The 137245-nt window shown below is 43.7% G+C and overlaps 7 protein-coding genes, 1 long non-coding RNA gene and 1 pseudogene across 13 annotated transcripts; 2 read left to right on the top strand and 7 right to left on the bottom strand.

Moving 5' to 3' along the window:
• Window positions 1-3980: 3980 nt before the first annotated feature.
• On the bottom strand, window positions 3981-12042 carry CCNB1IP1 (cyclin B1 interacting protein 1; the record flags this gene model as incomplete). The annotated part of the gene is made up of 3 exons (XM_081133887.1): window positions 3981-4183; window positions 6113-6446; window positions 11746-12042. 3 exons carry the CDS (start codon window positions 12040-12042, stop codon window positions 3981-3983), a joined length of 834 nt encoding a protein of 277 aa, XP_080990013.1.
• Window positions 12043-15269: 3227 nt separating this feature from the next.
• Window positions 15270-20085, bottom strand: LOC308557225. Its single transcript, XR_013998808.1, has 3 exons — window positions 20010-20085; window positions 18904-19027; window positions 15270-17512 (listed from the first exon to the last, which is right to left on the bottom strand). It is a non-coding gene; the product is annotated as an uncharacterized lncRNA (long non-coding RNA).
• A 15179-nt stretch (window positions 20086-35264) lies between these two features.
• Window positions 35265-45895, top strand: PARP2 (poly(ADP-ribose) polymerase 2). Its single transcript, XM_081133184.1, has 16 exons — window positions 35265-35464; window positions 36992-37138; window positions 37425-37495; window positions 38062-38112; window positions 40035-40131; window positions 40578-40653; window positions 41259-41361; window positions 42216-42378; window positions 42627-42765; window positions 43543-43606; window positions 43688-43822; window positions 44096-44223; window positions 44380-44479; window positions 45024-45122; window positions 45341-45465; window positions 45584-45895. Exons 1-16 carry the CDS (start codon window positions 35422-35424, stop codon window positions 45741-45743), a joined length of 1701 nt encoding a protein of 566 aa, XP_080989310.1. The 5' UTR covers window positions 35265-35421; the 3' UTR covers window positions 45744-45895.
• LOC308564397 (small ribosomal subunit protein uS10 pseudogene) lies at window positions 36359-36951 on the bottom strand (annotated as a pseudogene). Its single transcript has 2 exons — window positions 36948-36951; window positions 36359-36699 (listed from the first exon to the last, which is right to left on the bottom strand). The product of its transcript is annotated as a small ribosomal subunit protein uS10 pseudogene (transcript).
• A 7229-nt stretch (window positions 45896-53124) lies between the features above and the next one.
• On the bottom strand, window positions 53125-89639 carry TEP1 (telomerase associated protein 1). Its single transcript, XM_081151933.1, has 55 exons — window positions 89551-89639; window positions 85452-86041; window positions 83690-83875; window positions 83250-83384; window positions 82343-82504; window positions 81676-81837; window positions 81306-81383; window positions 80087-80211; window positions 79718-79875; window positions 76417-76526; window positions 75609-75699; window positions 75215-75380; window positions 73034-73202; window positions 72381-72539; window positions 72123-72200; window positions 71228-71358; window positions 70846-70905; window positions 69811-69969; window positions 68984-69160; window positions 68638-68758; window positions 67967-68091; window positions 67578-67691; window positions 67368-67485; window positions 67021-67215; window positions 66718-66893; window positions 66461-66617; window positions 66169-66348; window positions 65627-65719; window positions 65208-65340; window positions 64901-65051; window positions 64536-64669; window positions 64255-64343; window positions 63871-63985; window positions 62998-63238; window positions 62677-62800; window positions 61688-61812; window positions 61464-61563; window positions 61088-61243; window positions 60731-60943; window positions 60327-60480; window positions 60020-60232; window positions 59272-59432; window positions 58908-59021; window positions 57888-57995; window positions 57396-57528; window positions 57228-57304; window positions 56992-57124; window positions 56715-56851; window positions 56429-56553; window positions 55200-55343; window positions 54957-55053; window positions 54120-54225; window positions 53808-54001; window positions 53585-53689; window positions 53125-53361 (listed from the first exon to the last, which is right to left on the bottom strand). Exons 2-55 carry the CDS (start codon window positions 86016-86018, stop codon window positions 53239-53241), a joined length of 7857 nt encoding a protein of 2618 aa, XP_081008059.1. The 5' UTR covers window positions 86019-86041; window positions 89551-89639; the 3' UTR covers window positions 53125-53238.
• A 6642-nt stretch (window positions 89640-96281) lies between these two features.
• KLHL33 (kelch like family member 33) lies at window positions 96282-104295 on the bottom strand. Of its 2 annotated transcripts, XM_081131923.1 has the most exons (5): window positions 103965-104295; window positions 102872-103639; window positions 99221-100145; window positions 98931-99098; window positions 96282-98816 (listed from the first exon to the last, which is right to left on the bottom strand). In XM_081131923.1, exons 2-5 carry the CDS (start codon window positions 103617-103619, stop codon window positions 98264-98266), a joined length of 2394 nt encoding a protein of 797 aa, XP_080988049.1. In that variant the 5' UTR covers window positions 103620-103639; window positions 103965-104295; the 3' UTR covers window positions 96282-98263. The 2 variants fall into 2 exon arrangements, with proteins under 2 accessions (XP_080988049.1, XP_080988048.1); XM_081131922.1 differs by lacking the exon at window positions 98931-99098 and having other exon boundaries at window positions 96291-98816; window positions 103965-104073.
• Window positions 104296-115613: 11318 nt separating this feature from the next.
• Window positions 115614-122624, bottom strand: OSGEP (O-sialoglycoprotein endopeptidase). The gene is made up of 11 exons (XM_081128915.1): window positions 122020-122624; window positions 119864-119983; window positions 119506-119681; window positions 117626-117721; window positions 117442-117491; window positions 117220-117298; window positions 116616-116681; window positions 116442-116532; window positions 116139-116214; window positions 115946-116044; window positions 115614-115801 (listed from the first exon to the last, which is right to left on the bottom strand). Exons 1-11 carry the CDS (start codon window positions 122132-122134, stop codon window positions 115762-115764), a joined length of 1008 nt encoding a protein of 335 aa, XP_080985041.1. The 5' UTR covers window positions 122135-122624; the 3' UTR covers window positions 115614-115761.
• APEX1 (apurinic/apyrimidinic endodeoxyribonuclease 1) lies at window positions 122558-125318 on the top strand. Its single transcript, XM_081128924.1, has 5 exons — window positions 122558-122757; window positions 123043-123162; window positions 123361-123557; window positions 124180-124372; window positions 124542-125318. The coding sequence occupies exons 2-5, from the start codon at window positions 123105-123107 to the stop codon at window positions 125057-125059; spliced, it is 966 nt and encodes a 321-aa protein (XP_080985050.1). The 5' UTR covers window positions 122558-122757; window positions 123043-123104; the 3' UTR covers window positions 125060-125318.
• Window positions 125319-125330: 12 nt separating this feature from the next.
• Window positions 125331-129000, bottom strand: PIP4P1 (phosphatidylinositol-4,5-bisphosphate 4-phosphatase 1). 4 transcript variants are annotated; one of them, XM_081128933.1, is made up of 7 exons: window positions 128697-129000; window positions 128163-128353; window positions 127709-127815; window positions 127180-127285; window positions 126919-126971; window positions 126730-126820; window positions 125331-126254 (listed from the first exon to the last, which is right to left on the bottom strand). In XM_081128933.1, exons 1-7 carry the CDS (start codon window positions 128836-128838, stop codon window positions 126111-126113), a joined length of 834 nt encoding a protein of 277 aa, XP_080985059.1. In that variant the 5' UTR covers window positions 128839-129000; the 3' UTR covers window positions 125331-126110. The 4 variants fall into 4 exon arrangements, with proteins under 4 accessions (XP_080985059.1, XP_080985058.1, XP_080985060.1 ...); XM_081128932.1 differs by having other exon boundaries at window positions 128676-128968; XM_081128934.1 differs by lacking the exon at window positions 127180-127285 and having other exon boundaries at window positions 125407-126254; window positions 128676-128917.
• Between the last annotated feature and the right edge of the window lie 8245 nt (window positions 129001-137245).

Here is a 137245-nt window from a genome sequence, read left to right as displayed (position 1 = left end):
AGAGACATCGATTGGTTGCCTCCCGCACACACCCTGGCTGGGGCTGGAGGTGAAACCTGCAACCGAGCGAGGTATGTGCCCTTGTCTGGGAAGCTAACTCAGGACCCTTCTGTGCACAGGCCCACGTTCTACCCACTGAGCCAAACCAGCCAGGGCATAGTGGTTATTGACAAACTTTATATATCCAGGATACATAAGAAACAATGAATGAGTCTAGAGAGGGAAACAGGGCAACTGAGAGTTGTTAGTGGGCAAAGAAAATTTTCACTGTGTACACTTTTGAACTTATTATCATGCACATGTATTAGCTACTCAAAAATAAGCATAATTTTAAAATTAAAAAATTACTTCCACATAGACTATCTCTGAAGGAGACACAAGACACTGGCAAACAGGAACTGCTTCCAGAAAGGGGAAGTGAGTGGCTGGGAGACAGGTGCCTTTTCTGTACCTTTTGAATTTTTACCATGTGAATATATTAAACTTTTCAATGATAAGTAACATTTTAAAAAGTAACATGTAATAGTCCTAACAAAGTTTCTCTTTACTTTTTAGTTTTAATTATAGCTTACTTGTACTCCAGGCTGATTCCTGAATTTAGAGGAAGAAACAGAAGTTCAAAGCAGAAATCACAAACATACATAAAATTATTTCCTCAAACTATTTTCCAACAAAATTTAAAAGTGTGTAGGGAAGAAAAATACTTCATACTGTAATCTATAAAATCTGTGTGATTACCATGAAATAGGGAGGGATGTTTTAAAATTTTTATTGATTGATTTGAGAGAGAGAGAGAGAGGGAGGGAGAGAGAAACATCAATTTGTTGTTCTACTTATTTATACATTCATTGGTTGATTCTGGTATGTGCCCTTACCAGGGATTGAACCTACAACTTTGGCATCTTGGGAAGATGTTCTAACCGAGGCACTCAGCCAGGGCTTGAAACTTTTAAGTCTGGATTTTTAATCCTTTCTCAGGCATGTCAACTGATGATCTTTGGCACCAATTCAACACCAACAGGAATCCCCAGTTTGGAGTGTAATGAAGAAGGAAACTTTATTCAGTGCGAAACAGCTCAATTGTGCTACTGCATGGTTGCAAAAATAGCATAGCTGTGAGAGAGGCCAGGCCACTCTGCAGCTAGACAGTTCTGCTTTTTTCTGGTCTGCTCTGCCTGTGCTGGTCTGTTCCGTTCTGGGGAGACAGCTTCTGTTCAGCTCCAGCAGGGAGAAAAATTACTAGAGCTAAAGTCTTCAATCTTCAGTGGAAAGAGAAAGTGCCCTTCAGAGGTAGAGGGGGGCTGAATTATACAGACAGAAGACTCACCCCAGGTCCCTGATTGGTTTGTCCTCATGCAAATGAGGACTCCAAATCCTTGCAGTGTGATTGGTCCAAAAGGCACTGTCCTGACTGGTCAGAATGGAGCCACTCTGATTGGTAGGTGAAGAAGATGATGGGGATATAGCTGCACAGCTCCAATAGGATGGGGAAAGCCTCAGTCCTATTGATTTAACTAGAATTCTAGGGACTCCTTTATAAAGGCTGGCTCAGATGGCGGAAGCACTGCAGCACAGGGCAGAGGTAGGTATTTCAGTACAGGCTTCTCCCAGAAGTGCAGTTTGCAAGGAGCCCCTAAATGGCTGCTAAGTTCTGTTTTTTAGAGTTTGAACCCAGTTAGCCAGCGGGAGCCCTTCTTAGTAGATATCTTCTTTTTCAGGGTCCACAGACACAATTTTAACTTTGGGGTAGAGGGTTGGGGGGGTGAGTGAAAAGGTGAAAAGGGAATATAGTGAATAATACTGTAATAACTTTTCACAGTGACAGTTACTAGACTTAGTGTGGTGAGCACATCATAAGATATATAAATGTGAAACCACTATTTATATATCTGAAACTAATATTATATTGTATGCCAACTAAACTTTAATAATAAAATAAAATATTTTTGAAGAGATTTTATAGTCTATACTCCTAAAGAAAGCATTGCTTGTTGCTATTCAATTATGTAAAGCAAGAGTATTCACTTGCCTTCCTACAACTAAATATAAAAAAGCCTCAAATTATTTCAGTATGATTTTATTACCTAAAAAACAATGGGGCCCTGGCTGGTGTCCTCAGTGGTTAGAGCCATCAGCTCCTGTACTGGAGAGCCATGGGTTCCATTCCCAGTCAGCACACACACCCAGGTTGCAGGTTCAGTCTCCAGTAGGGGTAAATGGGGGTGGCAACCAATCAATGTGTCTCTTTCACATCCAAGTCTCTCTCTCTCCCTTCCACCCTTCCATGTGCTCTAAAAAAACTCAATGAAAGAAATATCCTCCAGTGAGGATTAACAACAACAAAACACAATGGGAACAATGGGATTTGACATTTAGGATAATTCCACTGTAATTCCTCCCAAACCAATAAGAATAAATCATAAAACTTGAGTTACAAAAGGCTTACTGGATAATTAAATTCAATCCCCATTTTACAGATATGGAAACAAAAGCCCAGAAAGTTTAAACTCAAACTTTATGACCAAAACAGCCATAATTAGAACCCAGGCACTCCATCTGCCCAACCAGTGTGATTTCAAGTCTTGCCTCTAATAGGATATAAAGTTACTGAAAGTGTCCTTCAACTTTCTTTTGTTGCTCTATACTTTAAATAAGTTATCTGTCGAAAATGCTCACAATAATGCCCAGCTGGTGTGGCTCAGTGATTGAGCATCACCTTATGATCCAGGAGATCGAGGTTCAATTCCCGGTCAGGGCACATGCCTGGGTTGTGGGCTCGATCCCCAGCAGGGAGCATGCAGGCGGCAGCCCATCAATGACTCTCACATTAATGTTTTTCTCTCTCTCCCCCTCCCTCTGAAATTAATAAAAAAATATTTTTTTTAAATGCTATTTAATAAATGAAAACAGGGAATAAATCTTTAAAAGTATTTCAGCCCTGGCCAGTGTGGCTCAGTTGGTTGGAGCTTTGGCCCATGTGCCAAAAGATGGTGGGTTTGATTCCTAGTCAGGGCATGTACCCAGGTTGTGGATTCGATCCCCAGTCAGGCTGTGTGCTAGAGTCAACCAATAGATATGTGTATGCCCCAACCCCCTCAAATCTATTTTTTAAAACTTTTAAAAATCAATTTTACAATCTAAAATCCTCCTTCTAAAGTCAATTTAAAAAAAATTTTTAAGTATTTTAATTAATGTAACCTCTTGAGATCAATAACATTGTTAAGTTTTCTACAATAGAAGTGCATTCCTAAATAAGTAAACCCAAGAAAACAGCTGGCAAAACAGTAAAGAAAGTAATTTTATTTTTAAATAAATGGCAAAAAAAAAACTTTACAAAATAACTTTATCAATGTAAATTATTTTTAAATAAAAATAAAGACTGATCATATGTACATCAAATTGTACTCTCATTCACTGACATGGCACATACACTCCAAACAAGTTACTACAAGAGCAAATATATAAATATATAGAAGTAAATGTACATACCCAAATAACAAACTACAGACACACCTTACCATTTCCTCTAACCAAAATCTTCTCATAAATATACTGGCAAATATAGCAAAATATCAATATAAAGAAACACACACACACATACACACACATACATATATATGCATAAATACCAAAACCCAAAGTTGCATGTAGACATATAACTTAGGTGCTTTTATACATATGTATAAAACAGCCCAGGCAGAAACAAATTATGATCTACAAAACACAATAATATTGTAACCTTCCCACTACTGGTAAAACTCAACAGTTCCCAATGAAATTGAATTTAATAAAATGTCAATGCTTTAAATAACAAAATCAGAAAAAGAAACCAGACTCACTGAGTTTCTTATAAATTGAAAATGTGAAGATAACATCAAAGACTTAATAGTACAGGGAGGTTGGTGACTCCTATCTAGAATAAAGATTATTTGCTAAATGAAATCACTGAAAGTAAACAGAGAAACATTCTGTAAAGTGCATTAAATTCTTTTTACTTTAAAGGCCCTGCTAGAAACTTGCTGCTGCTCTAATTCACGATTTGGGGATGCAAAAGTAAAAAAGTTGTTGCTGGGTTCAGGTGCTGCGGGAGAACCCACAAAAAATGGTCTGAATTGAAAATCTCCGTCTCCACCACCCTGATTTTGAACTGGTGTACTGTCCAAAGGAAACTTGGATTTGTTCCCTAGGGGGGAAAAAAGGGAAAAACTTAAGCATCTACTTACTTATAGATCTTTAGGACCAAAAAGACAAAAGTCATTCAATAAATATTTTAACAGAATTCAGTTCATACAAGACAAATAAAATATAAATCTAATGATGGGTAAAGAAAAGGACCATGATGGCCCCCAACCCCTCCTTCTGACCACAGTATATACTGTACCTTCTTCTGTGAGACAGTTTCTAATTATAGCCATGACCTCGTCACCAAAAGTAATTTGACACAATGAAATATGTTTTTAGCCCTGGCCAGTGTGGTTCAGATAGTTGGAGCATCGCCCATGCATCAAAAGGTCACAGATTCAATTACCAGTTAAGGCATATACCTAGGTTTTGGGTTTGATCCCCAGTTGGAATATGTACAAGAGGCAACAAATCAATGTATCTCTCTCACATTGATGTTTCTCTCTCTCTCCCTCTTCCTTCCTCTCTAAAATCAATAATAATAAAAATATACTTTTAGTAGAGCTAGAATTTACAATAAAATTTTATTCATTTGTTATATAATTGAATTCAAATTATATATATATATACACACACATACACACACACACACACACGTGTGTGTATAGATATAGAATCTTTTGTCCCAGGTTCTTTAAGAATAATTTTTTTTAAAAGATTGCCATAACACTGAAAATATATGACGACGATGAAAAACTAGCACATGCTCATGACCTTAGGTCAATTAGAATAGCCTTAAGAAAAATCAGACAATAGATATTATTAAATAAGCACTTAACAACTTCCACTGGACCTTCCCATGGGCTTCTACAAATTTTAAAGGAAACACGTAGCTAAAGGATAATGCTCCCTATATCTGCTTCAAGACAAAAATGGTAGTAAGAGGTAAAAGTAAAAAGGTAAGTGTGCACAAAAAGAGGAACAGGAAAGAACTGGTGAATATAAAAGAAATCAAAATAAATGTGGATAGGAAAAAATAAGAACATTTGCAATGCCCATATGCAGTAACACTTGATTCACTGCATCTGCTGAGGCACCTAACAAGCAGAAAAGGGCTAGTATCATTCTAGATTGTGCACTTCCAGAAGGCATGATTCCTATCTGCATAATATTTATATCCTCATTGCCTAGGATTATGCCTAGCAACCTGGCACATGAAATATGTTTGATAAATATTTGATGAATGAATAACTAAACAGAAGAACAAACCCAACAACCCACAATAACTTAAGAACTCAGCTCTCTGAAGAGAGCTTTGTAACCTTGACCAACTTACTTAAACTTTCTGTGACTCAGTTTTTTCATCAGTAAAATAGAGATAATAATACCTACCTTATAAAGTTTTTACAATAACATGAATACATATAGAATTATAACAATGCCTAGCACTTGGTGAGGAAACAATAAATGGCCAGTGAGGCTCAGTGGTTGAGCCACTGACCCATGAACCTGGAGGTCACGGTTTGATTCCCAGTCAGGACACATGCCTGGGTTTCGGGCTCGATCCCCAGTACAGGGCATGCAGGAGGCAGCGATTGATGATTCTCTCTCATCATTGATGTTTCTAGCTCTCTCTCCCTCTCCCTTTGTCTCTCTGAAATCAATAAAAAATATATAAATAAATAAATAAATAAGGCAGCTAATATTATTATTACTGCAACTAAATAGCTTTTCATTTAAAATAGCCATTTGCAAAATTTTATTTTGAAGATATTTACTCTCTGTTAAAATTGAAGCTGTAACTTAAACATAAGCAAATACAACAGATAAAAGCAATGATGCACAGAATGAGACACGGATGAAGAATTTAGAGCCTACCACCACTCTCAGCCTTTGGAGTCTCCACTGACTACTTGGAACCATGCAGAATACCATGTGAAAAATCACTGATTTAAAGAACAGATATTAGATATTACATGTCCTTCCTTACCTAATGGGAAGCCAAAAATACCAGAATTTGAAATCATGGAAGGCTCAAGGGTACCTTCTTGGCTAGCAATCGTGATGTTTCTTAGCCTAAGGCTATCATAGAGGCCTTGGAGCTTTTGATACTGACGATTTCGCTCCATAAGTTTCTCAGAGATGTCACTGAACTTTTTCTTGTATTCTTCTAGCACTTTCTTCATGGAGGTGACCTCCCCTTTCATAGAGGTCAATTCTACATCCTTGCTCTGTATTTGCTGAGTATATATCTTCTCCATCTGTTTCAGATGGCCCTCAGCCTTGCTGAATTTGTATTCTTGATAGAGACGCTCCTGATGTACCTGTCCCAAGAGAGGGAAAAAAATGATTTTTAAGGTAATAAATACAAAAGTTATATATTGTAAAATTTTACACAAATGCTAAAAGAAAAGAAAGACACTTATCCTGGGGTAATTTTAACATCTAGAACCAGGTTAAGAAGCAATCAGGATGTACAAGAGAATGATTATTATAGAAAATAATGTTATGTCACTAAATGCATAGGAAAGAACCTGAGGAATACTCTAAAACCACTACCATTACACCAACAAAAGGAATGAGCATTTGTCTAACCTTAACAAGTGACACGTAGTCCAAAAGTTTTTAAGAAATATAATCCTACGCTTCAAGTAAACCATAGTGTGAAAAACAGATTATCAAAAAAGCCCCCAATTATCCTTGCCTCTTGGTACCTGTATTCCATTCTTGAGCATGGACAGGGAGGCCTGTGACTAAAACACAGAAAAAAATGACAAGATGTCACTTTGTGAGTACATTACATAAGAATATAAGATCTGTTTTACTGGCACACCCTCTCTCTTGCTAGCTTTGTGGAAGTATGCAGCCATGCTGGGAAGGTCAACAAGGGAAGTAACTGAGAACAGATCCTGGGACAGCAAAATCCTGAAGTCACAATGAATCTACACATAGACTTTACAACCTTCACAAAATTAACTTAAAATGAATCACAGACCTGAATGTAAAACAAGATAGCATAGGAGAAAATCTAAATGCCCTTAGGTTTGGTGATGACTTTTTATATACCACACCAAAGGCACAATCTATGAAAGAACTGATAAACTGGACCTCATTAAAATTAAATTTTTCTGCTCTGTGAAAGACAATGTCAAGAGAATAAAAGACAAGCCACAGACGAATAGAAAATATTTGCAAAGGACGTATCTGGTAAAAGACTGTTACCCAAAAATACAAAGAATTCTTAAAACTCAACAATAAGAACACAACCCACATAAGAGGCACAGATGGCAAATAAGAAAATGAAAAGATACTACACATCATATGTCATCAGGGAAAAGCAAATTAACACATTGTTTGTGGGTAGTTTTTATCGCGTGCTCTACTACCAGTCAACGTAAAACGTATAAATACGTTTCCCGCATACAATGTGTTAAAACAATCACTACACACCTATTAGAATGGCTAAAATCCAGAACACTGACACCACCAATTGCTGATAAGGATGTGGAGCCAAAGGAACTCTCATTCATTGCTGGTAAGGATGCAAAATGTTACAGCCACTTTGGAAGACAGTGTGGCTGTCTTATACAATTCAGCAATCATGTTCCTTGGTATTTACCCAAAGGAGTAGATGATATATGCCCTGTACACAAATGTTTACAGGAGCTTTATTCATAATTACCAAAACTTGGAAGCAACCAATATGTCCTTAAGTAGATGAAGAGATAAATAAACTGTGGTGTAATGGAAAATTATTCAACACTAAAAAAAAATGAACTATCATGCTATGAAAACAACTTGGAGGAAACTTAAATGCGTATTACTAAGTAAAAGAAGCCAATCTGAAAAGGCTACCAACTGTATGATTCCAATTATATGACAGTTTAGAAAAGGTAAAATTATAGAGACAGTAAAGAGATCAGTGGTTGAGGGTAAGAAGGGATGAACAGGTGGTACACGGAGGATTTTTAGGGTGCTGAAACTACTGCATATGATACTATCATAGTAAGATACACATCAGTAAACATTTGTCCAAACTCATAGAATGCATAACACAAAGAGAGCCCTAATGTAAACTATAAACTTTGGATAATAGTAATATGTCAATGTGGGCCAGGAAATCTCTGAACCTTCTCAATTTTGCTATGAACCTAAAACTGCTTAAAAAAATAAAGTCCATTAAAAAAAAAAAAAAAAAAAAAGCCCTTGCCAGGTGGCTCAGTTGACTGGAGCATAGTCCCATACACCAAAAGGCTACAGGGTCGATTCCTGGTCAGGGCACATACATAGGTTGCAGGTTCGATAGCCTGTTGGGGTGCATACAGAGGCAACTGATCAATGTTTCTCCCAATCTCTCTCTCTCTCTCTCTCCCTCCTTCCCTCCCCCCTTCTCTCTCTCAAATCAATAAAAAACATATCTTTGGATGAAAATTAAAAAAAACAAGACTGAGCCTCAGCCAGTTTGCCTCAGTGGTTAGAGCATGGGCTTGCTGACCAAGGGTTGCAGGTTTGATCCCAGTCAAGGGCATGTATATTGGTTGCAGGTTCAATCTTGGGCCTTGGTTGGGGAGTATGCAGGAGGCAACCAATTGATGTGTCTCTCCCACATCAACGTTTCTCCTTCTCCCTCTCTCTCCCCCCTCCCTCCCACTCTCTCTGAAAATCAATGGAAAAAAATATCCTCAGGTGAGGATTAAAAACAAAAAAAACTGAGGCCCTCAGTCTAATAGTCCACTAGGAAATGACTGGTTGCCAACAACCACATGAGCTTGGAAACAGATCCTACCTGAGTCAAGGTTCAGAGACTGCAACCCCTGTCAACACCTTGATTGCAGTCTTGTGAGACACTGAGCAGAGTCCAAGACTGAACTCTTGATCCACAGAAACTGAGATATAAATGTGTGTTGTTTTAAGCCACTAAATTTTTTTAAGCCACTGTTTGTTACACAGCCAAAGACAACTTACTAAGACAACTTACTACACACAAAAACCAATTTTGGCTTATCTTTGGATTCACCATCATTTAAATATTAACAGAAAGTGAAATATGAGTACTCTCGTTTTTTTAACCATTTTTAATTTGCCTATTCTATGCAGTTGTATGTAATTCCACCAAGTCTGGGTTACCTGTCCCTACTATATGGTCTCACAGCACTTTGTACTTCCCTTATCATTGCAGACATTAAAAATGTATTGTAAATGTCTGCTGTTTTTTTTTCTTTTAATGTTTAACACCATTAAACTGTAACATCCTTGAAGATCATATGTCTTGTTCATTAATGTATACCCAGCACCTAAGAAGGTGCATGAAATATAAATGTTTCCTGGTAAGCAAAAAATATGTTGAATGACTAAATAGGAAAAAAATTAATAAATGAAGTAAAGAAAAATTCATTTCTGGCTACCTTACTAACCCATTCACTGTTTTCCTCCATATCTGAAATGATGAAAATAATATCACATGTACATGGTCAACCAATGCTACCCCCCAAATAGGAATCTACTTTAATATACACTTTCTATTCATTTAGTCAATGAGTACTTACTGAGACTTAAGACCAATAACTATGATGGTCACTGAGGAACCAGAGATATACAGGAATCCAAACCTGACCTAAAGAACTCTCCCAACCAGAGAAGATGAACAGTATGTAGGTAATTGTAATACAGTACTAATAATACAATAAAGGTAAGCAAAGATGATACAGAAGTAGCCCTGGCCTGTGTAGCATAGTTGGTTGCATCATCTGAGCATCAAAAATTCTCAAGTTCGATGTCTCTCACATAGGTGTCTCTCTCTTTCTCTCTCTCTTTCTCCTCCCACAACTTCCTCTCTCTCTGAAATCAGTAAACATATCCTCAGGTGAAGATAAAAAAAAAGATGATATAGGAATATGTAAGGGGGACATCTTACCCAGAAAAATATAGTGAAAATATTTACTTGACATATGACAAATAAAATCTTTAAGAAGTATTATTATAAATACACATGTGCCCTGACCGGTGTGGCTCAGTTGGTTGGGCATCCTCCTGAGCACTGAAAGGTTCCTGGTTTTAGGTCAAGGCACATTTCCGGGGTTGCGGGCTTGATCCCCAGTAGGAGGCATGAAGGAGGTAGCCCATCTATATTTCCCTCTCACATTGATGTTCCCCACCCCCTTCCTCTCTCTCTCTAAAAATCAATTTTTTAAAAATCTTTTTAAAAATGTACATGTAAGATATAAGTATATAAATCATGGATATGATAGAAGTTCTCCACATGAAGGTTTCTCTAAGAAGGCACCAAAGACAGAAATATAAAGGGAGTTACAGATGTGAATCTGATGACAAAAATGCTGATACAGCATTTTTTAATAACCTAGAAAAAAGTATGATACAATGAAATTATTAAAATTATGATTACACAGAACACACAAAAATTTTCAACTTTGGTATGTCAAAAAAATCAGTGAAGACCAATAAAAGGTAAGTGAAAAACCAGAAAATTTCTTGCAACATATAATTCTCTCAAAACAAAAAGGAATACAACTACAGCACTTGAAATTAGTAAACTGAAATAAGCAAACTGAAAGGCAATTTACAAAAGAAAAATACATGAAAAAAATACAAGAAAATGTATCCACCTAAAAGTCATACAAGAAATGCATATTTAAAGAACCATAAGATTCTATTTTACCCACATCTAATTGGTAAGTAGAAAGTGTGGAGAATCAAGCACCATCATATACTTCTTAAGGGAATACAAATTGATATGACCTAACTTGAGGGCAATTTAAAAAGACTGCAATTTAAAAAACGCTGAAATGTATTTACCTACCTTCAGGAATGTAATCTTAGCAAATAATTAAGGACATAAATTTGATGTTAATGATGCTCATTACAGCATTTTTTAACTTGGAAATAAATTTTGATACAATGCAAACATTAAGATTATGATTACAGAATGCTTATTTTTAAAAATATTTAATAAAATGTTCATAATAGGCATAATATATCATTGACTTTAATTGGCCACAAAACCAGTATGTGTGGTATTATCCTATTTTTGTAAAGATAAAAATATATATTTATATATAAAATACATATTTATGCACAAAAAAGTAGTAATACACAAAATATCAGCAATAATTATCTCTGAGTGATGGAATTAGGTTTTTTAAATTTTTTCTTTCTTTTGGATTTTCAACAATAAACATTACTTTTGAAGAAAAAAACCAATTTATTAAAAAGAAAGCTTTTGTCCTAGCCAGTCTGGCTCAGTGGTTGAAGCGTCAGCCTGTGGACTGAAGGATCCTGGGTTCAATTGTGACCAAGGGCACATACCTCAGTTGCAGGCTCACCCCACTTGGGGCACATGCGAGAGGCAACCAACCGATGTGTCTCTATCACATCGATGTTTCTCTCTCTCTCTCTGTATCTCCCTTCCATTCTCTCTGAAAAGCAATGGAAAAAAATATCCTCAGGTGAGGGCTAAATGATAATAATAAATAATAATAAATGAAAAGAGAAAGTTTTCCATACATTCATAAAAAATAAATACAAACACAAGTGAAGGAAAAACATTAGAAACTTCTACATATGCGTCAAATCATACTCTCTAAAGAAACTAGCCTAAGCACTAACCTGGTATGTCCAAAAGGCCAGTGCTCGGGAGCTAATGTCCAACACAATCTCTGGTCGAAGTCCTGCCAGTACCATGGCTTTATATTCCTCTGATGGACTGAGTTCTGTGCGGACAATATCTAGCTTTCCAGAAAGGGTACTGTTGCAGGCAGGGCAGACAGCTGGTGAACGACTAAACTCACCACTGCCATGCTGATCACAGAAAATGTGAGAGCAGGCAGTGACCCATGCATAACCAGAGAGTTTGATACGACACTTTCGATAATTACAAAGCAGCATGTCTTCACACAAAGACATAATATATAGTGAGGTCCCAGATTCCAAAATGAATCCTAATAAAAAGTAAATGAAAAAGTCAAATATGTAAAATTACAGTGAAAATGAAAAAAACAAATAAAGAAAACATGTTTTAATTTTATAATAATGTATTTGTTTTTGCACTCATTATAATTAATATATTATATTGATTTTAACCATTCAACCATATTAATTGTGTTCCTTTGTGCAAACCACTACACAGGTCTTGAAAAAGAATTTTAATGAAAGAGTTAAAGACACAGGTGGTTCCAAATCTTAGTAAAATCAAAAATAATACATACATGGGAGAAAAGTTTACAAAGTACAAACAAAAAATTAAATTAGTGCTTTTTGACATTCCTTAACACATAAACAAAAATCCAAATTTATTACCCATTTATAGTTTGCTAAAATATTTTAGTATTACTTCTCACACTTGGTAGATATAAAAGTCCAGGAACTGATTTCTGCCATTCTTTAGTGCAAAGTATTTTAAGGTTTTTCATATATGCTGATTTCTCAGATTCTTTACCTACAGAGTAGTAGTAACCTGAGAGCATTAAATGCAAACTAATCTAATTCATCCAAATAATTGACTATTATGTAGCACGAAAATCTGCATAAAAGCAGATTTTTTAAAAATCATGAGATCAACAATTCACCTGTTACCAGAAATACTATTCAATGCTATGCTTCTTTTTAAAGCATTTATAAAACTGTTTTATAAATTAGATTAACTCACTTATTAATATAGCGTCCACTCTCATTGGAATTTTACTAACCCAAACCAGGCAGCAATCTTCTGGATATACTAAAATAAGTTACATATAATAATAATAATAATAATAATAATAATAATAATAGTGATACACCAAGAAAAAGTGTTCACATGTCTCAACTGACAAATTTTGTCAGAAATGTTGCGTTATTCGTAGGGGTCGACCAGGACGCTCTGACCCTTTTACCCCAAATGCCCCCCAGTCTCCACAGATACATGGCGCCTGCAGCAGGAGTTACGAGGCGTATTTTACCTCCAGCAGCCTGATGGGCAAAGGGGAAGCAGAGGGGCTGGGAATAGTTTTGAAGTCAAGACCCTTCTCAGGAACAGCGAGAGGTGCAGCTAATTCCACATTTCCCACGAGAGGGGGAAAAGAGCCAATTTAGTGAGCTGCACAAGTTATCAAGGGCCAAATTTCTGAGGCTTAGATTCACAGAAACAGTACTGAAATTCTCGCCCTGCTTTCCGCGCTGGACACAGAAAATAATTCTAATTACATACCTAACCTGAGGCGCCAAAAAATAAAAAAGGAAAAAGGGGGGGGAAAACGCGGGAAAACGCGGTTTTCTCCACGACAGGGAAGGATTCGTTGCGCGCGTCGCCACTACGTCAGAGAGCGCATGCGCAGGGCCGCCCCGGCGCCTGCCGGGAGCTGAGCGCGGGAGTTCCTGCCGGATGTGACGTCCGGACTTGGGCCGCGCACCCACCGGGCGCACATGTCCCAGGCGCTGTGAGGACAGGAATCCGACTGAGCCTGGTGTAGGTTTCGCACTCGGGAGCCCCCGCAGTTACTGTCATTGAGTGCTCTTGACTGCCCTCGACGCGCACAAGGAAGAGTACCATCCTAGCTTCAATGGGGATGACACCTGACGTCAGTCTCCTGAGGGTAAGAGCCGAGGGGGCCAGGCGAGCTCACGGGGCTGCCTGACGACACGCAGCTGTTTGTCCTGGGAAATGCGGGGAGTGCCGACTGGGCAGCACAGGCCTTCTTAATTTCAGAAAACGTTCCCCCAAATTGTGATAACTAAAATCGGACAGCTATCACCTCCGTAATGAGGTGAGGTAGATTCTGCCATTTTATTTTTTTGTCCATCTTGAAATAAACATATTTCCAGCTTGTCACATCTTCTATATAGATTTAAAGAAAATAGAATTTTCCTTGATTGAGAGTCTGCATTATGAACATTCATTACCGAGCTTGAAATGAAGCAAGAGGATCAGGCGCCAGTTTTAAAAAATATCTTTATTGATTTCAGAGAGAGGGAGAGGGGAGATAGAAGCATCAACGATGAGTCACTGATCGGCCTCCTGCACTCCCGGGCTGGGGATATAGCCTGCAACCCAGGCATCTGCCTTGACTGGGAATCGAACCTTGACCTTCTGGATCCTAGGTTGACTCTCAACCGCTGAGCCACGCCCACCAGGCAGACACCAGTTTTTTGGTGTCCTACCTGTGTGCTTTCCTGGACCAGCTTATGATTGTTTAACTGTACCCAATTGACCCTAATACTTTCATATGTTACTTTCTCTTCTGTTCTGTATTAACTGTATGATTTTTATTTTCCTTGATAGAGTGTATTAGAATTCATTTTAGAAATTAAGCTGAGGAGGGCTTGAGGAGTCCTCCAGATATAAGCCTTAATGCTGTCCTTTGTAGCCACCTTTCCAAATGACATGACTCCAGTATCAATTTGTAACAGACACAATCCAATGAATCAGCAACATACTGGATACCAAGCCCTGCAAACCCTTTACTGGTTGTGAATCTGTAATACTAAACTTTTCTTTTTTAAACAAAAACCTATCCTAATTAAACAACTTTCTACTAAGTTTGTGCGTGTTTTGCAACTTGTCCACAGTAATTAGAAAATGTCCTCTTGGCCTTTGTGTACATTAACTAAAATGTCTATCTTCTGAGAATTTAGAGAGGTAACTTAATTCTTGTGGTACAAATTGGATGCAACAAAAAAGTGGAGGTTCATGTGTAAAACATGTTTTCCTTAACATCTATTTTTGGCTATCTGAGCCTTTTGTGCATTTTCTGGATTTGACTATAACTTTGTGATCCTAGCCAAGGTACCTTTGTTCTGCAATATCCCTTTCTCCTTGGTTAAGATCATCCCACTGATTCCCAAAACCTAGTGTCCCCCACACCATTTTGTTTCCAATTTCTAACCCATTTAGCTAAAAGCCTGTAGGAGTTACTATATTATCTTCCTGGCGGGGGGGCGGGCTACAAAGTCTTAATATCACAGTAGCCTGTAACACCAGGAACTAACCTGCTTCTTGGTGGCATGTGTCCTGTTCTCTTAAAGCATACATAAACCCTTCCCTGGCCTGCTTCTAGGGTGCTCCTGGATGAGTCCACTTAAATCAATCAAGGCTGAGATACAGAGATCCATTCACCAAAGTTTTTAAAATATTAGTTTTTATTATTAAATACCAAGCATATCAAAATGTATGAATGACCATCACTTGGCTTCAATAAACCCAAACTTTCCTCACATTTGATATATTTTAATGAACACAATACAGATACAATTGAAGGCTCACCTCAACCCCATTTTCCTCCTACCTCTCCAGAGGTAAAAGAAGCCAAATTCAGGTGTTTATCATTCTCATACATGTTTTTAGTATATGTGTACACATCAGTCTTTGTCTTCATGTTCTAAAACGACTAAATCTTATAGCACATATAACTTGGCCATTTTAACTCATCATTGTTTTTGAGATGTTGTCAAGTTAATGCATGTACTTTGTATTAATTTATTTTAACAGCCAAATACTATAAATATACCACAATTTATTTACCCATTTTCTAGTGGACATTGGTTCCCAGTTTTTACAATTAAAAACAATACTGAAATGAATTTTCAGTACACGTCTCCTTGAGTACACATGCCAAGAATTCTTGTAGAATGTAATACCCAGAGACTGGGTTAGTATATAAGCATCTTCAAGTAAACTAGCTGTTGCCAAACTACTCTCCAAAGTATAACTTAAATTTCACTGCCACCAGCAAAGATGAGATCCCATTGCTCCAGACTCATCAATATGTGGAAGTGTCAGGTTTTTGTTTTAATTTTTGCCCATCTGATGGCAGTGAAATGAAATCTCAATGTTTTAATTTGTAACTCTTTGATTACTAGTAAGATTAAACTACTCAAGAGTCCTCATCTGTGACTTGCCCATTTATATTCTTTGATCATTTCCTTGATTTATATGGAATCCTTTGTCAGTTACATGGCATGAAAACATAAGTTTTAATTTTACTGTACACAAACTTACCAATTTTTCCTTTTGTGCTTCTCTATTCCAATGTCCTATTCTTTGCTTTTCTATCAATTTGAAGTTCTCCTTTTGATCTTTATTCTGTTTTTCCTAACATAGGAGTCTGAATAAACTGACAGCACAATTTGTGCTTATATAAAACTTATACCATTTAATTATGTTACTTTCACCATTCAGAAAAGATATTTTTACCATGAAGTTTGATTTTGTAGAGATATTCTAAGTACCTATCAGCTATATTATGAGATAAAAATTTTTCCTCTCATTATCTTTGAATATTAGACTGTTAGCATCATCTACTCTAAAACTAATTTGATACTTTTAATAGAAAAATCTTAATCTAAAGGACAGGTTTCATATTCTAACAGAAGTTATTATAGTTGCATACCATTTTTGTGATTCTGGTATAAGCATGAGTATTAAATTCTGTTCTAAAACACAGTGAAGTATGTGAGACTTCGAACATTTGGATGTGTATTTTATACACTTTGCATGGATATAAGTACAGTATACATGGCAAAAAATTCCCTGTACTATAATTTAACCAAAACAACTGAGAATATTTCAACATTAAATATAAAGCAGAAATAATGACTTTTTTTAACCTTTTTAATTTTATTTTCCCCCCCTTATTGCCTTCCTTCCACCTCCCCAAACCCCCTCCCACTAGAAATAATGACTTTTTAACCACACTTGGCTAGTATGTGCAATTTAAACCAATGATAAATATCCAATAAGGCTATAAAATGTTCATAATAAAACAAATCCTATTAAGTATCAGTAAGCTTTTATATATCTATTCCTCACATACATAGGTTGTTTCACAGCCATTCTTTATTGCCTCTTAAAGGATCAAACATCATAATCAGATATTAATAGTTTTAGGCCCTGGCCGGGTTAGACCATTGTCCCGATATGCCAAGGTTATGGGTTCAATACCTGGTCAGGGCACATACAACCAATGAATGCATAAATAAGTGGAACAACAAATCAATATTTCTCTCTCTCCCTTCCTCCCTCTCTAAAAATCAATATTTTTAAAAAAGGAAGAGTCTTAATTAGACTTACTGGTAACCAGATCTTACATCAGAGTCAAAATTTAAGTCCCAGTTATTCCACTTAAATGTCTTGCTGAAATCCCATTAAAATGGTTGCCATTTTCCAAGGATTAATGATTTACTTCAAATATTTTTTGAGTATTTATTCTAGGCCAGGTGTTAAGGAAGTTGTCCTGCTTTCATGGAGTTTACAATCTAGCAAAGAACCTAAGGATGATAAAAGAAATATTTTACTCTTTCCTTTGTTTGCTGCCTCATATTTTGCAAGTTGATTCTATAAACCATTTCTGGTGAGAAACGCCAGCTTCCATCTTTAATTTGAAGAATCATCTACATCTTCATACTGCAAAGAAAAAAAGGTATTTTTAATTAATATTGCTCTGAATATGTGAAAATAGAGTAAACCACTTAAAATTTAAACATCACTTCAGAATAGTGTTTCAGTGCTCTTTCTTACATAGCCCTAGATCAGTGCTATTCAAATACTATTGCAATCAAAGGTTTGTCTAAAAACTATATTCTCATGTTTTAAAATTAGTTTTGTTTAATTACAGGTAAATTCTTAATATAGCATTACCATCTGCTTTGTAATTGTTTGACTCCGCAAAAATCAGAAGGCACTAACGGACAGCCAACCCATCCCCATGGTGCTCTGAGTGAAGACAAGTCAGCTTAGATATATGATGGACTAAAATCCCACTACCTAAGGCTCCAAGCAGTGAGAGGAACAGCCATCAAAGTTTATCTCCAACCATTTTAACAAACATTTTAATAAATGGTTTAAAAAGTATATATTAAAGCCTGGCCATTGTGGCTCAATGGTTGAGCACTGACCCATGAACTAAGATGTCCCAGTTTGATTCAAGTCAGGGCACATGCCCCAGTTGTAGGCTTGATTCCCAGTAAGGGACATGCAGGAGGCAGCTGATTGATGATGTTCCTCATTGATGTTTTTATCTCTCTATCCCTCTCTCTTCTTCTCTCTCTAAAAATCAATTTAAAAAAATTTTTTTAAGTATTTACTAAAGACAGCAAGTGACATAGGAATCACTACACCTAAATTTTTAAAGAGTCAGTCAAGAACTAAACCATTAAATATCAACTGGTCCAGCTAGATAGACAAAATAAGGAATTAGATGATAAATAAATTAGTGGCAAAAACAATTAACTAAAGAAAATGTTATTGGGTCCTGGCTGGGTGGCTCAGTTGGCTGGAGTGTCATCCTACACACCAAAAGGCCTAGGGGTCAATTCCTGGTCAAAGTGCATACTGGAGGCAACTGATCAATGTCACTCTCTCCCCCTTCCTCTCTCTCTAAAAATCAGTAAAAACATATCCTCTGGTAAGGATTTTAAAAAAAGAAAATGTTATTTGACCAATTGTATAGGGATACACACTAAAGTCCTTATCATATTTTGCCTAATTCTAATTAAATTAGGCTTTAGGGTAAAAGATGAGGGGTAGGCTAATTGGAAGATGCACATAAGCAATAAACAAAGATCCTCCGACAACCTATTATGCAGATATAACTGGTTAAGTGATAGAGGAAGGGTTTGAACCCAGTCTGACTCCAGAACCCATATATAACTACTATACTATGCTACCTCTCAACATCTTTAATTGACTTTAAAAATTAAATTTTTAGCACCTTAGCAGAACTAGCCATGCCACAAAGCAGAATTTTCAAAGATTCATGTTATGTCAAAGCTTCTCAATTTCAATATAAGCCTTACCATAAAAGAAAAATGTTGTCATCATCTATTGTATATCTAAGACTCATAACACCCAAGAGTCTCAAGGCTGGGAAAGAAGTTTCTACAAACTCAGATGTAGTTTTGGTCTCCTGAAGTTTCATTTCTGCAAAAGACATAGAGACAGAGGCTAAAAAAGTATTGCAAGTGCTGATGTTACTTTGAATTATTTCTATTTCCTGTATTTCACCCTCATATGTACCCCAATTCTCTGCAGAAACATGCAGGCACAGGTAAAAATTACAAACTTGTCCCATATAGGTTGCTTAAAAATAACTCTTTCAATTATATATGAATATAATAAAGTAGGAAAATACAAGTTAACAAGATCACCCATAGAACCCAATTCTAGAGACAATAACCGATAGTATTTGAGTATATCCTTTCAGATGATTTCTCAAGTAATAAGTATATACAAACATGTAGGCAGAAAAAGGATTATATGTTTTGCTCTGTAACTTGTTTTTAACTTAATGTATTATAAATACTCTTCCATTTCAAGAAAGGTAAACCTGTACCATAACTTCTAAGTGACTATATAGTTTTGTATTCTATAATCTTGACAAAATTGATTTAACCAACTCAAGGATTCTCTTAATCTTATAGACTAGTAAAATAGTGATTAGTTAAAAACTGCCAAGCAGTTGACAGAATTATACCAGTTGTCAGTGCTTTTTCTGTACTGTTTGAATTTTTAGATTAAAGCACAACAAAGTGTTGTATCAAATTCGCAAAGATTTAGGAATTACTTGGGATCATGGGATAGATCCCAGTAAGTATTCCAAGAAGCAGAATTCAATTCCAGGTGTTTGCCCTACCTTTAGTCTGCTCAGAGCATGTGTTTAATCAGGATGATCAGCTGAAACACGGACTTAACATGCATTTCATCATGGCAAACTGTAAATGACTGGTGAAGGGCAAACCAACACTGGCTCCTCGGCCCTAAACCAGGAAAGCCTGTTAAAGTTAGAACTAAGGCTTTTTCAACTACTAAATTTCAGCCACTAAGAACACTGGTCCCCAAAACTTGCTCGGTGACTGGAAATCCAAATGAGATAAAAAAATGAAGGTTTTTCTTTCACACTTACCTCTGGTAGCAGATGAATCCAGCTTCTATCTAGGAACAAAGTTGAACTATAGGATCAACTACCTAGCATCATCTCTGAAAAATTAAAAATTAAAGGTTATGATTACAAGACTTGAATGTACACCAGCCTACTCCACACCAAGTCATACCCATTCAGCCTCAAGGAAAATTGTTTATTCATACACACACACACACACACACACACACACCCCTTTATTGATTTCGATTTCAGAGAGAGGGGCAGAGAGAGAGAGAAACATCAATGATGAGAGAGTCGTCATTTATTGGCTGCCTCCTGCACCCCCCTGGCTGGGGATGAAGCCCTCAACCCGGGCGTGTGCCCTGACCGTGAAGTGAACCTCTATCTCCTGGATCCTAGGCCGATTCTTTATTTGAATCTCCATTCAGTAATATAAATTGACCCATCTATTTGCAGAATGTCATCAAATGCTCAAACTCAGTACCAGATTAGGGCAGAACTTCTAAATAAGCTCAGTTTTTCGTATAAATTTAAAAGTTTGGGTAAAGCTATACAATAAGTCTAACCATCCTCTGACAGGTTATACGGTCAACAGTCTCAGAACAGGTTTGCAAAAGGAAAAAGCCATGTGCTGGCTGCCATGGGAACAAATGCAGGGAGATGAGGCATAAATGGCAGGGTTACTGCCAGCCTTTCAACTTTATAGGTATGTGTAACTGCAGAACACATGTAACTAGTCATTAAATTCACAAAAATCCTTTAAAAATTAAAAGGAAAGAACAAGGCTAAGATTCAGGTAAATGAAAAGATAATCCAAAATAGTCCATTTTTTCAAAGCATATTTCAGTTTCATTTGAGTAATACCAATTATATTTAACTTTTACTATGGGTAAACTCTTTATCATAATTAAAGAAAACCTTCCCTTGACATGGCAAAATTGAATTTGCATAACTTGGAGCCTAAGTTGACCACAAGATGGCAATATAAGAAATTTCAATTTCCTCTTCCAGAGCTTGAGTGTAATCTGAATTTTCAGGTGAAACAGACTGGACACAAAGTTCATCGCTGCAGACAACCTTCAGACTGACTATACCCTATTCTTCACCTAATTACTAACTAGAAATTTTTTTCTCGTACATTTCATGGTCATTTAAAACATATTAAAAATATTACAATTATATTTTTATCATGTTCCTTTTCCTGCAGCAATGATTGAATTTAAAACTTCGTAACCTCAAATACAATCTAGTTGGAAAGATAAGACTCATGAAAATTAATGTCCATGTTAAGTACCAAATAAGGGTAGAGAGAGTAAGTAATGTTAGGAAAAAATCATTGGGCAAGGAAAACTTCATGAAGAAAAAGGTAGGTCTTGAATGAGCCTTAAAATTGCACTTAAAATAATACTGTATTGAATAATGGAAAGTTGCTGAGAAGATAGATCTTAGAAGTCCTCATCACAAGGAAAAAAATGTATTGTGATGATCATTTCACAATATATACAAATATTGAATCATGTTGCATACCTGAAATTAATGTTGTATCACTTATATCTCAATTTTTAAAAATTGCACCGTCCAATAGGTTATACCACACATAGCCATGTAAATTAAAATTAAGTTAAAAACAAAATTCCCCAGCCAGTCACTTTTTAGTTGCTTAATATCCACATTTGGCTAATGGCTACATATTGAACATTACAAATAGAGAACATTTCCATCACAGAAAGTTCTATTGCCAGCAATGCCTTGAAGGGTAGATATGACTAAAATAAGCTGATGAAACTATTGAAATCATTTTACTCAAACTTTACAGCAACCCATATTTACAAGAAAATTTGAGGCTCAGAAAAGTTAAATTTTCTAGTGTCACCTAGCTATTAAGAGCTAGGATTTAAATCCAGTACTGTCAAAACTCCCTTTTTTCACTTCAACATGCCACTACCTACATGAAATAAGCAGAGCTACAGAAGATGGTTTGCTTTAGGACGTAATGAGAATAACTTACTATAGGTTGGAAAGAAACTGAAATGTTTCAAATACCTCAGAGACATAATCAAAGTGTTATTTTACCCTTTGTTATTTTACTTGAGTGCTTTAATTATGTAAAATGCCTTCAGAGCAGCAGCATTTGAGATTAACTAAGGAAATGTAGATAGGAAGCAAAACATGAAGTCAGAGGTTTCTGCAGTTTTAATGTCTACCTCAAAACTCCATGATCCAAATACATCTTTGTATTTGGAAGAATAATTACAGATTTAAAAGTGCAACTTCTCTGTCTCATCTCACAAACAAAACACAGATTGCAAAGGGCCTGGTCTTTGTTCTTACCACATAGCACAAAGCCTAGCACGTAAATCCCAATGTTAAATGTGCAATGCCTTCCCCAAAATATGATGAGAATTCTAGTCATGCTTCAGCAAATGCCATTCTACCACGTGAATGGCCACTTCATATTTACTGAGTATTTACTTAGTATAAAGTAAATACTTTGTAAATCTTCCATAAACAATCAGTGACCACTCCTTTGTTCCCTGTGAAGAATGCTTCAAAGTACTGGTGCTCATAGCCAAAGGGTTCATTTTATATATGTGAACAGGTACTTCAAGAAGGCCTGATACAAACTAAAAGTTGTTAATACTAAATCAACTGATGCTTGTTTTATTGTACTACCACTCAGTTTTACTTGGTGCCTACTGTGTGTCTAGCAATTAGGGATGCTACAGGAACTCAAAGAACCTCCTATATTTTCTTGATAGAAAAGACACTTATGTGTGACAGAGAACACTTTAAGGCATCGTATCTTGGTCAGAGCTGAAGTACTTGCCTTTATGGTCCAATCAGCGCATAACCATTCCTACTGAGAATGTCCAAATCCAAGCCCACTTGATTTTTAGGGGGTCTGCAGCAGACGTAATAGAGGCTTTCAAATGCCACTTCTGGGCTGGCACACAGGGTGCTGAAGACCCAGGTCTTTCTTCTTCAGTGGATTCCATCTTTAACCTGGAGCAAAGGAAAATAAACTGGTTGCTTTGCACAGTTCTCTTTTCGAGTTAACTCTATAGGGCGCTACTCTCAGAACAGACTCCCAAGTTTTGTCCCCCACCCACCGTCAGCTACTTTAGCCAGGAACAGTGATTGTTATAACCTCTCAGTGCAGGAGGAATCCACTCAGAGCATATATGAAATAAAAGTGGTGAGATCAGAAACATGACTAACCATGCAGTTTAGCCCAAGAGACCACCATTTCACTCAGTCCCATTGCTGGTGGAGCAAATGAAAATACAGAGCCTGAGGGCTTTGGGTCAAAACAGCAGGAAGGAATAACTTGAAATCAGGTTGCAAGAGGAAGTAAAGCCTTCTACTCTGCTAACTTGATATTTTACCTATTTCATACTTTGCCTATCTTAGAATATATAAAGCACTTCATATATTACATCATGTTGCAAGTACTGTGTCATCTCCATTTTACAAATAATGCAAGCAAGGTTAGAGAGACTAAATGGCAGGCAACTTAGCTTAGTGGTTAAGATAATGGATGTAAGTTGGGCAGAAATGGATATGAATCTTGGGTCCCCTACATATTTGCTGTGACCTTGGGGAAGGTATGCAACTTCCCTAAGCCTCAGATTCCCTTCTGTAAAATGAAGACAAATACCACCTACCTCCTAGAACTGTTGTGAAGATTAAATGAGGTAAAATATATAAGACTTGAATGTTTGCCCTGGCCAGTGTGACTCAGTAGTTAGAGCCTTGGCCCAAAAACCAAAGGGTCTTGGGTTTGATTCCCAGTCAAGGGCACGTACCTGGATTGCAGGTTTGATCCCAGGCCCAGTTGGGGCACATTTGGAAGGCAACCAACTGGTGTGTTTCTCTCACATGGATGTTTCTCACTCTCCCCCTCCCCCCTCTCTAAAAATCAATGGAAAATATATCCTCAGGTGGGGATTAACAACAACAAAAACTTTAATATGTTGTTCCTATTAAGTGTCTAAGCTCAACCACCTAATGAGTAGAAATGCAGATATTCTACTTAAAAATTTCACTTTCCATAACAATCTTGAAACCAGGAAAGTCACTCATAAGGTCCCTTCCAAATCCAAGATTTGACATCTTTTAAGAGAATTTAGTTCCCTGTTCCCCTCATTCCCTAACACTTAATAGTGAAAACTCCAATGTGGTCTATATAAAGTTACTCAAAAATGAAAGCATACTTCCATTGGAAAGAAATTAATTTTTCTCCCAATCAGCAGAGCTTCCTCACTAGAAAACTAGATGTTTCACAAGACATGATCTTAGCTTTCTAAGACTTTAAAAACAGCTTTGGAGAGCCCTGGCTAGTGCTGTTCAGTGGTTAGAGCATCGGCCCTCGAACGTGTGGGAGGCAACCAATGGGTGTCTCTCTCACATCTATGTTCCTCTTTCTCTCCCATCCCTTCCTTCCACTCTTTTTAAAAAAATCAATGGAAAAATATCCTTGGGTAAGGATTAACAAAACAAAAAAAGCTTTGGAGAAATTCCCAGAGGCTTCCTTTTTTATTTTGCATGTTTACATCCCCCAAAAATTAGTTTTTCCTAACTTAATGCTAAGATATGAGTTTACTCACTCAACACCATTTCAGGAAAATATCCTGCACACATTTTGCTAAGTAAACACTGCAAGCATGCTCCTTCTCGCCTTGTGAATAAAGACCACATGGTTTCTCTGATTAATGTTGCCATTCCTTCTTGACATTAAATCCCTTAAACTGAAAATGTACTCACATAAAAGCCACCAACATGGTGTTGCTTTTAATAGAAAATTCTTTATTGCTCAAGATATTTATGGTGTTGGTTGGTTTCTAGTCATCACTATGTTCACAAAATAAATTTAAGTAACAGGAAACATGCACATTGAGAGTCCTTATAAACAAGGACATACCAAAACCCGAATGAAATGTCTTATGTGACAACTAACTTATGTACAAGGTTATTCATTTTGGAGGAAATGAGACTGTAAACCACTTAAATGTCCAACAATAAAGATTAAATAAATTATGGTTATGCACATACATTGGATTACTACATAACCATTACAAAGAATGTGGTCACTCTTTATTCATTTGGAAATCTTAGGTGGAAAAAGTAAGGTACATGGTAGAGTATGTATATTGAAGAGGGGAGAAGTACAAATATTTGCTTACGTCTGCACAAAATATCTCAGGAAGGATACCCAAGAAACTGCTAACACTGTTATTGGGGAGGGGAATCAACTGGCTTAGCAGACTTCATTGTTAGTCCTTTTTGAATTTTGAACCACGTGAATGTATTATCTATTCAAAAAACATTAATACAGCTCGAGAATGATAAAAATTATGGGAGGTCTACAGTTGGCTATTACTACATTCCATATACTAGTTCATGTCTTTCTCCATCTTCTACCTGTCAGGATAACAGACATACACTTTATTCCAGCTAATGTATATTAAAGAGAAAAATGGGAATCAGGGTGAAATTATACTCAAGGTCACTAGGCAAAACTTTTTATGGGAAAAAAGGTATACTAAATAAATTTGTTGCTTTTAAAAGTTACCTAGCATTTATTATACACCAGCTAGTGCCTGGCCTTCATGTTTTGATCCTCAAAAGCTAAGGCTCAGGCCCTAGCCGGGTAGCTCATTTGGTTAGAGTCATCTGGATATGCCAGGGTTGTGGGTTCGATTGATCCCTGGCCGTCGGGGCACATACAAGAACCAACCAATGAGTGCATAAATAACTGGAACAGCAACTGAGTGTTTCTCTCTCTCTCCTTTCCTCTCTAAAATCAATTTTAAAAATTTAAAATAAAAAAATAAATAATAAAAGCTGAGCCTCAGAATAGTTCACTGACTCACCAAGGGTCAGTGGAATGGTAAACCGTGGCACTGGAATTTGATTTAGGCTTGCCCTAAGCTAAGGCCCCTGATCTTTTTTTAGTAAATCTTAAGCGTTAAAGGGCACCCTCACCACAGTGAGGACATTAAAATTGGGAGCTACTCTTAGAGCTCACTAAAACCATCTAACTTCAGAGTTTGCTGCTTTGTCTCACTAAGAAAACTGGAAGGCTCTGAACAAAGACCAGAGCAAAGACATCCACGGCAGCTCCCATGAACCCACTAAGGACCTGGGCCCTGCAGACACAGAATTATTAAAATGTACTGGTCTGAACCCCTCCCAAGATCAATCACCCTCTCATAATTCGAAACAGCACTAGGCGAATAACAATACCCTATTATGTAAAACGAATCCAGGCATTTTCCAGGAACACATGCACTGTGTGCACACAGCCGGGTTTATTGTTCCTAAGTCACCAGTCTCTCAGGAAGGAAGGGAGACCCAGCACTGCTGAAGCCCACGTGCAAACAAGCCAGGCAGAGCATTTCACTGCCTTCCTCCAGTCTCCACCAGCCAAACTTAATCACCTTATGACTCACACACACTCCAATGCTGGCTTGAAATAAAGGCCTGCCACCAGGAAACGGGGCCCAAATGGAAGAGAAATTCAAAACAATTCGGGGACAAAATTAAGTGCACACTTACCAGTCCACCACCAACTGGAGAGAGAGAAAGTGGAGAGACAGGAAGCGGCTTTAAGAAGGGGCCTCAGAGTCTGATTGGCCGATGAGTTAAAGGCAGATTCCTCCTCCTTCACCTTAAAAGGTACTGAAATAACACACTCCCTCCTTCACCAGCTTATTTCTTAATGAACCAGTGATGCTACCTGCACTATTTTAGGTTGAACTTTTTAAACCAAGTTTCCTTTTGAGTTAACGTACCTAGTACAAGCAAGCGTGGGCTAATTCAGGCTATTTATAAACATTCTTGTTAGATGGGCCTACCGCAAACAATTTTCATTCCTTTAGGACAATTTCCCATCCTTTGTGACCTCGACATGGTTAATTTATGCAAGGTAATTTATGCAAGGTTTCATTATAAACAGTCTAAGTCTCTTCAAGTTAGAATGTACCTTCAGGGTAACATTCAAGTTAACAGGCTTAGTGGATAAAACCTGTGAGGTTAAAGGCTTAGGCTTTGAAGTAAAACTTAACTGTATAAACAAACCTTGTTAAACTAACCCTTTTCTTTCTAGTTACTTTTTCACCATTTACTACCTCTAGCTCAAGCCCCTTTGACTTCTCAGTTCTTTACAAATTTATTGTTGTCTAAATGGTATAAAAGCTTCCTGCTCTTGACACTTCTTTGGGTCTTTGTTCTCTTGTGAAGTCTCCCATGTCCATGTAAAAATTCATAAAATTTGCATGCTTTTCTCCTGTTAATCTGTCTTTGCCAGTTTAATTTTTAAGCCCAGCCAGGGAGCCTGAAGGGGTCAAGGAAAACATTTTTCTCCCTTATAGTAGCAAATGAAAATCTCTATTTCAAGGTGCTACACAAGAATATTCTGGGATGTGTTTCATGTAAATTGTGATCATTTCCAGGATACTTTCTAGCTGCGTAATCTAGAATGAATTTCTTAAACTCTCTGAGACTCAATCTTTTCCTTTGTATCATGGTGACAGTAATACCTTTTGAGGATTTGTAAGAACTTTAATGTCATAAATTGTAGCCCAAAATTTGGCTTTTTGAAGCTTGAGCTCTGAAGTTGCTTGTAGAGCATAACTTCAACTTTTGGGCTTCAGAACTGCCTGCAGAGCCAGCAGCCCTCCCACCCTGTGCTGATTATACTGTTAATAAATTATACCCCTTGTATCATTGTTAAATAATACTCCCTGTACTATAATTGTGTGATCAAAGACAGCCTTTTCAAAGACAGGCCTGGGCTGAAACTAGGACTTGATAAATGCTTAATTATGTATTACCCACTGTTCTCACCTTACAACCCCGCCAGCTTCATCACTGAGTCAGCCAGCCATTGAAAGTACAGTTGCTCCCACCAATCAGAAAACAAATTATGTAAGTATGTGGTCTTGTTTCCCCTAGCAGTCCATTTCTTTGATCAACAGCACCTTCCAACTTGCCTTTATAAGCCCTGCCCTATCCCCTCCATTTTGGAACATATGCTTGGTTCATACTGAGGACCATGTGTCCCAGTTTGCAAATCATTACCTGAATAAACTCTCTTTAAATTATTTAAAAGGGTATCTCGATTTTTTTTGCATTATTTCCTTAACATATATACAAATATATGCAAGTGTCTAGCACAATGAGTACTCCATAGTACATGCGCAATTCATATTCTCCTTCCTTCCTTGCTCAGTACCCATTCTTGTGATTAGAGGAGATGAAAAAGTGAGTAAATGCTTGCTTGAGTTTACTTATACTATTCCATTTGCCTATACATCATAAAATTGTTTTGGGGTACAAGTAAAGCAATGGAAATCAGTTTTGCTCCTAAATTTCATGTAATTACAGACCTACGTTCACCCATACTTTTCTGCTTTAGCACTAGCAAGGTTACTTTGCAGGTTTTCTTCTCCAATGAGAAGTGCCAGGGATCATTTTGGAATCCCAGAAGGATGATTGTAGGGCTCTCTGAAGTCACAGTGGGAAATTACTTTAGGAAAGAGCTTTAAAATACCAAGATAACATACATAGGCAGAGATTCACAGACTCTATGTGTTTCAAGGGTTGAAAAGGAAAAGCTGCCTAATATCTCAAGTGGATTCTTGGAGAGGGGAATAAAGAAAAATTGGGTTGCAAATGTTGAAATTAGCTGACTCTACAATCCTATAGGGGGTACTAAAAATGTGGAGCCTTGAGTGACTCTCAGTGAGACATGTTTGGCCATCCCTAGCACTAAATAATTGGGATCATCTGCCCTCAGAGAACCTTGCTGACCTACATACAATGATCTACTTGAAAAATATGATCATTCCAGCACTATATGTTCATGCAGCCACACCACGTGAGAGTGAGTGAAACAGATTCTGTGTTTTGGGATGTATTTGGGAGTCAGACTGCCCCTCCCCCAACCGTAGGCCCAAATATTCTTAACAATTCAAGAGAAGAGAGAGGTGTGTTCTTGGTAAGGAGTTGGGAACCAACAATCTCCCCTCACTCCACACGCACCCTGAATTTGTGCAAGAATTCATTTTGATTATATATCTATAGTTACCAAATGATATAAAGATTATAGAGTATCACAGATTTAGCCCATTATCCCCAATTCTTGATGGTGTCATTATAGACAAAAACAAAAAGAAAGCAAAACTCCCCCCTCAAAACACCCTTTCAGAAACATCCATTCCCATCCCTCTCTCTAATCACCTCCTGTGACAGCTACTCTGTTCATCTCTGCTGGTCCTGCACTTACATTTCTCTTCATCTCCATTCCACTTCCGCTCTTCCTTAGGGCTCATCTTGTTGCGTATAGTCCCTGACCTTGAGATTCCTGGGATCATTTTAGGCCCCTTTGCTTTAATCACAATCCTTCACAAGGCTTTTTGGCTAACTCCCTGCTTCTCCGGACCTATAATTCCTTCCCCTTTCCACCTTATCCTATCAGTTCCTGCGCTGATCTTTTTTCTCTTCTTTATTCCCCATTCATCAGGCACTGGGGATCTCCTGAAACTCGGCTACTATTTTGCTTTCCAAAAGTTGAACAAATTTATGATGCCACAGCAATATGAGTACATGGCAATGGTATCTTGTTTTAATGTGCTTCATAAATTATAAATACTCGAAAAGTTTAAATATTAACTACAGTCACAAATTTAAAGTATCAGATTTTTTCTAAGGTTTAAGCTCCTTAAAAAACATACCAATATAATGATTACAAGGCCAAGCACTAAACTCACATTTACACTCTACAAATGTAAGAGGGGGATCGCTATGCAATGATTACAAGGCCAAGCACTAAACTCACATTTACACTCTACAAATGTAAAAGGGGGATCGCTATGCAATAAACCTGACGAGCTCAGGGGGCCACAGGACAGGCCGGGCTAGCTCAGTGACCAAAAGGAACCACACGGGAGGATGGGAGCAGGTAATGTCAGGTAGTCACATCCCGGCCTACAGCTTCCTTAGCAAAGGTCAACCTTTACCTTAAGTGAGCTCTGTCCATGATTCTTATGCATCTAGGACAACAAACCTTTGAAATGTCACAGTAATTTTCTTTTCCTACCCCTCAAAGTCACAGCTGAGGGCATCAGACACAAGGTCACCAGAGCGTGGCACCGCAGAGCCCCTCACTGTGACCTTGCTCCCGGCAAGATCCACGCGCTGCAGATGTTCATTATCAACTGTCCTGTACCCACCAGCATAAAAGAAGCATGTGTCTCTCCATTGTGCTCTTCATCCGGCCCTTGCGATTTTCCTGGTATGCTCTCTCCCGCGCCCTTCACCTACCCCTAGTGCCTTTCATGTACCTTCTTTATGTCTTCCCCTTTGATTCTAATGTACAAGATAAACTGCAAAACCGCCATTCTCCAGAGCATCTGAGATCTTGCTCCCTGACGTATGTCGTCAGTTGACCTCCAGTAGACTTGTAAAAATTCTCTACAGGTTTGGGTGTTTCTTACATCAACAAAATACTATTGTTTAAATTTTTATCTCTTCTTTTTCCCTTTCTCTTCTTCCTCCTCTCGTCCTTATTTTCCTTCTGCTCCTGCTATTTTTCCTCATTTTATTTTATGTATTATAGGGCATCATAAATTTTACTAGAAAATATTTTTATATCTTTTTGGGACCCACATAAAGAAAATAACTCATCTATTTATAGATTGCTTCAGATCCTTGAAGTTGCATGATCTTATGTATGAACTAAATGATTCTTTATCAGGATATGGGTACTAGTCGCTTAGTCAGATGTGATACAAAGCCAAACAACTGGTCATTAGGAGACATCTCTGTTTTAAAGACCTATTTGTTTAATCTTGGCTTCATAAATTCCCACTTATCATAGATTTTACTTTTTGAAATATATATGAACACTTTCCCAGTAATTATGTACCTGTATTCTAGCTTGATTAATCCATTTTTCTGTCATTTTAATATGCTGATCTAGAATAAAGATAACATAGAAATTTAAATAAATCTTAGGAATACCACATTATAATCAGTGATACCACCTAAAATGTTCACTTATTAGGATATGAAGTCTTGATTTGCACAGTTAATTCTTCTCTTTAGTTATACTTATTTTGACTAATTTATCATTTCCTCTTAGTATTTTTCAATTTACTATGACAATTATAAACATACAGGAAAACAGAGAAAAGAATATAAATGGATACCTATAGGCCTATTATCTAGATTTAACAATTATCTATATTTTGCCATATTTGATTATTTTGGCTGAAGTATTTCAAAGCAAATTCCAGATATAATGATATTTTACCCCTAAATACTACAGCATGCATTTTTAAGAGTATTTTTTTTAAAAAAAAAAAGAGTACATTTTTAAATCCTAACTACAATACCATTATCACATATAATAAATAATTCCCTACTGTCATCTGATACTCAGTCCATATTTACATATCCCCAGTTGCTTCCAAAAGGTCTTTTATTTCTGGCTTGTTTAAACCAGCATCCAAATACCAAACACTGCATTTGGTTGTTATGCTTCAAAAGTCTCTTTTAATCTAAAACAGTGCCAACCTTACAATTTTTATCTTATAACAACTTATTGAAGAGAGTAGGCCAGTTGTCCTGTGGAATATGAATTTTCACTTTTATATCAGGTAAGACTGAACATTTTTTCCACATACTTGCTTATCATAATGTAAACCATTTATTCATATCTTTTGTCCACTTATCTACAGAGGTTTTGATTTTTCTTATGACTTTGAGACAGCTCTTTATTTGTTAAGCACATTTAATTCAACTTTTAAACACTCCACAGCTTTCCTTTGGGCTGTTTCAAATTCTTTCATTTTCTTTTTTAAGAATAGTCAAATATGTTATTTTCCTCTGTTTTCTTGCTTTGGTTAAATAAAACCTATGAAAATTATCAATCACTATACATTTGTTAAATAGTATAGATTATATGTTTATACTAGAAATTGATATGTTTTAATACTATTTTAGTTATACTTATTTTGTATCTAATGATAAAAAAGTCATATCTGCAAAATATATTTTCAGTAATTTTCACTCTGACCACCATAAAAAGTAATAAAGAGAAGAAAAAAACTAAAAAAATAAAATTTTAAATATGTGTGTGGGATGGTAATTACTGTTGTGAAACTTAAAAATACCTTAGCCTAGCAGATAAGAATAAAATTTGGAGTTACCCAGATTTCACTCTGCCCCTTAGGAACTCTGTTATGGCCTGAATTGTATCCTGCCCCCCCAAATGCATATGTTGATGTTTTAACCCTCAGTACCTCAGAATGTGACTATATTTGGAGGTAGTGCCTTTAAATAAGTAATTATGGTACAATAGCTCATATAAGTGGGTCCTAATCCAATGTCATTAGTGTTCTTATAGAGGAGATTAGGACACAGATACACACAAAGGGAAGAACCGATACAGGAAGAAGGCAGCCATCTACCACCCAAGGAGAGAGGCCTTGGAAAAAACCAACTCTGTTGACACCATGATCTTGGATCTCTAGCCTTTAAGTAAAGGTAAGTGTGATGCTATATTTCTGCTGTTTGAGCCACCCAGTAGGTGGTACTTAGTTATGACAGCCCTAGCAAACTAATACAACTGTGTCACCTTGAATAAGTTACTTAAATTTTTCTAAAGCCCAATTTCCACAGGTGTAAAATGGGGATAATAATAATACTTACCCTGTAGGGGAGTTGTGAGAATGAACATAATAAGCATTAAATAATTTTTTATGAAGATTAAATGAGTTTATGCATGTAAAATAAAGCCATTAGTTCAGTGTCTAGTACACAAAGAAAGCTCTACTAAGTATTAGATTTTTTAAAAATTTATTTATTGATTTGAGAGAGAGAAAAATATCAATTTGTTGTTCCACTTATTTATATATTCATTGGTTGCTTCTTTTATGTGCCCTAACCCGAGATCAAACCTGTAACCTTGGCGTAGCCAGGGCCTAAGTATTAGCTATTTTTAAGAAATTTTCCATTTTATATTTTCCTATCTCTAATTAATGCCTTTTAGACCAGTCTAGCTTATTTGTGCCGTATTTAAGTCAGATGCAACAGACTTCGATTTACCACTGAAACAGATTAACCAATCACATCCAATCCAACAAACATTTGTCGAGCACCTACATTTGGTCAGATTTATTCCCAAGTATTTGATATCCTTTGATGCCTATTATGAATGGCATCTTCTCTAAAAATTTTATTTCTACTTATTTGAAGCTCTTTTATAAAGATGTAATTTTTCCTTATATGTTATTTTCTATCAGGCTTGCTAAGCTTTCACATTAAGTTAAAAAATTTATCCTGTAGTTTCTTCTGGATTTTTTCATGTTCTTAAATCTCATGAAAATAATGAGAATTTTATTTTCTTTTTTCTAAACTTTATGTTTTGATGAAGAAAAATTCTTTATTTTAATATAATCAAATACATCAATATATTCTCTTATAGTCACTGATTTTTGTCTCTTAAGAAACCTGTTCCCTACCTCAAGGTCTAAAGATATTTATGTGTATTTTCTGCCTAAGGGGTTTCAAGCTTTATTTTTGCATGTTAGTCCTTAATCCACCTGTAGTTCATACACACATACATATTAGGACAAAGCAAGATGCCTAGCCTTGCCCTGGAAACATGGCTTGCTGCCACTGGCTGCTTCTCCAGCCCTCCCCACATCCCACCTGCGGCTCTTACTGCTTCAGCCACTCATGTCTCCCTTCGTTTACTGATTCTTCTGATGCAGCCAATTCCTGTCATTTCTTTAGTGATGAGTTCCCCAATTTCCTCTCGCATTAGAACTTCCCCTTAGTACATACTATATGCTTCTCCTAATAGCAGCTTCACTTCTGTTTGTGTGATTACTTGATTAATATCTATCCCCAACTCCACTATAAGCTGAATGAAGACGTGAACTGTCTCTATTTTGGCTACACTATTTATCCCCAGTACCCAGCAAGGTGTCCAGTAAATGTTTTTTGAAGCAATGAACATACACATCTACATCTATGTATATAATGAAAATCACTAATATCAGCGTTATCTGGTGTTCTTGTTAAAAATATACTGTTTTTTTGTGTGTTGTTTTTTAATCTTTATTGTTGAAAGTATTACAAATGTCCCCTCCCCCCATCGATCCCCTCCCCCCTGGGCCCCTCCCGCCAGGCCTTCACCACACTATTGTCTGTGTCCATGGGTTATGCATATAAGTTTTTAAGTTATTCTCTCCCCACCCACCCCTGCCTTCCCTCTGAGATCCCTCAGTCTGTTCCATGCTTCTATGTCTCTGGATCTATTTTGTTCATCGGTTTATTTTGTTCATTAGATTCCACATATGCGTGAGATCATGTGGCACTTGTCTTTCTCTAACTGGCTTATTTTCCATAGCATAATACTCTCCTGTTCCCACCGTGCTGTCGCAAAGGGCTAGGGCTCGCTCGTTTTTCCAGCTGCACAGTGTTCCCTGGTGTAAATGTCCGAGAGGATGACTGATATGATTTCAGTGTTCTTGAACTTGTATAGACTTGTTCTGTGTCCTGACTTAAAAATATACTGTTTTTGATTCAGAGGGTCTAGAATGGGGAATCAGAGATCTGCCTTTCACGGGCGCTGCCCCAACCGTCCACGGGGCGGTGGCCCCCGAACCTTTAAGAACTCGCGCTGACCTCACCAAGCACCATTCTAAAGCCCGGATGACCAGGTTTCTCTGTCTTCAAGGGCTCCCGAGTTGATAGGCATTCATCCTTCTTGCACCCCTGCATCCCTTCTCTTGCGTTTTTCTGGCTCTTCTTAGCGAAAAAGGCAGCAATTTTTCCCAGCTTCCTTCGCCGCAAAAAGAGGACGGGGGGAGAGTAGTCTGAATTGGGTTATGAGGCCCCGCGGGGTGCCTCACCTCAGCCATTGAACTCACTCGGCCGGCCGTGAGTCTGTTCCAAGCTCCGCTTGAGGAGGCATCCGCCAGGCCCGCCGGGGCGGGGCCGCGGCATCTCCTGCCCAGTCTGCCCTCGCGCGGAGGCCCGCTCTCTGGGAACTCACCTCCCCGCGCATCAGGGAGGGCCCTGTTAGGGCCGCTCTTGGCCCTAGTCTCAGACCTTCCCAAGGGACATGGGGTAGAGTGACGACGCGCACTCAGCATGTAGCCCCACCGATGAGCTTCCCTCCGCCCTGGGGGAGAAACGGCATGGTGGCCAATATATAAGGATCCCGTACCTAAAGGCCTTTCACGCTTAGGGTGACTTCCCACAACACATAGCGACATGCAAATATAGTTAGGCGCGCTTCCCCGGTCCTTCGCGGGCTTCTTTTGGCCCGGACGCGTGCGCGCGCTGCGTGTTCCCGCCTTTTGGCTCGGGGCGGGCGAATCCAGGGAGAGAGTGATGATGTCAACATTCGGGCTCCATGGCGGCTCGGCGGCGGGGGACGAGCAGGAGCCAGGCGCGAGGTTCGGAGAGCATTGTTGGGGGGCGGAAGGCTGGGGGGCGGGGAGTCGTACGGAGAAGGGCGCCTTCTACTCTAGCCCCGCCCCTTCCGTGACCCGCGCTTGGCTGCCAAACTAGTTTTGCTAACAGACTTCCAAGATTTCGGTTTTCAGAGCTTGTTGGATGACAGAATTGTGGACCTATGGCAGCCAACATAGTGCCAGCGCTATTGTATATATCTAATGTCATCCAGTTAAAACATTAACTGTAAGGTGCACCATTCATTATTGTATGTACCACCAAGAAAGGAAGAACGCTTCCAGTTAAAACATGATTCATTGTTTATGTGTCATCCACTGTAAAATGCATCCGGGTTCAGAGGTCGTAAAATGCAAGTCTCAGAGTTGATGAGCTCTCTACTCTGTGTTACATGTTCTTAAATGCACAGGCCCGTTCTGCAGATTCACTGTTGTCATCCTGTGGATTTTACAGTTGGGGCAACTGAGGTACAGAGATGAAATAACTGCTGCTAACGATTTGACTTTGGGCGGTGGGCACACAGTGCAATATACAGATCTTGTAACATAGAAACCCACACCTGAAACCTATATGTGTCTATTACCCGTGTCACCCCAATAAATTTAATTAGAAAACAGAGAAAAGAAATAACTTCTGCTAGGTTCCACAGCTGAAAGAGACAGAGCTGGGCTGCAAGACCTACAGACTCCAGAGCACGGTGCTAACCATTATCTCATACTACCATAGGTGGTTTAATGATAGGTGTTTGGGGGGTTTGGGGACACAAGTAAACAGGACAGATAAGCAGGCTATGAGCTCACAAGAGCCCCATGGCTCCCTTTTACTTTATTATTATTATTTTTAAAATTACTGATAGTCAATTTATTTAAAAGGTTGATTTAAGCATCTGCTATGGTGACTTCAACCTCGACTGACGGAAGTAATCTGTTTAACAATCTCAGAAGGGCTGTGCAAGTCAGTGAGTTCCTTGTGGGTCCTCATCTGAAACCGATCCCAAGTCTTAGAACCCTCCCAAGGGAGTTTTTCTTGTGATTCTCAGAGTCTTAATAGGCATCTGAACTGGTCCTTTCACTTTGAGATTCTTTTCCTTTTCACTTCTGATCAAGTCAACACACACCTCCAAAGACACTGGGGCTGGTTAGGGTAATTCTAATGTGGTGAATCGCCACCTCTGGTGCCACGGGTGTCTTTCTGGAATCTTTAAAAGCCAGGGCTGTGGCTTAGATCCAACAGCGGTGAGTCAGGAACAGGAGCAGGTGGGATGGAGCTCTGCTGCAGCTGTAACTGTGTCTTTCGCAAAGAGCCTTTTACTTTATTTTATTTTTTTATTTGCCTACAATAGCAATTTAGGAAGCAATTACTCAGACTGTTATCAACAGTTATTTCTTTGTAAACTTACAAAACCATCCTAAGCCATTTCTTTAAAAAGAGGCTGTTTTTTAAAGTAGGATTACGTTCACTGTATACTCATTCTTTGTTTTGCTTCTTTGTCTGCCCATTCTTGCCCGTAGCTTCTAAAGCATCAAATGAAACCAACACTACAGTTACAGAAGACCCTCCTCCTGCCAAGAAAACTCGAAGATGCCAGAGGCAGGAGGTGAAAACCGAGCCTGTGGCCGAAGGAAAAGCTGATAAGGACAGAACAGAAGACAAACAAGGTCAGCCTAGTGTGGTAGGCCAGGGAGGACATGGGCCAGGAAGAAGGTCTCGGAGGGGTAAGGGCGGAGGATATCTTGTTCTTTCAACTCATTCTTCAAGACATAATAACTTTCTGTCTTTTCGGCGTACCATTTTCTTGGAACCTTCAGTTTCATGATTTGAGACAGATTAAGGCCTGGGCGCATCAGGATTGCTTGGGAAGGGCAAAGTTAATTATGACACGTTTCTTTCTAACCTGTTTGATTCCCATACAAGTAGACGTGGTACATGTCTGTCTTTCCTCAGAGTCTGTGAAGACCTTGTTGTTAAAGGGCAAAGCTCCTGTGGATCCAGAGTGCACCCTAAAGGTGGGGAAGGTGAGAGACTCCTCGACCCATTGATTTCTCAGAGAGCAGTGTTCTGTTGTCATTGGGATTCTCATCTGGAACATTGCTAGTATTTATTTCACGAATCCTCACCAAAATATTACTAGTAATTAATGTTCTGCAAGGCTAAGAGATGGGAATGGTGGGGTTAGGGATTAATAGGGTGTTTTTAACATGGTTAGCTTCTGGGATTGTCATCAGCTTTCCACACCTCATTCTCTTTTTTCAGTTAGAAAATTATATCATTATCAAGGAAGAAATGAGAAACTATGCCCTGGTATGGCATGAGTTACTGAGAATAGGAAAAGGCTTTGAAGAATACGAAAGAGCAGGTTTTCTTTAACTGAGTTAGAATCATTTGTATTTCTGTGGTTACAAAAAGGCAACATGTTTTTATTATAGGAGTGACAGCTTATATGTGAAAGAACATACTTTTGCATTTCTTTCCCTAGAAGATGGATGTTGGTAGTGCTGGAGAATGACATGTTGAGGCATAAGAACATTTAGAGCCACACTTAGGATCTCATACAAATGTCAGTTTTTTCTTTTCTCTCTAGGCCCATATCTACTGTGAAGGGGATGATGTGTATGATGTCATGCTAAATCAGGTAAGGGGAGAAGCCATTTTATTTATGGGAATTTCTTCTTGATAATTATTGATTATCAAGTGTGTCCCAATGCCCAGATCTTTAATTCTGGAGTCCCTTATATTAGCCACATTCTCCCTAGCAGAGTTTACCTAATAGTGGAGTCCTCAATAAGGAGCAGATCTTTTTGCAGATTTCTTGTCTTTTATTTAACCTATGAACTCTCTTTTCATGTCATTTTGCACATTTTTTGACAGATTGTTAGTAGTCTTTTTCTTACTGGCTTTAAGAAACTTTTTATAATATGGAGAATACTCTTGGATCTATAACATCAATTTTCAACCTTTTTTGTCTCATGGCACGCATAAACTAATTACTAAAATTCTGTGGTACATCAAAAAATATATTTTTTTGCCAATCTGAATAAAAAATAGGTATAATTTTGATTCATTCACACTGGATGGCTATTGTTGTGTTGGCTGTTGTCATTTTTTTACTTGGCAATCTAAGGGAAAACAGGTCAGTGCTCCTGACTAAATAGTCAGGTATTGCATGTTTTAAAAATTCTTGTCGCACACCAGTTGAAAATCGCTGGTCTATAATATAAATTGCTTATATGTTTTCCAAATTTGTCATTTGCCTTTTGATTTTCTTTATGATATACTTTTTGCCATTATTAAAATTTAAATTTTTATGTTACAGTTATGAATTTTTTCTTATTAATTAATCTTTTCCTCTTTATTTTTGTTGTTTTGAATAGATAATATACTTGCCTGGTTAAAACATATATCCTAATTATATATCTTCATATTTGAACTTATTGATCCATCATATATAATTTTAACACCTACCTAGTAGTATTCCTTTGTTACTGCTTCTTTCACATAAAATATCATGAGCAGATAGAAAAGATCTTAAGGCCCCTTTTTGTTCTAATATTCTATGACCTTATAATGTGAACAGGTAGGAAGGGGCAGAATACTTAACAAAGAAAGGAGCCTGGATAACCAGGACTCAACCTTATAGCACAAGCTGCTATTCCTTGTCATGGACTACTCCCTCTCTTAACTCTGAGTAAGTTACTTACCCTATACCTCTTTTAAGATACTAGTCACATTCTCTCTGAATGTCTCCAAGTCATGTCAGGTTAGTTATGGGACCAATGTGGCAGTGGTTTCTGCCTGTTCTCTGTCCCTTCCTAACATTGTCCTGCTCTCAGCTCATTGTCAAAATGCTGCAGCTGACAAAATAAAGCTTTAATTAGAACTATTAAACAGTAAATTGTCTAAACAAACAAGCATAATAGTTACAGACTTTTGAGACATCAAAATTGTTTTCATTTGAAAAATAATTGTTGGGAATGGATTGGGAGCTGGAATATGGCCTAGGAAGTATCTATTGAGGGAGCTGAAACAAGAAAAACAGAAGGAGCCCATCAATATGGGATATTTGAGGTTGGGTAGAAAGTTTTAGGAAGCTTCCAGGTGCCAGTGTGTGTTTTTTAAATACGTTTTTATTGATTTTAGAGAGAGTGGAAGGGAGAAGGGAGAGAGAGATAGAAACATCGATGAGAGAGAGACATCAGCATCGATTGGCTGCCTTCTGCACGACCCCCGCTGGGATAGAGCCCACAACCCGCACATGCCCTGCCTGACCAGGAATCGAACCTGTGACCTCTTGGTGCACTGGTCAATGCTCAGCCATGGAGCCACACACGCCAAGCCAGCCTCCAGTTTTAATTTCTAGGAATCCAAAGTTTAATATAGAAACCCTTATCCTTCTTTAAATCCTTACTTTACAGGAATCCGATTGCCTTGCCCCATGCTTTCCTTTTTCTTATGGCAATTACTGGCACCTCTGACCAAGGAAGAGTCATTGGTTTATGCGGCTTCTATTTGCAAACCTCTGTTCTTTTATGTTCATATTTGTCTCACTCATCATAGACCAATCTCCAGTTCAACAACAATAAGTACTATCTGATCCAGCTGTTAGAAGATGATGCCCAGAGGAACTTCAGTGTTTGGATGAGGTGGGGCCGAGGTAATGACTTATTATGGATTTTCTGAGTCATCATTCAGAAAGCCAGAAGCAACTTAGTGAGTGGCCAAGGATCCTCTAGTTTTAAATTGGTGGAACAGAGGCTCTGTAACCTGGGAGGGGCTTAGGAGTCAAATTGTGCTTTCTGTAATTGGGCAGTGGCAGGCATTTTCATTAGAAAGTTCCCATTGGAAAAACTATGAGCAGCCTGTTGAGAATCAGAACTCTCCGGGACTGGTCTGCTGGTGCTGCTCATTCATGGACTGTGACAGTCAGCAGGCAATTAATACTAATAAGATAGATTCCCTAAGCCCTTTCACTTTTTTTTCTCTCCCCTTCTTGTGCATTTGTTAGATGCTAAGCAGAGACCTTAGAGAGCTGGCTTGTTATTATTAGATAACTCTTTTTGGATTAGGGGACCAATCTTATGTGTGGCATTTACTTTGCAGTTGGAAAAATGGGGCAGCACAACTTGGTGGCTTGTTCAGGGGACCTCAACAAGGCCAAGGAAATCTTTCATCAGAAGTGAGTGCTAAGAAATGAGTATAAAAAAATACCCTTCTTCTTCTTGGATGTATCTTCTTTAAGAATTTTATAAATGTGATTTGGCCTAAATGTTAGTGTCTTCCCACTATGACATGCTGTGACTAGAACACCAGACTACATCCTTAGTTAGTGATTACATCACCCAGAATCTTGAAATTGACTCAAAACAGATGATCAAATATATTTAGCACATGACCAACAATTTAGGAAATTCGGGAAAAGTGGGATGAGAATATAGAACTAGAGTTTAAAAATACTTTTACTATGGATGGATGAAGAACTTTCTGGAGTCCCTAGAAACGTTTCTTTCGGAAAAAGAAATTGGATAGGGATCTTTTGTCTTACATTTCCAATGACTTTAGTGGTGTTCCGGGGCCTTTGGGAAGCCCAAGTCATTTATCTCCAGAGCTTTACTGTTTATTAAGGGGCCTAATTTAGAATCCAGATTTTTGGAAAGTTGATGTGTAAAAGAGCTCTGTTGTGGGACATAAAGTTTGGCGATGTTCTAAAGAAACAATTGTAAGCCCCTCCCTACTGGTAGACCCTTATTTGTAAGATTTTTCTCACCACCTTGCACTCTATAGATTCCTTGACAAAACAAAAAACAATTGGGAGGATCGTGAGAAGTTTAAGAAGGTGCCTGGAAAATATGATATGCTTCAAATGGACTATACCACCAATACTCAGGTAAACCCTGACTGTACGGTTAGGGGGAAGACTTGTCCCTTAACCAGGGTGAAGTCTGACAGAATGACTTAGATCAGGTCCTAGACCAGAACAGGCCAGAGTACCTGGAGTCTTGCCGTTTCCTACCTAAGAAAAGATTACAGGTCCCTCAGGAGTAACCCTCATTCATCTTTGTAATCTTCAAGGGGCTGTAGAAGAAGATGAATGTGGTTTTTTCCGAGTCTCTGTTATTTACTAAGGTTCTTATAAAATCTTAGGTCCTGTTTCCAGAAGCTTAATGTTAGGAATCAAGAAAGGAGTAACAAATAGTCAAACAGATAAAACTACATTTAAAGTTGTCTTCACTTCTGGTTATACAGGGTGGAGAAAAAGTAGGTTTACCGTTGGTCATATGAAAAATAATACAGTAATTAATAAACAATAATATAAGAATAAACTGTTTCGCGTACTCACAACTGTAAACCTACTTTTGCCCCCCATATTACTAGAAATGAAAACAACTCTAGATGTAGTTTTATCTGTTTGAGTATTTGTTGCTCCTCTCTTGATCTATAACATTAAACTTGTACAAACAATTTAAACAAACTGACAGATTTAAGACATAATAGCTGTCTTTACATGCTTAATAATATTTTATCAGGAGGGCCTTTTAGGCTTATTCTGAGTGTTTATGGGAGGCAGAGTAGGACTAGCAGGTGGAAATCATATTGAGTACTCTAACTAGGGTAATGATGGCATGGGCCTGTGTTCAGGCGGAGGCTGATGTTCACCTGCCAGGGATATTGTAGAGCCAGTCCTTGCAGGAAGCTTAAAATAGATCCTTTTAGATTTTATTATTTATTTTTTGATTATAGAATGAAGAGGAAACAAAAAAAGAGGAGTCTCTTAAGTCCCCCTTGAAACCAGAGTCACAGCTAGATCTTCGTGTACAGGAGCTGATAAAGTTGATCTGTAATGTCCAGGCCATGGAAGAGATGATGATAGAAATGAAATATGATATTAAGAAAGCCCCACTTGGTAGGACTTCAGATTCTATCCTACATTCTGTCTTCATATTTCCTAGTTCTTTAAATGAGATCTTTCATCACCATCATGATCGAAAGCTTGCTGATATTAATAAAGAAAAAGATTTGGGATGAGGGGTTGTATGAAGGGAGGGACTATTTTGATAGTTGACAGGTGAGAGTCTGTGTTGGGCAGGATATAAATACATTTTACAGGATGGGATTTGGGTTGTGGAGTCTGATCTCTTGCTGGGTCTGCAGGGAAGCTGACAGTGGCACAAATCAAGGCAGGTTACCAGTCTCTTAAAAAGATTGAGGACTGTATTCGGGCTGGCCAACAGGGACGAGCTCTCGTGGAAGCATGCAATGAATTCTACACCAGGATCCCACATGACTTTGGGTAAGGCCTGTGCTGTTACTTGACTTTGGTCTTCTACCCAACTATATCCCCTACATCACTCCAACAATTATAATCTTCTCAATCTTTCATTTCTAAGGAAATAATCATCTTGAATAGATACAGAGCCAAAATGATTTATAGATAGCCTAATTAATTGCTTTACAAGTGTGAAATGCAGTCTCCTGGACTGATTACAACCACATTCTCTAACCAGTTGGAAGTGACTAACACAAGAGAGAATGGGTTTAGCTCTCTAACCAACAGGTAAAACACCTTCAGGCATATCACGCCCTATTTCCTGTTCTTTAAGGCTGCTATTACCACACACCATTTCTGTGAACTTAAATATTAGGTATGTAAATTCACTTATCTTTGTTGATTCTGTGCTCTTATGCTTATTTTATTCCTTTTGTTGCTTTATAGAGCTCCATGAACTAGAAATAACCCTGAGTGGTCTACTTCCCCTTGGAGACAGGATTATACCCAAACTATTCCTTATTGATGGCAGTATATCTTATTTTTTAAAAAGCAACCCATAAGAAAGAATTTCAACTCTAGTCTCAAATGTCAAAATCTATATAGTTTGTTTTATCCTACTCAGAGTACATATGTCATATCTATATTCGGAAGTTAAAATCTTTTTATGGATCTCTCTGTCTCTGTCTCTCTCTCTCTCTCAGAAAACCCCAGTTTTCTAAAGGACCTATCTTTAGTCTGTTATTTTTAATCATGCACCACAGATTAGAGACTTATTATGGGTTATATCTCTATCCTTAGGCTCCGTACTCCTCCATTAATCCGGACAGAGAAAGAACTGTCAGACAAAATACAGCTACTAGAGGTGAGAGATGTGTGGATTGGGAAGTATTAAATCTCTTGTCCTAGGTTCTTCCCATATTGATTCTATATCTCATCTTGTCAGGCTTTGGGAGACATTGAAATTGCCATTAAGCTGGTAAAGACCGAGCTGCAAAGCCCAGAACATCCATTGGACCAACACTATAGAAAACTACATTGTGCCTTGCACCCATTAGACCATAAAAGTTATGAGTTCAAAGTAAGAAAAATGATCATTTATTCTCATACCTTTAAGACCTACCCTTCCCTACCCCACTGTTCTCTGGCTACTTCTGCTTAAGAGCAAACTTTCATATAGGGCAGAACTTCTATTTACTAGAAATTTGGGAAGATAGAGCTCTTTCTGACTGCCTTGTGAGACCATTTGGGAGCAGAAAGGTCTGTTAATTTATACCACAGGCCCTGAATTTCTTCAGCTTAGCCTGGTCTCTCATAGAGACCACATTGGCCATTTCTTTCATTCTTTTTACAGGTAATTTCCCAATACTTGCAGTCTACCCATGCTCCCACACACAGTGACTATACCATGACCTTGCTGGATGTTTTTGAAGTAGAGAAAGAGGGCGAGAAGGAAGCCTTCAGAGAGGACCTTCATAACAGGTCTCAGTTTAACTTTGGGTTTGGGAAAACATTCCCTTGCCTGAAGTACAGTTATGGAACTTGTAAAGGATGGCAGAGACAGCTGTTGGCTTTATGCTAATAGCCTATGTTTGCAGGAGAGCAACAGAAACTCCAATAATAATGGCTTTTCCTTAGGATGCTGCTATGGCATGGTTCCAGGCTGAGTAACTGGGTAGGAATCCTGCGCCATGGGCTTCAAATTGCCCCACCTGAGGCTCCCATCACAGGTTACATGGTGAGTAGAAACTGAACCCTGGAAGGAGGCACAAGGGAAAAGGTACAATAATTTTCTCAGCCCTTTTTTTCCTAGATTATGATTCGTGGTGGTGTTTCCAAGCATTGAATCAGCTTACTGTTTTTTTTTAGAGAGAGGAAGTGGGGGAGAGAAACATCGATGTGAGAGAAACATCAATCTGTTACCTCCTGCACACGCCCCAAACGGGGATCAAACCCACAACCTGGGCATGTGTCCCGACCAGAACTGAACCTGCCACCTTTTGGTGTACGGGACAACGCTCTAACCATCTGAGCCACACTGGTCAGGGCCCAGCTCACTTTACTATGTTCTTTATTTAAATTCCTAAATATATCCATCCTTTCCCCCAAAAAAGCAGGGATTCACCAATGCTTATAGCTTCTCTGGAACATAACTGTGAAGGGAAATGGAAAAAGGTCTCTGTTGTGTTAAAGATTATAGAAACACAGGATCAGTGGTATGAGCCTCCCTTCTAACACAATAGGTTAAGCAGCTGACCTTGGTGTTTATTTACATATTTCAGTTTGGAAAAGGAATCTACTTTGCTGACATGTCTTCCAAGAGTGCCAATTACTGCTTTGCCTCTCGCCTGAAAGATACTGGACTACTGCTCCTATCAGAGGTAAGGCAGGAACACATCTATGATCTCTAGTTTATTATTCCTATTTTTCCAAAGAAAAGTTTGACCTCTAGAGAACTTGAGAGGAGAGCAAAGTACAATTTCCACTGCATTAGACTCCTCTGCTGTAGGGGAAGACGCACTGATGGGATTTTCTGTTGGCTTTAGAGCCATCCAATTTTCAGTAGGATATGGGCGTTCAAAGATCTTTTGCTTTGCAGGTAGCTCTAGGTCAGTGTAATGAGCTACTGGAGGCCAACCCAGAAGCAGAAGGATTACTTCAAGGCAAACACAGCACCAAAGGGCTGGGCAAGATGGCTCCTGATCCTGCGAGCTTCGTCACTCTGTAAGTACTCAGAGCTTGGAGGACCAGAAAACTCCTTTTGGCTCGATAGGACTCTACTTTCTCTATTCCAGCTTCTGAACCAGAGGCAGATATTGACATACTTTCTTCCATTTCACAGGAATGGGAGTACAGTGCCCTTAGGACCAGCACATGATACAGGAATTCTGAATCCAGAGGGTTATACCCTCAACTACAATGAATTTATTGTCTATAACTCCAACCAGGTCCGGATGCGATACCTTCTAAAGGTTCGATTTAATTTCTTGCAGCTGTGGTAATGTTGATATTAAATAAACCAGAGAAGATATCTTCAAGCAAGAAAATAGGCAATGTTGTACTTTTGAACTTTCTCATATTTTTATATAATAAAAATAGTACAAATCTACCACTGGCTTCTTTGGGCTTTACTTCTATAAACATATTTCTTCTGATGTTAGTGTGTCTTCATTTCCAGGTCAGAAAGTATAATTGTTCTTTGTATCCCACAGCTAGCTAGCTGTAGGTTACTCGGGATCCTGGGTGTGTTTTTTGTTTCCTTGGTTTTTTAAATTTTTTATTAAAGTATAGTTGACATACATACAACCTTATATGAGTTTCAGGTGTACAACATGGTTAGTCAACATTTATATACCTTACGAAGTGACCACCATAATACATCTAGTAACCATCTGTCACTGTATCAAGTTACTATGATACTATTGACTATATTCCCTATGTTGTACATTATATCCCTGTGGGATCCTCTTCTTTCACAGCAGAATAACTTCTGTGCATTGAGGAATACTAATTGAGGCTACTGCTTTTTGCCATTTAATTCAATTTTTCTGCAAACTGGAATTTGTTGGTTATTATTACAGGAAGGGTAGAGGCAGCAAAGCTGAATTGTTCCCTTTTTTTCAACCCAAATCTTCTCACTTGCCTTTTTCCCTGTTTACATACTCCAGACCAGGTCTCCCACTACTTAGCATCTTAGGACTTAGCAGATGTCCAAAAATTTGGAAAGTGCTTGGAGGACTGTCACTAAGCCTAAATAAATCTCGGGGGAGAAAGAAGTAGAAAGTCTGAGTCAGATCCCAAGACTTTCTGATTATTTGTAAACAGAACACATACACACAACACATTTCCTTAGATAACAGTGAAGTTTATTTAAATGAAAACAATAGCCTGGCCTTAGCTGGTTTGGCTCAGTGGTTAGAACTTTGGCCTGTGGACTGAAGGGTCCCAGGTTCGATTCCAGTCAATTGCAAGTACCTTGATTCCAGGCTTAATCCCTGGCTTATGTGCAGGAGGCAACCAATCAATGTGTCTCTTTCACATCGATGTTTCTCTCTCCCTTCTTTCTTTCTCTCCCTCTCTCCCCCTTCCACTCTCTGAAAAGCAATGGAAAAAATTTCCTTGGGTGAGGATTAAAAAGAAAGAAAATAATAGCCTGTAACTTTTTAGAAACCAGACTACCAATAACTATCAAATTTTAAAATGTACACACCCTGTGAAAATTACAGATGATATCACTAGAGCATTGTTAAATACAAAAAGGTCCATAGATAAGGAACTAGTTAAATATATTCACTCACTGAAAGACTGCTGCTGTTAAAACTGAGTACACACTTTTCCAGAAAATAGAAGAGAAGGGAATACTTCCCACCTCATTCTATATGGCAATATGAAGCCAAAACCAACTAAGCATATCACAAGAAAAGCAAACCACAGACCAATATCCCTTAATATAGATAGGAAAACAATGCTACCAAACTTAAACCAGCAACCTATATAAAGGATTTTACACTGTGATCAAGTGAGATTATGGGAATGCAAGGTTGGTTCAACGTGAAAATCAACTAATGGAAGACATAAATCACATGACCATCTTATTAGATGCAAAAAGCATTTGGTAAAATCCAACACCTTTTCATGATAAGCATTCAACAAACTAAGAATGGAAGGGAACTTACTTCTTCAACTTAGTAAAGGACATTTATGAAAAACTCACAGAAAGACTGAAAGCTTTCCCCCTAAGATCAGGAACGAGACCAAAATGTCTGCACTCACCACTTCCATTCAATGTTTTGTGTTTTTTTGTTTGTTATTACTCACCCGAGATATTTTTTCCATTGCTTTTTAGAGAGTGGAAGGGAAGGAAGTAGGGGGAGATAGAGAAAGTGAAACATCAGTATGAGAGAGACACATTGATTGGTACATGCCCCTGGTGGGCAACTCAGGTATGTGCCCTTGACCAGGAATCGAACTGGGACCCTTCAGTCTGCAGGTTGACATTCTAACCACTGAGCCAAACCGGCCAGAGCTTCTAGTCAATGTTGTATGGGGTTCTAGCCATAGTAATTAGATAAGAAAAAGAATAAAAAGGCACCCAGATTGAGAAAAAGAGGTAAAACTATATATTTGAAGATTATATGATCTAATATATATATATATAGCCCTAAAGAATACATACACACAGAAAGAAATTAGAGGTAATAATTTCAACAAGGTTGTAGGATACAAAGTCAATATACAAAACTAAATTTTATTTCTATACACAACAAATAATCTGAAAACGGAATTAAGAAAATAATTTCATTTATAATAGCATCAAAATATAAAAATAATTAGGAATAGATTTAACCAAAGAAGTGCAAAACTTGTACACTGAAAACTATAGTACATTAGCTGTTTTTGTTTTTTTAAAGATGTTTTTATTGATTTAAGAGAGAGAGAAGCATCAACATGCGAGAGAAACATCCATCAGCTACCTCCCAACAGGGATAGAACCTGCAATCTGGGTATCTGTTCTGACAGGGAACCAAACCAGCGACATCTTGATGCTCAGGAGGGCGCTCAACCAGCTGAGCCACACCATCCAGGGCTATAGTACATTGTTGAAAGAAATTTAAGACCTAAATAAATGGGAAGGCACTCTGCTCATGGATTAGAAGACTTAATATTATTAAGATGACAGTACTCCCCAAAGCAATCTTCAGATTCAATGAAATTCCTATCAACATTCCACCAGTCTTTTTTGCACAAATGGACAAGAAAAAGCTAAAATTCATATGGAATTGCAAAGGGACCTCAAATAGCCAAAACAATTTTGAAAAAGAACAAAGTTGGAGGACTCACACTTCATGATTTCAAAATTTACTACCAATGCTATAGTGATCAAGACAGTGTGGTACTGGCATAAGGATGACATATAGAATAAAATTGAGAGTCAGAAATAAACCCATGCATCTATGGTTAACTGATTTTCAAAAAGAATGCTAGGACTATTAAATGGGGAAAAGAATATTCTTTTCAATAAATGGTGCTTGGATATCCACATGCAAAGTAATCAGTTTGGAATACTACCTCACATGCTGTGCAAAAATTAACTCAAAATGGATCAAAGACCTAACTATAAGAGGGAAATCTATAAAATTCTTAGAAAACACAGGGAAATCTTTGTGACCTTGGATTATGCAATAGTCTATGAGATATACCAATAGAACAAGCAACCAAAGGAAATAATATATAAATTAGTCTTCGTCATAATTTACAACTTTTATACACTAAAGGACACTATCAAGAAAGTGAAAAGACAACCTAAGAGTGGGAGAAAATACTTGCAAATCATAATCTGATGAGGATCTAGTATGCAGAATATAGAAAGGATCCTTACAATTCAACAATAAAGACAAACAATCCAAATGAAAACCAAGTAAAGGACTTGAATAGACATTTCCCCAAAGAAGAAATACAAATTCCAATAAGCACATGAAAAGATGCTCAATATCGTTGGATAGTAGGAAAATGGAAATCAAATCCACAATGAGAGCCCTGGCTGGTGTGGCTTAGTTGGTTGGGGGACGTCCTGTGCACCAAAAGTTTTGCTGGTTCAATTCCTAGTCAAGGCACATACCCGGATTTCAGGCTCAATCCCCAGTAGAGGGCATGTAGGAGGCAGCCAATAATGTTCCACTCTCACATGGATGTGTCTCTCTCCCTCTCCCTTCCTCTCTAAAAAATCAATAAAAATATTTTTAAAAACCACAATGAGATACCACTTGACACCCGCTATCAGGGCTATAATAATAAAGACCAACAATAACAAGAGTTGGAGAAGATGTGGACGAATTAGAACCCTCATTCATTACATGAGAATGTAAAATGGTGTAGCTGCTTTGAAGAATAGCTTGGCAGTTCCTCAAATAGACTTACCACATGACATACCAATTCCACTCCTAGGTATATAACCAAGAGAACTGAAAAATGTCTATACAAAAATTTGTATATGAATGTTGATAGTAGCATTATTTAAAGTAGCCAAAGAGTAGAAACAACCAGATTGTCCATCAACTGATGAATGGATAAATAAAATGTGGTCTATCTGTACAACAGAATATTATTCAGCCATAATATGGAATAAAATAGTGATACATGCTACAACATGGATGAACCTTGAAAACATACTAAGTGAAAGAAGCCATAAGAAAGGTAACATATTAAATGATCCCATTTATATGAAATGTCTAAAATGGGCAAACCATAGAGTCATAGATTAGTGATTGCCATTGGTTGAAGGAAGGGTGAGAAAGGAATGACTGCTAATGGGTACAATGTTTCTTGTTGGGGTGAAGAAAATGTTCTGGAATTTATGGCAATAGTTGCACAACATTGGAATATACTAAAAACCACTGTATTGTACACTTTAAAAGGGTAAAAATGACTGATATCTTAATAAAAATTATACTGAATTTTTGTGATGGAAATATATTTTTTCCTATACAAATATAGGCCAAAATGTTGCACTGAAATATACATTACTGTGAAGTTTGAGTATTAAAATTCAAGAAGCTCCTGAGGAGTAAAATAGATATCCATGAGTCCATAGTAATATAAGCAAATGACTCAACAGATTAAAAAATGGGGAAGGGATAAATATTCCATCGGAAGGATCTTAATTAATGCAGAGGCCTGAGGGAAATAGAAAATCATCATTAGAAAACCACAGTAATAATTGCTGCAGTCAAGATCAATGGGTGAACGCTAAAATTAGTGAAACAGGATATTTGCATTGTCTCGAAAAACCTATCAAAATTTATTGATTACTGTGATGTTTTTAACATGACCTCAGATTTTTTTGATACCTCTCCCTCCTAGAGGTTTAATGCCCCTCCCCTTGAGCGTGCACTGGACTTAGTGACTTGCTTCTTAACAAATAGAATATGGAAAATGTACAGTGAAAAAAACCTGGCAAACATCAATTTTACCTTAAAAGTGATCAAGGTTAATAGCACTAGTAGTAAGTCATGTTGAGATCATGTGCCTCTGATATGATGTAACAAGAGCACATCTTCTCTTGTAGTCTTCCCTTAAATCTACAGTCTCAGTTTATTCATGAGAAAACAGCAGACAAAGCCAAACTGAGGGGCATTCTACAAAACACCTAGCCAGAACTCTTCTAAAGTGTCAAGGTTATAGAAAGACTGAAAAACTGTCAGTCGAAACTAGGGACACATGATGACTAAATGCAATGTGGTCTTCTAGATTGGACCCTGGAACAAAACAAAGACATTAGTGGGAAAATGGGAAATCCAAATCATGTCTGTAGTTAATAATACTGTACTAATGTTAATTTCTTAGTTTTGATTAATGTAGCATGGTTATATAAGATGTTAACATTTGAGAGAGCTGGGTGAAGGGTATACAGGAATACTCTGCACTATCTTTGCAATACTTCTTTAAATCTTAAATGATAAAAAACAAAACAAAACAAAAAAACCCAACAATTAAGAGCCACTCTACTGGAAAAGCATCAATACAGATAGGTTCTTTGGGGGTATAACTGTATCTGGTTCCTGGTTCTCCTTGCAGATATTAGGTAGGATAATACTTCCTTTGACATCAGGTAGGGCCATGTGACATGCTTTGCTATTTTATTTCCAGGAGGAAGATTTAGAGCCAGTTTTGGGTGTTTTTTTTTGGGGGGGGGGTGCCACGTTTTCTTTTTCTTTTTCTTGCCTTTATAGTCATTGAAGCACAGATCTATAATTGTGGAACTTATCCAGGCACTGGGAGATGCTGAAATTTGATGATAAGAATTCAGAAGATATTTAATATAAAACCATCTAATGTGTACATATTTACTTTAACCCAGAGTCTTTTCTTATCTTCACTCACCGCAACTATACTATGACCTCACTGTACATCTCCCAGATAAGAATAAAAAACGCTTCAAGTAGACCTGGCCAACAAGGCTGAAACTATTGAGCAAGTTAGTCTCTGCTTATATTTTATCCATCCCTATTTCTCCAGCCTTAGCTAGGGTGTTTTTACAGAATTTTTAGAGCATGGAAGACAACATCTAGGGCTTTCTCCTGTCCTTGGCCCATGCTTTCAGGGAGCAAAAAAAAAAGGAACCAAACCAGCAATGTTTAGGATGGTGCCATGCTACGGTTCTCTGTGGCATTTGTGGGTAGGATTATGAATCATAAATTTCAAATTACCTTACCTTGGACTTCCAGTCACAAGGTACATATGGAGGAGGTGGTCTAGAAGGTCTAGAGCCCTTGTATGAGGCACATGAGAAAAGATGGGAGCACGACCTATGATTGACTTATCAGCTGATGATGTTCCTAATGTCTTCATCTCTGGGTGAGGGAGACCAGGAGGCACTGGTAGAAATAAGGTAAAGTCCCTCAGGTGATTTCTCCACGTAAAATCTGGAATCAGGGTGAAGTAAGAACAAACCTCTCACACTCAACTGCCCAAATCCTCAAAACTCATTTCTAGACCAGAGTGCAGTGGTATTTCTCGGAGAGAACCCTACCAACCCAGGACAACATCCTGTAATAGCCCTGGCTTATCACATTCAGGTACTTGAATTCTTGGACACAGAAGACCCTTAACCCTTCTTTCACCCTTAGAAAGAAAGGGCCTCAGGTAACTTTTTCTCCCATAAGATAGAATTACAGGAAAATAAGAAAGTTCTAGAACTTTTACTTAAGAGGATCACAGTCCATGGTAAGTCCGTAAACGGCTTCCACCTTTCAACTTGTTTTAAACTTTGTGAACTTTAATTTGAGAGAGATACACTTTTGTGATCTCTTTCAAGAATGCAAACAACTATACTGACTTATGCTTGCAAGCCAAGCAGCAGGGCTGCTCTGGCAGAGGCTGTGAAAGCTGGAAGACTGTGTCTGCTTTCAGTGCTCATTTGGGCAGTGAGTTCCGAGTAGATGGGACTGTTTCGCTAAGAGGAAACTAGTGTTTTCCTACTTCTATCGGTTCTTTCTAAAGGCCCTGACTGGGGGCACTATTGACTCACTCTTCCTTCCAGCTCTCCATTCAAATTCAGTGCTGGCCAACACTTTCATTCCTTCTCCAGGCAGGAGCGGCATCTTAGGCTCCGGGGCCCAGCAAATGACACAAGAATTTTAAAACCTGGTTTCAAAGAATATCTACTAAAGATCTGGTTCACTTTCTTGCAGTTCTAGTAAAAATTACTGTTAAAGCAGAAAGAGCCCTGACCGGCATGGCTCAGGGTTAGATCGTTGGCCTGCAGACTTGAAGGGTCATGGGGTTCGATTCTGGTCAAGGGCATCCAAAAAAAAAAAAAGAAACATTATAACATCCATTTTCTTCCCTCTTGGTCCAAATCCACATGAGAACACAGGCAGAACTGTATCTGAGATTTCCTGACACTTTATTTTTATAATTTTATCAAGAAAGTCGCCGCTGGTGTCTTCAGACTTGAGCCTCCAGCACGAATGGTATCTCTGCTCTGAGTAGGGCACCTCACTCCCAGGACAGAAAGTACACATTGCCCTGCGTGTCCCCCACGGCGAGCTGCAGGACAGAGTCGGGCCCCAGCCAAGGCTCCAGGCAGCTCACCGCCCCTTCGCACCGGAACAGGCCCAACTACAAGGGGAACAAAAAAGAGGGAGATGAGAGCTACAGGCCTAGGGTCTCCTTACTAACTTGTTTTTCTCTCACATTAATGTTTTTTATTTAGAACAGGCTAGTCACACATTATTGCAAGAAGAGCAAAAGAAAAGAGAATTTTGATCTTCTGAACTTTCTTATCCCAAGTTTGCTCTCTTGCGACATCCCTTCGGCCCTCCTTGCGCATATACACACTTACCAGTTGCATGCTGGGTCTCTCCCACAGTTTAACATCTCTGTCCTTTGAAGCTGTCACCAGCAACTCAGGCAGCACATGGAGGGCTGTGACAGAGCCCGAGTGAATCTCAGAGAAGAAGGGGAAACGTATGGTGAGTTCTCTGAGTCTTTCCTTAGTCGAGGAAGCATCAGGGTCAGGCCTGAAGCCTCTTCCCCTATATTTGTGACCCTTCCCTTAAACTCACCTTTCTACGCTGCCGTGTCTTTAGACGTGGGTTTGTTGGCCAGCTGTACATATATGGGTCTGTTTCTGGAGTTTGGGTCTCAGGCATTTGTACTGGTTTCTGCCAGATGTTACCCGTGGTCCATTCTCCTTCAAGGGTGCATTTGGCCAGGTTCCACAGCATCCCATCAGAGCTGGCACACAGAAACGAGGACTCTGCCGTTTCAAGGGCAGAGTTAGGTCTCAGGCTTTGAAGGATCCCCCCCTCCCCCCCGCACCCTCACCTCCACCCTCACCACCTCTGGATTCCTCGGGTCCTCCCATCACCACTCACCAGATTCCGGTTTGGCCTCAGTTACTGATATTATGGTCCCACTAGGATTCTCCAAGTCCAGATCAAACTCCAGGCACTCTTCTAACTCTCCAGATTCCTTTGGCCTCTGTGAAAGGGCAGATCATTTCATTTAGCCTATGCCTGTCACTTAACCCTGCCCAGACAAAAGCAACTGTTTTCTCTTCTGGACTGGCCAGGATTTTTTTTAAAAAACTAACCCAGAAACAGTAAAGTGCACAAATCTTAACTGTGCATCTTGATGAATTTTTACACATGTATACACATGTATATGTCCTACACATGTATGACCGGATCACGATGTAGAACATATCCATCACCCTGGAAAGTTGCCTTCATGCCCCTTCCCAGTCAATACCAGAGACCTCCAGCCCCAGAGCCAACAATATTCTGACTTCTGTCACTATAAATTAGTTTTGCTTGTTTTTAAGCTTCATTTAAGTCAAATAATGGAATATGTACTCTTTTATGTCTAGCTTCTTTCACCCAACCAAATGTCTATGAGATCTGTCTGTATTGTTCCAGAAACTAATACAGTGGTAAGGCAAGAGAGACAAAAAAAAATGCAGTTCATGAAAAACCTGGATTTATGGTTTCCCATGACTTTCTTAAACACTAGAATCTCTTTTTGTATCAATGAAATCTTAGTGGGAAACAATATATAATGCTCTTAAGTATAGCTGCTCCAGTTGAAGGAAGAGAAGGGGATTTGGAACCAACTGCCTTTACCTTTCTCTTATGCTCCATCATGGCCTCAAGGTTTTAAAATATTGGTTCTGGACAAATCTTTATTTTAACACACATTCAAACCAGACTTACCAAGACAGAAAGAATTCCAGGGGCCATTGGCTGCAGGACAAACACACCATAGTCCTGGTGGGTGGACAGCATCATAGGATGTTCTTTATAGCTGTTCCTGGTTTACAAGAAAGAAAGAGGCTGAGCCCAGACGCCTCTCTGTAAGACCCCAGTGCTTGTTCTCAGTCAGACCCAACCTCAGGGGAACCAGGAACCCATTTTTCCTTTCTCCAGCCTGAGAGGAAACTGCATTTTGGATCTTACCAGATTACGGAGGGAGCATCCCCTGGCTTCAAGTGCAGTACTTGCAAATCCGCCTTGGCCAAGATGAGGGAGTCACCATCTGGGGCCAGGCCCACACCTGTCAGGAACCCTAAGTCCTCCTGCAGAACTCGGTCCAGGTGAAGGCTGTAGCTCACAAAAGGCACATGGGAAGAGAAAGATCCTACTTCAGTCTACCTCTCAGGCTCCTCAGTCCCCCATGAAGTCCTCAGGAGCGAAGTAGGAAACTAAATGCATCATCTTCCCTATTCTGTCTCTCCTTCTGTTTTTCTCATATCAGTATTCATCACCATCACCCCCTTACTTGCTCAAACTAGGAATCTCTAATATTCTTGTCTTTTCCTTCCCTCCTGACCTCCCACTGATCAATAAGCACTGTGGAGCCTACTTACAACACATGCCTCAATCTGTATCCTTCCCATCCCCACTGTCCTGGCCAGGACCCACATTACATCTTCCCTGACTGTAGCCACAGCTATGAGAGTGGCTTCCCTACCTTCAGTATCTCTCTACTACTATCCACCCTCCTTACTGCCACCCAAGTTCTCTTTCTAAAATCCAGATAATTATTCTGTTCAAAATTCTTAGCACTGTGTCCCCTATAGCCCAATCCCAGTTTATCTTTTCAATCTAAATCCCCACCCTCACCTCCCACCAAGAACTCAAAGACTTGGCTTATGTACTCAGAATACACCACGCACTCTTGTGCCTCCGTGCCTTTTATTAATGCTACTTCCTCTTCCACATCTCCATTCCCTTCCCTCACTGGTCCAGAAAACTCCTACTCATTCTTTAAGTCCAACCTCAAATAGCAACTCTGTTGTAAACTATAAATTTCTCAAATTCTGCAGCCCCAGGGGATATGGACATATATGGAAATTATATATATATATATTCTTTATAGTAGCACTAATCACTCTGAATGCCGTTGATAGTTTACTTATATGCACACTCCTCTACTATGAGCTTTCTAATTAACAAATTAAGTTCACACTGCCTGACCCGGAGCTTAGCATAAAGTAGGCACTTGATAATTATTATTTAAATTGACATGACAAGGAGCAGAAAACAGTTTCCCAGGGACTTTTTTCTGCCTAGTAACTAACATCCTGTTGACCTAGTTCAGAAGTAGAGGTGCAGCAATTTGAGTAAAATCCTGGCTGTAAGGAGACTGCCGTTCTTATCACGTTAACCCAGCTGCTTTGTTTCACCTGAAATTTCTGGGTGTTGAATCCTTCTGCAGCTCCACATGCCACTCGCTGACTTTTTCATCAGCACTGACAACAACCAAGGTGTTTGCCGAGCGCCAGATTAGAGCACTGATGCGGCCTGGAGCCTGGCGTACACAACAAGTTCATTTCAGTATTTCTGAGAAACAGGATTTCACCCTCTTTCCTCTCCCAGGCATCTATACAACCTCCAACCTGGGCATGTACCATTAAATACATAGCCTGGTCAGAATTCACATAGATAAGGAACTGAGGTTGCCCAACTCACCTGTCCTGTGGCCACCGCCTTAGCTTCCTGCCATAAGGTTAGTTCCCCAGCTTGATTCCCAGACACTGCCACAGAACCATCTGGGGCCCAGGCCACAGCTGTGACGGCTGCAGGACTCCTAGGCATGTTTGTCTCGTCTGGAGAAGAGAGAAGTAGCAATCATTAGGAGCTGGACTACTGCTGGGATACAAGAGGAGATATCAGGCTACTCTTGACCTTCTTGGTCCCAGTTACACAACCCTCTTTCATACCTTGCCTCTCTCCACGTCTCACTCACCTGCCTCCTTAGGTACCTGCCAGAGCCGTATAGAACCATCCTCTGAGGAGGTCAGCAGGAGGCCCGAGGCCTCTGAAACAGCAGCTGCATTGATTGGGCCACTGTGTCCCAGGAGGGTGTGTGTTTGAAACACCTAAGAAGAAAGGATGGAGATGGAACAATAGGGGTTGACACACAGAAGATCATCTGCTATTCCTTTTCTACCTCCTGCACTCCAGTCCTTTCAGGAAACTCACCAAGAGTGGATGCCACAACCGTGTGACCCCATCCAGTCCAACAGTCACCACCATAAGCTCTGAGCCAGGCTGGCAAGCTGATGAGACAGAGAGAATGAGTGAGAAGTGGGGAAGCAGAGGAGAAGGGAGGAGGCAGCAGGTGAGGGAAGGCAGCTCATGTCTCATCACCTGCACGGGGCTCCAGAGCGGCTGCACAATGGCTGATGGGTCCTGAGTGAGCAGGGATGCTGGTCAGCTCCACGCCCCGATGGTCCCATACTTTCAAGGTCCCATCCCGGCCCACAGACACCACGTGCTCTTCCTGCCCCAGAGGAGAGTCACACTAAGCAAGACATGGGATGTACAACTCCCACCACAGAGCTGTGAGCTGAACATTAGGGGCTTAGAAGATGTTAGAGTGAGGAGAACTGGGGACATAAAGCTGGGGGGCTCAGGGCTGCAATCCTCCCACGAGGTCATACATCTAAGATGCTGTGTTTTCATGCTTGCCCTTCCCTCACACCAACCCTCAGCCTCAACACCCTAATCCTGCTCTGATCTGGGCCCAAGCACCTCATTCTTTATACCTCTTTGCCTTGGGATTAGATACCCAATGCATCATCTCCCAAAGCACCCTTGGCCTTCCCAGAGACCCCGGGGTACTCTGTATTCCCTTCTCACCACGGCCACAACGGCGCTCACGGCACTCTGATGACCCAGGAACTGACCAAGCTGCTGTCCCAATGCTGGGTCCCACAACCCCACAGAGCCATCACTGGAGCAGGAGATCTGCAGAGTCAGAGGTCAGAGGAGTGGGGGTATCAGCATCCCTCCAGCATTTCTGTATGCTCATCATGGAGGGCACTAGCCTTGTGACTGAGAGCAGGCTACCCTGGCTTCAAATCCTAGCTCCACCATTCATTACTTTGTGACCTGGGCCAAGTTCATCTCTCTGAGCCTTAGGTTTCTATCTGACCAGGATAATGACAGTGTACCTATCTGCTGTGGTTACTGTGCGGCTGATGCATCTACAGATAAAGGATTTAGCCACAGCTGCCTGGCACACAATGAACACTGTAGCTATTGTCTTTGTTATTAATAGAGTGTCAGTCAACAAACTCAGACAAAGGTAAAAAGTCTGCAATGCCTGGCTACCTAGAAGGCAGGGGAAGGACAAACCATGACAAGTTTATTCAACTTACTCTCATTCCTCTCTCATCTCTTTTTGAGAACAACCTGGGGACTCTCCATTGGAAAACTAGGCTTCACCAACCTCTAGTCATAATGTGAGACTCATTTCTGCCTTAGAACAAAGAAATAACAGTAGTACCCTTTACTGCAGGGATGGGGCATCCTAAGCCCCCAGGAGAGAGTTTTGTGCTCTTGTCAAGAGCATGAGCTTTCTATCAGAAAGTTTACTGGCTCAGCTTTATCACTTAGGTAGCCTTGGAAATGTTCTTTAAACTATCTGAGTTCAATGTCCTGGTCTGTGAAATAGCTATGATAGTAGTATCTCCTTTACAGGGCGTTGTAAAGATTAAGTGAGACAATATAAGCAAAGAGCTTAGTCCAATGCCTGGCACATACTGCCCAATAAATGTTAGCTATTACTGTTATAAACGGGTGTCAGGAAAGGATCAGATGGGGACTGTTGTCCTCCCCCAGGAGCCCTACTGAGCTTTGCACCTACTGTTCACTCACCAGTAGGTTGTCTTTGGTCCAGGCACAGCCAGTGACCCAGTCACGGTGACAGGCAGGGAAGGAGCAAATCAGAACAGGGGCCGTGGGTGTCCTCACATCCCAGCAGAGGAGACTCTGGAAAGGTCCCAAAGGATGGAGGAGTGAGGACCATGGGAGAGAGGGAGGAAGACCAGGACCATCACAGGCAAGAGGTTTCAAGGGAAGAGAGGGTATTGAGGGAGGGAGGTGGGTAGATCCAGCACAGGTTTGACAAAGCAAAAAGCCAGAGGAAGCAACAGGAATTGGGCTGTTCAGGAATACAGGAACCAGGGGGCTGGGGACCCAGGGGGAGAAGGGCCCAGGGTTGCATCCTTTCGAGGCTCACCCGATCCCGGCCCCCGGTGGCCAGGCTGCAGCCATCAGTGCTGAAGCTACAGCAGTTTACGGGGCCCGTATGTCCCTGGAGTTCAGTGGCACAGGGAAAGTCTTCTGCCTTTTGTGGCAGTGTCAGCAACTGCCTTGGCCACAGCCGCACTGTGAAATCCTCTGCATTGGAAATAGGGAGAGAGAAAGATACCCTGAAAGAAGCAGGGAGGCAGGTCTAGAAGCCAAAGACAAAGGCAATCATGAGGGCTGAGGGCGAGGTCTGAGGGCACAGCTCCAAGGGAGGGAAGCAGTGAGTCACAGCTATGGCGAGGCCCTGGACAAAGGTCAGATGTCACTTGAGTACACAGGACAGGATGCCAGGCACTTCCAGCCCGGGCTCTACAGCTGTCTCTCTCTAATTCCGTGCTGCACCGCCAGACCCTCCCCTTTCCAAATACCCACTGTCACTTGGATCACGCCTCCTACCTAGAGAGGACTGAGGCCACTCTGCATTATCACCTCCACATCTCTCTTACCTCCTGAGGGAAACCCATCCCCTTACACAGCAAAGTTTCCCATTGGCAGAAACTCGAAGGATCATAGGAATCACAAAGAGGTCCCAGCATCAGGGTTAGGGAAGGAGGAGAAACAGTCTATACTAATTGTGCAAGATAAATGCATTTAAAAGGACTTTTAAAGTTTTAAAAAAGTTTTTTACATGTGTGTATTTTCAATGATTCACAGCCCTGCCCACTGCCCAGCAGTACCTGAGGCAGAGGCCAAGAGTTCGTGGGAGGTGGCCAGTCCCAGCACAGGCTTCTGGTATCTGGACAGGAGCCAGAGAGACTGAAGGGAGCTTTCCTTGAGGGCCCAGGCCTGCAGGGATCCATCTTCTGCACCACTCACCAACACCTCAGGGCTTAGCCAGGCCAGTGCGGACACTGCCACATCTAGTGCTTGACACTGAGCCCCCTGGGAACCTAGAGAATGAGAGGAAACAAGAGAGGAAGATTCTTGGAAAGGAAAGGGCCTCTTTCCAAAGGCTCAAACACCCCATCTTTTCGCCCTTTGTACCTGAAGATATTTTGTAGATCCTGATGCCATCAGCTCGGTACCCAACAGCGACCAGATGACCATCTGGGCTGAGAGCCACAGAGAGGGCAGGCGAGAGAGAAAGGGAACCCAGGTACCCACGGGGCTGACCCAGAGACCCGGACCACACCTGAACCTGAGGGCCGATAAAAGCGCTTAAAGATACTCCACTTCCACCCCAGAGTTACAGCCAACCTGCTAAAGTCCTCCTTCCAGACACTCTTCTCCTGAGAGCTGCTGGCAAGCACACCCGCATGCTTCTCCCTGAAGCTCACACCAGCCGAGCTATCTCCACAGTCCCCTCAACAAAGGCCCAACCTCACCCAACATTCCCTGCCTTTGCGACCCCCTCCCTGGAACCCACCTCCAGCCCTCTGACACCTGACCTTGCCATCCTCTCCGGCCGTCAATAACTGGCACCCAGCACGCAGGAAAAGGGCAGCGGCCACAAAGCCATCGTGGGCAGGGAAGGCAGCCAGGCGTGCTCCCTTCTGCCAAGCCCACAGCTCCACCATCCTGTCCAGCCGGCCCACAGCCACCACCTGCCCAGGCCCATTGAAGGCCAAGGTACAGACAGAGGCTCCTGGAGTTCCCAGTTCCTACACAGGGAGGTAGAAATGGAAATGTCAGGGCCTGCTCTCAACACAGCCCAAAGTGATACAAAATGTGGACATCCATCATTGCCTACCTTCCGTTCCCACCCTTCTGTATTCCTCCCCCAGGGCTACACAGGATTTTCTCACCTTGGTGACTTTGAGCCCATCCACCTGGAAGAAGATGAAGCTGCCAGACCAGCTGCCTATGGCTATCACCTGCCCCTCTGGGTGAAAAGCAACACAATTCACGGGTTTGGGAGAGGTGTGCTGGGAGGCCAGCTGCCCATGGACTGTGTCCCACAGCTGGAGGAGAGAAAGGGGAGGTGTCAGGTGCCCGAGAGAGATGCCTGAGTTCCTCAGTCCTACAGCTCCAGGGACCACTTTGTCCAGTCCCCACCCTCAGCAGGGAAGGCCTCCCCAGGCCAAGCAGTCAGCAGCCTCTGCCATTCTGACAGAACCTCCCACTCCCTGGGCTGACTCAGTGCTTAGGGCAACTCTGACTACCACGGAGCTCAGTCATTACCTTGAGGCATCCCCCTAGGCACACAGTGGCCAGCAGCCGGCGATCTGGGCTCAGGCAGCAGCCGCTGATTTGGTACTGGTGAGCCTTCGTCTGTAGCACCCTATCCAAGGGAGACAGAGTCAGGCCCCGGGGCCCTCTGGCCACAGGCTTCCCCTCACTCCCCACTCCCTGGGCTTCCCACAGACAGGGAAGGCCCTCACTCCAAGACATGGGAGAGTCCTTACCGACAACCATGCTGCAGGTCCCAGAGCTCCAGGAGCCCATCAAAGGCAGTAAGAAAGAGGAAATTGTCCGAGAGGAACGAACAAGAGGAGACCCCATCACAGCCACTCACCATAGATTTCTCCTCCTGTGAAGGTAAGGGGGGAAGTGTGTTCAGAACACTCCCTTGACCGCCCCACCCCCACCCCATGTCCAGCCACTCCAAGCCCCAAGCAAAAAGGAGGCCATGGCAAGAAGGGCTGGAATCCCTGGGTCTCTACATTCTCTACATAAGTCTCCAAGTGTGGCTCTCTGGCCCCATATCAGGAACACCTGTTAAAAGTATAAAGCTTTGGGGCCTACTCTAGACCTAGGCCAAGCGCAGGTCCAAGTAGGGCCTTGTGATCCAAGTGGAGTCACAACTTGTCCCCACTCCAAATCCCATATGTATCCCCAAACCAGAGAAGAATTTGATGGGCCTGCATAGGGAACGAGGTTACATGTATGCATACATATGGGAGACAAGATATGCGTAGAAAGATGAGAGACCCACCTCTCCAGACTTGAAGCACTTTCTGCTGCAATCATTCCAGCAATTTACAGGAAACCGTCCCCCATGTCTTTGCTCAGGCTCCCCCTAACTCAACCCGGAAGGCCTGCCCTTCTCTGTCCTATCTCCTACGGGCACTATACAACTCACTCAGCTCTGATCTATGAGACATGGCTATGTTTTGGTTCCTTTTTACCTGCTATGTCTTATCTTTCAACAAAACTAACTACTTGGCAGGCAAAGACAATGTCCTTGCAATGCCTATGAAGTGCCTTGAATAGGAGGTATATGGCAAATATTTGCTGAGTGATTGATTTTGCCCCAAGCCCTTTTGATCTGATGTGAGGGAAGTAAAGTTACTGAATCAAACAGGATGATAGCAGGTGGGCTTGGCCTGTCTAGGGTCTCAGGGCAGTCTGTGAGGCCTTTCCGAGGTAAACTGCCCCACACTGAGTGTCATACCTGCCAGGTTCTCAGGTCCAACAGGTAAACTGTGCCATTGGCAGTGCCCACAGCGGCTCTTTGCCCACTGGGGGAGAAGGCAACGGCTGTGGGGGATGAGGAAACTGCCAGGGACAGGCTGGAGCTAGAGAAAGAGCAGGAAGAAAGGGAGGAAATGAGGAATGAGGGGAAGGAAGCAAGTGGGAATTCATTTCTGCATTTCTATGACTGAGTCCCCCTCTCCACGGTGACTCTGTCTGATATCTCTATTCTCCAGTCTCAGAAAGGGCTGCAGCTTGCAGCTCTGGTGGGCTTGCGAGGGTCTGGGATTAAGTTTCTTACCTTTGCTGGCCCCCCATAGTGTGGGGTTTATTAAGCCATTGTAGCGTGTGCTGGAGGTGCCATCGCTGAGAGAGCTGGGGGGCCTGGCGACAAAGAGGAGAGTCCAGAGGCTGGTTGGCTGCCTGCTGAGGCAGAAGCAGGGGGTACTGACTGAGGACTGGAGCCTGCTGCTTCAGGAAGGTGTGAAATACAGCAATGTCAGCCTCAGGGAGCTTTTGTTCCTCTTCAGGGACTGTGGAAGCTATAGAAGAGATGCAGAGGATCATTGGGAGCCAGCCTGGCCCCCATGAACCCCAGCACCAATACGTGTATCTAAAATGATAAGTCTCAAAGTGTGGCTCTCTGGCTCCACATCAGAAACATCTGTTAAAAGTACAAATCTCTGGGCTCCACTCCAGTCCTAGGCAAGCAGAATCTGTGGACCCAGACTTCTTCAATTTGAATAAGTTTCCCAGGTAATTTTTTAAAAATATATATCTTTATTGATTTCAGAGAGAGGAAAGGAGAGGGAGAGAGAGAGACAGAAACATCAATGATGAGAGAGTCATCGATTGAGCCCATGACCTGGGCATGTGCCTTGACCGGGAATTGAACCCCGATCGCCTGGGTCCTAGGTCGACGCTCAACCGCTAAGCCACACCCAGCCAGGCTCCCAGGTAATTTTATACCCTCTAAATAAAGTTTGAGAACCTCTAATCTAAGAGATTTAGGCAAAAGGTCTCCCTACACTCACTTGTTTATCCTCTTGGCATTTCCTACTTGGAATGGAAATTAGATTGTTCTTTCCATTACAACTCCCTCTGAGCAGGGCCCCCATGAACATACCCAGGGACCCTGTATCTCAAAGAAGAAGCCACCCAGAGACCATCTCACCATAGAGGGCATGGGCTTCCAGAAGCCGAGCGATCAGACCCAATTCCAGGTGTGCAGCCACCACGTGGAGACTGGTGAGGAACTTTGCAAGAAGGCTGCGGTTCCCGCTCTGGAGCTGAGAGGGCCAGAGTGGATTTGTTAGGGATGTGAAGAGGCTGGTGAGGAGGGACAATCTAGTCTTAGACCTGCCTGTGCAGCTGGGACCTAGACCTCGGGGCTGGGACAAAAGACCTGAAAGAGGAGGGCAGGAAAACCAAAAGGAGAAAAGGGGGAATTTGAGAGGGGTAGTGGCAACAGTGATGGGGGTGGTCAAGGGAGAGAGGCGTCTCAGAGCAGTCAAAGCAGGTGATTGGGAGAAGGTGCCAGTGGGATGTGGGGACTAACCAGGTGGTAAGGCAGGTCCTCCAGAGCCTCAGGGGGGCAACTTCGGAAGGTGCCTGAGGCATCAGGGTCACAGGTCTTCCAGAGCTGAGCTGGAGGTATGAGTCAGAGGAAGGGGCATTGAGATGAGTTCAGCCCTGAAGCATCTCCAAAGATCACATTCCCTCAGACTATAGCAAGCCATCCACCCCCTGAGGTGGTAGGTGAGAGGCCAGTAAAGGGAGCAGCAGTGGGTGGTCCTGGCCTTTGGGCCCAGGCCCCACACTAATTGGGGCTATAGCTACCTGCTATGAGGACATGTGCTGTGCTTTCCAGCTCCAGCCTCTTCCCGTATCGACATTTAGCTGCTGTCCTCAGGGGCCCATCAGGCAGGCAGAGCCGGGCACCAGGCCTCTCCAGGGGGCCCTCCCCTAGCAAACTGTCCTCATGTGAGGGAGAGAAGGAAGGAAAAGAGAGGGAGGAAGCCTGTCAGTGAGCATCCTGGTACAGCTGTGGGCTCCCATTCCCACCTCAGACAGTAGTAAGTTGAGTGGCAGGCATTCAGGGTCTGGGAGCCAGGTGTCAGTGCTATGCAGAGGAAGGGTGGGGTGAAGAAGAGATCACATGGGGCCTGATTCAAAGACAGGAAGACAGCTAGGGGCACCTGTACCTGCGCAGACTCTGGAGGAGGTAGGCAAATGGGCCCATGGGGTAGGGATCCCCACTGTTACCAGCAGCCACTGCTTCTTCCCAGGTCTTGGTCCCTCTGGGAAGAACCTGCCATGCACTCAGCACTCCATGCAGCTGGTCCACAGTCAGACCTAAAAATGCAAGCTCTCTGAGGCCCCCACCAAACCACACAGTATACCCATCCCCCGGAAGGCTAGTCCCTCCTTGCGCTGCTGTGAAGGCCCTAGCTGAACCAGAGTCATCTAACCTCTGAGCCCTCAGCCTCCCAATCCACTCCAAGCACTGACCGCTACGTGTGACCCCAAGGGTGGCCAAGGCTCGGGAAAGGATATCAGGGCCATGCTCTTTCTCTAGGGTGCCCAGGATGTGCTGCAGCAGCAGGGGGACAGTGGCGGGCAGGGTCCGGAGTTTCTCAGACACCTGGGAGAGGAGAGAGACAGGCTTCAATCAGTGGGGGGAGAGGGAGAGGCAGCTTTGGTTGTAGGGAGGGGAGAGGGCAGCAGGAAAAACCGTGGGAAGGGATGAAAAGGAAAGGAAAACAGGTGGGAGAAAGGCAGGGTTGGGAACGAGGTGAGGATGGGGAATGGGTGACCAAAGATGACAAAAGATGAAGGTGAGGGATGGGAATGGAAGAAGCTGCGTGGAGACTGGGAGGTGAGATTAGGACTTCGAATATGAGGACTAAGGGGTTACATTCTCAACCAACCTGCTCATAGAGTGTGAAGAGCCTCAGGTGATTGGTGACCAGGCGCAGGTAGAGCGGCAGGGCTGACCCACGCTTCACCAGCAGCAGCTGCATCTGATGAGACTCAGAGGACTCAACATGGGTACCAGAGAGCCTGCCTACAGCCAGCCCTCCGCCCCTGCTCTCCAGTGCAGCACAGAGCCCACTGCAAGGCACTTCTCTGAGAATCTCCAGCAGTGGAGACCACGGCTCCCCCTTAGGGCACAGTCATCCCTGCCCTATGCTGCTCTGCCCAGCCAGCCCCTTTTCTGGGAATGCCCAGACTACCCCATCCAGTAACCACAGCTTCACTCCTCCCCTCACCTGGATGGGCCCTGGAGAAACCATTCACCACGGGAAAGGCTAGGGAGTCAGTTATCTTATTAACAACTTCCCCGGGCACAGGGTTTCTGAGGAAGTGAAGCACAGCTGGCCTGTGTGGGGCAGCTAGCTGCCTCAGCAGCCTGGTCGTGGCAGTTCTCAGATTCACCCCACACACCCACCAGCCCTGGCCTCAATCCAACCTGGTTGTTAAAAGGTGACTCCTCCAGCCGCTTCCCGTACAGAGCCAGCTCCTCCCTCACCAGCCGGGCCCGGGCAGACGGCTCCAGAGGCCCCAGGGCCACCACATGGGCACCTTGGCTCTGCTCAAGGGTCTCCCCCAGGCTTGAGTCGCTAGACACACTCAGCACCAGGTGCACCCTCTGTGAAATTTGGGCAAAAGGGTATGGAGGCAGAAGGGAAAGAGAAGAACAAGATTGGAGAGGCCCCTTTCCTCCCTGCTGCATCCCATCCTCACCTCCTTCTCACACTCACCCGGGGAAGGGCCTTTGGGATCCAGTCTGAGATCAGCTGCCCATGCTGGTCCACCAATCTGTCAGCCCCATCAATGATCAGCACCAGGGTCTGGCCAGATTGCAGGGACTGAGCAGACTTGGGCAGCAGCCTTTGCTGCAGCTCCCACACCAGGCCCCTGTATGTGGAGGGGAAGGACCAGGGTCAGCCAGAGAGGGAGATGCAGGGGTGGCATCTTGCAGCATCAACAAGGCAGGGCTAATGGGGAAGATACACACCGGTAGGTACTGGGCAGGGCACTTGGCTCTTGCAGTTGGCTATGCAGATAGGCACAGAGGCGTCTAAGTAAGGTGAGGGCAAGACCCTGGTCAGGGCGGGCTCCTGAGAAGTGGAAGAAGACTAAGGGGGCCACCTTGGCCCCATCAGGAACCTGCAAGGCTGACACAAGGGATGCCTGTATGGGAAGGGAACAGAAAACACGGTCACATTTTACATGCACAAGCTCCCTGGCCCCACCTCCCCAGCCCTCCTTAGCCCACACAGCCCTCCCTCCTCCTGCCCAGGCCTCTGAAACTCTGTACCAGGAAAGTGGTCTTGCCCTGCCCCGACTGTCCGGTCACCAGGCTCAGCCTCCCTTGGTGCTGCAGCAGCTGCTGCACTATATCCTGAAGAAGGCGAGGTCGGGCAGAACTCGGTGGTTTCTGAAGCTGCTGAAAGGTGGCCTGGACCACGTCATCATCTGGGATGGACACCTGCTGCTCCAGCTGGACCGCAGGCTGAGGGCATATGAGACAGCAACTATGTTTCCATGCTCCTCAGGACCCCAGGCCTAAGACTCACAGGGTTCCCACAAAGCTGCTTGCCACCCAGGAGTATCCAGACCACCCCACCCCCTCTCCACTCCCCTGCCACCAGCACTCCTGCTGACCTGTAGGTAAAGCTTCTGGATCATACTCCACACATCCTGCAGAACCAACTGCCCAAACTCCTCCAGTCCCCCAACATAGGGCCGGTCGGCTGCAACACCCCCCCACTCACAAGGGTATCTGTGGGCAAAGTAAGCACAAGCAGAGTTAGAGCAGGCCTGGATGCCCTCACCACATCTCCCTGTGCAGGGACTCTACCTCCCCCAGCTCACCTGCGACAGGTAATCCCTTTCTGTTTGTTCAGGTAGTTCTTCAGGTCTGAGATCCGATGTACAGCCTCTTCAGACTCAGGAGTAAAGTCAGGTTTCCAGGCATCTGGCACAGAGCTGACCACCAAAGAAACCCAAGAGTGCTGCTGGACTCACACCCAGCCTCTCTCCACCCCACCCATCAGACCGGGCTGCGGTTCCCTGAAGCCTCAAGTGCAGCTCTCCTGACTTCAGCTCCAAGGCTGATCTGGTGCTGCAAAGGCCCGCCCTCTGAGCCCCGTTTCTCCCTTCTAGCTCCCCTTCCTCTACTCTGACTATGGGAAGAAAAGACATGCCCACCAAGCCTGTCTGGCCTTCTGTGGAGACCAAGGCCCGGAGGCCAAAGAAGGTACCTGAGGAAGCTGGAATCCCGGAAGTAGATGAGAGGCTGGGCGGAGGGCTGCAGGCGGAGGCCCCGATTCAGGAACTGCATCACTTCCATCTCCGTCACAGAGCGACCTGAAGGGTACTGCTGAGCCTGAGGGAGAGGGCAGAGAACAGGTGGGTTCAGTTTGACATCACACTAACCTCTCCCCTGGGACCTGCCAAAACCCCAGGGCTCCTTCATCTCAGGAATGTTCCTTCCTCCCTCTAGACACAAGCCAATAAAATATAACTAACAGCTAATACTTATTGAATGCATTATATATTGAGTATTTTTATAGCTTCCTTACTCTCATAATAAGCATGCAATGTAGATGTCATTTATTTCTCTTTAGTATATGGGGAAATGGAGGCCAGATTAGGATAAGCTATTTCCCACAAAGCCACACAGTCACTGAAGGGAGATCAGAACTGGCATCCATCTGATAGAAAACCTAAACAGACCTGCCTGCTTAACTTAGCATCCCATAGTCAACCCAGAGATACTTCTCAAAGGATTTCCCTCATCTAGGACTTGGCCACTCACAGAACCTTTTGCCTGTGCATAGTCCCAGAGTTCTTGATCAACCACAGCCTCCCCCCACTCATGCCCCAACCTTTGCTTCCTCCCCAAACTCTGCTCCAACCTTGTCTGCCTTACCCAGTGAAAGTGAGGATGGTCAGGCAGGTTGTAAGTGGGGGGAACGTAGCCATAGCGAGAGCCCAGAATCCCAACAAACAGCTGCGAATTCTCCACCTCCCCGAGGCACACTTCCAGTTGTCTGCAAGCATGATTATGGGGCGTCATATCAGGGAACACACACACAAATGGGGAGCCAGGGCCCTGGCTCACAACTGAGCAGTGGGAAGGCAGGCTGCTCCTGTTAGCATCCAAGCAGCAATCCACTGCTCTCAGCCCTCAGGCATCCTTGCAGCCCCAAGCCTGCCTACCTCAGTTCCACCACTTATGTCCCTCATCCTACCCCTCTTCTCTGTGGTCCCCACACCTGTTCTTACGAGTCTCCTCCTCAGTGATGCCCCAGCGCAGGTCGATGGCGAGAAGGCTAATGCGGTGGGGAGCTGCTCGGGCCTGCAATGCTGGTATCACGGACCTCAGGAGCAGGTCCCGTTCCCCGTGCATGTCCCGGAAAGTGGAGGAAATGAAAAGCCGGATGCTGCGCCATCTGGGTGTAAGCAAAGGGCTGGGCTCAATCTAGGGGTCAGCCCCACAACCTAATTCCTAGATCACCCTTCAGCACAGAGCATGAGCCAGGTACAACAGATAGCAGGGGAGTGTCCAACAGGCCTCCAGAGAATAAGCTGCTCACAGCCCCAGCTGCAGAGTCCTGGAAATTAAACCCCACTTGCCATCCCTTATGCACCCCTCCTTTGTCCGATAATAATTATTATGCACTTACTATGTTGCCCAGGGAAGGCTCATGATAACACTTTGAGGTAAGCACAGTCATTATCTCCAGTTTACTGATCAAGAAACTAAAGCTTAAAAAATTAAGCAACCAGCCCAGGTCTCAAGCTACTATTTGGCAAAGCCATGATGAGAAAACCAGAGCCCATGCTCCTAAGCCCTCTGCCTGAGCCCTGGCTGTATGCTGCCCGCCTCACATTCTGACTCCCTTTCCCCAGTAGAGAAAAAGGCGTATGCGCACAACCTGAAAACTTCCTGTGTTAGAGAAGCTCCTGCCTGGGAAAGCAGAAGCCACCTCAGTGAATAAGGCAGGAGCATCTCAACAGCCAGAATTTCAGTCACCTGAGTTTCTTCAGGTTTTGAAGGCAGCCCCTCCCAATTCACAAAGGCAGAGAAACACATACTGACCCAGGCTGAGAAATAGGAGGCAAGGGGCTTAAAGTGTTCTCTTCCAGTGGCCGGAGAGATAGGGCCCCTCTCTTTCCTGGGGGAGGTGGAATCTTGAATATTTTGTCCATTTGGCCCACATGTTCTAGAAGACGGGAGGCCCCACGCTCTGCAATGAACCTAAAACAAGTAGTGACCAAAAATATGAAAGCAGAATAGCACAATGAGAATCAGTAAGGTTTTCTAAGGGGGCAAAGGACTAGGTTAGGGGCCACAGTTAACTGGAGCTCCTTAAGAAGAAGACCACAAGCAATGAATGTAGGCTTAAGATAAATGAGGGTGCAGATCCACAGGAATGAAGGAAAAGAGAAAAAACTAGGTCTAGCCCCCCCGTTACACATCATAGGCTATCTGCTGTGCCAGGGGAAACTGGGCTGGGCGAAGGTAGAAAGATGAAGGCCATCCCAGTCTGGGCTTGATTAGCTCTGTACGGGCCTTGAAAGCTCCCTGAAGAAGGAGGAATGCATATGAGGCTTCTTAATAGGAGTTGGGGCAATGGGTGGCATCCAAAGGAAATAGCAGGGAAGAAAACATGTAAATGAGAAGGCTAAGCATGGAGGGAAAAAACAAAGTAAAAAACTATCTGTAAATTTGGCATAAATAAATAACTTTAGTATGGGATTTCTTCTGGATCAAGAATGGAACAAAGAGAACTAATGTGACCAACACTTGAGTTGGTGACTTAAAAGCAAACGTACAATCTCCCATGTCCCTTTTTCTTCTTTCCTACTAGATGTAATACAAAAATGATGGCTGGAGCTGGAGCAGTCATTTTGTGCCATGAGGTGGAAGCAGAGTATTTGATAATGGTGGAGTAATAAGACAGAAGGTGCCCAGTCTCTGTTACACTGTGTTGCTGCTATGCTTAGACAGCCGAAAAGAGGAATACACTACTATCTTCCTTGAAAAAAGAAGTAAATGGAGTAGAGACCACAGATATCTTTGAAAAGTGCTCTAACAAACCACCAGCCCCTTCAGTGTCCATCCTGTACTCACTTCAGTATCCCATCAGTACAGCCTGAGAGTGTCACATCATTAGGATTCAAATCTTCTAACCTGCAAAGGAAGAAGAAGCCATTACCTATCAGAAACAGAGACAGGAACACAGTCACTGCCACTGAACACCCTAGGATAGCCACCCCACCTCTGCACTTTTAATAGGGTTATGTGCTAGGCTTGGCCTAGGGTGGACCCTCACAAAGGGGTATGAGCTAGGCTGAAAACTTCAGAGAAGGTTCTTGCACATCAAGTGCAACAGACATAAGAGGAAGAGCTGGGGAGGTGCCTGGCGAGTGGGAGGGTCCCAAACTTAATAGGGTAGAGATGAAATATGGATCACTATCTTCTGGCACTGGGCAATGAGTGTGAGCACCCTTACATGTAACTTGTCCCTTTTAGGAGAACACCAACAAAGAGGCACTTGGAATTCACATGCTGCCAGAAAAGCTGCTTGGCCTTATTTGTCAGTTTCTCATTCATATCTGTGCCAAAGACAATGACCCTGTCCACCTGTAAGACAAAAGGGAAGGGGCTGAGACCAGGGAACAAAGGAACAGAAGACAGGCCAAAGAGCTCAGGACATCAAGAGATCTCTGAGCACCAGGGGAGTGAGGAGAATTCTGAGTGCGAAGGGAAGCTGCTTCTCCTGAGAGCACTTAGGACCAGGCAGCCATTGACCCTGACTTGGAGGGGCATCAAAGTGGAGGTTGGGGTAGGGGCAGTGGTGTGCAGTAGCTGGCTCAGTCAGCTTCCCAAGAGCTGGTTGCCAAATGTTTAGGAATTTTGTGAGCCAGTTGTGAAACATGGCCACTATTAAATATTAAACTGTATGAACTTATACTGTTAACGGTAAAAAGTAAACTTAAAAACAAAAAAGAAACAAAGGTAATAAATAAACACTTATCATTTCCTAATTACTTTACTACATCTTGATCTTACATGTATTTTATCTGTATTGCCGAAAGACTACACAATGGTATACTTACCATCTCTTCCCAACTCTGAGTTCACTGACATCAGGAAATCAGCTTAAAACAGCCATGGAAGGAATATTTACACCATGGAAATTAGCAAAGGCTACTAACCAAGACTTATTTTCCCAGATTGCTGGTTGTTAAACATTTACCAGCAAACCACTGGTTAGGGTGTTGCAGCCAGCAGGGAGCTGACCTGGGTACATAGTTTGAAAAGTTAGCTTTCAGGAGTGAGATACATCAGTTGTGGATAAAAATGTAGAGGAGAGGAGGGTTTCTCAGGGACTGGGCCATACTCACAGGAACCCTCTGGGCAGCCAGAGATAGCAGGTATTTCCCAAAAGTATGCAGAGACCATTCATGCTCTTCACCTAAGTCCTGAAGGAAAAAGGCTCATGTTAGTTGCATGCCTGGGAGATGATCAGTAAGCAACAAACACCATAGTCAGCTTGGGAAATCTTCAGAACTGCGCATATCCAAGCCTTTCCTGACTATAAAGGCTGTTCCCAAGCCTGTGTCCATTCATATATTTTTGCACGGTGGGGGTGGGTGACTTACCTGGACTTGGGCCTGGAGTGTCGCGGCAGTCTTCAGGATACCGTCCTCTGCGTTAATCACCGCAGTCTTCACAGCGCCCCTTCCACACAGCAAGAGATCCCCGCGCTCTGCCCGCGCAATTATCATGCAGATCAACAGCAACACATAGTTCAGGGGGGGCTGAATGGAGAAGTGTCAGGGTGAAACAAGGCTCCCCTACTTTCAATCCACTCTTGTCTATCCAGCCCTGAAGGCCAAACAACTCCACTGCTTGGGGAAAGGGAAAATCCCGTTTAGGAGGGGCCGCTTCCCACTTGGACAGCCCTTAGGAGAGCTGCCAGGGAAGGAAGGAAGGAGAGGCCAGGACCCCTGCTCAGGTTCAGCACTCAGATGTAGGGAGGTAAAAGTAAATATTTTGGTGGCAGAAATTGAGAGCAGATTATGTACCAGCCAAATGTGGAATGTTAGCATTATAATCCATGAACAGGCTTGAGGCCACATTCTAGGAATTGTCCCTAGGGACCAATGTCTGACACTGGGAAGCAAATGCAGTCATTTATTTCACTTGCTTGCTTGCTTATGCAATGCTTGCTTGTGAGAACCAGGTCTGTGAACAGGGTACCTCTCCAGAGCCCCAGCATCCTATCAACCCCCAACTTTTAAATTTTTTTTACCCCTTGAGGGTTGCTCTTGGGACAGAGCTTGTCTGCATCAACATCTGTCATATAGACCAGGAGGGTGCGGCCTGGCAGCGGGGGCAGACTGTGCTTCACGGAGAGGTCCACGGCTGTCTCCAGGGCCTGTCGATACCGAGCCAGCATCTCACTGTCACATTTCCTCTGTCTGCAGACAGAAAAGGCACAGAAAGGACTCAGGGGCTCCTCTGTTTGCCACTTTAAGGCAGATGGGAAGATGAGAACTTGCCACTCAAGTATTGAGTCTTCCCCCTCTACCCCCTTCCAGAGCCCCCCTCTATTCAGTAGAGAAGACAGGGACAGAGCCTCCCTTTGCTGGCATTCTACAGGACTCTCCTAATTCATTCTCATGGCAGAAGAGAAGTTGTCTATAGACCCACTCTCTGAATCACTTGCCACACTTAACACATCAATCCACACTTGCTTCATGAGGTAAGATTTAACTGCTACATATTTTTACATTGTATTTTAAAGAACTAATGCTACTTCCTTATTCTGAAAACTGAAAGTTAAAGAGGAAAGAATTGAGCATTCATTCCACCTTTCCAATACAATCTCTATTATAGGTAACTGAATACCTTTAGTTAATGAGGGAGGTTCTTTTTAGAATTTCAACTAATAAGTTGAGAGAGAGAGAAACATTGATGTGGGAGAGACACATCAACTGGTTGCCTCCCGCATGCGCCCCAACCCGGCTGGGGATCGAGCCTGCAACCAAGGTATGTGCCCTTGGCCAGAATCGAACCTGGGACTCTTCAGTCATTGGGCCAACGCTCTAACCACTGAGCCAAACTGGCTAGAGCAACAAGTAAAAAATTTTAATATGGACTAGATAATAAATGATAATACCAAGGATTTTTTTCATTTTTTTAAAGTATATTAATGATATTCTGATATATAAGAAAATGTCTGCTTTAAAAGATAGGTGAGAAGTATGGAGGGTGAATTAAAATGCGTCATATTATTTGACATTTGTTTTTAAAAACAACTTCAAAAAAAGGAAAAAGGAAAAAAAGAGAGGGATCAGGAAAGGAAGTGTAGTAAAATGTAGATAACCACTGAATGTGGCTAAAAGTTTTATAGGATTCCATTGTACTATTCTCATTACTCATGTACATGTTTAAAATTTTTCATAAGAATTTTTTAATCTGTAGAATTCAATAGTTTCAATCCAATAAAATTAAATTATAATTAATAAAATTAAATTAAATGAAAATTTCACATGTAATTTTAAACTTTCTAGTAGCCACATTAAAAGAAAGTAAAAAGAATCAAAAGAAATTAATTTAATATTACATTTAACCTTATAAAAATATTTTCATTTCAACATGCGATTAATACAAAAATTATAAGTGAGATATTTTACATCCTTGTTTTATACTGTCCTCAAAATCCTGCACATCTCAGTTCCGACAAGCCACATTTCAAGTGCTCAAAAGCCACATGTGGCTAGTGGCTACCTTAATAGCCAGCAAAGGCATACTGTTTGGACTATACCCTAGGCTTTATTCTTAATGAACTGTGTTCAACCACTGGTCACTGATTCAGGATATTCCTGGCCACTGAGTTCTACTAGAAAGTAAATGATCCCTGCCTTTGCCTTGAATGAAAATGAATGAAGATCCTGTTGAAGCATCTGAAAGGACACGGTGCTGGGACTTAGGACAGGTTTCATGTCTGTGTTTGAGCCTGCTTGATGATAACAATATATGTGTAAAAAAAAAAAGGAAAGTGAATGGGTCAGAAAATACAGAGAGAGAAAGAAACAAAAAGAAAAACAAAAAGATATCACAGAGAAGAAAAAGAAAGAAAACCATGAACCAGAGCAGAAGCAGAGAAGACACCAGCACACACAAAGAGAAAGGGAGATGCTACACAGACCCACAGAATCCATGAACACCAATGAAACAAATCACAACGAATAGAGCAGAGGCCCAAACATAAATTTTGCCTCATGATCTCGCTATAGGATAATGTTGAAGACAAGTTTTGCTGTGCAAGGGACGACTGGAACCAGACAGGTCTAAGCCGTTGGGATGACTGAGAAGCACAACTTTGCAGGGAAAAAGTTGGGGTTCCCAGATGACTCCCAAGCCTTATTAGGGTACCTTTTGTTGCCCACCCTTTGCTTCCACATAACACACAAACACACACACACACCTGATCCTGTGTATTTTCAGCTTCTCTCGCTTGAGCTGATCATACAATACGGGCATCATCATTGCTGCCCGAAGTTCCCGACGATTTAGGTTGCAAAGTTGCCCCGGACAGTTGAGCCTCTTGATTATCCTCTTCATCAGTTGTGTGTTGGAAGGAAAGGGCAATTCTGCAGGGCAACAGGTAAGTATCTGAGTCAGGCAGTTTATATTCCCTCATCTTCTCTTCCCATCAATATCGGTCCCGCACCCCAACCCTTGGGGCTGGCAAGCATCCGACCTCTGCCCACCCAGCACCCTGAGACTGGAAGGCAAGAGGCTGAAAAACATCAGTGCTGCTGCCTCATTTATTCTCAGGCATGAGAGACAAACAGGAGCCGGAAGAAGAGAGATAATACCTTTACTTTTCAGTTGAGCCTCAAGGTCATTGATGGAATCATGGGCATTAAGGAATCTGAATGGAAACTGCCGACTGTGGATCACAGACTTCTGGAAAGCAAGGGAAGGGTCATGAGTATGGTAGGCATTAGGGGCCTCAGTGACCAAGAACTTGAGATAACCACTCCAGACTTGTGGGAAGGTGAGGAAAGACAGATGCATATTAGAGAAAAGGAGGGAAGATTAAAGAAAAATGAGTCATCATGTGAGAATATGAGAAGAGGTAAAGAAGAAAGGAGAGGAAATAACAGAAGGAGCTCTCTTTGTTTTATATCAGACTCCCTCTGAAGTCAGTTAAATCACAGAAGTGCTTCCTCCTGGTAAGTGGCTGATCTCAGAAAATAAAAAGGGAAGTTCTTTTTTCTTTCTTTTTTTTAAAATGTATTGATCTTAGAGAGAGAGGAAGGGAGAGAGAGAGAGAGAAACATCGATTTGTTGTTCCACTTACTTATGCATCCATTGGTTGCTTCTTGTATGTGCCCTGACTGGAGATCAAACCCAAAACCTTGGCGTATGGGGACGATGCTCTAACCAACTGAGCTATCCGACCAGGGCAAAAGGAAAGTTCTTATACTCTAATTTCTCAAAGGGTGGATGAACCTCCCAGACCTATCTCCCCTAACCTATCTGTATCTCCATACCCATTTTCAGCCCATATGGAAAGCTTAGTAGCCATGACGTTCCCCAACCACTAAGAAAAGCCCAGTTTCCAAAGTTGGAGCAGCATCTCCACACCCACCTACCCAGCTCCCTGCCCCTCATAAGTACCGCTTGCTGGAGTCTCTGCAGTACAAGCTCGTGGTGGTGGGCACTGATCCCAACCCGCAGCAGGTTGCACAGATTCCGAAGCATGGCCATGAAGGGAAGCTTCCCATTGTCTACAGAAGGTGGGGCACAGGGCGAGAAAAGCAAACAAAGGATGCGTAAGAGAGGTCAGAGACCAGAGCAAGAAGTTCAAAGTCACAAAGAAACTTCAGGAAGGTGTTAACATATGATCTACCCTACTCAAAACATTTTAAATGTCTGCAAAGAAAAGAAAAACCCAGTTCACCTGAAGTTTGGAGCAAAATTTATACAACACTGTTTATGGGATGGCTGTTTCAATAAACAACTTATGTTATCACTTTGTCTATTGGCTCCAGCCCTGAGACTGGACTCAAATGGCAAAATATATTCTCTAATCAAGAGTAATGATTTATTGCATGATCTCACTTATATGTGGAATCTAATGAATAAAATAAACTGATAAAATAGATCCAGAGACATGGAAACATGGAACAGACTGATGAATCTCAGAGAGAAGGGGGGAGGGAGAGGATGGGATGAAAGTAACCTAAGAACTCATATGCATATATGCATCGCCCACCAACACAGACAATAGTGCAGTGAAGGCGTGGGGTGGGGGTAGGAGTGGTAGGAGTGGGGTGGAGGGGGTCAATGGGGGAAGAAAAGAGGGACATCTTGTAATACTTTCTACAATAAAGATAAATTTTTAAAACAGAGTAATAATTTCTAAACTTTTTAGATGGCTAAAAGAGAAAATTCCTAGTGTAAGTTTATTTATAAATTGTGTACATGTAGTACAATCATTAATATTTCAAGGCACAATATACACCCAAGGTAAGGTTCATCATCATGATAGTGAGTGCAAACCCCTATTTCAAATAATCTTCTTGACGCTTTTTAAGTTTTCTGGCAAACTTCTTGTAAGATCTGATTAAATAGTCATTATTTTTCATGTACAGGTGAAAAAGACTTGCAATGAAGCAGAATTTCACCTGTGCCAATTCCTTATTGTTCACTTGTCCCTGTGCTGTTAGTATTATCTTCAAGTCATAATTTTGTAATAATAACCTTTTTAAGATATAAGTCCATTTTAGAAGGTTAGTTTGGTTAATTATGAGTAATAATTCTAAATCCATTTATGATTCAAAGATAAGTTGTGATGTCACATTATGTAGAAATCAAAAAAAGTGAGGGGGCACCATCAATGCCCTCGTTGTGGAACTCCTCATCTTCCTCAAGAAACCTCAACCATCTTACATAACAACCATATACCATATGGACTAAGCGACTAGTACAGTCAATATTGAAAAATTCCTTCTATCTTTTAGACAAAAGTAACATAAGAAGGAGGTGTGATATTTTTCCTGGGTACCTCCACTTTACAGACCAGGCCTGTTAGCCACAAACCCACATCCCATGCTCAAGGCTGCACTTAGCAGCAGTTTTCATCAGGAGAATAGAAAAGTGAGGTTGTGTACACAGTGTAACTGATGTGTGACAGCTGATGAACTATTGTTTCCTTTGTAAAGTCATAAGTTTTCTCAACTGTTGCTATGTATGAAAGGTTTTTTAGATCATTTTGATAAGAACTTAAGTCCCATATCATATTTACACTAAAAAATAAACTGAATATAGATTGAGAAATTCACTGATTTCATTCCAAAGAAATTTTCATAAGTTAATGAACCAGTGGTCTCCAAAGAGGAGTCTGTATATTTAACTACATTTTATCTTATATTTTATACTTATGTTTATATATTTTAATATTTTCTTTTATTTACTGATACTTATTTTCATATTGATATTTAAAATAATTATATTTTATATATTTCTTAAAGTACATTAACTTATTAGTACATGTACAAAATTTTTATAAATACATGGTGGGACAAAAGTAGGTTTACACTTGTGAGTACAAAAAACAGTTTATTATTGTATTATTATTTATTAATTATGGCATTATTTTCTATACAAATAGCTGTAAATCTACTTTTGCCCCACCCTGTATATATACACATATTCTGCTGTATTCCAAAAACTTTTTTACAATGTATAATTTTAAAAAACTCTGGAGACCAGTGGGCATTTGTCTTAACCAAGAATAATGAGACAGTTTGATTTTCAGGGACAGAGAGAGGAGGTGGAGCTGATGCGTACAAGAATCATCTAGCCCTGGCTGGTGTGGCTAAGTGGTTAAAGCGTCAACCCACACACACGGAAGGGTCATGGGTTCGATTCCCCATCAAAGGCACATACCTGGGTTGCAGATTTGATCCCTGGCCCCGGTTGGGGCACATGTGGCAGGCAACTAATTAATATGTCTCTTTCACATTGATGTTTCTCTCTCTCTCTCTCTCTCCCCCCCTTCCATTCTCTCTAAAAGTATCAATGGGAAAAAAATCCTCAGGTGAGGGTTAGCAACAACAACAACAAAAGGATCATCTACACATGTTGGCTGCCATCCAGGCCTCTTTATTCTACTCCACCCAAATCTGAATCAATATTGGGGAAGAACCGTTGTCAGGCGTGTGTGTGTGTGCGCGCGTTATAATTCCCATGCAACTCTGATGCGTACACCACTGGTGACAACCACAAAGTGAGAGGAGTACTAAGCAGCTAAGCAATTCAGACTTCTCTGAGTATAATCTATAAATGGCAGCTCACAGAGAAACAAGGTAAAAGCCAACTTGGGCTTCTAAAGCTCTAAAACGTGAAGTCTACAAAACTCAAGCAGACAAAAGGTCTACTTAGATATTTCTCAACAGTTGACTTTAAATTTTCAAAGATGAAAGAGGAAGTAAAAGAAAACAAAATGGAATAGAAAGAGCCTTCTATAGTTAAAAATAAACTAACAACAACAAAAACAACAGAGAGAGAAAGAGGAGATTGAGAGTAACTTGGTCCTCCCTGATTTGAAGTTTCTGTGGGGATTCCACTATGCCATGTGCCAGAAAGTTCTACCTTATTCGGGTGAATTACACAGATACTGATACAAGTGAAATCAGAGAGAAGGTACCACTTTTGTCATGTGCTGATAAAGACTTGTATATCGCCTAACCGCATCTGGAATAATGATCTACCTCCGATGCCAATGTTACTTAAAGAAGGCACCACTGTCCACTTGGGTGTGGTCAACGGCAGGCCTTATAAGTCCAATCATTTTCAGTGATGCAACTACCAAGCAACAGAATAACTGTATCACGCCATGGAAATCCTCTAGTCCAAAATGAAAGGAATAAATGGGGGAGAGTGGAAAGGGGTGTGATGGTCAAGATTACTGTACCGATGAGTTCCTCCCAGACAGAAGCTTTGTTCCCCCGCAAACTCAGCTCCCGATCCCAGGTTTCAGGCTTAGAGAGCTTCATCCGCTTCCCAGCTCTGCTAGAATCCCATGGCCCAGGGAGGCGACTTCGAGAAAAGGCCTGTAGGTTGGAAGGGTATCTGAAACAGAAAATATTTATCATTTCAAAGCCAGGGGAAAATAACTCAGGAAAGGAAAGGGGAGCCAGTCAAAGCTAGTCAGTCATGTTTACAGGCCATGTCTGCTCAAAGTAATGATGCTGGGATCAGAACTACAGGGATTGGGGCCATGGATGTTGAAAAGTCACGGGGTTGCCCAGATGAAATGTACGTGCAGGATGTATGTTCTCACCTGTAGCCCAGCAGGGCATGCACGTGCTGGGCAGGCTCCCGGATGTGCAGTCGCTGTACCAACTTCTTCAGGGTGAACCTTGGTGGATTCTTTCTCTCTGGCACTGCATTGTAGGTCTCCTCAAACTGTGAAAATATCCCCAAATCCCTCAGGGGTCATTTAATCTATGACCATGGTCACTTTCTTCAGAAAGCAGAACCTAAGGCCATCCCATACCTATCAGATCATTTCTTTCCCCAAAGTAGATTTGGGCAAAGAGTAGAAATAAGGGGTAAAAATCTCTAACAACAAGAACTCCTGTGGTGAGCATAAGATAGCGGTGTTTTGGGGTCACTGTGTTTTATTTACATGAGACTGAGCTATCAACGGCAAAATGGAGTGATTGGCTTGTGGAAAGCAAGACGGGGATAGAAGGAACAGAGAACACCTTGTACTCCGAGCTTTCATTTAAATCACTGAAAGTTGGAATAGGTAAATGGAGGCATCAGAAAAATGCAGGAGTTAAAAAACTGAAAGAAGTTGCTTTTCAGAATTTTCTATGGTGGAAGAGCTAAGTTTGGGATGTATTAATAGGATGAAGAGAAAAGATCAGCTGACCAATTGAGAATGTGTTTTCTTATAATGCTTATATTTTCCTAATAATCTATTTTAATGATGACAATGGTGATAGCTCATACTTATTCAATGCCAGGTGTTGTTAGAGATACTAGAAATATAATAACTGATTAAAACCTCACAAAATCCCAATGAAGTAGGTACTACTATTATCCCCACTTTATATCTGAGGAAACTGAGGCAAGAGAAGGTAAGTCATTTGATCAAAGTCAGGTAGCCTGTAAGTGCTGGTGGTGGTGGGATTCAAACCCAGGTCAGAATCCAGATTCTATGCTCTTAACCACTAAGAGCAATGATTTGCCATTAATGCAAAAAAAATTTGTTCGGTTTGCTTTTAAAACTTCCTATGGAAGGTAAATATCTCATGTCTTTAACTCATTTATCCATATAATAAAAGGAGAGCAAAATGGGGGAAAAAGGAGCCTTTCCAGTGCTCTCAAAACCTGACCCCATAATCACAGCTCAGAATTTCCCAGGAAGGAAACTGGCATGTGCCTACCACACCCACTATTAGTATTTCTAAACCAAATGGAATTCCATTTCTAAATATCAGTTGAGAGAAGACTGTACATGCACATACAGAACCCCAGAACAAGGCACTCACCTTCTCCTGTTTATCTTTAAGAGGCTTAAGGTACTTTGGCAAATATCGATATGTCTCAGAAAATGGACGCTCCGTTCTCTGTAGGGACAGGAGAAGCAGTTTCAAAAAGGCAAATAGAGGCTGCCCCTGGGGAGATCCATTCCAACAGCCCTGAAGGAAGCCAGCTAGGAAAGAGGCAGGCCCTGCCCTCTCTGCCCCCGGAGCTCTCCCAGGCTCCCCTGCATTTTCCTGACTCTGCCTGTTCCTGGTGGTAGGAACATGCCAGATGCTTAGTGTGGGATCCCCCGGAGTCAGCATGTTCCTCCATCCCTCCCTTTCCAGAGAAAAGGGACCTGGGCTGTGAACGACCAGGGTTGAGACAGGGACTGACTGGAGGGCGGGGGGGTCGGTGGGGGGGTCTCTTGGCCCGGTGCTTCCGAGGGTTGTACTTGGCCAGCTGGTACTCATCAAACTGGGTGAATTTGTCCGTCATAGCAGCACGCAGGCAGGCAGGCAGGGGCACCAGCTTGTCCCCCTCTCCTTTAGCCAGGCTCTGTCAGGGAGAGAGGAGACCATCAGGGGCTATTGGAATGGATCTCTCCAGGGACAACCTCCATTTCCCTTTTTGAAACCGCTTCTCCTGTCCCTATAGAAGATGAAGCACCCATTTTCTGAGACCCAAACAAACCTCCCAAAACAAAACAAGACCCTTCACGGGGTTAAATGAGAATAGGGAGTGAGTTCTCAGCCCCAGCTCTAAAATGACGGTTTCTGTGGTACTGGGCCAGTCAGCAAACTTCAATGGGTCTCGTTTTCTTCATTGTAATACAAGGTCCAGAATAAGACCAATTTTGGTCAAACTGTGGTCCAGCCCTTCTCAATCATATTCTCCCTGTTGGGCAACCCACCTGGTACAGAGAGATGCTGTCCTGTCTGGGCACCAAGGCTGAGGACAGCAGAGGGGAGCCCAAACTGTCTGAGAACTTTCTCCAGGAGTGCAATGAGCAAAAGCGAGGAACCCATGTGAAGGCCAAAGTTCAGGGAAGTGAGTGCCATACCTGGTAGAGCTCGGCTACTTGGATCCAATCAGAAGGCAGCTGGACAATGGCACAGAAATACCGTCGCAGGTGGGGGCGGCAGACTGGCAAGAAGGCAGCAATGGCCAAGACTTGGTTGGCTGCATCCCGGATGTTCAGCTGCTGCCTGGTGTACAGAGCTGCCTAAGGCGCAGGGTGGGGGGGGTTGGCACCTCAGCCACTTCTCCCAGAGCTTCATGCCCTAAACTAACTGTGTATCTAATCTACCCTGCATAAAACCTTTCCTGAGCCCTCCATATTGTCTATAAAATATAAAGTTCAAGCCTCTTAGCTTTGTATCCTAAGTCCTCCGTAATCTAGTCCATATCCATCTTTGCAGCACGTCTTCTCCTGGGTCTAGTGATCACCTCCTGAGTTAACCTGGCCCTTTCCCTCTTTGGAAGACCTCCCACCATCAACGCCTACCAGACTTACCCCAGGTTCAAAGTGCTGATTAAACCTGACATCTTCCAAAGTCTCATAGAAAACATGTTCCCCCCTCTTCTCTGCTTCTGAAATAGTCACTTATCTACCGCACCATTTGCATTTACATATTTGGGAATATTTTGCTGACCTAACAATCCCATCAACTCCTTAAGAGCCAGGTCATGTTTCTTTCTGTTGGTATGACCCTCAAGACACTGTGTACTGAGCCTGTGTATTTGCTAAGCAAATGAACCCTAGCGTACTCCTTCCCAATCCCGCCTTCCCCACTCCTCAGAGAACCTCAGGGACCAGGCCACAGACTCACCCAGAGATCCTATTCCCTTCTTAGGTGAAGCTCCCTCCACCCACAGCACAAAGCTGGTCACCATCCCCCTCGCATACCATCAGCACATTCTCTTGCTCCCAGCTTCCCACTCCCATCCACCCTCTCACACCACAGTACCTTAAGGATAAACTCAGGCTCCAAGGGGGCAAGTTCACTACAGACTTTCAGGAGGGAAGTCTTGGTAGCATGGGCTTCATCTTTCATGTTTACCTTTGATACCACAGTGGAGCACAACAAGCTCATTAGAGCCATCTGGGAATTGAGAAAGAACGGGAAGGAAGGAGGAAAGAGGTAATAAGGACCAACTTAAGCATCCCTCAGGCCAACTTACAGAATCATGGACAGAGAGAATGGCCCCCAGATTCAGAAAATGTTTGTTCAACCAAGAGGTTAGAAAAGGGAATTAGGAAGTGCGATATAAGAGCTAGGTGATGCCCTCCCCGTCTCCTTCCATCTCTGGAGGGGATCTGGTTCCGCCTTTGGGCATGACTCCTCCCACCCACCCCACACCCTCCCCTCCACCACCATCAACCTCTTCCCCACACTGGAACTTTTACCTTCTTCTCCTGAAGGACCTGGTCAGCGGGCTCAGGCCAAGACTCAGAGTCCCCAGGGGTGAGCTTCAAGGCCAGCTCCTCCACCTCCTCCTCCTCCTCTCCCAAGCTTAGGCTATAAAAAGGCATTTGAGCCTCAGTCCATCTCTTCTCTTCTGGCTTTTTCTCTTCTGAAGAGGACCAATGACCCTGAGGATAGTGGCAGTTATTAATCACAGTCCCTCAAACACAGATAGATCTGAGGGCAGCTCCCAGGGATAGGAAGCATCCACATCTGTCTTCTAGCACCTCAACTCCTCTCCCTTCATACCTAGCACCAATCTATCCGATCCGACATAGGGATCCCTCTGTCACACACACTACCTTTCCTGACTCAACCTTCTCAGCCTTTGCTCAGGTGCTTCGTGACCACCCCACTTTCATCTCTTTATTGATGTCACACCCCAGGAGTCTGCCCACCTCCCTACAACACACCTTCTATGATGCTATTAAAGTATTTTGGAGTTGCCCTGGCCAATGTGGCTCAGTTGGTTGGGCATAGTCCCGTGCACCAAAAGGTTGCGGGTTTGATTCCCTGTCAGGGCACATGCCCAGGTTGAGGGCCCTCAGGACAGCCAATCAATGTTTCACTCTCACATTGATGTTTCTCTCTCTCTCCCCCTCTCACTTCCTCTCTCTCTAAAAATCTTTTTTTTAAAAAGTATTTTGGAGTCGGAAAAAAAAGGGTCACATCCCAGGTCAATCCCCCAGCGCCTTGGGCTGCTTAACCTCTGAACCTCAGCTTCCTCATTCCCTTCTAACGGTTCCATCAGGTAGGGTTAGGGCTACCTGGTAGGGCTATTTAGATTAAATGGGATAATGCATGCATAACTTTTGGCAAATTTCAAAGCCCTAAATAAATGTAAGATGGTAGTAGCTGTAATCCTGACAATGACCCTGTGAGGTAGATTTTCATTGGTCTCATTTTAACGGTGAGGAAATTAAAGTTTCAAAAGGTTAACAGTCACCCAGCCAGCATGGCTCAGTGGTTGAGTATCAACCTATGATCCAGGAGATCATGGTTCGATTCCCAGTCAGGGCACATGCCCGGGTTGCGGGCTCGGTCCCCAGTTGGGGGCATACAAGAGGCAGCCAATCAATGACTCTCATCATTGATGTTTCTATCTCTCTCTCTCCCTCTCCCTTCCTCTCTCTAAAATCAATAAAGATATATATATTTTTTAAAAAGGTTAAGAGTCTTGCTCAAGGTTGGGCTTGTAATTGGCAGAGACAGTGTAGGGCTCAGATTAGTCTCCCTTAGTCCAAATCCTAAGGCTATACAGAGGAATGTGTTTGTATACCAATTCTGACCTGTATACTGAAGTGTGCTCATATATACTTGTACAAGTGGACATGTGTTTGTACATGCACATACAGGGGACTGGGCCAGGGGATAGCAGATGTGTCTCATGCCAGAATACGATCTCAGAAGCACTTGATTGACTGTGCTACTGCAACTTCATGATGGCTCCCCTCCTGAGCAGAGGTTTTCTAAGACAGGGCCCAGTTTTGCTCTACTGTGCAGAATGTCTAAACTAAATATGTAATGAGAGTAATGGTGCCGATGAAGACAGCCCTGGGGTGAAGGGTGCCTCAGGGAGAGGCTTTGAGGATATAAGGTACACAGGCACAGAGGAGCACAGAGAGATGCTGTGGCACTGAAAGCCAGGGACTAGAGCATTCAACAGACATGGCTGCAGTCAAGACAAGTGCCTGGAGCTATTACCAAAGCTGTTTCCTGAGCTCTCCGTGTGGTGGAGATGAATTTCAGGGCTCTGGGGCAGGTCAGAAGTCCTGGTCCCTCAGAGAGACACTGAGCACTGCAGGTTGAAGGCTCAGAGAGCAGGTGGTTGCTAGTGTCCACACTGCACAGATCAGCTTGCACCAGCTGAGATATCTGGATACACTGGAGCAAGGGGCTGGCAGACAGAGTGCTCTTTAGAACAGGGAGAGTAGCCAGGCACCGGTTCTCCAAGGAGAGAATGTCTGGGTTGGCAGAAAAATGCCCATGTGGTTTCTCCATGGACTTCAGGTCAGGAAGTGTGGCCAGGCACCGGTTCTCCAAGGAGAGAATGTCTGGGTTGGCAGACACATGCCCATTTGGTTTCTCCATGGTCTTCAGGTCAGGAAGTGTGGCCAGGCACCGGTTCTCCAAGGAGAGAATGTCTGGGTTGGCAGACACATGCCCATGTGGTTTCTCCACGGTCTTCAGGTCAGGAAGTGTGGCCAGGCACCGGTTCTCCAGGGAGAGGATGTCTGGGTGGGCCAACCCATGCCCATAAAGTTTCTCCATGGCTGAAGGCCAACCGGTATATCCTAGAAGGAGAGAAAGACAGGTGATGAGCATGTGGCTGCACTGGGAGTATATCTTTCCTCTAGCCCTCCTGGTAATCCAGTGACCTACAAGCAGAGAATAACCAATATTTACTTTTCCAGAACTGGGTTCATTATAAGGGTGTATTCAGGGAGTGTTCTACAGAGAGAATACAAAGAGTATTCTAAGGGAGAAGAGTAGGAAAGGTAATGCAAAAGCTTAAGAGCAGGAAGTGTTTTGCATGCATGTGTGTGGTTTTTTAAAGGAAATGTCTTCTCATGAAGGGGTAAAGGAGCCCCCCAGGGCTATACGTGTGACCTCAACTTAGTACAGGGGCCACACTTGAACCTGGACTCTGGATTCTTGGCTCCAGAGAAAGAAACATTTCGATCAAGCTGTCTACACTCACCACCTCAACTTCCTTACCTCCTACTCACTCTTCAACCAACTACATCGGATTCCGTCCAGACTATTCCTACAAGGTCATCCTCTTAGGTAACTAGTGGAATTCTTGTTACAGAAGAACAGACACAGCTGGGAACTTATTTCACTCTCAAGCACAGTATAATACTGTTGATCACTCTCATTGAAACGCTTTTCCTTTGGCTTCCATGGTGCTACTATTCTGGTTTTCCTCTTAGGACTCTGACCACACCTTCTCGGGGGTTCCTTCTCTGCCACTCCTTGATTGTTAATGCTCCTTAGAGTTCCAATCATTCTGTATACTTTTCCAACATGGTTTCACCTATTCTGTGGCTCCAAATAACATTTCTATGCTGGCAACTCACAAATGTATTCCTTGACCTAGATCTCGTCTGAGCTTCATACTCATTTACCCATTTGCCTGTTGGACATCTCCACTTGGGTGGCTCAAATGTAGGCGGAGCTCCACAGATCCAAATGTACTGTCTTTCTCACACTCCTATCTCTTCTCCATATCTATCCCCCCCTCCTTTGCTACCTCTGGTTACAGAGGTCTGGTGTTGAACAGACTTGAGTTTAAATACTTATGGGACTTTAAATCCACTTGGGACCTTGGATTTCCTTACACTTTCTATTCCTCAGTTTCCTCATCTACAAAATTGAGATAAATGTCTCCCCTACAGAGTTGTTATTGGAATAAGTGAGAAAAAAATAATAAGCCCTTAGAGCAATGCTTTATAAGTGTTCAATAAGTAAAATCTATTGTTCTTTTCACCCAATAAACTACCAAATCCTACTGATTCTACTCTCGGTGTCTCTCAAATCCATGCAGTTCTCTCCATCCTGCCTGCCGCCACCTTTGTTGAAACCCTGCAACCCACGTGGCACTCAGTATGTAGGTCTGTTTAAAGGAGCTCCTGGATACATACCCCAGCCACTGTTTACTATATTGTCTTGTTTATTTTTTCATGTTAAAAAAAGTATCTTGTTTGCTTCTCTGACTCCTTGTTCACTGTTTCTCCTTACTAGAACAGAACTCCCTGGGGTTTCCTTTGTCTTGTTTGCCTCTACATGCCTAGCGTCACACACATAACCTGGCTTCTGATCATCTCCCAGCCTCGTCTCTTACTGCTACTCCCATCTAACTGGAAGCTTCAACCATACAAACTCTCTTTAGTTCATGTAATCAGGGTGGTATCTCGTGTTTTGTTTTGTTTTGTTTTGTTTTGTTTTGTTTTGTTTTGTTTTGTTAATCCTCACCTGAGGATATTTTTCCCATTGAAAAAGTGAGAAAGAGAGAGAGTAGAAGGGAAAGGGGAAAGAGAGAGAGAAACATCGATATGAGAGAGATACATCAACTGGTTGCCTCCTGCATACACCTGGTAGGGGCGGGGAGGGAACCACAACCCAGGTACATGCCCTTGACTGGGAATCGAACAAGAGACCCTTCAGTGCACTGACCCAATGCTCTAACCACTGGGAACATCAGCCAGGGCACCAAGGTACCTCTTGACTCTAGACCTTTACACACAGGCAGATGCTTGGAACACTCTTCCTTCCACTAAGACCACTGCTTCCCCCATCCCTCCTTTACCAGGCCAAACTGTACTTTCCTCTCACTCTGCAGGCTTCAATTTAATAGGCCCTCTAAGGTGCCTCTGCTGACACCCAGCCCCAGTCTAATTTAGGTGGCCCTATGTTCTCCCAAAGCCATAGCTCCTCCATCACAGAACACATCCTCTGGGTTGTAATAGCCTGTTTGTCTTTCACCCACCAGATTATAAATTCCTGAAAACAAATACCCCTGTGGCCTTATTCACCATTGTTTCTACAATGCCCTAGTCAGAGGCATTCAGAAGCTTTTGACAATCTGGTGAAAGCTACGGAGGTTTTTCTCAGAAAAACATGAGTATGCACTATTTTGCACTCAATTATCAGGGCCCATCCATGGACCTCTTAGAATCTCCATTAGCTGCAAATTAAGAGCCTCTGCTTGACAGAATGCTTGGACTTATATTACTAGAAATGTATTTACTTATTTGGACAAATGCTTACCTCCTACTTACATTTAAGCATTTTAGGAATAAATATGTTGTTAAGTCAATCACTTAAACCTTAAATGCAAGAGCTTATGAACAGGAATGTAGAATATGTCCAAGAAGGTTTGAATGGACAGACAATCCAAGACCAGAAAGGACAATGGATAGCTCACTGGACATCCATGTGGGCAAATTACATCAGGAATGATGGCCTCTGTGCCCTGTATACTTCCCTCATATCTTTGTACCACAATAAGCCCCCAGGGAGAAGAGTGGGGAAATCTCAGAATTAACTCAAAATTAAAAAAAAAAAAAAAAAAAAGAAGTCTCAAAACAAAAAAATTGTGTTAACAGAAAAATACAGTTAAAATATTTTTTGTTACCCTGGAGTTTGTGAAGGGAGATTCATCTGTGCACTACAAATGAAAAGGCCCTTCCCACCCCATCCCTAGTTCCATTCTCCAGGGATACCACTGCTAAGTTTTATATGAATAGTTTCAAGACACTTTCTACGCATATACAAATATATGTATATGCATCTCCCACCCCCCCCACCCCCTTTTCTTCTTTGTTTTACACAAAAAGGATCATACTTTAGACACCATCCTGCACTCAGTATACCTTGGACACCTTGTGTTAACACATTAACACCCACCTCACTTTTACAAAAGTTGGCTGTGTGATGTTCTATCCTGTTCAAGCACCGCCAGCGTTTCTGTTACTACGAACCGTGCTCACACCAGCTAGTGCGCGGCAGCTACTCGCTCCTTTCAAGGAGCACTGAGCAGGGAAGCAAGGGAGCTCATTCTCACTCGGCCTCTCCCTCTTAAGTACCCTCCTACGCCCTGGCCCTCCCCTCTCCTCTAGCTTCCCAGCGGCCCTTCTCACTGTCCCTTCCACGCGGGCACACCCCCTCCCGCAGCTGCTGGGAGGAGCTGGACCAGCGCCCCACCGGCGTCCGCCCTGGCGAGAGCGGGCCGCGCCGCCCTTCCCTCCGGCTCGCGGTGCCCACACCCGCGCCCCACGCTCCGGGCCGGGGCAGCTTCTACCTGCTCTCGGGCCGTCCCCGGAGCCACCGGGGGCTGGAGAAGCTGGCTGCCTGCCGCCGGGCTACCTGGTTCTCAGCTGCAGGAAGCAGAAGACCGGCTCCACGCCCCGCAGGTCGGAAGAACGGGAGCGGGAGGAGGAGCCGGGCCGGGCGCGGGGAGGGACTGCGCGCGGGCGGAGACGCGGCCGTCAGCGCTGAGCCGGGCGCCGCCCGCCCGGGGCCGACGCCGGCCGGCGGTGCGAGTGCACCGAGGGCGTTGCAGCCTTTGCTGGGGCCTGTGTTCAGTCCCTCCCTTTTCTCGCTGTCTGGCCCTCCTCCTGTATGTCTACCAAGGACCCCTCCTTTGCTAAATGCCCTCTCCTTTCTGCTGTTATATCTGCGAACTCTGTTTCTTGAAAAGGGTTTTGGCATATTCAGTGCCTGTCTGGACACTGCTTTTCCTGGTGTCAAAGACAGATAGATTCTTAATTCATCCAAAAGTTACTTTGTGAAAATAGAAATAAAAGGAGGTGACTATGGAATAATTATGGCGGGGTGAACTTAGAGCAGCCCATGTCCATCTGGAGGAGATCTGTAGATTACAAAGAATCTATTTGGAGCCATCCTGAATGGCTAAATGCGAATTGTTTCCGTAAGGTGGGACCAGACTCAGGAAAGAGACAAGTGACCTGGAAGATGGTAATGCTAGTGCTATTTCTTAAAGAGCAGGGCGAAACAGATAGTAGTAGGACACACATGCTTACCTCGTGTAAAACAGATGATCTGTCATCTGGGAAATATGCCTTTGCTTAGGAAAATACTCCTTTGCTTAGGAAGATACCCTTCATTCTCACGTAACAACTGAGCTTCAGATCAGAATTAGGGCCATCCTACCTTTGCAATTTATTGAGCCAGATTCCATCTTCCTTCCTTCCTTAGACGCCTCCCTTACTAGCCACCCCTTCAGTCCCCAAACTCCCTTTTTATAACAAATATTTTTATGTACCATTTATCCTCCTGAACTACAATTGATGAATAATATAATTTACCTATATGCACAACTTTTAAAAATAAAATATCCTAAAGAGATAGAAAGGAATAGTAAAAGGAAGGTGGTTTATTATAAAATACTATGTGTTTAAATATGTAAATATTTGGGCATGACATTAAAGAGGACACTGTGTGGTACTCAGATGCATGCATCTCTGTAGAGAACTACTTTGAAAGTTACAGTTATAGCCCTGCCGGCATGGCTCAGTGGTTGAATATGGAGCTATGATCTAGGAGATTGTGGTTCCATTCCTGGTCAGGGCACATGCCCGCATTGCGGGCTCAATCCCCAGTAGGGGGCATGCAAAGGTAGCAGATCAATTACTGTCTCTCGTCATTGGTATTTCTCTCCCTCTTCCTTCCTCTCTGAAATCAATAAAGACTTTTTTTTTTTTTTAAGTTTCACTTATAAAGGCAGCATGGTACAGGGGTGTTATGATAGAGGTTGAAATACCATGAATAGATGCTCATGTGGCATGATTTTCCAAAATGATGAATAATTTTTGGCAGATATTTTAACAAAACAAGATATGATCATCCCATGATATTCATGGTAGTTGCATTTCATTCATGCTAATGGTGATTCTGGTCTCTAATCCAGGGACATTTTGAAAACCACTAGTCTAGAATGATTCCCCAGACAGAGAGACAGTAACAACCTACTCTACTCCAATTTAATAAGGAATGTCCCTGCCACACCTCAATTTTGTATACGTATCTATATAAATAACTGGGTCCAATTCCCAGAGATCCTGTTTCAGTCAGAGAGCCACTGACTAATCTCTGTGGATGAAATAAATCTAACCGAATCTAACCTCACAAGGTGACTTGATCATAAATTCCTAACTGGTCATAGTGGGTAGTCACTCCCCAACATCTGCATGTATGTATGTATGTATTTATTTATTTTAAATGTTTTAAATTTTATTTTTCAGTTGCAGTTTACATTCAACACCATTTAGTATTAGTTTCAGATGTATGGCATAGTGGCCACACAATCAAATACTTTACACAATGATTCCCCTTGATATTTCAAGTACCTACCTGGCACCATACAGAGTTATTACAATGTTATTGACCATACTCCCCATGCTGCAGTCCATATCCCCATCACTACCAATTAGTACTTTTTAATCCCTTCATCTTTTTCACCCAGCACCCAGCCATCAGTCTGTTCTCTGTAGCTATGAGTCTGTTTCTATTTTGTTTGTCTATTTTGTTCTTTAGATTCCACAAGTAAGTGAAATCATATGGTATTTTTTTTCTCTGACTTCTTTCACTTCGCAAAGTACGCTCTAGATCTGTCCATGCTGTTGCAAATGTTAAAATTTCAATTATTTTATGACTAATAGTCCATTGTATACATGTACAACCACTTTTTAAAAATTTATTTATTTATTTTATTTATCTTTATTGTTGAAAGTATTACAGGTGTCCCATTTTCCCCCCCAATTGACCCCCTCCACCTTGCTCCCACCCCCTCCCCAGGCCTTCACCTCGTTATTGTCTGTGTCCATGGGTTATGCATATATGCATATAACTTCTTTGGTTAATCTCTTCCCACCCTCCACTCCCTTCCCTCTTCCCTCTAAAATATGATTGTCTGTTGCATGCGTCAATGTCTCTGGATCTATTTAGTTTGTCAGATTCTTTTGTTCATTAGCTTCTTCTTAAAGAAGACCTTTCAACATTTCCTGTAGTACTGGTCTGGTGGTGATGAACTTCTTTAGCTTTTCCGTGTCTGAGAAGCTCTTTATCTGACCTTTAGCTTTTCCATGTCTGAGAAGCTCTTTATCTGACCTTTAATTCTAAATGATAGCTTTGTTGGGTAGAGCAACCTTGGTTGTGGTTCCTTGTTTTTCATCACTTTGAATATTTCTTGCCACTCCCTTCTGGCCTGCAAGGTTTCTGTTGAGAAATTAGCTGACAGTTGTATGGGTGTCCCTTGTAGGTAACTAACTGCTTTTCTCTGCTACTTTTAAGATTCTCTCTTTGTCTTTAATCTTTGGCATTTTAATTATGATGTGTCTTGCTGTGGGCCTCTTTGGATTTCTCTTGTTTGGGACCCTCTGTGTTTCCTGGACTTGTAAGTCTATTTGTTTCTCCAGGTAGGGGAAGTTTTCTGTCATTATTTTTTCAAATTGGTTTTCAATTTCTTGCTCTTTCTTCTCCTTCTGGCACCCCAATAATATGAATGTTGGGCCGCTTGAAGTTGTCCCAGAGACTCCTTATACTATCTTCATATTTCTGGATTCTTTTTTCTTTTGGCTCTTCTGGTTAGGTGTTTTTTGTTTCCTCATATCCCAAATTGCTGATTTGATTCTCAGCGTCCTTTACTCTACTGTTGATTTCCTGTAAATTATTCTTCATTTCAGTTCATGTTGCCTTCATTTCAAATTGGTACTTTATTATGTCATCGATGTTCACTTGTTTTCTTAATAGTCTTACTAAGATCCTTGAGCATCCTTATAACCATTATTTGAACTCTGTATCTAGTAGCTTGCTTGGTTCTATTTCATTTAGTTCCATTTCTAGAGATTTCTTCTGTTCTTTCCTTTGTGACATGTTTCTTTGCCTCCACATTTTGGCTGCTTCCAGGTGTTTGTTTCTATGTATTAGGTAGAGCTGCTATGTCTCCTGGAATTTATAGAGTGGCTTTGTGTAGTAGGTGTCCTGTGGGGTCCAGTGGCTCAGCCTCCCCAGTCACCTTAGCTGGACCTTCTAGGTGCTCCCCTGTGTGGGCTGTGTGCCCTGTCCTGTTGTAGTTGAGCCTTGGTTGCTGTTGGCATCACTGGGAGGAATTGACCCCCAGGCCAATCAGCTGTGAGGACCAGCTGCAACTACAGCCAAAGAGCTGCTGTACTGGAGAACCCCTGTGGAGCAGGATTTACTTCAATGGAGCTTTGGTGTTCACCAAGTGCGCCCCTTGAGTGTGTCACTCATGGATGTGGTAGGGTTGTAATCCAGCGTGGCCAAGTCTGACCACCAGGTGCACTGTCTCTGGGGCCTCCCGGGAGGTGCAAAGTCAGCCTCTGCCAGTGCCTTGCCCAGAGCCACCCAGCATGAGCTACACGGCAAAACGTAGTTAGCTGCTACTTGTGCTGGGCTTGGAAGTGTCCAGGAGAGGCCAGGCTATGAACCAATGCAAGCTGCCACTAGTGCCAGGCCTGGGGACACTTATCAAGTCGTATGGGGCATGCTGCTGCTTGTTTGAGAGATCTTAGGAAAGTCCTAAGCGTGAGGCTCGAGAGGCCACTTGCATAGAAAAGCCACTGGAAATGGCCTGGATGAGCCTGCAGGTGGGGAGGGGCGGGGCCTCCGGGAATCACAGGGCAGGGCCAAAGGTGTGAGTCAGGTGCTGGAGATTCAGAGAAGGCGCCTGCCTGCCGGCTGTGTGGGGGGAGGGCTTGCCAAAGGAGCAATGGCCTCTGCCAGCTCTTCTGCCTGAGAGAAAGCTGCCCCTCCACCTCTCACCCCAATTTCAGGCAGGTTAGTTCCTCCCTGAATGTCCCAGGTTCCCTTCAAGCCGCTGCCCGGCGCTGGGGCTCATCTGAATGAGTCCGTGTGCGGGCCCTTTAAGAGGAGCTGCCTGGGGCTCCCGCAGCCTCTGAGACCCTCAGCGACAGTCCCCACTGGTTTTCACAGCCTGAAGTTGTGGGACTTCTTTTCCTGGCACTGGAACCCTGGGCTGGGGGCCTGATGTGGGGCCGGGACCCCTCACTCCAGGAAACCTCCACTGCCGAGATGTCCTCCCGGGGTTTAACCCTCGGCACCAGGTGTGGGGCCTCGGCCAGGCCTCTGCGATTCAGCCCCTGTCCGCCGGCATCTCCGCCCCTCCTACCAGTCTCGATGCTTCTTCAGTTCCCTGATTGTAGGGCTTCTGTTCAGCCAGATTTCAGGAGGTTCTGAGTGATGGTGGTTCTGTATTTTAGTTGTAATTTTGATGTGGTTGTGGGAGGCGGCGGGTACAGCTGTTACCTACGCTGCCATGTTCTGTACAACCACTTTTGTATCACTCATCTATTGATAGCGCTTGGCTATTGGAAGTGCTTCCATATTTTGCCTCTTGTAGGTAATGCTGCAATGCATATAGGGGTGCATATATTTTTTCGAATTAAACAGTCCCCTTTCAATGACATTGCCTTGCCATTCATTGTCTTATAAAATGTCCGACCTTTGGATTTGTCTGACTGCCTCTTCAGAATGTCTTCAGCTTGTTCTTCTACCCTGTGTATTTCTTGGAAACTGGAAATTAGATCTAAAAGCTGGACTCCCAACTTCTTTAGTAAAAAGTTTATCTTTGCTGTAAGCAATCCCTGTTATTTGTTCTTGTGCATTTAAGTTAACACACCTTTGAAACATCAGAATAATCCTTTTTCAAGAGCCCATGAAGGAGTAACCACCCTCAAGAGAGCACATAATGTTAACTGTCCTGTACCTTGCATTCTCCCGCTTTCATATAATCTTCCTTATTACCCTCCTTAATTCCAGATATATAAAAGAAACAGCAAAACTGTCATTCTCAAGAGCATTTAAGGTCTTGATTTCTGTCAGTCTGTCAGTTTGGCTCAAACAAAGTCTTAAAAATTTTTTTTACAGGTTTAGATATTCTTACATGGACATCCTTAAAGGATGTTTCAGTTGGATTTTGATGGAGCCAGATAAACTAATTTTTGCCTTGCAACAGAAAATCTCTCAACTGGCAAGATGTTTACAAAGTCAGCTTTTCTTCCCCATGGGTAGTGCTAAAGGCATATTGCCAATATTTGTTCCTTAGAATCCTGCTTTTCTAAACTAGCCACTCTCTTGAGTTGAAGCAACCTTTCTTCAGATTACTGTCATTGATTTAATCGTGGAATTTTTCCAGTCAAATAACTATACCAGAGTTGTGGAGACATTCTGTTCCCCACTGGAGTAACTTCTGGAGCTTATTTTTCTTATCTCCAAGTTCTTAAACTCACTTTTTCCTCCAAATATAGCCTACACCCTTAACTGTTGATTAATGACATTGAGCTGCAATGTCCAGTTGATGAGTATAGTGTCTGGACTGGTTCCTTTCTGGGGCCAAGGAGTGCCATCCCTTCGGTGTTGCTTAGAGTGGTTAGAGCACTAGCCTGTGCACACAAGGGTCCCGTGTTTGATTCCCAGCCCCGTTCGGGGCGGGTGTGGAAGGCAACCAATTGATGTATCTCTTTTACATTGATGTTTCTCTCCCCCTGCCCTTCTGCCCTCTCTAAAAATCAATGGAAAAAATACCTTCAGGTGAGGATTAACAAAAACAAACAAGCGAACAAACAAATAAAACTAAATAATGAAAGCCAGAGATCTCTACAACTAACTGTTGCCATCTGTATACTTTTGGACCCTTGGTTGTCAGCTCCTCCTGGAATAGAGCCATGCCCTCTTGGACACTCTGATTGAGTTTTCTGTCACCTCTTTGGGTTGAAGAAATAAGAGAAAACTCAGGAGAGTGTGCTATATCTGGAGCCAGGGGAGGACAAATTTTTAAGTAAGAGCCAGTTTTCAAGCCAATCAATCCCTACAGAAAGATGGAGAATGAGAATGGCCTTAGATCATTTGATTTGGTGAGAAATAGCTCACAGTAACAATGAGGGAGGATGGTTTCAGTAGTGCATTGAAGACAAAAGTCAAATTACGGGGAATTTTAAATGCTTTTTATAATAAAGAAACTCAGACAAGAATGATTCAATCATGGGGAAACCTTTATTTAAGCCTATCTTTGCATACAAATCATTAAAAAAAAGTGCTCACAGTTCACCCTAAAGACTCAATTCTTATAGTTTCTCAGTGCTTCCAATTTCTTCCTTCCTTGTCTTCCACCTTTATTCTCTTTTCTCTTATATATCCTACTTACCCCTCCTCATTTTCAACTATGTTCCTAAACAGGTATAGAAAATGACCTTAATAAAATCTAAAAAAAAAACCCCAAACCCCTAAACCTTTCAGGTACCTCTGGGTACTTGAAGCGAGGTACAGGGGAGGCTCCTTCTTCTCGCCCTTAGGACTGTGAGAATCTTAATGAACCATGGCGATAGAAGATAGATCTAGGCAAAGAACTTGCCCTTCTTTGTCCTAAGCTGCTCAGGGGTGAGAAATGGAAATACCAGACAGAAAAGATTTAGGGGAGGTCGTGGAGGGAGGGAATATACAATCATTAAGGGAAAGCCGTTGTCTTCAGAAAGGCTCCAGAGAAGAGAGTAGGCTGGCCACAGCAGCAGCAGTCTCTGAAGGACCTCTGGAATTCTGACACCCCCTTTGCTATGGAGACACAGGCCACTACATTCCCCACTTGCTTCCTTTCTCTGGCAGGAATGCTTTCCTCCTCTGACTGGTGAATCAGGCAGCCTTCAAGATCCAGCTCAGACTGCAGCCACCTGATAATGGCGCCTTCCGTAACAGAAGGCTTCCCCGGGCCTTTCACTCCTCCATCCCTTGGACTCTCACACCGCTAAGTATGTACGAGAGGTCCGAGGTAGATGTTCACACTTCTAAGTCCACTGAGAAACTGGTATGCATTTACAAGTCTGTCTGCCGCTCAGGAGTTCTCTGACCTTTGTATCCTTAGTGTCTCATATAGTGCCTGGCACATAGTAAGGAATTAATAGCTGTGAGGGAGAGAGGAAGAGAGAAAAGAAAGAAGAGAGGGGAAAAAAAAGGAAGGAACGAAGAGCAGAGTGGAGGAGGTGAGAGAGAAGGCATCTGACTCAATGTTCCCTGGCCAAGAAAAAAGGAAATGGATTCAAGGAAGTCTGGCGGAAAGGCACAGAACGGTGGAAAACCAATTTCCCAGGTCTTCTCTGCCTCTCACTCTTTTCCTCTTTTCACTCCTAATCCCTCGATTCACCCCAAAGGAGAGGAAAGAAACCAGTCAGGCTTCTGACTTCTTCCACCCTATCTCCTCAAGCCTGCGGCGTCCCTTTTCTGCGGTGGCGCCTCCCTGCTTTGCCTCTGCCCTCCTAATCTTCCCCACATGCAGCACTCCCGCCTTAGCACCCTGGCATCTCACCCCTGTGCTGTGCCAGGTCCAGACGGGAACTTCTGCCTCAGATTGAAAACCAGGAGGCTCTTAGGGGCAGCCTGTGGTATCTGGGCTGAGGAAACACTAGACAGGGCTTACAAGTAACCTGAGAAACAATATTGTCAAGAGGGTTCAGGGGTTGGAGAGTGGAGAGGAGCAAAGCCTCAAAAGGAAAGAGCTCAACAATTACAGCCCCCCGCCCCCGACTCCTCAAACTCATTCATGGATAGCCTTTCTATGTTTTTCTCCTTGATCCATGGGTCAGAGTCATCATTTTCCCAGCTGTCCTTTCACGGCCCCTACATTTTGGCTACCGAAGTTTCTTAACTATCTTCTCATCTAGAAGTACTTTTCCAGCTAGAAATCATACCACGATCCCCAAACCTTGTATAGTTGCTCCTGGGTCTCCTCTTCTTACCTAGGTATTCAGCTGTTCCCCTTCCTCAACACCCTTTCTCCTGGAATCCTGGAGCTACCTTTTCTTCCACGAAGATCATATATTGAAAAGCAGTTTATGAGTTGTAAAACTCTGTACTAGAATAAAATACTATCACGAATAAAGACTTCTCTTTCTCCCCCCATCATCTCTGTCCTCTCATGAGGTGTCTTATCCCTTCCTCCCCCATCTGCTACTGCTGCTCCACCCTCACCCGGCAGGTTTGGTGTGGTGCCGTGTGGCACCTAAAGCCACGTGCTGCACAGTGGGCCGAGTCAGGATGCAGGCAGGCATCTCAGCCCGAGGCCTTGGCAGCGTTCCCAGGCAGAGCCATCGGCCCAGGCCAGGACAGTAAGCATGGATAAGGTGGGAGAGGGCATAAGTAAGGTGGCTGTAGCCCCCCAGCACCAGGAACTCCCCCTGCAGCACAGCACTTGCAGCTCCCACATGGGGGGAGGGCAGGGGTGCCAGGTGAGTCCAGCTATCAGTCCTTGGTTCATAGGCCTCAAAGCTTAGCAGGTCCCCAGTCTCACCTACCCCGCCTGCTACATACAACCGCCCACCCAGAGCAGCCATGACATGGCCAGCCCGAGGTACCCCCATAGGGCTCAGAAGTGTCCCTGGCTTCTCAAGTTTGGGGTCATAGTGCAGCAGTGAGGTCAGGAACTGGCTAGACCCGTTACAGCCACCGCTTATGTACAATCGGCCCTCCAAAATAGCAGCTGCATGGGCAAACCGTGGTGCTGGAAGTGCAGGTGCTGGCCTAAGGGAGAACAGGGCACACGATCAGGCAGCAGTCATCCTCAACTCTCCTTCTCCTCCACGTCTGCTAGTCTCTCCTTAAAGGCTAGAACCTCCCGCCCCTTTCCCTTCTCACCTCCAGACATTGAGCTCGGGGTCATAGGTCTCCACAGAGTTTAGGGCAACACCATTGGCTCGTCCACCCAGGGCATAAAGTAGTCCATCCAGTGCCACCAGAGGGAAAAAACTCCGGGCCTGGCACAAAGGTGCCATCTCCTCCCAGTCCTCTTGACTGGGGTCCCACCTGGACACAGTGCGACAAGAGATGGGAAGAGTGACTCTGGGAGTCTGTGCTTGGCTGGGCCCGCAATTTCCCTCAGCTGCTCACCTCGTGGTCTGCCGTTCTTGGGGGTGGGGGTGTCATACCTGAGAGTGGAAGCCAAGGTATTGGAGTGGCTGTAGTAATCCTGTCCTCCACACACGTAGATTTCACTTCCCGCCAGGCTCGCAGCCCCATGCCGGAAGCGTCCTGGGGCAGGCAGGGCAGGCAGCCGGCCCCACTCCACAGTTCGAACCAGTCCCATGCCGCAGCGGAAGGCCCGGGCCCACCACACTCCTCGGGATGGCTGTTTTATGGCCATGTCTGAACTGAGCCCATCCCCACCAATCACTACCAAAGCCTGATCAGGCTCCCTCCGCCTCTCTGGACCTGGGACCTCAGACTCCACTATCAACTGATGCAGCAAGTCTGCGGACAGGGGTGGAGGCAGCCCAGCTGTCCGTACTTTCCGAAGCTCCTTGGTAGACATCCGGCCAAAGCGGACACATTGAAGCAAGGCCTTGGCCTCTGACTCCTGGGTTTCAGGGTTGGCAGCTAGCCAACACCGTGCAGCCACAAAGGCCTCATACTCTTCCTGCAGGTGTAGCTCATCACTATCCAGCAGCTGAGCCAGGCAGGCAGCTGGTAAAGAAGGGAAAGTGGGGCACAAAGCCACAGCGGGCAGGTGGGTGAGGAGGTAATTACGGGCTTTGCTCCAGAGCCTCTCCAATCCGGGGGCTTCAGCCATGGGGAAGAGGGCCAGGCAACGGGCAGGGCTGAGGCCCCGTGCCAAGGCTGTCTGGCACAGAGCCAGGCAGGAGGAGCTCTGGTATTGCAGAGCAGCCTGGGCAGCTCTCAGCAGTCCTGGCCATCTTGCCCGCACAACCCCAGAGTAGGCAAAAGAGACGAGGAGTCGCAGGTCCTGGGCAGAGATGGTGTGCAGGGACACCTGTGTGCCCTGGGATTCCTTCATCCCACTCAGGAGCATGGCCCCAAAGAACTCGCTGCCACAGGCCAGGGCTGCTCGGTGCACTGCAAGAGGGAGAAGAAGCAGATGGGGATCCAGAATTTTGCAAACTACTAGGCACTATCCCAACTTCACAGCCCCAACTTTGGACCAACCACCCAAGGCCACATGCCAAACTGTGGTGTGCATCAGAATACCATGGGGTGCTTGTTAAAATGAAGGTTTCAGGAACTTACCCCTGGAGATGCTGATTTAGTGTGTCTGAGCGGAATTCCTAGGATTTTGTGTTTTAACATTCTCAAGGACCCTGCATGACTCTCATGTTAGTGGCCTGAAGGTACTTTGATAAATATTGCTTTAGTCTTTTTGATCCAGGTCAATTAAAAAAAGAGTCTTGATGGATCAAGTTGAGAAGATGCTATAGACAGCATTTGCTAACAGGGGGCATAAAATAAACTGCAAAGACCAATGTGCAACTTGTATAAGTCTCTCTATATTGTGTATAGAATAAAATTCTTTTCTTTACAATTGTAAGAGCCACTGACATCAGCCATTCTGTTAGTTAGATTTTACTCAGAAAGTGGTATGACACTTAGGAATGGCTATGAGCCAACCTACTCAGACTGTCATCTCCTCTTGCCCAAGATTTAGTGCTTAAGATTTCCCATGTGTTCTAACTTTCCTCTGCACACCACCACTCTGCATCTCAATACAGAGATGGAATCATGAGATTTTAAACTAGAAACCTTCAAAATCATCTAGTTCAGTTTCTCCCTTTAAGATAAGAAAACCGAGTCTTAGGGAAAAGAAGTGATTTGTTTTCTATTGCCATGCAGTGGCTCTCTGGGCAGATCCTCACCATCCACTGTCACTGATGTCAGGCTGCTGTGAGCATACTGTGTATTGATATCCTGCTTATCTGGAACTGTCCTATGAACAAATGCTGTTGAACAACTAGATCTCATATGCTTCCTAATGTAACGTAAAACAAGAGGTGCTTGGCATCACCTATGGAGTGTTTTGACTGAAATATTTAACCTAAATCTAATCAAGACTTTATCTCTAAATTCAAATGTATAGGAAATTGAGAGGCTAAAGGAACAAGCTAAACAAAGCCATAAGGGAAAACACATTCAAACCTAGAAAATGGAGCATTCTATAGGGTAACTATTCTTGTTTCTTCAATAAGTCAAGTCATAAAAAGGGAAAGAGGACTGTACAAGAGGAGGATTGAGAGATGTACATCTGCCCTGGTAGGTGTGGCTCCGTGCTTAGAGTGTTGGCCCTCGCACCAAAAGGTCACAGGTTTGATTCCTGGTCAAGGGCATGTACCTGGGTTGCCGGTTTGACCCCAGGCCCCACAATGATGTTTCTGTCTCTCTGTTTTTCTCCCCCTCTCTTCCACTCTAGTGTTATCAGAAATGATAACAAACACATTAGAGATCTGCTATGGATGGAATGTTTGTGTTCCCCGAAATTCATGTGTTCAAGCCCTAATCCCCAATGTGATGATATTTGAAGGTGGGGCCTTTGGGAGGTAATTAAGTTTGAGAGTGCAACCCATCTGTGTGTGTGTGTGTGTGTGTGCGTGCCATGTGAAAATACAGTGAGAAGGTGGCTTTCTCCAAACCAGGAAAAGGGCCCTAACCAGAACCTGACCATGTATAACCTTCACCTTGGACTTCAGCCTCCAGAACTGTGAGAAATAAATTTGTGTTGTTAAACCACCCAGTCTCTGATATTTTTTTGTTATTTTTGTTATAGCAGTCCAAACTGACTAAGGCAGGATGCTCTTCTTTCTGGGAGTCCCAGAAGCCTTTGGGCCCCAGTCATTCCTCTAATGAGCAGTAGCTGTGTGATTTTGGACATATCTTGAAGTCTGATTTCTTTATCAATAAAGTATAAGAGCCTAACTAGATCATCTCCAAGCTAATTCCTTTTAATTTTAAATATTTATGTGTCTGCATTCCAAATTCATTTGCCAGTTCCTATGTGTGGTTTGGCTGCATAGGAGACAATGCATGGCCTAATGAGAGTAGACTGGGCTAGTGGATGTGGGCTTCTATGCTGGCTCTTACCAGTTAACATCTCTTAGTTTAATATTCTTTATCTGCACCTAGAAATAATGGCACCTACCTCACTAGTTTTCAATGAGAATTAAAAGTGATGGCACATGTAACAATTCATGGTAACCCATTACCTCACTAAATCTTAGTAGAATCTGAACTCAACTTATTCAGCCATTCTTAGCTTTCCTGGTGATGAGGAGAGTTAACTTCAAAGTGTCATGGCCTGACAGCCTTAAGATTCTGGCAAAGCAGTACTGGACCTTACTCATTAGCTATAGGACCACACCAGCCATGGTGTCAAGCACACCTAGGTGAAAAGATACACTGAGTTTTTCTACCATGTTCCTTTGGCTTTTTCTGTGCCCTAAATAGAAGATGCCAAGAAGAGCCTTTGGTTAATTCCTGTTTGAGTCAAATCACTTTCTGCTTGTTCTCTTGGCAATGGCTGCACCTTAGCTCCAGCCAGCTGGCTGTTAATTCCTTGTTACTGGGCCCAGGAAAAGCCACAGTGGGGACAGTCAGCTTCAATTTGTCAGTGCTCTTAGGAAAACAACTCAAGTGCGCATGCACCACTCTCAGTGGGTCAGGAGAGGCACCAAAGACCCCCCAGGGGAATTCTGACTGCAGCTGGCATCAGAATCACTATGGTAGCGACCTGCTGCTTGCACACACCATTCGGGAGCATTTGCACCTGCAGTTAGGAATGCGCCGCAGGCCCTCACCCCTCAGCCGGCAGCCGCCTGCCTGCAGCTCCAGGTCACACCCGGCTCCCTCCTGGTATAAGCGCTCAATGCTGCGCAGGTTCTCCCGCAGCTCCTCGGCCTGGCTGGGCTGCTCTTCACCTCCCGGGGCCCTTCCAGGCCTCTCGAGTTTCCTCTGGGCCGCGGCCTTCACGCGGGGCGCTCCCAGGGCCTTCGCGGCCGCCAGCACGTCCCTCAGCGGGGCGGGGCTCAGCACCCCCTCGTAGGCGAAGGTCAGCACGGCCTCCCAGGCCCCGGGGGCCACGTCGAGGCTGAAGGGAGTTCGCGCGCCAATGCCGCCCAGCAGCCGGGCTCGGAAAAGGCTGCTAACCGCGGCCAAGATCACCCGATGCACCCCGTGCACTCGCCCCCCCACTGACACCTCTTCGTCCAGCAGCAGTCGCTGCTCCCGCAGCCGCTGCGCCTCCGCGAAAAACCGGCTCGGATGCTCCTCGCTGCGCAGCCCCTCGGGCTCCGCCACGTCGTCGTCACCCTCCTCCTCCTCCTCCTCCTCTAGGGACAAGGCTGGAGAGGGAAGGTCCCCGGGGGCCATGGGCCTCGGCCCAGGCTCCTCCAGAGGAAAGGGGGGCAAGCTTGGATCCTCGTCGGGGGTCCGAGGCCAGGACGGGTTTCTCAGGCCAGGAGAAGGGAAGCCGAGGCCGCCCTTCTGCACGGGAAGGGAGACGCGCCCCGGGTCCGAGGGCCGATGTTCGGAGTCCGAGACGCTCATGGCCTCAGTTCCCTTGCTTGCTGCAGACGAGCAGAGGAAGGAGAGGAGGGGGTCAGAGCTGAACCCCCAGAGTCGGCTGGACCCCTGCCTGGGGACGAGTCAGTATCTCTTCCTACTTCGCACCATTCGAACCGCTCCCCCGACCCTCCCCGGCCCCCGCCCCCGCTCCCACCCCACCCCCGCCCCCACCCCCCGCCTCCCGCCCTCCGCTCCTGGGCGCCGGCAGCCAGGCTACACCGCGCAAGCCCGGGGGGCACGAGGCGCGGCCGAGCCAGCGCGAAGCGCGTGCCAACGCCCAGTGCCCCGGGCGGCGCCCCGCCCGCCTCGCCCGCATCCGCGCGTCACCTTCCCGAGGCACCGGCGCTCCGCTTGCCCTCTCACTTGCCCTTGCTCTGCTGGGCGCCGCGTGGCCGAGGGAACTCGCCCCGCATCCGCGTGAGCAGCCGCACCCGCTAATTATAGCCGGCGCTGGCAGGCCTGGGCCTGGGCTCCGGGCGCGCGAGCTCCGACACCCAATCCTCCCGGGCCGGGTCCCCAGATGACCTCCCACCGGCTTCGACCTGTACGTGGTGTCCCGCTGCTGAGCGAGGCAGATTCGGAGGCCAACGAGGATGCGGGACGGGATGGAGTGAGCCGCGGCCGAGAGGCTGCGTCCATCGCGGGGCGGAGGGCGGGAGCGAAGAGTCTGCTGCGAGACCCGCGGAAACGGGGCGAGGAGGGAAGCATGTTTTGGGGCATTGCCTGGGCTTTGTTGATTTTTCCGTGCATGATGAAACTGGGACCCTGGAGCAAACGCTACTGATGTGAAACGCAAACGTAACCCAGCTGGGCCCAACGTGGGTGCAGTGGGTGGGGAGGGGGAAGGGGCCTGGGTGAGGGCTACCACCCGCGGTGACCCCCCTAGGTGACCCCCCCCAGGGCGTTTCCTCCATGACCACCGGTAGGGTCCGTGGTGAGAGAGGGAAACCGAAACCCTGTGTCTTCATAGGCGGCCGGGATGACGACCACACCGTGGGGAACGGTGGGGCTGATCCCGCTGCCGCTGGGACCCGAGTCCTGGACCGGTGGCCTAGGGGCGCTCTAGAATTCTGCCTGGGGCAGGACGCCAGCAGCCACTCCCCGTGTCGGGGACAGTGCCCCTTTCTCATCCTGAGACCTCTAAATCCACGCAGTTGCAGATAACCTCACGGAGAAGGAATTTAGAGAACAGGGCAGCAACCACCCTTCCCCTGCCCTCTGCCAGGGAGGTAGGACGGGCCGCGGGCGGCTGGGGCTGGCTTCTCTGGCCCATATAAAGGCCGGTCCAGGCTGAGCAGATTCACTCAACGAGCTGACTTAACCTGGGAGTGAAGCCAGATTGTTCTTTAAGACTCAGGTGAGAGGGGTGATGTTTTCGTGGGGGAGGGGCAGGAAGGCCAGTTGCTCAGGCACAGCACCCCCTCCTCAGCTGCCACTCCCCTCTTGGGTACCCCAGCCTACCAGGGGCTACATTCCCCCAAAATGTTTCAACAGAGAAAGGCAGCCAGCGAGTGGTTGTTCTGGCTGGAAAAGGGGTCGATTAGTGACCAGCCTCTGTACCCTCTCCCCCAATTCAGACATTTCATGGCCTCCTCTGAGGGAGAGGAGGCCAACACCTGGAGCCCCCACCAGGAAGAAGGGGAACCAGCCATTGGAAATACACCTGAGGTCAGTCTCTGCTCCCACCCCACCTCCCCAAGGACAAAGACACTGGACCCCACTCTGAGTTCTGTGCCAACTCCCTGGTGCTGGGACTGAGGCAGCTGCCAGTCTCTGGAGACTGCGTGGCTCTGCCACAGTGAGACACATGCCTCACAGCAAACACTGGAAGGCAGATGAAACCCGCTGCCCTGGGCTATCATGCACCCTCCATTAAAGCCTTGGGACTGATATGCCCCACCCCCACAGCACCACCGGGTCTCCTAGCCTTCCTCCTGGTTGCTGATGTGCTGGCTGGGGAGGGGTCTTGGTATCTCAGCCTGGTCTTTGCTGTCTCAGTCAGGGTCTAGCCTGGCTTCCACCTCTGCAGAGGAGCCCACATCAAGCCACACTCCCAAGATGATGGGAGAATTCAGGGGCTGGGCCTGGCAAGGCCCTAGTGCACTTCTACTGGGTCATGGGAGTCATGGTAACTCAGGGTTCCCAAAGGTTGAGGATCTAGGCAAGGGACAGAGAACTTCACTCCAGAGTTCTCAGAGGGTACTACTTCTGTGGGAGGGAGGAGGGGGCTGAGGCTGACCTCAGTTCCTCCCTCACCCCCTCCTCCACCAGATCTGCTGCATGCTCAACATCTGGGGCACATCCTCTATGTGCGGCTGTCCTAGATCGCTGCTAGGTGGCCATAGGTATGAGCTCAGGGCTCTGCTGGGCAGTAGGAAGGGATTTCAGGACTTAGCCAGAGCGAATTAAAGGGGCACCATTTATATCCCCACATGGCCCAGGGCTCACATGGTTCATTGTCCTGCTCTCAGCTCAATCACTACTATCACCAGCCTGTCTGTCTCAGCCATCCCCACTATGGCAAAGTCAAGGCTGATGAGTCTGTTACTGCTCAGTTATCTCAGGGCTCCCGCTCCTGTAAGGAATTGCTGAGACCACAGACTGGCTCCTGATCAGGTGGCACACACTTCCTTATCTCATACAGCTTGGGTTCCGCACTTGAGGGTTCCGTCAGGATCATTTTCACTTTTATCAATTCAGTAGCCCTGGCTTTGCACATGACAGGTTTTGTAAACACCATTTTGGACCTGGTTTGAGTATTGCCCATCCCCTCCCTTGGAGCATCTTTTTCTCATGCTAGCTGACCACCCAGCCTGCATATTTTGTGACTCTAACCTGGGTGAGTCATTTTAAGAATCAGATGGAGGCATTGGGTCAGTCAGTTAAGTCTTCATGAGCCCCTACCTCTGTGTTCTGCCCTTCTAGAAGCATGCGGTGCAGCATGGATCCTGAAAATGAGTTGTGGGTGGTGGGCATGGTGACTGTGACTGTCTTTCTGGGCATGGGAGTCTAAGACAGGCGCCGGGAATTGAAGTGGGGCTGAGAAGGCTGGAGGATGGCTGTGAGAACTGGAATAATCTGAGAGGGGCCAAATGTGTGTGTGGGGGGGGGGGTTGTGTATATGTGTTTGTGTAGCTGGCAGAGCAGATTTCTAGGGACCCAGACCTGAAACTGAACAGCTTTTTGAGAGAAATTCCACATGTCAGTTCTTCAAGGGGAAAGTAAGGAGAACTAATTCTGAGGATCTGCTGGGATAAGTACCAGATAAGACTACCAGATGAGAAATTCTGTTTCTTGCTCCCAGATATTTAAAATCTTGAGGTGCGCCCCTCTGGAATGGGAAGGGACACTTTGCTGTATGAGGCAAGAAGAAAAAGGACTCCCATTTAGCCACACTCTTATGGAAAAGGCTGGTCAGAAAGGTAACTAGAGGACTAGAGAGGAGAGTGAAGGTGAGACAAAGGACAGGAGTGGAGTAGTAGTTACTCCTTCCCTTCCGCTCACATTTCTCCTGTCCTTGTGTGTGTGACCCATGGTATCCCAGGTCCAAATTATCTTTTTCCTGATCCTCCTCTTATCAGTTACCAGCTTGGGACATGCCTCCCACAAACCCCAGCAGACAAGCCACTGGCTTCTTTGGGTACCTAAGTGAGACAGTGGGAAGATGGCCAAGAAATGAGAAATGCATTAAAGGGAGTGAATGCCTCACAATATCACCTCCCCTTGGAGCAGGGGACCTCATTAGCCCAAACCTCAGAAAAGACCCCTTGACTTCTGATTCTCTATGTCATTTGGAAATTGACCATCAGACCACTGAGAGTCCTGTGTGCCCCCAGGCTGGCTAGTTTGCAAAATTCCCTTATTCTTCCCAGCCTCACCTAAGTTACTGACACTAACCTGGGTAGAGGGGTAATAATCTTGGCTGAATGAAGGGAAGCCAGGAGATGCTCTTCAAAACTACATCTTTTTTCTCTGTACTTTTATGTTGGAAGCATTTTCTTGGAAAACAGTAGTGTGGTCCAGGGGGCAGTTTCTTTGGTATGTTCCCCATCTTCTCTTCAGCCATGGGGTATTCACTGGGACCAGTATCTCTGGGGACCTCAAGGTGAGAAGGATGTCTAGGCATGGAGCACATTCTTTCTCTCTGCTAATGGTTCAACTTTTGTTCTCAACAAAAGTTGAGATACCTGCAACAGCTATCCCCAGAGGAACCCTCCTTGTCATCACATGGACCACACTTTTCTACCTGGGCATCTCTGCCACCATTGGTAAGGCCCTCCACTCCTGCCTTCTATGAAGAACAACCTGCCTTTCTGAGGTGCTAGGGTATAAGTGATGAAAAGAGAGCAGTCATCAAAATATTCAAAGCAGTTTACATGAAGAAAGTAGCCCCCCCACCACCACCTTCCTTCACTATTTCTGCCCATTACTCATTTAATTAATGAATTATATGGTGTTCTTTGATTATCAATTTGGTCCCCTCTCCCTGCCCCCATGCATATACACTTCCACTTACCCATTTGACACTGATGGTACCTAGACCAGTGCTGAAGGGCACTGGTACCTAATCCCAGCTATGGAATGGGATTTCCTCCCCATAAAGGAGTGTGTGGTCCTCAGTCTCATTTCCAGGCTCCTGTGTGATTCAGGATAGGATTGACATGTATGTGTAGAATGGGAGTTGCCTGGGGCCAGAGTGCCAGTATAGCTGGGATTTTAGCAATTATCGAGAGCAAGGGTCCTGCCTCTATGGGCTCTCAAATCACCACCAGGTGAGTGAGCCAGAGGGGAAGATTCAAGAGATAAATCTTACCTAGCTCATTGCTGGGCATAGCATAGATGCTGAAAAGCCGATAATGACTAATGTGGATACATGTGGGTGGGGTAAAACCTTCAAAGATGGGATAAAATGTAATATGCCCCGTGACTTCTGGGAAAGCTAGGGGAAAATATGGATGGAATGCATTGCCTCCAGAATGCATTGACTTCTACTTCCCCTGCTCTTCTCAGGCCATGAGCACAGTGTGTGCCTTCAGTCCCCTGATTCAGCACTGCAGGAATGATCTTCAGTGCTACCCTGTCCTCTGCGCTTTCCTGTTTTGTTTCAGCCTTTCCAGGTTAGTTGGTTTCTTAGCAAGAGGCTTGTTGGGGAAAGGAGAGAATGTAAGTAGACAGGGCCATCCCAAGAGTCTAATTTTGTGAGAAGGAGCAAAAGAGGGCTCAGTCCCAGCAACCAGGAGTTAGATGGTGATAACTGTGGTTGGCTGGTGTTTCAGAGACGATCCAAGCTCACAGTAGCAAAATTTAAAGTCTGCTCATAAATCAAGGCAAAGTTTGGGGAAGGTGTCCCATCACCTCCTGTTTTTCCCATTGCACATTCCCAGAGAGCTCACCACACCCTACTCCTTCCATCCTTTCTTCCTGTTAAGGTCCCTAAGCTCCCTCAACTCTTCCCTCTGTGCCCCCCACTCCCTTCAGCCCCTTTAGGAATAGGAGACTATCATTCTCCTCTGCCTGGGACCCTCCCCTGATGATTTCCATGCCTTCTTATAGCGCTGTACCAGGATAAGTTGTACCCAGTCATTGGCTTTTTAGGGAAAGGCTATGGCAGGAACATTGAATTGCTGTGAGGCTATCGGTTTACCTTCCTCATTGCTGTCGGTTTCATCCTTACTGGGAGTACTCTACTCCCAGCTCCCACACTGGGCTTCATTAGTCACGTCTCCTCATGCCCCCCACTGCCCTACCTCTGAGTATTAGGACCTGATCCTAAAGCCTCTTTTCCATCTCTCTAGTATTGAAAGTGGATGAAAACTGTGCTACCTTGGTGGTGGGGGTGGTGATGTGTGTGGAGGGTGGAGTGGGGAGCACAGAGGAAAGAGTTGAGGGAGCTCAGGGATCTTAACAGTAGGAAATAGTGAGTATGGGGAAAGGGAAGACAGAAGATGATGCCCTTGACTCTCCAAACATGGATCCAATAACTCCGGTTTGGAAAATAACCCCCTGACCTTTCACCTCCCCCAAAGTTGGTCTGAACACCACTGCTCCCATCAACTCCAACTTTTTCCTCTGCTCCTATGCCCTTGTCAACTTGGGCTGTCTCCAAGCCTCCCTTAGCCAGTCGCCTGGCTAGTATGGGCAGGTGTTGGGGTGAGGCCTGGGGCTGGGAGGACCTGGGAGAGTTGGAGGAGCATCCTTGGGGTACAAGGGTGGGTGGTACTGAGGCTTCGACAAGGGATGAGCTGCATTCACTCCCCCTGCAGGCTGGCACCCTTTCTTCCCCTGGCAGATCCCCTGGCTCTCCTGCCTGCTCTGCCTGCCCATCATGTTCATCCTCACTTGGAGGGCAGCACTCACTGCTCTGTTGCCTGTCCTGCTGCTGCTGCGCTATCCGTCCTACAAGAGTCCTGGTGAGTGAGTGGGCAGGTGGGTAAGGGAGTGAGATACAGCAAGAGGCTGGCCCCCATAAGAAGCCAGACCTACCAACAGTAAATCCTCATTTCCTCTCCTATCTGACTGGTGAGGCCCCACCTCTGATCACTCTCCACCTGACCAACATGCAGGACCATCCAGTGTCAAGAACTTCCAGTGAGGGAGTTTCTAGACCAGATGTTGAAAACTAGTAGCCTCTGAATTGGATCTTGCCTGCAAATGAGTTTTGTTCAGATTGCACAGCATTTACAATTTTAAAAAAGTGTCAACATTTAACATGCTTTTGATAGTCTTGGGCTTCCCTCCCACATGACATACTCAGCTGGAGCCAAGGATCTGCTGTCCCACGGGATAGGATAGGTGCTCTCCATGTTGCCACAGTTCCCACCTGGTCCACTTTATTCTTTGATAGTACATGACTGGTTCTTACAGGCCTGAGCTTTCTTATCCCTGCTCTATTCATAAAAGGAAACCAGCTTCCTAAAATCTGGGTGGAGCAATGGAGAAAAAGGAACAGAATTCTAGTGGGGCAGAGAAAATGGGTTCTCTGAGGAGGGCATGCTCCCTGGCAGGAGATGCCTCAGGAACCAGCTTCCTTCATTATGCTGTGAGATGGAGAAGCCCAATACTCTTGCTTTCTCCCTAAAATCTTCTCTAAAATCTTCCAGTGGGTGGTAATGAGCTGACCTCTACTTTAAACATTATCTCTGCCTTCCTCTCCACAGACCACAGCACCTGGTGCTAACTATCTCCCCTAGCCAGCGTCCAGCCCTGGTGGATTTTGTGGGAGCCTTCACCAAAAACATGAGTCTCATGATCTGTGGGAATGTGGTCTTGGTAAGAGAAGAGGGAATGGACTCTCAGTGCAAGGGGACTGAGTACAGGAAAGAAAAAGGGGTGGCAAGATCAACAGGTCAGTAAGTGAGCTCAGGGAATTTGGAGTAGTGAGGGTCAGGTAGAAAGATGCATTGAGGGAGGGAGACTCACAGCCTACATTTCTGCCTCTTCCTTAGGAGCCTCAAGCCATTCAAGGTTCTGAGAATTATGCCAACTGGCTAAATGCATGGAAGATTCATTCATCCTATATAGTCATATCTAACCCCAGGCTATGCCCAAAGCCTCATACAGGTCAGCCTGCCAAACTGCATCACTTCTTGTCACCCTCTCCCCTTTCTTCATTGCCTCCTTTCAGGTCACAGGTTTGGGCCAGCTGGTCTTGGAATATAAGCAAAATTGGCAGGAGATGCCGATACCTGCTGTGGAGGACTATGTTGGCATTCTATAGTAAGTGGAGGGGTGGAGGGGATAGGGAGGTGAAGATGGGCTTAGAAATGGTCAGAAACCAGGGGAAGAGGAAACATAATCATGGCGAAGCCCTGTTCTCTCCAGCTCCCGGCACCTGTGTCCCCACCCAGGAAGGGGGAGCTCCCTGCTCTTGGTTGTTGTTTTTTAAATCCTCACCTGAGGATATTTTTTCCATTGCTTTTCCGAGACAGTGGGGTGGGGGTGGGAGGATATCAATGCGAGAGACACATTGATTGGTTGCCTCCAACGGAGGTACATGCCCTTGGCCGGAATCGAACCAGGGACCCTTCAGTCTGGGGGAGCCAACGCTTAACCACTGAGCCAAACCAGCTAGGGTTTCAGCTCTTGCTCTTAATCTCCTTTTTTCCCAATAAAGGACTTTGACTATAACTATGATGTCAGCCTCTTAAGGATGCCACAGGGATCATTGATGTTTCAACTCTCTCTCCCTCTCCCTTCCTCTCCCTGAATCAATAAAGATATATTTTTTTAAAAAGAAAAAAAAAGAATGCCATAGGGGTTAAGCCTGGCTATTCAACATCATCAAAGTGTGTCAAAAGGGATGGGCCTAAGAGAAGGATGAGGTGTGAAGGTATAGAAATTGTCTGTCAAAGATAGTGATGGGAGGTAAGTGTATTTACTTAGTTACCAGGACTTGAGACCTCAGGTAACACAATGTCAGAAAAATCAATTTTTCTTTGAAGATCCTACCTGTTATGTCAAGTTCTCCTGAAACCGTAGGGACGGGGGAAAGCTTTAAAGTTATCTCCTAAATTCAGGTGGCAGGAATGTGGACAAAGAGATATAACAGTAGGGTGAGGGTGAGCTGAAGTGTGGTCAGGAGGGGGTATGACCCAATACCAGAACAGGGTTTCTGGAAGTACTCCAATTCTAATAATAGTACACATCTACACTTGATCTTAGCCAAAAGGCTGAGACGCAATTAATAATAGTACACATCTAACTAGCCTACACTTAGGGTGTCCCCACTGACTGGGTGAGCTCGAGGAAGGATGCAACAACATTCTTTTGTGTTATCCTTCTACGTTTGCCAGTAAATACAAGGTTTTTTGGATGCCATAGGAATGGATTCTCAGAAGGGAGAGGGGACCAGTTCTAAAACAGATCCTGTTTTAGGGGAAATAGAGTTGGGGAGTGGGGAAGAGAAGAGCAGGGCACCCAGTAAAGTGAACACAAAAGGGAATGTGAGAGAAGCTGCATGACATTTCTCTGGGATAGCAACAATTTTGTTCTGGGAGAAGGAAGGTCTGATATTGAGTTGGGGGCAATTGCTACGCTGGATAAGGATTTGCCTTACTCTTTCCCTCTCTTCCTGGGTAGTATCCTTACATTGGATACTCAAACCCTGTCCCAGTCCAAGCAGGGCCTGTGGACAGTGGACATGTACTGGCTCAGTGATGATGGAGATAGGAGCTCTGTGGCTCCCTAAAAGCCCCAATTTCCCTGCAAGTTCCAGAGGAGAACAGGAAAGGGAGGATAGGGTATAAAGTAGAGGGAGGACTTGAGAAGAAACCCTGTACATACGAAGCACCCAATACCCTCCTCCCACCTCAGAGGCCATCACGGTTTGCTCCCTTGTCCCCAACAGAAGGCAGGCAGGGAGGCCCATTTGCTCTCTTATGATCAGAGGGCTGACTGCGCTGATCTCCTACTTACTGGCACAGAAGAAAACCCAAGGTTATGGCCTAAAATGCAGAAGACAGGAAGGGGAGGAGGGTGTATTGGGCTACTTGTTGCAGATGGAAGGACAGGAAAAGGTACTGGGAAATGTAGGCAAAATGTCCAGTTCCTCTCTTGTCTTGCCCTAGGATACATTCCATCCTCAGAAGGTTCAGGCTTGGCTTCCAACATGTGACCACTACCTGAGCTCACAGACAAACCTCAAGAGATGTGGTCGGAACCAACCCCCCTACCCCGTACACTTCTCTTCCTGTCTTCCTTCCTCCTTCATAGCTAAGTACCTAAAGGAGCAAGTGCCAGACAAGCTATATTTTCACTGAATATTCTGGCAAACGAGAGAGAGGAGCCAGAATCTGATGAGACAGGACTGCAGTGGGGAGTGCTGGCTGTGGGAAAACAGAAGCTGTAGTTTCTACTGACATCTGAATGAGTTTATGGTTTCCAGTTTGGAAGAAATGCAAGTTTAGACAGAAAAACCGAAAAACCGAAGAGTAAAGAAGCCCTGTTATTCCTAAATCCCCAGGGACAGAACTCTCTGGGGAAGACAGATACTCTCTGATCCTTGCTAAGTCTGGTGTTTCCTTTCTCTATAGCCAAAGGCTTTTGAAAACTTGGTGGCCTTACACCAGTTGCAGAAGCCACCACCACACAGGGACCTGGAATCTGCCTCTCTCAACACTCCTGCTCCTTTAGGCTACATCTCTGAGCAAGACCTGTAGACAAACCAAAAGCAGGTATATAGGAACAGGGCCAGCAAGTGGGGCAACTATCTGGGATCAGAGTAGGGACTGACAATGGCACTTACGTTGTCCTCTGCTTGTTCTTCCTAGCCATGTAGTTGGAGTGGCACATGTGTCTTCATGAAGTCCTATGGCAATGTTTCCTCGGGATGCTGCCCTCAGTCATGTGAGTCTGGGAAAATTCCAAATTGCAGGGCATAGATGCTAGGGGTAGGGCTAGTCCAATGGCTGGAGAAACTGAGGAACAGGCTCCATTCCTCACACTGTATTCCCTAACAGGAGCCTACCCACAATCCCTCAGTCAGCCTGCCCTGGGGCCTGACATCCCCACCGCCTTCATTCTGGTAAATCAGAATGCACTGAACCTATAGGAGACTGAGCCAGGAGGAGCCTCACAAAGCCATGATTTTAGTCTCTTGGCTCCATGAACTTTGAGGCTATTCTTGGGAAGCATCAAACAAGAGCCCAAAGCTTGCTAAAGTAAGAACGCCCTACTACAGTGCCAAAGGTCCTCCCTTCAAGATCCACTCCACCCCATGATATTAATAAAAACTTACACATAAATACCAAAGGCAAATGTTAATAACTCACTTGATTCCCAATTACAAAATTACCCAAGCCTAGAGAGGCAGAGATCATTCCTCTTCTCAAATATATTCCAGGAGGGGAATTTATCTTCTTGCTACTTGTATTCCAAACACTTTATCATCCATCCCAAAGTTTCTAATTTTAAACTTCATTGTTTTAGTGCATTTTCAACCCACTTATGTATCTATTCTTTGTAAATGAAAAAGTATTTATCACTATTTTCTACTTAGTAATCAGAAACTTACTCTTTTCCCAAGCTCATATAATTCCAATTCTTTTTTAAAAAATTTTGGCCCAAATTTTAGTTTATAGTCCTTTGATTATCTCTTTGGTTTGCTTCCCCATCAATGTATTCATCCCTCAGCAAATACTGACTGAATGGCCATTCTAAGTACTGGAAGATAATATGGCAATGAATAAAATAAGATTAAAATTCCCTCCTCTCATGGAGTTTATATTCTTTTTTAAAAATTATTTTTCGATGATGTACGATATTATATTAGTTTCAGTTGTATAATATAGTGATTACACATATACCTTACGAAGTGATCAACCTGAGGGTTTATATTCTAATGGGAGGAGACAAACAATGATCATAAGTAAAACCATTAGAGTAGAAGGTGATAAGTGCCATGAAGAGAAATAAAACAGAGAAGAGAGCTAGAAAGTCTTGGAGGAGTGCAATTTTAAGTCGGGTTGTGAGAGAGAAACAGCGATCAATTGCCTCCCATACATGCCCCAACTGGGGATTGAACCTGCAACCTAGGTAATGTGCCCTGACCAGGAATGGAGCCCACAACCTTTTAGTGTACAGGATGATGCTCCAACCAACTGAACCACCTGGCCAAAGTGGAACAGTTTTATTCTTGAGTTATAAATTAGTATGCAACGAGACCTGGCTCCAGGCTATTTTGAGGGAAGTTCTGAGCACCTACTTCAAAGAATTTAAATGAGACAGTGAATGTAAAGCAGTTAGTACAGGCCTGATACTAAAATATTAGTCAGGATACCATTGTTAAGGGGATGTTTAAAAGAGGGCCCAAGATATCCCTTCAATCTTAGCCACAGAGCAGCAATCCCCAAGGCGACCTGCACAGTCAGCCAGGATGCTGCTCTGACCTCTGCCTCTTTATCCATTCACCCCACCACCAACAATTTATTCAGTGCCATCTCTATATTGTTCCTGAAAAACATAAGCCAATTACCAACATACAAGAGCAAGAATATTTTATTGCTGTATCATCTTGAGGTTCAAATGATGGGAGTGGGGAGTCCACAGCCTGACCAGGACTTGCATGTCAGGATAGACATAATGGGTTCCACTTAGTGCACTATCTACTCTGATCCCGTTAACCTTGTCAGTCCCTCCAGGTCACTTCTACTTCATCTGTCCGATACCTGTGAAAAAAATGGAAAAACTTGGTGGATGACTATCCCTTAGCATCTTCCATTCTCTGCCCTCATGATTCTGGTCCCTCTGCTCTGCTGATTTTTGCCTACCTCCCATATAATACTATCTACACCCCCCAAGGGGGTACTCACCTCTGCGTGACCCCAGAATCACTGAGGGGAGTCCTGTGTCCTGCCCGAAACATCTCCCAGCCAGCCTGGGCTATCATGGCTCCATTGTCAATGCAGAATCTGGGAAAGAAAAGAGAGATGAGATTTGGGATCTAAAGGTGCAAAACCACAGTAATTGGAGAGAAAAAAATCAGGAAAGGACAAGGGCCTTTACCTCTCATCTGTGGCAAAAAGCTTGGCTCCGCGTTCCTGACACATTGTCTCCATCATTTTCTGTAGCCTCATGTTACCTACAATGAGGTGGGGTAGGGTTAACTTAGTTCAGTCATTTCTCCAGTCTAGCTGTATACTGCGTGTGCATTTACTTAGAAAAGTGAAGTAGAGGTACTAGGGGGCAAGGATTGGGAAGCATAGGATAAGAAATAAAACTAGTAATTTTCCCAAACCCTTAAACTATCAGGAGGAAGATGCACATGCCCAAGAATAGGAAAGAGGAGCACAGTCCAATGATACATACACCCCACACCTCCCACGATGAGGGCCTCCTGGGAGCCACAATGCGCCATGGCCCGCTCTGTGATCTCTACCAGCATTGCAAACACAGTTTCCTGTGGGGGACAAACAAGGTGAAAATATCAGAGGGAATCCCAACGTAGCCCCAACTTTCTGTCCCAGCTCTTTATTCCATTACCTGCAGGGAGAAACACAGATCCTCAGGAGTACACTCGCCTGTGGCCAGCATCCGCTGGGCTACATCCTATAATTAAAGGGGAAAACAAACAGATTAAACAATGGTTTGGGAGATGCCATGAGAGCAAAAATTAGTGCACTTGGAGTATCACCATGTTTCATACATCCAGCACACCCCGTACCACACTTTGCCCTTCACTGGCACCAATGGACAGAATGGGTAGCGTTCATTTAAGATTCAATAATTATGAATACCTGCCCTGGCACCACCCCCTACCCCTCTCTTATCCTGCTGAATTTCTCTCCATTACACTAACCCCTATCTAACCCTTCATATTTTATTATTGTCCCCTTTTTGTTCTTTTTTCTCTTTTGTATCTTATTCTGTCTCCCTGTTAGAATGCAAGCTCCAAGCAAGCAGGGATTTTTGTTTTGCTCTATGCTAGATCACTATTGCCTAGAGCAGTGCCTGGCACACAGAAGATATTTGACATCGAATACGGGCCAGTATTATGTTACATGCAGGAAATACAGTGGCGAGCAAAACAGATATACTTCATTAAAAAGCATGTAAGTGCCCATCTCCTCACCTCTTCCACACTCACCTCAATGAAAGACAGGATCCCTGAGAATGACACGTCCATTCCTTTTACAGTGTACGGCAGCTCAATTAGCTTCTTGCCTCTATGTGGGAGTATATGAGGCACTAAGCCTGCAGTCAGCTGGCTGCTCACCGTCCAAAGCCCCTCCCAAACCTCATTAATACATGTACAGGAAAGTCCCTGAAGCCCCAGCAGTCAGCCTCCTTCCACCTTACGGCCCCTTACCGCTTTGCCATCTGTTCAATGTTGTAGCCTGGACTCGGGTCGTTGGAAATCTAGCAGAGAGAAAAAGAGGATTAAGTTGGATATCCAGGAAGCATAAGCAGCTAATTTACTACTTTTCCCTCCATTTCCATGGCTTCCCAGAAATTCATCCACATCTTATGTTCTCTGCAGCCCAACGGCTTACCTTCAGCACTCGAGCAAAACGATCCAGACAATTACCCACAGCAATATCGATGGTTTCCCCAAAGATGCGGTACCGATGTTCTGAATATGCAATCACCTAAGGGTGATGAGGGTGTCCATGAAACCTCAAGTCTGTAAAGAGGAGTATTTGGCTTTGGGGAAGAATATAGCAGAGGATCAACATGGCCACTAGAGCGTCCAACAAGAAATGGGAAGAAAGTGCTTTGCCAAACCTTGAATGGGTATTTTTTGTAGCACTTATCTGAGAAGAAAATCACATATACCTTGAATATTCCCAGAGCAGATTCCTAATCTATAGAAGACAGTCTAGGTCAGGGCAGAAGCAAACTGTCGTTTCAAATACATTTTTCTAGCTTAGAGGTTCCTGATATATGCCTTATAAGCAGTCTTGACAGTGTAGACGAGGGAATAGGTTTTCCTGCTTAGAGGCAGGGAACCAGAGTCCCTTTAGAGTATCTTATCAGGGCAGCGCTATTTGTAAACAGAACAAGAGGTAGAGATAAAAAACTCAAAAATCCCCTACTGCGTCAGACTAATGGCCGACCCAACTCAATCCTGGCAATCAACTTATGTCCATTCTTCATATGTGACCAACTTCTAGCACAGAAAATATTTATCACCTGCTAACACATATGCTCCATATTTCTGGCAGTGAGTGTTTCCTAGGGACTACATAAGTGCTACTCAGGATTTCCTTCTGTTCTGATGTAGATTTTACTCTGCTGTCAAAAGGCTGGTGACAGCCCTGGCTGGGTGGCTCAGCTGGTTGGAGGGTCGGCTCATACACCAAAAGGTTGTGGGTTCGATCCCTGGTTGATGCAGCAGGTCGATGTTTCTCTCTCCCCGCCCCCCACCTCCTCTTTCTAAAATTCAATAAAAACATATCCTCTGGTGAAACTTAAAAAAAAAAAAGAAAGTCTAGTGACAAAAGGGGAAGGAAAAATTCCTGCGTTTGGTCTTCTATCATCTACTCTTCTCCACCCAATCATCTTCCGTTTTTTACACCAAAGCAGGGAAGAAGAAAAGAGAAGACTTGATCACGCTCCTCTTAACTCTTGAAAACCACCATTGCTCCTTTCCACACCCCAAGTCCCTAACCTCGCATGTCATCCTTCAGGCCTCAACCAGCTACATGCCCACTACCTGTTAAAGCTCCCACATCGTTTTCATGGAAATGTGTGCTTCATCTTTAATAACTATTTCACACAATGAAGTTTTAGAACATAACCCTTTCATAGGCTGGGGACAATGACTATTTCTGACAATAACTTCATCATGTGTTCTTTGGCAAAAAAAGCTGAAGTTCTCCAATCCCAACCTAAAAAGATATTGTGAGGCCAACAACTATGGCTTCCCCTGTAAACTTAAAATATATTCAACCATTTATAAAGTGTTTTAAAAATTATTTATATTTTCACACCCTTAGAATAACAACTTCTATATATTTACTACCAGCAATGCAAAACAAAACATATAATTATCATAAAGAAACAAACTGAGTAGTGCCCTTTAGTTTTAATTGCTAAGATCTGTAGAAAAAAATAAGCTCCAAAATAATGACATTGAAAATCCTTTAATTATTTTGAGGGCTTCCATATTTACCATTCTTTCTGTTTCTAAGGAAATTCCTAAGAAATTCCTTATCTTTATAACCACATATATACAAGTCATTTTATGTTCTGATTATCCTGCCCAAATTTGCAATGTTACAAACTTTGTTGTGGATTTTCTAGTGTGTCACATTTTAGGTTCAAATGAGCCTAGTTTTGTTCTTGCAGTTCCTGCCACTCAGGTAGAGCATAAAAGGTGCTGGTACAGTGCTTTAGAAATTAAAAAGAAATGGTGGAGTATTCTAAATACCTGTGTATTTCCTCCACTGACATACAGCACAGTTGGGCTGGTGGCTCCAGTGATGAGGCGGCCCATCTCAATGTGGCCTATACAGTGGTTCACACCTACCAATGGCTTATTCCACAGCTGGGCCACAGTACGGGCCACAACAGCCACAGAAACCAGTGGGGCACCCATGCCAGGGCCTAGGAAGATAGAAATGGGAGTTAGAATCCTTTAGAGATTGGGAAAAACAGAGCTGGAGGAAGCAAGAAATGTGAGAGGTGGGGTCTAGGTAGTGATGGTAGCAGAGGTGAGCTGTCGGCTATTTGGACATAGCCAAGCTCCAGGTATATTCTTCCACTGCTCACCACTCACCCAGCCATACCTTTCGTGTAGGCAATGCAGTCAATATCCTGGGAGGTTAATCCAGCCTCTGTTAGTGCCTCCTGCAGCAGGTCCAGGATAACAGCTCTGTGGTGCCTGGCAGTATCGCCTGGAAGAAACCCTAGGACATGAACACAAGTCAGAAATCATAGGGGTTTTTTGTAGCAAAGGTACACAGAAATCTAAGACAGATGTTTTAGTAGTAGGAAGCGTCCCATTCACTCTTCTCAAGCATCCTGTCTTCCAGGTGCTCAGATATACTGTTTCCAGCCTGTTCAGCTAGGCTGAACAGCCCCCTCTGAAATGCCCTTTTTCATAACCAACTTCTACTTAGTCTTCAGGACTCAACCCAAGTGACACCTATCTCATACCCTTTGGTGATTTTCTCTGTGACCCTATAAACTCTGTGCATGATCACATCATTGTATTTAATATACTGTATTTAACCATGTCCAGTATTTTCATCATAAGCCTGTTTGCTGTAACATTTTTCCCACAAGCATTTCCTCCATAAACATTTTTGCAGCACAACAAATTGGCCTTAAGGCAATTTCACAGTAAAAGAGGAAATAATGGAAAATAAAAGAAGGACATTGAAACATGAAAATTAATAACAAAATTTTAAAAACTTTATAGTGAAAATGAAAATACATTATCTTTGAAGTCTTTTGTTCATAGTATTGTACATTTTATTTTTTGCTTGTTGATTTCACTTTGTTTGGCATCACATTTTTTCTTTTTCACTATAATTCTTCTTTCATTAAGAGAGGTATCAGTTTCAACTAAAGAAATCAATAATGAATGCTCTTGGAGATTGTTGTGAATTAACAGCCCTCTTTTCTATTTGCCATCACTTGGTAAACTTTTGGTTTTGATGGGTGGGAGGGAAGACTGATCACAAAGGATTTGAAAACTGATTAAGTTAACATTTTCTAGTATAGTATGCAATCTAGCTTTCACACAGCTGAGTAGTCTCGCTTATACATAGCTGTTATCATCCACTATTTTAAGACTACCATATACACTCATCACTGCAGAGACCATTATAAGCGCTATGATTTATTTAATATAAAAATGGGAGTAACTGTGACAATTTCCTCAGTGGAAAAATGAAACCAAACTGTCAACTAGCTGAAATACATTAAGTCTGCCAAATGTCAACCAAACTGTCAACCAGTTATTTTATCTTTTACGGTGAAACAGTGAAATTGCCTTATGATCAATTAGTTGTGCAGTGAAAATGTTACAAAAATACCTAAAACCGCATTTAACATGTAACAATTATAGCATTATAATTATCTGTAGTTTCCCCAGTTTAACTGTGAGCATCTCAAAACATTGGCTATTTTATTCATCTATGTATTCCTGGTGCCAAAATGCCTAGAAGAGGAGTGCTAAACGTGCATGTATTTCTAAGGAGTAGTAACCTGTCACATCATCACCTGTTCAGGGAGGCTTTTCAGGTATATCCAAGTCAGTTGCCCTCTCCTATATATATATGTATGTATATACACACACACACACACACATATATATATACACACACGCACATACACACACACAGGTGTTTTGGGGAAGGGTAGGCATGATATAACATCATAACTTACAAATAACATTTATTAAAAGGTGTAATGTGACTGGCACTTTCTCACGACCCAGTGATGCAGGTGTCATTCCCATTTTAAGAGTAAAGAAGTCCAGAAACATATACTGAACGTGAATATTGTAAAGCCAGCCAATTCTGCTTCCCACCTGAACTGGGCGTCTTTACACTCATCCTAGAATAGTCTGATCGCATCTATATGTTATACTCTTTATCATACTGTAAAGTTCTGTTTACACGTCCAACTCCATAGCAGGCTCATCACATCTACTTTCGTGTGCAACTATTTTTGTATCCAACAGCCAGCTGACTGACAATCAGCGCATAAAAGGCGCTCCATAAGAGTTGCATGAGCCCTGAAGACCCAGGTGCAAGTGCCTGTGGCTCTTCTATCCATCAGCTCTGTGACGTAAACGTCACAGAATCTCTGAGACTCGAATCGAAAACTCTACGAGCGGACAATGCGCTCCACGCCCTCCTTCGCTAGTGTTTAGGAAGATGGAAAATGATGCCGGGAGGAGAAACACCCTTCAAATGTTCAGTTCCCTACTCACCTGTGCCGGGAGGCGTGACGTAAGTCCGCCGCGGGTTTGCCAGCACCGTGCCATCCCGCACCACTCCCACGCCAATCTTGTTGGCGCTGCCTTCAAAACCCAGCACGGTTGGCATGGCCGAGGCTGGGAGAAAGCGCCCGCGGGGCTCCCCGCTACCCCCGCAGCCGTGGAGTCCTCGCGGGTCGGTGCAGAGCGCAGACCCCGGAGGGCGGAGGGAGATGAGCCCGCAACTGCTGGGGGCCGCACGCACACCCACGGGCTCCAAACTTGGGCGCGCTGCGCCGGCCCGCCCCCGTCGTCACGGCGACCGTCAAGGCCCCTTGAAGAACCTGTCCTCCGAACTGCCAGGGACGCTGAGCCGGCACCTGCTCCTTACATTCCTGCCCGTCCCTTCGCCTGTCGCCGGTCGTCCAGCCCAGCCTTCTGCACGCATTTGTTGTCCTTCGCGCGCAGCGCCGAGATCGCGGTTAGAGTGGCAGAAGCAGTCACGCAGCTGGCACACCGATGAACAATCCGAGAATGGAGGGCTGGGGCCTTCACCCCTGGAGACTTTGGAGGAGGGGAGGCCTAGCTTCTCCGTCACGTGGCGCAGACCGACTAATCGCGGGAATTTCTCCGCTACGTGGGGGGAGGGGAGAACTACCCCAGATCACGTGACCAAGCCAGTTACCCACGTGGGAGCACAGCGTGCTCCATTCTTTGTGCTGGGTGAGAAGGATTCCGGCTGAGCTCGAGCAGGTCAGATACCGGGTTGCTTGTTCTTTTGCCCATCAGAGGGGCGTCTCTGGGCTGCTGACCCGCCAGCGTAAGCCGAGAGCCTTCACTGAGGCCCCCGAGTGGCCTGAGGGACGATCTCGCGAGGAGGGTGCAGAGATCACTCTGAAACGGTCTCGGGTAGTGGGTGAGGGGCTAATGGGCCCATGGCGCATGTAGGCTGGGAAGGGATTCACAGGTAACGCGCCGCGCACGGGAGGAGCCTTTTCCCCAGCTTTAGCTGGTTTCACCACTTATTTGCGTCTGTAGGCAGGGCGGTAAAAATACAGCTTCGCTGGGCGACGTGGTGCCGGAGGGCGTTCGTTACAGTTATGCCGAAGCGTGGGAAAAAGGCAGCGGTGGCAGAAGACGGGGAAGAGCCCAAGACTGGTAAGAGCGTGAAATAAGCCCCCCTCCCTAGAGGCTGTGATGGTGGTGCTTCTAATTTCTTCGGTAAACGGGAAGTACGGACCGACGCACCACGTTTTTGCAGTTTGTGAAGTCGTGGCAACTGCAGGCTCAGTGGGCCTATAGTTAACTTCGGGTGAAAGTTGTATACCTAGTTTATCACTATGTGTTATTTTATAGAGCCAGAGGCCAAGAAGAGTAAGGCGGGAACGGGAGCAAAGAAAAAAGAAAAAGAGGCAGCAGCAGGAGAGGGGTCAGTCCTGTATGAGGACCCCCCAGATCAGAAAACCTCGCCCAGTGGCAAATCCGCCACCCTCAAGATCTGTTCCTGGAATGTGGATGGGCTTCGAGCCTGGATTAAGAAGAAAGGTTTAGATGTGAGTGGAAATCAAGTTGGGGAAAAAGACAGTCTTTAGTATTGAATGATCTTGGAGTTTAATCACCTTTTCCCACTTTAGTCTGGTGGTTTGGTTTTTTTAATGGCTTTCTTGTGGGAGAGGTACAAGGAGGGGCTTCACCAAGTCATACCAACAGTTTCTTGCATATCCATTCCTTGCATTCCATTTTCAGTCTTAAACGTCTTATGTCTTCATCTCTTCCCCAGCATGTTGAAAACATCTTACTGGACTTGCTCTATTTTTATCTTCAGCATATTCTGTTTTTAAATAACTATTGCTTACACAATGCAACATACAGATGATGTATTATAGAATTGTACACTTGAAATTTACATAATCTTATTGACCAATATCACCCCAGTAAATTTAATAAAATGTAAAAAAAGAAATAACTAATGCTTAAAAATCTTAGCAATCCACTGCTTATAGAAAAAATACAATCTCAGGGTTGCATGTCTTATCTCCTTCTAACTGCTTAAATTCTGTGCTGCTAAAACTGTTAAACTCCTTATGCACAGGGACTCTTATCTCTAGTACTTAGCACAGATTCTTCAATGTCTGCTGAATTGATACTATTTTTTATACCTTTCCTTTCACTCAGTGGGTAAAGGAAGAAGCCCCAGATATTCTGTGCTTGCAAGAGACCAAATGTTCAGAGAATAAACTACCAGCTGAACTTCAAGAGCTGTCTGGACTATCCCATCAGTACTGGTCTGCTCCTTCAGACAAGGAAGGGTACAGTGGCGTGGGCCTACTCTCTCGCCATTGCCCACTCAAGGTCTCCTATGGCATTGGTGAGACCCTATTGATATATTAGTGCCTGAGCTCTTCCAAACCAATTGCTAATCCCCCACTCCAGCCCCAATTCTTGATTCCTTTATTCTCCACTCTTGTCTTATATTTTTATTTTAAAAAAATGTTCCCCTTATACTTCTTTATACTGATATTTCATCCTTTCTGCAGGTGAGGAGGAACATGATCAGGAAGGCCGAGTGATTGTGGCTGAATATGACACATTTGTGCTGGTAACAGCCTATGTACCTAATGCAGGCCGAGGTCTGGTGCGCCTGGAGTACCGACAGCGTTGGGATGAAGCCTTTCGCAAGTTCCTGAAGGGCTTGGCTTCCCGCAAGCCCCTTGTGCTATGTGGGGACCTCAATGTGGCTCATGAAGAAATTGACCTTCGCAACCCCAAAGGAAACAAAAAGAATGCTGGCTTCACTCCACAAGAGCGACAAGGCTTTGGGGAATTGCTGCAGGCTGTGCCACTGGCTGACAGTTTTCGGCACCTCTACCCAAACACGGCCTATGCCTATACCTTTTGGACCTACATGATGAATGCTCGATCCAAAAACGTTGGTTGGCGCCTTGATTACTTTTTGGTGTCTCACTCTCTGTTACCTGCATTGTGTGACAGCAAGATCCGTTCCAAGGCCCTGGGCAGTGACCATTGTCCCATCACCCTATACCTAGCACTGTGATACCTCCCCCAAATCATTTTAAGCCTGGGAAATAAGCCCCCTAAACTAGCTTTAAAACTTCTTTGCTTTCTAGAGAATTCTGCACTGTATTTCCCTTGTAAAAATACGAATCCTTCAACCAGGCTCCCAATGAGATGGGTTTCAAGTCCCAAGGTTTTATTTTTGTGTGTGTGGAGGTTTTTTTTTCCCTTTTTTACATTAAAAGCTACTGACAACTTCTTTTGAACTGTCCATGTGAAAATAAAGAGCCATAGTTTCAGCCTTGCTATCTCTGTATTCTATCCCTGTGGAGCTATAAATTCCCCTCATTTTTTTTCTTACATACAGATTAACAACTGGAAAATGGTAGAGTCATGACCTTATTTATTTACAAGCACAGGATAAGTCCCTGACTTCCCCCAACACAGTACCCCTACCTAGCCCAGTGAAATACTACAACTGGGGGGGAGGAAGGGGTAAGGTTGGAAGGAGTAATTAAGGGAAACACAGGACTAGGGGAACATACCCCATATTAAATAGTTATATACACATTAGTTCCTGTGGTTCTGTACAGAGCAGCAGCTGACCCCACCCCCACAGGACACGGAATGGGGGGAGAGGAGACTGAGGGTACTGAGGCCACAGCCAGTCCCTGGTGAAGTGCAATAGCAGCAGCAAGGTCCTAATGGTGCACAAGAGGGAGGGAAACCCCCAGGGCTACACACCCTAACCCTGCCCTGGAATGTATAAGGGACAGGAATGGCTCAGGGAGCATATAGGAAGGACAAGGCTAGAACCGTCTTTTAAGACCCAGGTTTAGGGGTAACATTTCTCCCACTTCACCCTAAACACAGCGACCCTTGGAGGAAAGCAGATGGCCAGCAGTGGTCTTATCTACCCCTCCGAACTTAGGTGAGGGCCTGGTTCCTCCCTACCTCTCCCCAGGGAAAAGGAAGGCAGCTGCTTCGCTCCTCTTAGAGAAGCCCAGGGAGCCTTTTGTCACGGTTCCCTTTGAAGTGTCACTGTCCCCACCAGGGAGGGGCCAGGCACAGTCTGTGGGTGATCGTGGGGCTCAGGAGAAGTTCTGGACAGGGTGGCTGACCTTCATACAGGCCCAATAGAGGGCCCGCCCCAAACACAGCACAGCCAACAGGATGACAAATGCCCAGGCTGCATAGATGCCTCCATATCGCCGTGCATGGTTCCATGTCCCAAACTGACAAAGGAAAGAAATACTGAGTTACTGTGATGTCTCACCACCTTCTAGGAGCCCTGGCAATAGTAACACAACTCAAGCCTCAGTCCCTGTTCCCTATCTATGTGCAGCCAATGTCAGGGACCTGGTAAAAGGCCCAGTTGTTTAGTTTCCTTCCCCTAGGCAGGAATATACTGATACAATCCCAAACATCTGTCAGTTTTCCTTAATGTCTTATAATTGTGTCAGGTCCCTAAATAGCAACCCCTAATTTATGCCACTTCTCCATTGTCCTATCCTCTGCATAAAGAAGATGGCTGTTCTTTACTATAGTAACAATGAAGACTATCAGTTACTTTCAACTTCAGCTCATCTATACATTAAAACACAAACCAAACGCCCTTGGTTTCTTTCCCTTTTTTTAGGTTAGCCATTCCCAAATCTTAGCCTATAGAGATGAGGCTGGAGAATGAAAAGAGTTGGATCAGTTACTCACAGCAAGGCCAGTGGCAGTGATTGCCAATAGTAAGCCAAGCAAGAAGCAGCAGACACATCTCTTTCGTGGATATCTACGCCCAATAGATGACCTGTGGGGATGCAAACAGAAATAGATGCTTGAAATGGTCCTGTAATTTTTACATATTACCCGATTACCAGCTCAATGATGCTACTCGTAATCACTTACACTTTCCTGCAGTGAGGGCAACGTGCCAAGGTTCGGTCTGTGAACTCTGTCCACTATGGAGAAAGAAAAAGGGAGAAAACCAATTAATAGTACAAGCAGGGTCATCTATTTTGAGAGTCCTGGGGCAGGGGATGGTTGGAAATGATACTCATGGAACAGTCCTGTTTAGGATTCATTATCATAAACCAGAAATACATTCATTTATTCCTCCTGGGTCTCCCCCCCCCCCCCGCCCCAGGACTTCCCAGTAGCCCTCCTCACCAGAAAAGTGTTCTTGCAATGTCCACAGATGACCCTGACACCCATGGGTTGTGGTTCTGGACTTAGAGGTCCTGGGTGTACAGGTCCCAGATTAATGATTCTTTTGCTGTACAAGGAAAAGACTATGTTTAAAAAGCTTTTAATCTTAAGGACCCCTACACTATCCCTCCTTCATACCCCCCACTCTGTGCCTCCCTATGTTCCTCTAGTTCGCTGTACATTTAACATACTCTGCAAAGAATCCTTGAGGAAGAGCACTGCTTTAACTACAGGTCTCTAACTTCCCTTTTATTTCAGGATAACTAACCCAGGCCCTGAAACACTCCATCTTCCTAAAGCATGCTGTTTCATCCCACTCTTTTTATTGAGATGAGAAAGATGGCTATAACATTCTAGAAGCACAATAGTCCTTAGCTTTTACTTCTTCTAAATAAACACCAGGCTGTCTCACCTTGACATTCTCTATAAACATTCATCTTTTTGGGTTTTCCAATTTTCCTCACTGATGCCCTTTCCTGATGCCTCTTACCAGTAGGGTCGAGGACAGGCAATCCGCTGGGAAGTCACTTTGCAGATAAGAAGACAGTTACACGGGCATCGAACGTATTTTTTCCCTGGGGGTGCATTCTTGATTGGCTAGAGAATAATGGAATATTGGTAAGCAAACCTCTAATCCCAATCCCGTTCATTTCCTCCAAAAACACCTTCTGAGGAAAGATCAGATAGATAAGGTCTTAGCCAGGACAGAGAAATGAAAGAAAGGCATACAGGGTAAGACTAGCAAATGAAAACCAGGCTTAAGTACCCAGGATAGGTATGAAGGTGAGGGATTGTAAACATTAGCTTTGGTGAGTGGTTTCTGGGGAAAGGGCTGTATGAGATTACTGAAATCTGAAGTGCACTGGTCAGGGTCTAGAATCAAGGAATCAGAAAGAGGATCTAGGAAACGGGCCCATTTATATATACGTATATGTATAACTCACGGTGGCTTCATTGCAGACGCCACATTTGACTACGTGCTGATGCATCTTGCCTTCCACGTTGATGAGCGACTGGCAGACTCGGCAGGTGATCATGGGGGCATTCCCACTGTCTGGGCTGGTCAAGGGTGAGTAGGGGGGTGGGTCATCCCCAGGCAACACGGCTGGGTGTCCCTCGGGGAACGGGGGAAATGCTGGGGAGGAAGGTAAAAAGAAGGGCTGGCATCACTTGCAGACACCCCCACTGATGCTCCACGGGGTCAGGGATCTCTTTCTGTTCCTCAACCCTTCTGACCAAACTCGGCGGGCTTCTTTCTTAGAGTCCGTACTTCAGCTTCCTCAGAAACCCCTTCCGTTTCCCAGCTCCGGTGGCGATTGAGGAGGAAGAAAGCCTCACCCTGTCACAAGTGCAACAGCTCCGCACCTGGCGCTCGGGCCCCGCCCTCCGCCCGCGGCCCCGCCCCCTCCCGCCTCTCGGAGCACCCCCGGGAACATCTCCGACCCACCCCGGCTTACCCTGGGGTGGGGCATGTTTACCGGCTCCGTACGGTGGTGCTGAGGGGGTCAGGCCTCCCCCGGGCCCAGCCCCACTCCCGCCTGGCCCCGCTAGTCCGTTGCCGCCGGCGCCGCCGTCAATGGGCTCGGAGAGCAGCGGAGACCGCTCTCCATCCGCCGCCATGGCCGTCACCACCGCCTTCAGCTTCGGCCAAGGATCCGGCTCCAGTCGCCGCAGCCACGGCCACCGCCGCTACCGGGTCCCCAGGGCGCCTGCGCGCCCCGCGCCCAGCTCGCCCCGCAACCAGTGGCCTACCCCGCCCCTGCCCGGCCCGCAGCACGTGATAGGCTACCCCCGCCCCCGCCGGGTTATCATTCGTGGAGAAAAACCAATTCCTGGTCCCGTGACGGCAGCTCTCCTTTACCATTGGGGAGCGTCGCAGAAACGTCAACTGTCACATGACCTTCCGAAAGGCCGCTGGGCTTGCAAAACCCGCACGTGATGAGAGGTTCCGCGAGCCATTGGCGGCGCGGGCCGTCGCGCTACCTCCAGACCAGGAGGCGGCGCCGGGCCGCCCGACTCGCTGGTCACGTGTCGGGAAGCCGCGAGTCCTCTGTACGCGCCGGAGCGGGCGTGTCGTCGTTGCTCCTCATTGGTCCAAAGACCCCATTTAAAAAGTTTTCTCCCTTTTTGCGCTTATAATTGGCATCCCATTGGCTGGAGGCTTCCATTCCTAGTCCTGTGATTCTTGGGGCGCAACTCTGTTGGCCCGAATTTAGCGCCAGAACCCGGAGGCGTGGCTCAAGGAAGCGGCGTGGGAGCGAGCGGGGCCCGGGCTGCCCGAGCGGCGGCGGGGCCGGGAGACGGCGCTCACACGCTCCGCTCCAGCGAACACGCTTCGGGAGCCAGCGAAAGCTGTGCCACGAGGAACTGGATTGAAAGGCTAAGACTGTAACGCCAGCCTTTCTTGGAGGCGCTTCTCGAACAGGACACAAAACTGGGTCAGGAAGCTGGTCTGCAGACTTCACTCTTTCCCCTGTCCATAATTAGATTGTGAGATTTTCTTTGCATGAGTCTGCATCTACCACCTAAAGGAGGTCTCAACGTTTTACTCAATTTTATGACCCCCGCCGGATCCTAAACACATCAGCACGAGGTGCTTTTCGGTGGAGTTAACCAATCAAGACCGAGGATATTTTCATCACCTTGTTTGGCGGAGGAGACAGTCTTGAGACTGGTAAAGAGTCAACTTTGCCTCCAGCCACAGGGCTGCAACGGAGGTTGCCCTGACAAGTATTGGAAAAGATATTAAGCAGCTCAGGAATTTAAACGTACAGCCAATCCACCTACCCCCTCTCCTGTTCATCCATATTCGTACATATTCAGCTTGCACAGCAGCTAAAACTACTTTTCAAATCTTAATAGGTGCTCTACTAAATGGGTACCCAGGCAAAGATGGACTGTGTAGGTTCCCCGCCTTCCCGATTAGTAGAAGGAAACTGTTTTTGTTTCAAGTTTATTCGTTATTTCAGGGTAGAGCAGGGCAGTCAAGGTGAACAGCTCTGTTATGCAAAGAATAACTTAGAAGGATTTCCTGGATTATGTAAGGGTAGAGTGAGTAGGCTGTTATTCTGGAATTCAAAAGTGAGTCACTTTAGAGAGTCTTTGTTTTATAGTGTTAAATAATATCCTTTAGTTAAGCCAGTACAGGATAGGAAGGGCCTCGCTGTCAAAGGGAGATGGTTCCAGTTCCTGCTCTTGGAAATATCTGATTGCTACGAATGGGAATACTTTAAGCTCAGGTCTATTAAATGTAGGGGTACCTTGACCAGCCAGCGTGGTTCAGTGGTTGAACATCGACCTATGATCCAGGAGATCCTAGTTCTGTTACCTGTCGGGGCACATACCCGGGGTTGTGGGCTCAATCCCCAGTACGGGGTTGTTCAGGAGTCAGCCGATCAATGACTCTCATCATTGATGTTTCTATCTCTTCTCCCTCTCTCTCAAATCAATAAAAATCTATTTTTTTTTTTAAAAAAAGTAGGGGTTCCTTGACTGAGAATAATGCTGGAATGGCCACCTTTTCCTGAAGAGGCCCTCAGATGAGGATTCCATCTTACCCCTTCCCAGAAACCAAAGCAGAACCCTGAAAGTCTATCAATAACCTCTGAACCCAACCTCTGATGACAGTGTCCCGCCAACCCCCTTCCATAACCTTGTGTAGACTTCATGGAAGCTTGAACCACGCCTGGATTCCCCACTGTTCCTCACACGTCATAGTCCGAATTGTGACTAACTTACACCAGAGAGGCAACAAGGAATTAAAAAAAACCTTTGAGGACCATGACCAGTTTAGCTAGAAGCCTCCACTGAGCCTAATTTTGAGGAAAGTGCAGCCCTTCCCAGATATTTAATAATAAAGGTACTATTGCTGTCCCAGCCATTAAGGCTTCTATAGGGGCTGGAGACTTCCCCTGGGTTCTGATTTTTAGACACAGCTTTTTCAGGTCAGCTTCTATTTAGAAGTAAATATCCATCCAGCAGTTAGGTCCCACGGACACTTGAACTATAAAACCTCTGGATACAAAATAGGGAATGGGTTGTAGCTATACAGGGGGACAGGCCAGTCTGCTGTTTGTGGCACACACGTGCTCAAGTGTTCACTCTGGGGTGGAGTAGGTTCATTATTTGCACCTTGGTTATACATATTCCAAAACCTATCCTTTTGTGACTCTCCCACCCTCAACAAAGCCATACTTAAAGTTCACTTAAATCTAGTAGTATCAAAGTGTGAGAAAGATGGAGGATTGGATACAGTACCAAGAATTCTCTAGGGATGGGTGAGTAGAATGGCTTTTTAAAAAAAATTTTTTTATTGTAGTTTGGGCTCTTACAGGTGAAATATAGGGATGTGGCTAGAGAAGTAAATAGAGAAGTAAATGTTAACAAATAGAAAGAATGTTCTCTCTGACAGGTATGCAAGACACTGAAGGAAATGTGTGATGGAATAATCCCTGAATATGCCCTATTATAGATCCCTTTTAATGTCAGGCTAACCTCCACCCATATAGGTGTGGGACAGGGTTAAGGGAGGGCCAATGGCCTTCTAAGTGCTCGCATGATGTAACTGCCTTATAATAAACGATACATTATTTATATAATATAATAAATTCCTTTGAGACTTGAGTTCTAAAACTCCCTTGGAAGGAGCCATTACTTATTCTACGAATGTACTCATCACCCACTATCTACTGTTCTGGGCACAGTATTTTAGGAGAGACCTAAGATCAATAAATTCTGTGTCACCTCCAGTAACATAACAGTCTGGTAGTAGTTAGAAGATACATGCCCAGAAAGCAAGGTAATCTGTGAAAAGAGCCATTAAAGAGGTAGAAAAAAAACCTATTGGCATGGAAGAGAGGAATGCCTTTTCTGGTCAGTCTTCAGTTATCCATTTCTGCTTAATGAACAACAAACAAAGTACTGTGTTTTTTCCTCATGATTATGCAACTTGTCTGGATAGTTCTTTAGTGGTCTCCCCTGGGCTCATTCATGATCAGGCAGTCAGAGGTAACTGTAAAAACAGAATGGTGCAAGATGGCCTCACTCACAGGTCTGGGTTGTATGTGCTGGCTTGGCTGGGCATCTTTATTTCATGGTGGTACCTCAAGCAGTGGTCCAAGAGGGTGAAAGAGAAGAAAAAAGGCATCTTTAGTCCTTCATTTCTACTACGTTCTAGTGGTCATATTAAGTCACAAGGCCTGCACAGGTTCAAAGTGTGCGGAAATGAACTTCAAATCTTGGTGGGAGGAACAACAAAATATTGTGGTTGTGTTTTTCAACCTACTATAAATGGTAGAATTTCAGCAATCAATACATCTGCAAAATATTTGTTAAATGTCTGGGTTTTTGTGTGAAAAGCACTCCTTAAGAAACTTACACTCTGGGTAGGGTGACATAATAATGTAAAAATTCACAGTATAAAATATAAGCACGAGTAATCTTCTATTACATGGAAAAAATCAATACTAGAAATTCATGATATAACACATACTTCATAAGAAATTAATTAAACAGTATAGTACAAGTTTAGGGAAATAAGAAATCACTTCTAGTCAGAGCAGCCAGAGAAAACTTTAAAAAGTATGATGAAGGATTATTTTATTGTTGTTCATGGATAACTTGGATTTGAGCTCTGTCTTGAGTAGGTCAATTGGCAGAGAAATGCAAAAAGTAATGACACTATCTGTAATTTGATCAAAGTTAATAAAACACTTTTACATCCATATTTCTTTATTTCAAATTCCCTTATGATACTGCCATTTGCAAATATTGCCACTTGCAACAACATGGATGGACCTTGAGAAAATTATGCCAAGCAAAATAAATCAGTCAGAAAAAAACAGGAACCATGTGCTTTTACTCATATGTGGAATCTAAAACTGAGACTCATAAACACAGACAATAAGGGGGTGGCAGGTTAGTAAAGGGTAAAGGGGCCAAAGAGATGGTGACAGAAGATGATTTCACTTTGGGTGGTGGGAACACAATGCAATATACAGGTCATGTAGCTTAGAAATATACCCTTGAATTCTACATGGTCCTGTTAACAATGTCACCCCAACAAATTTAATAAAAAGTATATAAGTAGGTTCAAGTCCCCCTATGAGATGGACAGGGAAGGCAAGACTATCTTTATTTTACAAATGTGAAAACTGAGGCTCTATGAACTAGAGTTACTTAAGCTGAGAGAAACTGAAATGGGGCTAAAAGCCTAGGTCTTCTGACTGTTGTTTAATGCTTTTGCATTCACATCATCTGCTAGGCAGATTGAAAGGGCAGAAGCACAGAGGTGGTTGAATGCGTGGTATTCAGACTGCAGCCTTTTTTATGCTCAATACCTGGCATGTAGAAGTTACTTGATATCAGTCAAGAAGTTGTTATCAATCAATTAATTAACTTAAGCCCCATCTTGAAGTCAATTTATGTACCAAGCAATTTTGTCAGCTGTAGTACCAAGCAGGGTGAATATTCAGCCTGGGACTCTAGCGAAGCTGACATCAGTTGTTTATGGCTGGCATTGGTTTTGATTGGTTAGTACCTGTGTTATACAGATAAATCATTTCAATACACTAGGTATCTTATTTATGGGGTGGGCTCTTCTCACTGAGATTTAGAAAAATCAGGCTATGGAGGTATGTTAGTTTGCTAGGGCTGCCATAATAAAACACCATAGACTGGGTGCCTTAAACAACAGAAATTTATTTTCTCACAATTCTGGAGACTTGAAGTCAAAGATCAGGGTGTCAGCAGACCTCTCTCCTTGTTACGCAGCTAGCCGCTTTCTCTTCTGTGGCTTCACATGGCCTTTTCTGTGCACACACATCCCTGATGTCTCTTCGACTTCTTATAAGGATGCCAGTCATATTGGATTAGGGCCCCTTATGACCTCGTTTTAACTTTAATTACTTTTTATTGATTTATTTATTATTTATATTTTTTATCCTCACTCGAGGATATTTTTTCCATTGCTTTTCAGAGAAAGAGAGAGACATTGATTGGCTGTCTCCCACATGGGCTCCGATTGGGCCAGGATCGAGCCTGCAATGGAGATACAACGTGCCCTTGGCCAGAATCGAACCCTGGACCCTTCAGTCCGCAGGCCGACGCTCTCACCACTGAGCAAAAACAGCTAGGGCTTTAATTACTTTTTAAAATTCCCTATCTCCAAATACAGTCACCCCTTTCCTGTGCGAAAACAACGCAGTCCCGTACGCCATATTCAGGGCAAAGAATGGCTTTGGTGATATGCAGAGTGAGTTAACCAAGATGAGGCGTAGTATGGAAGGGTTGGATGGGGTGGGGTAGAGTGAGGACTAGTTTTAAGGAGTTAATTTCTGTTTATTACACTTAGCCTTTGCTCCCTTGTGTTCCATGCCCTTCTTGTGCCCAGTTCTTTGCCCTTTCCTTTGGGGTATAGTCTGCTTCCTTATCTGGGAACTAAGGTTGTTGGAATTGAGGCTAAGTTCGTTTTTTTTAAATCTTCACTCAAGGGTATGTTTTTACTGATTTTTAGAAAGAGAGGAAGAGAGAGAGAGAAAAACATGGATGTGAGAGAGAAACATTGATCAGTTGCCTCCCGTATGAGAGTGGACCAGGGATGGAACCCAAAACCAAGGTATGTGGCCTGACTGGAAATCAAACCTTCAACCTTTTGGTGTATGGGACTGTACTCCAACCAGCTGAGCCACCAGCCAGGGCTTTGAAACAAATTTTTTTTTTTTTTAAATTTTCATTCTGCTCCTGCCACTGAGTGAGGCAAGATAAGGATCTCACTCTTAAAGGAAAGAAATAAAAGTGATCCATTAACAGGAAAAAAACCCCAAAACCTAAAATAAAATAATATTTCAATTTTAGGAATTGGATACAATAGAGGGTCTAAGATTGGTAGTTGTGGTGGAGTAGGTATTTAAAAAGGACAACATCTACTTGTGGTCCAGAGGCAAAGAGAAATCTCAGGAGAGAGAGTAGGAATAAAATAGATTTTTCACCTAAAGGATTCTGAGAGCCTGAGTCTCCTTCTATAAATGTTGATGTTGGGAGTCACTATCTGGAGACATCTTCTCATTCCATAAGGCAGTGCTGAGTGACTTAGAACTTGTTGTTTCTGTTCTTCAGGTTCCTTGACCTTAAGTGTGAGGGACGGGTATGTTAATAAGTACTGTATGGATTTAGGAGTCCCTCAGTAGTTAAGGGGGGTGATAAGATAGAAGGAAGGGTAATAAGGCAGAAGTAGGCTATAATCAACCCTTGATGATTGTTTGATTCCTGACTACAGGAACCCTAAAATTATAGAATAAAACATAATTCCAGCTTCTTTTATGTGGCTACAGGTAGCATGCCTAGAAAAAATAAGTGTTGGGCAGTAGCCCTTTCTGTGATGATTGAAATGTTCCTGTGCTATGCAATAAGGTAGCCACTAGTTTAGGATCTCCTAAACTAGATTTAGGGGATCCCTCTGATAAAAAAGTAAGTACTATGTGAAAATCAGCACAGAACAGGAAATGGGGGTAGTAGTATTGGATTCCAAGATTTGAGAAGTTGTGCAGTGTCCAACCGGCACATAAATTCCTTTAGTAATTATTTGTGGCTATTTAAGAAAAAAGAATATGTGGCTATGGAGCAGTTCAAATGTGGTTATAACTAAGGAACTGAATTTTTATTTTTATTTCACCTTTATTTTATTAAGTTTAAATTGTTACATGTGGCTAGTGGTTACTGTTTTAAATAGTGTAGGATTAGAATTGCTGTTGATCGGCTGGATGTATCTCTAGTTTTTCTTCTGATCCAATTCATAGTTAGGTTGGTCTAGAGAAATAAAAATGAAAAAGAGACAATGGGGTATAACAATAATAGACAATGTTTACTGTGTGCTTACTATAATTCTAGGCATTATCTAAACACTTAAGCATTTCATATAATCCTTGCAACAACAGTAAGTAGTATTATTATCCCACTTTATATATGAGAAAACTGAGGCATAGTGAGAATTTTACTTGCCTTGGATCACACAACTGGTAGGAAAGAGGTGGAGATGAAATTTATACACAAGAAGTTTGATTACAGAGCCCACTCATTTACACTACACAGATTCAAGATAACGATGTGGCACGGAGCGACTTAAGGCCATTTGTCCCAAAATCTGTGCCAAGGTGAAGATTCACATAGGCACCATGGTATGTTAAAAAATTTTAAAGGAGCCCTTGCCAGTGTGGCTCAGTTGATTGAGCGTCATTCCATGCACCAGGAGGTTACTGGTTCGATTCCAAATCAAGGGCACATGCCCGGATTGTGGGCTGATTCCCCATAGACGGCATGTTCTCACATCGGTGTTTCTATCTCTATCTCTTCCTCCCTTCCTCTCTCTCTAAAAATCAACAAACTATTCTTTTAAAAAAAAATTTTTAAAGGAAACACAGCAATAGTCAACATTTCTTATATACCATGCAAACTACCAGCTTGAGGTAATTCACAATTTGAACATTAGATTGTGCTACATTCCTGTTCATTTCAAAATATCTTTGTGAAACCTGATTTTAGGAGAACTTTCTGATAAAAAATATAAGTACTATGTGAAAATCAGCACAGAACAGGAAATGGGGGTAGTAGTATTGGATTCCAAGATTTGAGAAGTTGTGCAGTGTCCAACCGGCACATAAATTCCTTTAGTAATTATTTGTGGCTATTTAAGAAAAAATAATTAAAATATTTTTCTTCCAACTTGTGTGTATTGTTTCTTAAAAATGGTTACTAAATAGCTATGAACCAACTACTTTAAATCCACACTGTTAGGTATTTCTTTTGATTTAGAGGTGCTGTAAAAAAAATTGCTGAGGTACTAAGCTCACTATAAACTAAGAAATTGGGGACCTCTGGTAGGGGTGCTGAAAATAGATCAAAATGGTCATGAGGGAATAAACCAGCAATTTTCAACTAGTGTGCCGCAAGAATTTTTTAAAACATGCAATACATGACGATTTAGCCAGGGGCATGGACTGATTTTCCCTTAGATTGTCAAATAAAAAATGAC

This window comes from Miniopterus schreibersii, assembly GCF_964146895.1.
Source record: "Miniopterus schreibersii genome assembly, chromosome: 1".
In the NCBI taxonomy this organism is placed as follows: Eukaryota; Metazoa; Chordata; class Mammalia; order Chiroptera; family Miniopteridae; genus Miniopterus; species Miniopterus schreibersii.
This window is presented reverse-complemented; position numbering and strand designations above follow the sequence as displayed.

Excerpts from the sequence above, each read along its gene's own strand:
- PARP2 (XM_081133184.1), top strand. The coding sequence starts at position 35,422 with ATGGCGGCTCGGCGGCGGGGGACGAGCAGGAGCCAGGCGCGAG. Across the intron at positions 43,823-44,095 it reads ATAAAAGTTATGAGTTCAAA|GTAATTTCCCAATACTTGCA; the intron begins GTAAGAAAAATG and ends TTCTTTTTACAG. Across the intron at positions 45,466-45,583 it reads CCTGCGAGCTTCGTCACTCT|GAATGGGAGTACAGTGCCCT; the intron begins GTAAGTACTCAG and ends TCCATTTCACAG.
- TEP1 (XM_081151933.1), bottom strand. The coding sequence starts at position 86,018 with ATGGAGAAACTTTATGGGCATGGGTTGGCCCACCCAGACATCCTCTCC. Across the intron at positions 75,381-75,608 it reads GGCTCAACTGAAAAGTAAAG|AATTGCCCTTTCCTTCCAAC; the intron begins GTATTATCTCTC and ends GTTGCCCTGCAG. Across the intron at positions 70,906-71,227 it reads CTAAAAGGGACAAGTTACAT|GTTAGAAGATTTGAATCCTA; the intron begins GTAAGGGTGCTC and ends CTTCCTTTGCAG.
- KLHL33 (XM_081131923.1), bottom strand. The coding sequence starts at position 103,619 with ATGAGCGTCTCGGACTCCGAACATCGGCCCTCGGACCCGGGGCGCGTC. Across the intron at positions 100,146-102,871 it reads AGGCGGCTGCCGGCTGAGGG|TGCACCGAGCAGCCCTGGCC; the intron begins GTGAGGGCCTGC and ends TCCCTCTTGCAG. Across the intron at positions 99,099-99,220 it reads ACCTTGGCTTCCACTCTCAG|GTGGGACCCCAGTCAAGAGG; the intron begins GTATGACACCCC and ends CACTGTGTCCAG.
- OSGEP (XM_081128915.1), bottom strand. The coding sequence starts at position 122,134 with ATGCCAACCGTGCTGGGTTTTGAAGGCAGCGCCAACAAGATTGGCGTG. Across the intron at positions 117,492-117,625 it reads GTTTTGCTCGAGTGCTGAAG|ATTTCCAACGACCCGAGTCC; the intron begins GTAAGCCGTTGG and ends TCTCTCTGCTAG. Across the intron at positions 116,533-116,615 it reads ATCTGTGTTTCTCCCTGCAG|GAAACTGTGTTTGCAATGCT; the intron begins GTAATGGAATAA and ends TGTCCCCCACAG.
- APEX1 (XM_081128924.1), top strand. The coding sequence starts at position 123,105 with ATGCCGAAGCGTGGGAAAAAGGCAGCGGTGGCAGAAGACGGGGAAGAG. Across the intron at positions 123,163-123,360 it reads CGGGGAAGAGCCCAAGACTG|AGCCAGAGGCCAAGAAGAGT; the intron begins GTAAGAGCGTGA and ends GTTATTTTATAG. Across the intron at positions 123,558-124,179 it reads TTAAGAAGAAAGGTTTAGAT|TGGGTAAAGGAAGAAGCCCC; the intron begins GTGAGTGGAAAT and ends CCTTTCACTCAG.
- PIP4P1 (XM_081128932.1), bottom strand. The coding sequence starts at position 128,838 with ATGGCGGCGGATGGAGAGCGGTCTCCGCTGCTCTCCGAGCCCATTGAC. Across the intron at positions 127,816-128,162 it reads GCGTCTGCAATGAAGCCACC|CCAATCAAGAATGCACCCCC; the intron begins GTGAGTTATACA and ends ATTATTCTCTAG. Across the intron at positions 126,972-127,179 it reads ATTGCAAGAACACTTTTCTG|TGGACAGAGTTCACAGACCG; the intron begins GTGAGGAGGGCT and ends CTTTCTCCATAG.